The sequence below is a fragment of the Protomyctophum parallelum genome, assembly GCF_964188405.1.
Source record: "Protomyctophum parallelum genome assembly, chromosome: 9".
Taxonomy (NCBI): domain Eukaryota; kingdom Metazoa; phylum Chordata; class Actinopteri; order Myctophiformes; family Myctophidae; genus Protomyctophum; species Protomyctophum parallelum.
Window position 1 is genome coordinate 37,088,759 of NC_139706.1, and position 139,497 is coordinate 37,228,255.

A 139,497-nucleotide genomic window follows, 5' to 3' on the forward strand; every position below is an offset into this window, starting at 1 on the left:
AAGGAATGCCCATAGATAGCAGATGTACCCATCATAGGGATGGATGCAGTGGAATTAGGAGACCTAATTGGCGGAGACCAATATTGGAAAATGGTCACAGGAAAAATGGAGACTGAATGAAGGACTAGTTGCACTGGAAAGTGTATTTGGATGGCTTGTGCAAGGAGAAGTCACCACGCTAAATACACATGAAAGAAATGCATTCTGAGAAGGAAGACATGGCAGTGTATCCCAAGCCGTGCATCCACGGCTTCCACTAACTAGGCTGAGGAAGAAATGCCACTTGACAGTTTTCAAATCAGCCTCATGGTGGCGCTACAACAGGCCAAGTTGCGTACGGTCACACACACACACACACACACACACACAAACACACACACACCACACAAAACATGTATCGAGTTTAAAGAGAATATGCTTTCGATAAATGACAGATTAACCACACTGCCCAGAATAAGACTTACCAGTAGAAGACTGCAGTAACTGCAGTAACTGCAGTATCCGACAATAGAAGAATTACTTTAATTATTTCTTGATTTAGCTGGGATATGAAAAGTCATGAATTAGATCCTCAAAGTTTCCTTCACTTAATTTCCTTGAGTGCAGTCAGTCGCTGCTCGCCTTGTCCATAGTTCATTCTTCACTCTTTTAAGAACAGATCAAGGATCTCTCGCCCTCGCAGTTGTGACATACAGGGCCTTCAGGGCAGGGTTAAGAAGAGACTCAGTGCAACGTCTATGGTAGGCCTACGTACGATATAACTTTTCAGGAACAAATTCATGTCATCGGTTGGTCTCGCGTTGCCAGATCTGTTGCCTCTCGCAATGCTTCCAGCATTCGGAGATTGTGGAATAGTTGCAGGGCAGAATTAGCATTAGGGCTATTGTCAAAAGACCCATGGAGACTCACTGCCAATCAAGCAATCAAGGCTGAGTGGCTGGCAGCTTGCTCACTGCATACAGGTGTGGGAGCTAGGCTAAAAGTAGGACGCTGCACTCATGCATTCATGCATGCTGCTAGATCACCACACCTATAACCTGACGCTGCCAGATCCAAGAAGCTTGCTACACATTATTATTATTATTTTGTTTCACAGCTTATAGAGCGGCGCAGTCCCTCCCCCTTTCAGACCAACGAACTGCCCAGGAAATGAAATGCAATGCATTCTGACCATACATAGCATAGGTCAATGTATTGCATTTTCTTTAAGTATTTATTTAAAGACGGTTTCGCCGCGGACAAAGCCAACTCGGATCGTGACAAATCATGACAATGAACACAATATTTTGGGCCGATCAAATCATTAGAAAGAATGAACACTATTTGTTTTGTTTTTCTTCTTATAAATTATTTGATCGGCCCAAAGCATTGTGTTCATTGTCATGATTTGTCACGATCCGAGTTGGCTTTGTCCGCGGCGTAACCGTCTTTAAATAAATACTTAAAGAAAATCCTATGGTCAGAATGCATTGCATTTCATTTCCTGGGCCGTTCGTTGTTCTGGAACATGGTTACTCAATACCGCCCCCATCTGGCAGAGTCAGGTTACACCACACCAGCTTCTTGTCCAATGTCATTGTCCACCACCCTCCAGAATACCATCGATCGTGGAGAGAGATGGAACGTGAGTCAGAAACGCTATGGAACATCAACTGTTTGTTCATAACCTCATCATGGACTCACTGCACTGCCCATGTGCTTTGTGTCAAATGTTTGTTCCAGTTTATTTGTGTACTATGGGATGACCAGCAGTTCAGCTTTCAGTTATTGTCTCCACCAGGCCGAAGGCCTAGGGGGAGAGTATGTTTTGCACTCCGTCCGTCCGTGTGTCCGTGTGTCCGTGTGTCCGTCCGTCCGTGAGCAGCTAATCTCGGCCACCGTTAACCCGGTCGATGCCAAATTTTGCACAAACACTCCCTGGATGCCAACGATGAACCTCTGCCCCAAACTTTCCAGAACGGCCTGTTATAGCGCCACCAAGAGGCCGCTTTGTGCAAAACAAGTTTTTGCACAGTACACCTACAGATTTTGTACAAACATCACGCAAATTCGTACACAGTCTCTATAGAGCCATTCAACGAAACCGGTCTTTCAGATTTCCAGAACGGCCTGTTATAGCGCCACCAGGAGGCCGCTCCAGGAGGCCGCTTTGTGCAAAACAAGTTTTTGCACAGTACACCTACAGATTTTGTCCAAGCATCACGCAAATTGGTACACAGTCTCTCTAGAGCCATTCAACAAAACCAGTCTTTCAGATTTCCAGAACGGCCTGTTATAGCGCCACCAGGAGGCCGCTTTGTGCAAAACAAGTTTTTGCACAGTACACCTACAGATTTTGTCCAAACATCACGCAAATTGGTACACAGTCTCTAGAGCCATTCAATGAAACCAGTCTTTCAGATTTCCAGAACGGCCTGTTATAGCGCCACCAGGAGGCCGCTTTGTGCGAAACAAGTTTTTGCACCGTACACCTACAGATTTTGTCCAAACATCACGCAAATTGGTACACAGTCTCTCTAGAGCCATTCAACGAAACCAGTCTTTCAGATTTCTCAGACTCCATCCTGATTGGTTAAGATTGGCTTCCAAAGTTCACAGGAGTGCTCAGTTTCAAACAAAATGCTGCAAATCATGAACACATCGCGTGATTTCCGTGAAATTGTGCACCCACATTCCCACTAGGCAGAGGACGAAATGCCACATGAACAATTTCAACTCAGCCTCAAGGTGGCGCTATAACTGGCCGAAAAGTGTTTTTACCTCTAACTGCACGGATCTGTGGATAACTTTGTATGCCAACTCCCTAGAGGCCAAGGAAAAACCTTTGCCTGGAATTCTTCACATCTGCTCATCCTGGTGGAGACCTGTGCCCAGTAGGGCACTTTTTCTAGTTTCCTTTTGGTTTGAGAATGCCCTGTGAAATGGTTAGACCTAGAAATGTTTATAGGAGATGTATATTATGTATGTATCCTGTAGGCCTATTCATGTTTATGTATATTTTTGATATATATCCTTTCATTCTATACATTAGGCATATACATTAATTGATTCCTCATTTAGATATTAATTATTTCATGACATGAAGATGATTTATTATTATTGAAGTGATTTAGAATGGGCTGCTATTTATGATTTGTTTATTTGGAATGCTTAACGTTATATTCATTATTGACACAGATTTATGTATTTCTTTCATGTACAGCACACACATCGTGTGTACCCCACACACCTATTAAAAACCTGAAAAGGAATTCCTCTGCCTCTTCTGTGGTCAGCCTGGCCGGTGGCCTCGCCTGCTCACCATTACTGTCCATTGCAAACCTGAACTATTTCCGAGTGCCACTCTTTCAGCTATGGACCAGAGCTATCTGGCTACGCGAGACGATCGTCGGTTAATGCCTGTGAAGGAAGTAGAGGGCCAGGCCCGAGTCCGAGAATAGAGCCCCACGAAAGAACTTTTCATTGCAGCTGAGCTGTTGTCATGAACAACATTCGTTCGTTCCCCCCAAACACAACACAACAACGAGGTCAAATGTAAAATTGACTTGTGTTGTTTGGTAATGGTGGGTGTTTAACAGTGGGTTAAATATTGCCGTGTGAGCGTCCCCGGAAATCGTCCCTGTGAAAATCTTTGAAATATTGTGTGCCTTGTGATGATTGGGTACAGTATTTTCCACCTATGGGTTCCACTTGCTCCATCAGTAAGGGAATTTCTTATTGGTTAATGGGCGGCACCTCATTGAGTAACACTGGTGTCCACGTTAGATCTAGTAGAGTGGCTAGTGATCTCGCCGCAAAGTGGGTGCCAACATGGGCTATATACAGTAGTTCCAAACATTGGAACTATCCCATTGAGATAGAATGAGCACTTCCGCATTCCATTGTTACAATGGGAGTCAGCGCTAGTCGCCACTCTCTTACTAGATTACTCTGGATCAATGTAAGTGATAGGGCTGATTCATACTCCTATTTTACCGCTGTTTCGGCGCTGTAGTGCCAAAATGATTTCGGCTCGTCAGAAAGAGCCGAACCGACTTTTATTCGGCTCTAAAATAGGAGTATGAATCGGCCCTAACATGTGTGTTTGTGTTGGTTTGATCAAACATTTGTGTTTGATTGCTGATTGCTGGTGGCGTTCTGCCCCTCCCCCTCATCAAACAAATGTTTGGTCAAACCATGTGACTCCCATTGGAAAAGCATTGTGGTGGCCCAAAAGAACGACCAAACATTTGCTTGATTGGTGTTTGGTACGTGTGAATGAGGCCTAAACATGCTAAATGTACCAACATGAAGTGGTGATTTTTTGTACATGTTTTCAATTAGTTATCTTTTCATACCAAACTGTTTATAAAAATCACACCCATGTGAGGGGCGCTCTTATCATCGTATCAATTCATCATTAATCTTTGTGTAGGACTGAAAGTCAATTTGCTCGTCAACATAATATGTTGACGAGCAAATTGACTTTCAGTCAATCCGTCAAATTAAGTCATGACTTAATTTTCCATTCATTGTCAATGGCATTTAATGTTTGTGTTAGGACAAAAATGTACACAGTAGGCTGAATATAGTTTTTTCGGAAATTACATCTGGCCACAAAAGATCACAGGTTCTACTGAATGTGAAGGTAGTAGGGGGATGCCATACTGTGTCGTAGGCTCAATGTCAGTTTGTCGCATTCAATAGATCCTGTGATATTTTGCGGACAGATATAATTTATTGGGGTCTTGTAGGACCATAGTAAATAAATAAATCATCTTTTATATTTTAAAAAAAGTAAAAAAATACATATTTAGCCCCATGTTCAAATGCCCCCACCCCTGTCAAAAATAGCTAAAATCCAGAAAACATGAAAAAAACATGAACCTTGATTGAAAAAACAAAGTTGTCCTTTAACCCTAAGCTATTGTAATATATTGCATCACCACAAGATGTCAGTAAAATCTCAGAAAATGCGACACTATCACTATCAATTCTCATTCTCAGCTGCCAATCTATCCCCTACTTAGTGTTTTATTGCAAAGTCATAGATTTTAACCCATGTGTAGTTTTGCAGATTTGCAACTTCCATTAATGATGGCACGCACACACATACACATATACACACCTCACCTGCTGGTGCTGTAGTTTTAAAACTACTTATTAGGTTTCTCTGAGTTGGCAAAAATAAAAGTATCTGATGCAGCAGGCCAGCACACAAGACACTGCCTTGGTTACTGACTGACTGATAAAACAAAGGTTTGACCACAAATGGACTGTCTTAAAAGAGGAGCAAAACAACAAGCTGTCTTCTAATATTTAAGCCCATTGATCCTCAGATAGAAATTAGCACACAAGTCTTACAGCGGAGAATGCACAATTATTGAAAACTATACATTTTGGACAAGCAAGACCCAGTAAAAGAATCTGCATTTGTCACAAAGCTAATGTGTTCATGTGAAGGGAACCTGCTGTGTGAGACACAAACCACAGGGTACCCCTCCCCCTGTCATCTTATAGAACAGTTTGTCTTGTTTTTTAATGATCATTAAGCACGCTTCCAGATGTTGGGAGGGAATTCATCCCCACATAGTCCTTCTGTGTTCTTCAATATTGCAATCAGAGTGAAAAAGTAGCACCCAGAAAATCATTGCTGTGCACCACACAGCAGACTCCTCTGCCTGAATGTCTATTACATGGGGAGACTAACTGTCCTTGGATATAACTATATACTGTATGGAGCTGATCATTTTTGAGGGGCGCTATCCCCTCTAACGTTTGGCTTTTGAAATTACCTCATATGGTACACCCAAGTCTATGGACTTTTAATGTTTGTTTAGAGCACTTTAAACAAACATTACCAGGCGCCGTCCACTGCACATGCAAGTGTGATTTTTGAGGGGCGCTCCTATGCCCAGCTTTTTGTCTTTTGTGTACCAAATTTGAGATGATTTGATTGGCCAGCTTTGTGTGGTCCAAGGCGCATGCCACACATATAGGCACTGGCCTTCAGCGCGTTGCGTGTTTGAGTCCCGTTCGAGAGCATTATAAGTCTTTATAAAGTCTCCTTTAATGAGCGTCTAAAATACCTTTTCCTTGATAGTTTTTACCATACCTTTTCACACGCCTTTCTGTTTTACCACCATACCACACTGACCCTGCATGGCGTGAGAACAGTGGCACCCATAAAAACACAAGCTATCCCATTGCTCTGATGTTTTCAATTAAATTCACCTGCATAATCAGAAGGACAACCAGTCAGTGGCCGCAAATAAACAAAGGGGGCAATTTTAGCATCGTAAATCCCACAAGGGGTTGTTGGCATGTTCACTGAAGTGTTAAAGCAGTTGTTAATTTTGTTTTTGTGAACGCTACCTGTGGTTGTCAGACAGAGGCTGTGGTCAGGCCATGCACGAAAGGGTAGCCGTTTAGGTCTTTTAAAATGTTTACTCACTTTGGCTCACAGTTTATCTCTCTTGCAATTCCCCAGTTTTGTAATTGCATTCTTTTCAGTTTAATTTCATGCATTTTAAACAGTCTTTTCTCAAACTATGAATTAGGCCAACTGCTAAATAAAGGGGTTTGTTCTTCAAATTACGCATGTTTTATACATCAACAAAATCTTTAGTGATCCCAGTATTGTCTTGAAATCAAACTGTGTAAACATAGTTATTGATTTCTCTAAATAGAGCACATATTTCAATCCTTCTGACTGGAACCATCTTCCTCAATATACTGTATACAGTATAACATATTTTCAAGTGTTTAAGACTTCACTGTCCTCTCACCTTGAGAGCCCCTGTTCGCTTTCGCTAACTATCATTAGGCTTATTGTACAGTAACAGATCTATAACAATTCATGTTTTGTGTATTGTCGTCATGTAATGTTGTGCTATGTTTTGTTTTGCTCCCCCCGTTGTCTGATTTGTCCTGTTTATTGTGTTACTTTGTTTTGTTTTCTATCTATGTTTAGGTATGTATTTTGTATCTCTGGATCCCCTTGAAAATGAGATGGTTCATCTCAAGGGGTTATTCCCAATAAAGACATTTCAACAAGATCAGGGGTGTCAAACTGGTGGCAGAAGGGGCCACAAAGTGATTACAGAGACTCATTGACAAGACTTGACACCTCTTACCAGACATAGAATCAGGATGTCATCATGTTTGACTCGGAAAGAACAGACAAAAGACCTTTTGAGGAAGAAGGAAGGAAGAAGAAATACCTCCCAAATGGCTGCATGGGTTCAAGTCTAAATGATGGTAAAAACTTTCAACGTATTGTAGACTCACGGCCAAGCTACAACAGGCTTTTCAGCACGCATATACACACACACGCACACGCACTTATAGGTCCAGTCCTATTTTAAGTGCACGTATGCGGGGCTCGCCTGTAACGTGCGCGAAAAGCCTGGTGTAGCTCGATGCTGTGCCCAAATAAATAAATGATTTCCCTTCAACCAACCAGCAGCTCAAGAAAATATTAGTTGACTAATCATTTCAGCCTTATTTGAGACAATCTTTCAAATGTACCAAATGTAAGGCAAGACAAGTTTATTTGTATAGCACATACGTTTAGCCTGCTCTATACTGCCTACTTTGGCATATGCCATACTGTATGCCCTGAACAAAATGACGCAAATGGCCCCTAAACTCAGTGTCATAAGAATAGTTAGAAGAATACATCATCATATGAGCAGCTCTGCATATGTTCCAGTATATGACGTGACCCTTGACATTGTGCTCATACAGCTTTGAACTGCATACACCATCCAGCTGAAAACAATATTTGTTTTCTTAAGCAGTCTGTTTATTCTCCCCACACCCTCCTTTTGGCACACACACACAATAGGCAAATTGAGTCAATTACAAAGAAAGACCCTCCTTTTTGTCTCTGTTATTGCTTCCTTACAAGGGTTATTTTTTAATTAAATAGCAAACACAAAAAATTGGATGATGTAGTAGCAATTACTTGTAGTAATACACATGCTGTGCTTTGCTGGTTAAATACATAATTACTTCTGGCAACATATTTATTGGCCAGAACTAGGAAATGTAATTTATTGAAAACAATGACTATTCACAACCGCTCCAGCCCTTCTCTCTGTTTTTACTCACCACCGCTCAACGTTATTTCAGCTCCGGTGGTCAGCTCACCACCGGAGCGGTGGTCACCTCACCACCGAAAATCCAAACTATGAATAGGCCTTAAGAACTACAAAAAGTGCTCCGAGGAGCACAGGTCTCAGCCAGGTCAGGTAGATTATTGTGGGCCAGCAATGTTCGAAATTCAGGATGGAATAGGAAAAATTGGACAGATCCTTGATCACATGACTATAGAGATGTGTACCAATCACACACGGACGGACAGACAGGGTGCCACGGAATGCCACTCTGTCGACGCAGCAAACATAGTATCTAGACATTACGAAGGCATTGCGCATTATAAAGATGTCGATAAAAGGACCCAATGCCAGGGTGTAATTGGTTTTCGATGGTGACATAATGACGATATGTTTTAGTGTCGGGAGGATTAAAGGTAATGCCCCCATGTATACGTATGTAATCTGACACCACTGCCATATCAAGCACAAGTAGTCATTACGTCATACGCTGGCACGGCGCATACGCATCAAACATCGCCCTGGACGAAAACTATTACTTGCACGCTCTGCTTGCGCAAGTAATAAACAAAACAGAACTCCTGTCCGAAGGGAGTTCAAATCAAACCGAAAGGATCTCAAACAATGTAACGAAGTTCCACAGTTAGTAGCGGCGCGTCGGAGGAAGATCATAATGATGTTCCCCGACCAGCTGTCTGACACAGACTGTATATATAGGAAGTTGTGCATCCATGGCCACTGTGTCACATGACCGGTCTACATAACAATACCAACCTCATATAAATATATATATATTAACCAATAAATATTTATACTAGATATCACTCATAGTCATAATAACTAATACTCAAAACATTTGCTCACAACTCATGTGATGTGTTCATCAGGCATTGATGCTATGACTGCTAGTCATAAGATTGGAAATGTGATTTTAATATTTTGTTTGATAATATTGGGGAAGTCTTAAGGAAGGGGCATTTTGCAAAGTTTGTATCTTTATATTGGAAAATTGTGTTGACAGTAAAAAAATTATTGCAGTGAAAAAACATACACTCCTGCACATAGACAGCATCTATTTAGGTGGGGAATCAAGTTGTAAAGTGAAAGCAGATGGGACCGTAGGCTAGAATATTTTCCACTTGAAGTATACCGCTCTTGTTTGGAGTTCTCTCAGTAGCTGGGCCTGTTCCAGAAGCAAGGCTGAAGTTCGAACTGCTTGGCCCCCATCACTCTCCCCTAGCTGTGGTTGGGCATGAGATTGATTTACAAAAGAAGACCTATTACCACACTTAGGACACAGATGAGGATTGACACCAGACAATACCATTATTTGTGTGCATTCCACTGAAGCAACCTACCATATTGTACTCGTCTGTCAGTATAACTTTCTACAGGAAACTATAACTGGCCGATAATACACTGCAGGTAGTGTCCTTTCTATCAGTTATGACTGAGTGAGTCCTCCAACAAGGCCTGAAAATCTTCCCAGTTTGATCATTTGTAAGTTTGGTTAGGTGGTATGGTACTGCTGGTGCTACAATGTTGTCTGTACTGTCAAGAGACACACTAATATGAATATTGATACCTCGTGAGTCGTGGCGCATCTGGTGCTACAGAAAACGTAACGGGGACACCAAACTCCATTCTCCTCAATGTATATTTTGGAAGAACATTTTTCTGATAATGGAATTACACAAAACAGAAGTAGGTATTCTATGACCTTGAATGTCAGTGACCTACTATAAATGCAGTGTAATGCATGTTACTCTATAGAAATAAAAGAAGCGCTTTAACGCGTGTAAATTCATGAATGATAATTTAACTCTGAGAGTGCACAAAATGTGTACACTCTCAGAGTAAAAGGAACACTCTGAATCTTACTGTAAAACCCACAAGTAAACGGCTATAGGAAAAAGATCATAGCTGCTGACTCAACCACATAATGAGTGAGGAGATGGAAGTCCAGTCTCTGTTGGGTGAAATGATACCAAAAAGTGTTTACAGCAGAATATAAATGATAATTTGGGCAGAGAAGACCTCAAACTGCTTCCAGGCTTGTTTCTGGTGGAGAGTTTGGGGTTTTGCTATCCTGTAGCAAGCATTAGACATTGGACTGTATGTCTCGCAACACAATGCTTACAGTGCAAAATAGTTTACATTCAGAATTTAGCTGATGGAAATAACATTTGTGCTTTTCAATCTTGAATATATTCTATGTCATTCAAGTAAAACAACAATTTTGATGTTCTGATACCTTTGCATTTGTTTGGAAAATGTCTGATGCAGCTATTCGTTGATATAAAAAAGTAGTTTGTAATTTGTACGTACTTTTGAATACTTAAGTATACTTATACTTACAGTATAGTATCAGTACAGTATCTATACTTTGACTCAAATACAGAGGTTGAGTATATCATTACGTATGGTTAACTACTACTACTGCGAGAGTGAGGTTTAGCCAACACTAACTCGGGATTCCTGGATAGCTGCCCTCCACAATTTCCTATCTAACATCAGGGTCTTGAGCTCTGCAGTGTTGTTAGCCAAGCTGTCACGCTGCAGCACGTCTACATACTGTAAATTGTACGCTTCTTTCACCTCCTGGCTTTACCCTGGGTTGGCTCATATCTGACTGATATCAAAACATGGATGCAAACAAACTTTCTAAAACTCAACTGCAATAAATCTGAAATTCTCATCATTGGCCAAGACTCCCTCACCAGCTCCTCTCATGACTTCTCCCTCACTATTGATGACTCCACTGTCACCCCCTCCATCCAAGTCTGCAACCTCAGTGTCATCCTTGACCCCACCCTCTCCTTCCAGTCCCATGTCAACCAGACCACCAAAATGGTCCCATGCTATCACACACTGCTGCTAATGCCGCTCAAAAGGTTCTCAAAACACTACAGTATGTTCAAAACTCTCACCAGAACACGATCCAGGGACCACATCAAACCTGTCACCTGTCCTCCGTGAACTTGCACTGGCTCCAACTCAAGTACAGAATAGAATGTATTTTTTGTTGAGCCAGGGCCTATATTCAACTATTGTCCTAACACAAACATTAAATGGCATTGACAATGAATGGAGAATTTACATATTGAGTCAAAATTATATGCATTACTAGACTGGGATCAATTAATTTAGCTGTTTTCTAATCCAGTCTAGAGCCGATTAGACCGCATCACGGACGGGCGGAAACAAAGTGTGCTTGTGCTTTTCCAAAAATGATTCCCCTCGGCCAGATTCATTTTTCGTTTGATATAATTTTGTTTGGTAGCCTATAATATTTTGGTATATCCATGTATTCCAACTCGTAGTGTAACAGTATTGTATTTTACTTTTGATGGGCGCTAGGCGCACAGAAACGCCGCTAGAAATCGGAAAAACGCACTTGGTGTGTAGGTACCCTCACAAAAAACATGCAGTAATCCTGGCCTCCCCCTGGCCAGTCGGGGCGCCTGATGGAGGGGAAAGGAACTGGTCGGAAAAACGTGTTCCTTCCACATGCTACATCCGGCTGGGGAAACTCCCCCCTGTCAGGTGAAAAGAAGTAGCTTGGACTCCTCATGCATAGAAGGAAGCATGACGTTAGTCCGCTGCCCCCCCAGGTTGGCAGAGGAAGTGTCATGCCCAGGATTACATTCGATAATTGACACTGGGTGAAAAAATGGGTTACAAAATCGTGGGCTAAAAATTATAGACAAAAAAAAAGCAGTCTCCATACACAGTATGGGCATGTTACGTCAGTGACAATGCATCCGTTAACATCTGTTTGTGAGGTCCCGCCTATAATGGAGATCCAGTTGTCCAGAACCAACCATTGGACCAATGTGTCCATATATGGGCATGTCCATATATATAGACAAACAGACAGACCTGATGTCATCATTTTGACATCACTGGTGGTGTCATAGACTGGCCATGCCTGACTCAGAACTCCATAAACAGTAAGCGCATAAAAGGGACACAGACAGTCAGACCGATGCAGAATTATCCATATATGGGCATAAATGGGACACAGACAGACAGATGCAACGGGTTGCTTCCGTTAACATTGTGTTCATTGTGTAAACTGTAAACCATTGTTAAACATTGTGGCTTTTCAAGCCATTAGTGTGACCATTGCAAAAATATCAGCTTGATTTTAAAAGTAATCTCTGTGTGCTTTTCTCCTTTCACAACTCGTTTAGAGATTAAGTTAGAGATGGGCAAAATAGTGCAGGGGAGAGACATAATCTAGTAATGACTCATCACTCAATGAGCTCATGAAAATAAATCTGCATTTAATTGGTAATGATTACTGAGAATCAATGGAATATGCTGAGCCTTGCACACAAAGACTCTTTTTCAGTGGGGTTTGGAATCAGGATCAGCATGATGGTAAGCAGACCTGCAATATATTTCCTGGACCAGAGGTATTTTGTAATCCTGGAGCAATGCCACATTGCCAGAACTCTCAGTATAGTGCTCTCAGGTAATGCATTTTAGGGGTGCAACAGTTAATCAAACAAATACATTATAAACTAATAATCGATAATCGATTTAATAACATAATCAATTAATAGCCGATCCCTTGTTTGGGCTTTCTAGCGAAAAGCTTCACAAAAAATTGTTAGTTGCTACAGCCCTAATGCATTTTCCCTGCTCTTGCATGAGATTTGCTCAAATTTGAGAGACAACTGATCCCAAAATTCCAGTTGTCACCTGTGAGGACGTGTATGTAACCAAAATTATTTAGTGACATTTCTTCTATTGTGCCACCATTTGACCAAACTGTCAAATTGGCAAACAGGGGGATTCTTTAGGCCTTGGGCAGAGGTCTGCACCCAAATGCATTCTTCTAGTCTATCTCAAGTCATCTTATGAACATAAAACAGTAGCGTTACAAATACAGACTAGTTCAGTCGCTTTACCACACTAAAACGCCAAGGGAACCAATTATTTGCTGAGGAGTCTTGCTATTGACTATTAGGTAACATTACTGTGTGTATGCCACCCCTATAGCCTGAGATGGTTGGCAATAGGAAACAAAAGCACATGTAGGCCCTTTGCATTATACTACCACATGTGCATTGTGCATGTATGATCTAATTAGTTCAGATAAAGGTATAGATCTAAGAAAGGAACCTTTTTCATGTGACAGAACCAAGAAGTCCCAGAGGTCTTTATTTGGCAACTATTCTTTTATACTATGTGTGCCTTGTGCAACATTAGTCATGGCACTGACTGGCTGAATGTGGCCTGAACCCCAGTGGTAACTTTGTGTTGTGTTAAAGTATGTTAACATCTGTTATTATTTTATATTCATTTGTTTCCTCCTAAAACAGTTTCTCATCTGTCGAATGGCAGAAGGGCACACACACACACACCGTATAGGGAGTAGGAACTTGGGGAGGAATAAATATCAGTCAAGATTTCACATTTTGTTCTGTTTAAAAGACAAAAGTGCATAATAGATGGATCTAAAGGACTTGCAGTTTATGTAGCTTAACAAAAAAGAAGTAGAAAAGTGTAACTCATAATGTCCAGTGGACAGTGCTAATTTAAACCATACAATAGTGGTAGCACATGCTTACAATGAAAGACCGTTATTATTATACAGTACAGTCGCAGTCCACAAATCTTTAAAACTGCAATATTATTCTGATTATTCTAAGCATGCAGAATGAATGATTTAAAATGTTTGCTTTTTATATAGTGATCCATTTATTTTTCAGCTAGAAACAAATCCAGAAGTCAAAAATCGGAAATGGTATCAAATAAAGAACAGATGTGATTTGCCTGATGAATAAGGGCATGCACCCAAGTCATTTGTTTGTGACTGCTTATCTATCGTTGTTCTTACATCCTCATTCCACATACAATATCAGACATGTCATGCAGTCCTCACCTAGATCTTAGGATAGAATGCTGCAGGAAAAAAGGGGCTTGGCAGCTAGCTGCGCCATATGTTCTCAATTGATCATGTACACCATAATAAATCCTTAAAGACACACAGTGTGTGCATTTGATATAAATATCATTGGAGATCATCATAAATTATATTTGCATTCATGATAGTTCTATTATTGCAACGCTTTCCTTCAACCAGTGCTCTATGCAAATGAGAGCAAGCCTTGACGTACAAGCTGATGGGATAAGTACTGTATGACAATCTACCACTCAAGGCCGTAGCCTGAGGCATCTGTCTGGTGGGCCAATGCTGGCATTCTGCTGGCTGAATACTGGCTACTAAGGCATCCTAAACCACCGATTAGAAATCTGCTCACCAGTCCTTCAGTCAGGTCTAAATTCCAAATTGCATGTTTCTTGCATGAGCAATATCTATATCAATGATTTCAGTTACTATAATCAGATGTTTGAAGCTCATAACTACTTGGCATTAGCAAGATTTGACCAAACTGGGCCCAGGCGGATAGTGTAGTGGTCCGGGCACCTAGCCAGCCTGATGGCATGTCATGGGTTCGACTCATGATCCCGATGACCGTGTGTCAACCCCCCAAGTTATTGAGCTGTATTTTTATTTTATTTTGTCTCTCCATATGGACACATGGCAGCACACAACGGTTCATTCTGAATTGTTTTTTATTTTAAAGTGCATTCACGTTCTGAATTACAGTATGCTCAGTCCACATACTGTAGGCTACACCTGAATAATGAAGAGTATGCCAAGAGTATGTGTTTTGTCTGAAAAAGTAGTGTTGCTATTGGTTCCACAAATTTCCGTAACCTTTTGTGTAGTCACAATATTCTGACATTTCAAAATTGGAACAATTCTGTTCTGTTCTGTTCTTTGATTCTCTGCTTAACACCAGCATATCCACACATCTACACTACAGTGCAGCATCGCATGCCTGTTGAGATATCCATGAAACCAGGTGGTGAGAATTGGGCGTTGAAGACACACCATTTGAGCTTTGGTGTAAGGTTAATGTGTATAGATAGAAACACCTGGAACGTATAGACAGTAGACATGATACTGTAGCAATAAAAGGCCTATTGTACTCTTGGCTCATTATAAAGCTTTTCCTCACCTGTGAACTAGGAAGATGTGGATTTAGTTATCTGCTGGCTCTCTGGGAACTGCCCATAGATCCGAAGTCCCGTTAGTCCGAACATGCACTGCTCCCGTGCTTGCGGTTAGGTTTAGGTTTGCTCCCGTGCTTGCGGTTAGGTTTAGGTTAGGGTTAGAGATAGGGATAGTAATTTTGGAACAATGAACCTTCTGACTAATGACATGGCACCGGCTCTCTATACTGACCACTGGCACTGGCCCCCCAGGGCTATATTGTAGGCTATATACTTGGTATACTTACGCATTTTGAGCTTGTAGATCAGAATAGCGACGCTGGGCTTAATTTCGGAGACTGTCTGAGCGAAAAAAGAAGCAGAAAAAAAAGAAGTGAAGTCAAGTGAACAAACTGACATTTCTCTCAGTTTTTCTATGGCTCAATATACTGTAAAGGGAATGGGGAGCTGTCAGCATTCACTCAATCAATCAGATTCTCGAAGGCCTCGCCCTACACAGAACCACAGTCCCATAGAGATACAGAACTAAAGAAAATAATCCCAACTCTCTCCAGCAAGGTTAGATCAACATGGTTACTTCTCAAGAAAAGCAATGTCCCCCCCAAAAAATGTATATCTGAATCTCACCACTTTAAGGTTACATTTTATGAAGGGGGGGGGGGGGGGACTTTGGTCATTTATGTCTGATTTGTTTTGGCTTCATCATAAGAGAAGAGAAACATCTAATGCTATTTTCCTTAATATTTTCAAAAGTTGTTATTGCTGTCCAACCTTAATGTAACAATAGCAGCCTTATGAATTATTAATTCAACCAAAGTAAAAATGTCTTGATTCTCTTTCTAATTTCACTTGGAGATTTCATCCAAGATTAAACCCAAATGCTTTTGTTCTCACCCAAACTAAATCGTGTACACTAGCACTGACCCTGTTCACATGATGGCCATTTTGCGCTTGTGTCATACTCGGATGTGGGAAACCACACTTTGTGCCAACAACTCACAAAGCTGTGGTATAATCATGATGAACTACCATTGCATTGCTCAAGTAGTCTCATGTAGCCAGCCAGACAATCAGATAACTCCGCCTACTGATATGTCTTGAGAAATCAAAAATAATTTTGCTTGGACACCAGAGAAAACCAGTGGTAACAAACCTACGCCCACTGCTTTTTTTTCTTTTACAGTATGTGATTTTTTTTTCCTGAATTGTTTCCACTCAGTTTTAGCCAATTAATTGACTTTAGATGTTACCATACCAGCTGACATTTCAGTCAGCTGAGATCTCTGATTGTCTGGCTATACGCACAACGACTGTGCGACTGTGGCGACTGTGGCTCAAGAGGTAGAGCAGGTCGTCCAATGATCCATGGGTCGGCGGTTCGAATCCCGGCTCCTCCTGTCTACATGTCGAAGTGTCCTTGGGCAAGACACTGAACCCCCAATTGCTCCCGATGTGCTGGTTGGTACCTTGCATGGCTTCCGCCGCAATCGGTGTATGAATGGGTGAATGTAATGCACAATCTATGTAAAGCGCCTTGGATAAAGGCGCTATATAAATGCACCATTTACCATTTTAACTATTGCTTAAGTAAATCATTATTTGAATCTAGGAGGGATCTAGGAGATGTGCTTCATTTTGATTAATCTAAATTCAAATACTTTACTATTCTTGTACAAAATGAAATCATGGAGACAAACGATAATAAATATAGCTGCAAGCAGCTATAAGACGGGGTCAAGCCCAAAAGGAAAAAAGCTATACGCAATATAGGGCCTACACAATGAGCTATATAAACAGGAACTGACATTTTTGTCTCCACCAGGCCGAAGGCATGGGGGGAGAGTATGTTTTGCAGTCCGTCCGTCCGTGTGTCCGTGAGCAGCTAATACATTTTGCACACACACTCCCTGGATGCCAACGATGAACCTCTGCCCCAAAATTTCCAGAACGGCCTGTTATAGCGCCACCAGGAGGCCACTTTGTGCAAAACACGTTTTTGCACAGTACACCTACAGATTTTGTCCAAACATCGCGCAAATTGGTACACAGTCTCTCTAGAGCCATTCAACGAAACGGGTCTTTCAGATTTCTCAGACTCCATCCTGATTGGTTAAGATTGGCTTCCAAAGTTCACAGGAGTGCTCAGTTTCAAACAAAATGCTGCAAATCACATTGCGTGATTTCCGTGAAATTGTGCACGCACATTCCCACTAGGCCGAGGAAGAAATGCCACATGAACAATTTCAACTCAGCCTCAAGGTGGCGCTATAACTGGCCGAAAAGTGTTTTTACCTCTAATTTACTTGTGTTGCCCTTTTATCCAACCACCAGATGAAGGCAAGCTGCAATGTCCTACATTCCTATCCTGGTGGAGACCTGTGCCCAGAAGGGCACTTTTTCTAGTTAAAAGTTATTACTTTCTAAAAATGAAAAAGCAAGAAAAAAAGACAGAAAAGCAATACCTGGGGAAAAAAACAACCAGAGTCTAGACTCAACTCACATGAATGGAAATGCGATTTCAAGTGGAAATGCGAAAAAGTGGATCGAGCAAATCATAAAATGGACTCATTGGGAGATCAAAAGGTCAGAGGTCTTTCGACGAATGACTGTGAGCTTCAGTTCCTGAGGGATTCTCACGGCCTCTACCATATTGCAGAATTTCGTGGAATACGACCGCACAGAACTGCTAAAACTGGCGGAACCCGTACGGAAACAATAAGGGGTCTATGCCCTTTGGGCTTTTCCCCAAGGTTTCTTTGACTATGCATCCACCTCTTGGTACCACAGCACCTCAAAGGCCCTTAAAACAAGGCTCCAGACCTCCCAAAACAAACTGGTCAGGCTCCTACTTGGCCTCACCCCCCGAACCCACCTCACCCCTGCCCACTTTGACAGGCTGGGATGGCTTAGGGTCGACGACAGAGTACAGCATCTTGCAATGGGTCTGGTCCACAAGATTCGATACACCACCAAGATACCCATGTACCTGTCTAAATACTTCCTTAATGTAAACGAAGTCCACACCCACAACACCAGAGGGAGTGCAACAAACCATGTACAACCCAGATTCGGCACAAACAAGGGACTAACTTATTTTCGCTCCTATGCCACCAAAATGTGGAACGCCCTACCAACAGTCATTAAGACATGTGAATCCCTTGACTCCTTCAAAACCGCTCTCAAAGGGCACCTACGGATGGCTGCAATTCGAAACTGGCCTCTGTAAAATCTGAATCCCCCCCACCCCATTTCCCCTCACTGTATAATGTATCTTTTCCGTTTTTGCTTCCTATATGATGAATTCCTGTTCTGTTCTTTAGCTACATAGAAATGTCTATTTGTATGTCTCTAAATGTTTTGATGAATTGAACAATGTGGACCCTGTTATAAACAAGTGTAATGCTTAATTGGGTCGTCCACTCACAGTTAACAGTCTTTGTATTGAGTTTGTGCTTGAAATGTACTGTAATTCTGCAAACTGTTAATAAATATTTCAATCAATCAATCCCTAATTAATAACGGTATAATGCCTGCAGACGATGTGCCAGGCATTGATAGTCTAGCCATATTTTCCACTATGGAACTGTGACTTGATTTTGTTTAGGCCTGACAAACCCAGTTAAGGCCACCATGGTTCCCCATGGTTTAGAGTCGCTAAGGAAAGTTGCCTTCCCAGCAATGTTGGGGTGGTTCTCAAATAAGGAGAATCACTTCATCATTCTCATCAGGGCAACAGCATGCTGCTGTGAATCATTACACTCCACAACCACAACGTGCTCTGTTTTCATTCATGCCATAATGTTTTGGTCCATCGACTACAACATCTTCAGCCTGAGCTGGCATAATTACAAGTAGTGTCATCATAAGTATAGATGACTTGTTGTCAGCCTTTAATACTCTCCTTTAAAAGTCTTTAGATCCAATTACCTTGCAATTTATTTTCAAAACAAAATGCCTTTTCAGACAACTTGACACCATACACATTTTTATTAAGTGTCAAACTAATTTCTAAAAAATGATACATTTTATGTTAATTAATGCGTTTTCCTGAAGCTAGCACCATAAGTAAGAAGAGAGGTGCAACATTAACCAACATTGACAATTTGCCATGGATTTGATTGGTGGATTGAAATTTACAAAATGGCAACAAATCACAGACTCAACAGCATAAAAACCACAGACAGCAGTGCTCTGTGGTGGGCCTAGCAAACTGCATGAAAATGAACTAATAACTAACAAAGGGACTTTAATGCAGCAATTTCATCATAGTGAATTTGAGGCAAAAGGCTAAAAAAGAGAGAAACGAATCAAAACAAAAGTAAAAGCCTGAACGCAAGCAGCTGGCCTATAATGGGAAGCAGGTTGGGCTGGTTGCTAAGTGACAGAGGCTAAGATGAGTGTCCGTAGTTTTGGCCGTGGTTTTGCAGGAAAAACACTCCTCCTCCCTAGTCTGAGACACCCTCTTTCCTTAGTGCTGTGGTTCTGACGCTGGCGGAGCAGGACAGGAGGCAGGGCAAGCCAAATGAGAAACAGACGCCCTTCACCCCACTATTGCCTATTTCTCCCTGTGGCTTTTTTTGTTTTCAAAGAAAAAAATAAAGGAGCACTCTCCAAAAATAGATTTGGGGCTCGCGTGCCAGTAGGTTTTGAAGCCTTTTTTTTCACTCCCTCTAGTCACGCAAGTTGCCTGGCAAGACCTTGAGGGAGAAGCAGGAAAAAACACAACCCATAAAAGAGGATCACAAAGGAAAGAAAAAGCTCTCTGTAAAGTGTTCTTGGGAGGCTGAAGATGGAGCATCCCTGGAATCTGGCCCTCTGCGAGATATAGGGGAGACTTCCATGGAAGCTGCAGGTATGAGGAGTTATTGGTAATCCTGGCTTCGGTGGGAAGACCTCTGTCAAGGTCTAGCCTAATTTAAAATGACAAGTACCGTCTTCTACAGACAAGAGTCTTTTGGAAGATTCATAGTCCAGTTTTTATGCAATCAACGATAATAACAACCATGCACTCATCATTTAATGCTATTTAATTCTTGCCTGACTGAAGACGATCAAACTGTAGACGGTAATTTAATCATTGAAATGGGTCCTCGGCCAGAATACTGGCTAATAAGAAAGACATCAAACTGAATGTCCTCTCCCCCTATGAACACTGCAGAGACACCATTACAGACGCAGCAACTCCGAATGTACAAATTCAAAATATAGCTGCTTAGTAACCCTCTTGCCCCAGATGTTAGAGAGGCTGCTGGAGTTCTTGTGCAATGTATTATAGTCTGTAGTTTTCAATAAAGAAATGTTTTAGTCCCACAAGTGGCCGAACGCCATTTCTCCCTCCTCGTTTACTGTTGAGCGTAATTCCGGATGCGCTATTGCTCAGTGCTCACTATTGGGAGTCGCCATTGGGAATCGGCCACACAGGATTAAAACCCTTCTTTATTGAAAACTACGGACTAATGCATTGCATAAGAACTCCGGCATCCTCTCTAACATCTGGGGCAAGAGGGTAACTAAGCAACTTATTTTTTTGCATTTGTACGTTTTGCTGCGTCTGAGGTGTCTCTGCAGTGTTCACAGGGGGGGAGGGGACGTCGTAGATTGAAATAAAATACATCTACGAGAGTCTAAATCTTAGGCCTAGGATCTTTATGCAACTCATGGCATCCAAACGTTTGCCTTGTTGCATTTGTGTCATTTGGGCCTTAGGCTAGTACCTCTGGAGGGCCGCCCATTTTGCTAGTGTCACTATGGAAAGTGTCTTTAAACATGAGACAGTGAAAAGGCCACATGATACAACCATTATATCCTCCAGTTATTTTTGATAACTGATGAAAGTGTGTAACGTCACAAGCTGTGTCTTTCTTTATTCTGTCAAGGAATGACAATGGACAGATGACAAGAGCTTTTGTTTGAAAAGCAACCAACAGACTAAAATAATCATGAAGCAAATGGTTCTGAACACTTTCATGGAGAAGTAAGGCTGACAACTGCTACTGACGGGCGCTAGCCCATCCTATATACAGGTTTAATTGAAATTAAATATAAATAGTAAATACTGAATCAAGCAACTTATAAACTGTGAACGGTGTTCACAGAAGCTTGAGTAGAGGTTAAAATTACACCAACATTTCCAAGACAAATATTTTACTTTTACTCAAGTACATTTCTAGAAAGGCTGTAAAGTACTGAGTAGGCTACTTTTAGGTTGGCTAACAACATGGAGGAGTTGTATTTTGTACCACTGTGCAAATAAACATCTGAATTATATAAAAAAATATCACGTTGAGCCATCTGCTCAACATTTCCACGACAAATATTTTACTTTTACTCACGTACATTTCTAGGAAGGCTGTAAAGTACTGAGGCTACCTTTAGTCAACATGGAGGCGCGTTCCAGACCACCGTCTGCTCCAGTCTAGAACAAGGCAGAACTAAAATGACTTGATTTCAATGTTGTTGTTGACATTATTCCTAATCCAATAGTGACCTAGATGAAAGTTGAGTTATTTGTCACCTTATTCAGCAACATAGAAATGTATATGTACATTTTGAAGTAACAATGTGTAATGTAGGCTATACAATTAGATTCATATGTCATATTTCTGAGCAATGCTGTAAAAATAGGACCAGGTCCAAGGGGTTGGCAGCTCTGGGATGGTTAGCTGGCCGTATACTTCGCCACATCGATCCTTGCATGCTGAAAATGTCTGACTTACAGGTTCCCAATCCATAGTAGAAGTGATTGTGATTGTGTACGTATCTAACATGCCTAATACATGGCACGCGACCCCCTTGTTAAACCTTTCTTTTACATTTCTTACTAGTATGCAAAAGAAATATACATGATAATTATCTAGCAATCATACTAGTTCAAGGTTTCTGGATTGTTACCTTGTATGGGTGTATAGGAGTAAAATTATTTAGTTTAGGTTCCTCAGTCATTTCTATGTTTTTATGTGTTTCTGCAGGCTTTGTATAAGACGCAAGAACATCAGCGCATGATGCAGTGCAGGTAGTTTCAGAGAGTTACTTCTCTGAAACATGAGTTACCTGTACAAGCTGGTTCTATAAATTCAATGTGAAAATATTAAAGCAATTCATTGATATATAAATTATAACCGCTCCTATCCAGCAGAATAACAAACGCTCCAACTGATCTCAAGGTTGTTTATTTCCCCAAGACAACGTGAAAAACAGCAACACAAAACACAACAATATCCTTTTAAACACAATGAAACATGAAATATGAATGTCCTTGTTGTCATTCAATCATGATGTCCGTATTATATGTAAGCAAACACAATGAGATGTACAAAAACAATTAAATGATCGACAGAATTACAATACTGTTTACAAACAAAGAAAACAACAACATATGTAACATACCGTGTGCGCCTTCTGCAGATTATTTTAGGAGAGCTACTTTATCTTCTCTTATATTCTTTATTTAAGGACACTCTTTTTAGACGTGGGAAGAGCTCCTTGCACCACTGAAACTCTCAAGCTTGTTCTGACTGAGTTCAGCTCACAGGTGCAATCAATGCTGCCTCACTCTAATCACAGGGCTCTGCTCCTGCATGCCCTTTTAGGTCATAATGAACAGCAATAAAGGACCAGGCACCACACACACAGCATACAAATACAATAATGTACCCAAATAAACATACATATAATGTTCACATATTATACATTTTCAGAAAGGTAAGCAATAAAATAGAATATTACAAAATACCCACTGCTGGGACAGCTACATAAATATTAAGAATTGTACTTCTACTTTACTTGTCTTGTTCTACACATTGCATTTACATTGTATTTTTAAAAGCATGTACTCTTGAGTTTTGAATACTTAAGTACCGGTATATTTAAAAGCCATTACTTTTTTACTCTTACTTGAGTAACATTTTGACTGAGTCTCAGGATTTTGAGCTCTGCAGTGTTGTTAGGTCTGCTGCCACGCTGCAGTGTGTCTGTGTAAGTGAGCTCTGCAGTGTTGTTAGGTCTGCTGCCACGCTGCAGTGTGTCTGTGTAAGTGGTGCGCCTGTTTCCCTTCCTGGCTGCCTTGGGTTGGCTCCCACAATGTCAGTTTGCTTGCCACCAGTTCTGGGTGCCTGAAGTAGTACCCAGCCTCATCCTTCTCTCTCTGACCTTGTCTGTGACCCGTGGGAGGCACCCGTTGAGGCCCACGTTTTTTATGTGGTCCGCCCATGTGACCCCATGCCATTCATTAGTATTCTTGTGTAGACTGCGTACAGGGGCTTGTCCTGCTGTATAGTGAGTCATGTCTCTGCCCCGTCCATACAGTAATGATTGATCGATCGAGTGAGTGAGTGAGTGAAAACTTTATTAACAGTTTATAGCACAGTAAGGTCAATACCAGGTCGGCTAAGAGGATTAACAGTGCCACTTTAAGTCATCCAGCGGCATTGCAGCTGTTCGTACCACGGACAGACAGACACAGTACGTTTTAACAGCGGGCGACAGCCAGACCAATGTTCCGGAAGTGCATTATTTGTCTATGAGACCCTTAGATTATATATGAATAGAGAAGACACCCGAGTTCTCCTCCCATCCACTTGCATTAAGTTGCTCAAAAGCGCACGAGGCGATTTCACTCCTCCTTCCTGGTAGGAACAGAGTGCATTCTGAGACGGATTGCAATGGTGAGTGGCCCCAAACACATGAATGCGCTGCCGTTGAACGCGCGTTGTCGTGAACGTGTACAATGATAGTCAACGGACAGCGCGTTCATGTGTTTGGGGCCAGGCTGCAATACCTTCATTCGGCCACTATGTCCATTTCGCCTCAAGATTTCCTCTGGGTGCCTTCTCTATTCATATATACTCTAAGATGAGACCCGGTGATTACCGGCGATAGCAGGCGAACAGGCCATGGTCGAAAAGTGGGCGGAGCAACGTCACCCGAAAAGATAAAGATAATTCATCTTTTCAGGCGATTGGGCGATGACAGACAGACAGGTGCCACTCAAACATATAAACTATTAGAAATCAAACAAAAATCCTGGTCTCCAAACTGCCTTGACCTGACCACCCGGGCGCCTGATGGAGGGGAAAGGAAATGGTTGGAACGTCCAACCGGGAGAAACTCCCCCCTGTCAGGTGAAAATAAGGGGCTTCGACTCCTCATGCATGGAAGGAAGCATGCAGTTAAGTCTGTTGCTCTCCCCAGGTTGAATGTATAGCGCCCAGAATTACACTAGACAATTGTCACTGGGTAAAAAAAATGGGTTACAAAAATTGTGAGAAGAAAGAAAGAAAGAAAGAAAAAGGAAGTGTAAGGGGTGGGGACTTTGCTACGGTTTTAGAAATGCAGCCGGGCCCGTAAGTGCTCTTTACTGTGCTCTGAGAGCGGTTTGAAGGAGAGTACTGACTCCACTGTACAGCTCTATGAACAGTCTTCTCTTGAGGTCATCTGCCATGTCAGATTTCCACACTGCAAGTGCCCTCCAGAGGCCAGACCTTCAGATCCTGTTCCGCAATCCAGGCACTGAGATATTTGAAGTCCTCAACTCCCATTAATAATAATAATAATAATAATAATAATATCTTATAGCGCTTTTCATAGTAGGCCTACTCAAAGACGTGTGTGGGGGCCAGGGGAGAGAACATAAAATTGGCAGTGGCAATAGTTTTGTCCTCTGTGTTAAATGCCATTACTTTTGTTTTCTTGGCATTTCTAATAGTTAGGATGGGTTGAATCCAGAGGACAAATTTCCCCATGGGGATCAATAACATACAGCTTAACATAATTGTAGCATCTTCACAAGCAATTTAGAGTTGGAAAAGCAACAAAGGTAAATTGTGAACAATTCATGAAATTAGTTCAAAGTGTTTAAGCCAATGAAATGATCAAAGATTTGTTCTCAGGCAAGGATTTCAAAGCCTTGATCTTTTCTCTGAGAAAGAATGGCTCATAGAAATGAAACCAGCATGAACACTAGTCAGACTACTTAATGATTATATAGAAAGTATAAAGGGAATGAATGAACTATTTTTTTTTAAATGTTTTTTTTTGTGGCTTTCGCCTTTATTTTATATTTTTTATGGAGGGACAGACAGTAGGCTGACAGGAAATGGGGAGAGAGATGGGGGGAAGACATGCAGTAAAGGCCGTCGGGATCAGGAGTCGAACCCGCGGCACACTGCCAGACTGGATGGGAGGCATACTATCATCCGAGGTGCGCTGCGGGTCGGGAGAGGGTTGCGGTTAGGTTTAGGTGTCTGCCCCGGGGGAGGTTAGGGTTAGGGTGAGGGAGGAGGTAGGTTGTCGTTCGGACCAATGCTCCGTCGGATGAAAGTACTGCACTCAGACTGGATTACCAGCCAAGGTGCCTGGACCATTGAGCCATGGCCCAGGCCTGAATGAACTCTTTTGAGTAAACAGTAGTGTAATTGTAGGGTTTTAATGAAATATGAAGAATGGATATCAGTATTATACTATATTCACATATCTGGGCTAAAATAAAAAAAGTCAATCGTTGAAGCATTACTTCATTTAAAGTAGAAAGCCATTAAAGATATTGCATGTTAACAGAGCAGTCTGCTGTATGTGTATCTGATGTAAAAATTATAAGTTTCGTTTGGTTTACCCCGGACCTCTAATTTATGTTCTGCGTAATGACTTGGCTTTTGCCTTATGACTCATATAATCTGAGCTGTGTTGTGTATATACTGGCTTGTGATCTGAGGTGCTGTGTCCGAGTTCAACTCTTCAACCCATAACCTGAATTTGCTGTGACACTGTGATGAATTTACTTGTGCCCAATATATCATCACTGAGCTGTCCCCGTTTATCCAACTCCCCAAATCCAATCTTTCCAGTCCAGAGACAAAAGAACTCATCAAGTTGCCTCAACTGTGTGTGTGTGTGTGTGTGTGTGTGTGTGTGTGTGTGTGTGTGTGTGTGTGTGTGTGTGTGTGTGTGTGTGGTGGGAGGGCATGTGTGCAATTACTCAGAGTACCGCAGGGTTTAGGTTACAACTCTGTCTCCTTGAGCAGTAGAGGCAGACCCTGGCGCACAGATGTATAGCTGGTCCAGTTTCAGCTGTTTCATCAGGCAGCAGCCAGTGTTCTGGCCAGCTCTGGGCCATCAGAGAGTGATGCTATGTACTGTACACACATGACAGTAGATAATGAAAAATGATACATATTGGTATCATTACCAAATTGCATTGATTTATCATTGAAAAGACCAGACTTAAAAGTTTCAGAGGATTAATGGTGTATTTTTTGTGTCTTCATCCAAAGCGCTTAAAAAACTTACCGGTAACTCTAAATCATAATGGACATGAATCTTGATGATTCACACATTGTGCAATTAGTATCTCACTTTAATCCCCACTTCTTCCCCACATCTTCCATTAATCAAAGATGAGAAATTAATTATGGTACTTTTATACTTTTATAACTTCTATTTCTATTTCTACGTAGGGATGTCCCTTTTTTCGTTTCCGATCCCGATACCACAATTTCTGTGTTAGCCGATACCGAATACCGATACCAGAGAATAATACTTAAAGAAAAGATATCTTACTTTGAAGTCCACCGACCGGGAATAGTGTTTATAGCTAATCTATATCTCGTGTTGTGTTTATAGCAGACTCCTCATTCAAATGTGCACTTGCAGTTTGGGCAACTCGAAAGCAAACTCCCCATGAGCAATAGTAATTTCCTGTCCAGAGCAAGGGTTGATGCTGCTTTAATGGATGCGCTATTGTCGTTGATGGTAAAATAATACCATAATATATACTCTATGCTCTGTTGAAGCAGTAGAATTGTATATCCCTCTCACTCTGAGAGAAACAGATTTGGAAATGGTTACAGTGGGAGGTCTTTACTCCTGGCCCTGCGAGACTGAATCTATAGTGTTCATTGCCAAATCATTGTTCAGCGAATATGTGTCATTTTAAATATGCATATCGAAATAACTCCCTGGTGTTTATCCATTAGATCTATTGTGGTCACTCAGGGAATGGTTATGCCATTGACAGCATCATTTACATTTAAATTAGACTACCGGTAATCTAATTTATATGTTGGAATACATTTTAAATACATGGTTGTTCTTCTACTTAAAACAATTATTAGATAAGGATCAAATGATAGATGAGGCTACAAAGTGGTTAATATGATTTACACAAAAACAAACATTCTGTGCAGAGAAAAAGAAAGTAAAGGCAGTATTATATTGACTTAAAGTACTTTAATCAGGCACTTTGATAAAAATGTCTCTGAACAAGTCTAGAATGTTTGAAAATATTCTATCTCTTTTGTGTGGCACTATTGTATTCGAGCAACAAATTAAACATGAATATCAGGTAACACTGTTCAAAACATACATTGCAAAACAAACAACATGGTACATTACCTTCATTGTAGGAAAATAGGTAGTTTCAAGAATTTTTGGCCATGTTCAAAAAATGGCAATGTAGGCTATTTCTAAATAATTTAACTACTGCTGAGATGATATTCCCATAAGAATAAATAAAAGTAGAAGTTAGTGTTTCTTCATCTAACTATTAACACAGTATCAATGTGACTATAAACCTGTCAATGAAACACACTTTAGCTTGAGAAATGAAAGGAAAATGTAACTTCCAGATTTAGGCCATGGAAGGGCTCTTGGCAGTCAACTTTAGACAAGGCTTTCAAAACCTTACGAATAACACATGAATGTTTCTGGACTAGGTAAGTTAATGACCATGTACTATGCATTATGACTAAAGTGTAAATAGAATTACTATTAGTCAATGAGAAACCAATCCACAAATGTTAAGCTATATTCTTATTACCAACATAACATAACTTACAGTATTTTTGTTAAGAAATAGCATCCGACAACATAGTACTCTACTAGACATTTGTAATGTAGAAAGAGAGCCCATGGTCCAGATTAACCCATTGAAATCTGTACATTTTGATTGTTGCGTTGGCTATTAAAAAAATAGCAGATAGCTCATGCAGATATAAGCGAGCTAGTACATCTGCTATTTTTGAACATTGTTGAAAAAAATATTTTTAATAATTTTGAATTGTAGAATCTGGCTCATGTATTAATGGGTTAATGGTGACGTGTGTAAAACATACTCTCCTGAAAGGCAATTAAAATATCTATTCTTTCTTTACGTGTATTAGGATACTGGAAAACAACCCATTGATACTGACCTTAGATTATGTTAACCCAGTTGATGGCCAATTACAATGAACAAATTAGATTAATTAATGAATTCTCAGGAATGTCATAACCTCGTGGGAACTTAAAACGGAGCAGCTTATCTGCATCGTAACTAATGGTGATAAAGCTGCTTTGGGTTCTGCTTATAGAGCTGGCCGAAAAGCAAACCCTGGGCAAAGGTAAGGCTTGTTGTAATAAGTTAAAGCAGGGTAACCTGAAAATTAGGACAGATACGTACTGTACTTTATGACTGTTAATCAGGTTTGAAATTCCTTCAAAGAGAATTAAGTAGCATGTGTTTGGGGCTATTTGTTTGGGACAGCATAGGAAATATCAGCTGCAGTGAATTGTAATTCAGAGCATTCACTTGATTCCTTGAATTTTTTCTCGCACAATACTGTATTCCAACTGATATTTTGTTCTAGCAAGGATGCTTCTTCTAAGGATCCTTCTTTTTATAAATATTTACAAGCCTCTGGAACAAAATCCCAATTCATAAAACATTTAAGTTTGAGCTTCATTTTAAACCACAAGAGGTTAAGAATGACAGGAAATGGAACCAAGTTACAGTACAAACAAGTATACAGTACGAGCTACAAATATACAAATATAGAAATATATTCTGAGGTTATCTTAACCTTCAACACAATAATGCCATTCCTTGTCAGAAGCCATATGTCAGTATAAAAATATAGACAGAAAAATGCTTTTTGTACAAAATATTGACATCACAATGAATCCCCATTTGAATGTGCAGATTGACACAAAGCAACCGCAGAAAAGGCATTGTCCATTTTGACCTGTTAGTCATGAAATTCAGTTCATTTTCTCTTCATTAGGTACTACACCCTCGGCTACAGTATATGAATACGAACCGCTTAGTATCCTGTGTATCTGTCCATTCGAATCAAGTGGTGTGGCAGTGAGTGTGAGAATATAGTTACTACATCCCCTTCTTGTCATACAGTAGAACTAGCCTGAACTCCTGTCTAGTTTTACAGTCAGGAGTTCAATCTTCAGATGAACTCTTGGGATTTAAATCCTTATCTCTGCCTCCTCGCTGTGCTCTAGATGGTGCTCAGTTGTGCTGATCATGGAAGCTGAGGGACCCTGGGAGACATTGAAGGGTGTTATTGCTGGAGAGCGGGCTGCTAGTGGTGAGAGCGAGGGGGAGAAACTTGGAGACATGGCGACTGATGAGATGGATCCCTCACTACTGAGGGGAGATCTCCTGAAGGAAGCCAGGTGGGGGAATGTCCTCCCCACAGCGGGCTTTGGGGGTACAGTTTTGGCCCCTGGATGAGCCACAGAGGTAATAAGGGGTGGGGGGTCAATTCTTGGTTCGGCCTTTGCTTTGTGGTGAAATGGCCGGCGGGGATTAGAAGGAGCCGTTTCATCCTTCAACCGTGCTATTTCTGTGAATACATTAGCTAAAGGCTGGAACTGGGGGCACCAGTTCAACAGGTAGTCCCAGTTATAGCTGCCCCTCAACTCCTCATCACTGGCCACTATGGCTGTAAGGGAGCCATCCACAGCGGGCTTTCCATCCTGTGGGAAAGCATAGTCTTTAGGGTGTGAGATGTTGAGCCCTCGACCCACACCTAAATATCCACCTCCTTCATCCCTATAAACTGGTACCTGGCCAGCCAGTAGAGTGCCATTCAAACTTCCCAGTTTCTTTCCTTTAAACCAATGGTTGGCATCTATAGAGGGATCACAAGACACGTCTGACAGCTGGTCTGCATCCTGCTGGATACCAGAGTCTGGACCTCGGGCAGAGATGCGCTCTTGCATGGAGGAGGAGATGCTGGACACACGAGGGTACTCATTGATCATCCTGATCTCATCATCCTCCGCAGCCTCTGCATCCGCCGAACCACGGCCGCTTGAGTGGGACGGGTCAAGTGACCCACCACGAGTGTATGGCCCGCCGCTGTTCCCGCCCTGATCAGGAGTATATCCAGGAAGGGCCTGGTGGTAGATCATTTCATTCACTGACAATTTAGTCTCCTCTAGCTTGTGCAACACTGTGCCTGACACTGTGCCTGACACTGGTGTCCGGCTGCACATTTTTTGTGGCGTCTTCTGACGTCTGAATTTGACAAAGAACAGTGCCACAGCAACAATCGTAAGAATGACTATGGTCCCAAGGGAGACCGCAATCACACTGACAAGCAACATGTTCATGTCCGTGGAGAGACCGAACAAAGAATGGGTCACATCGATGGTAACCCGGGTGGTAGCTGTACGGGATGTCTCCAGAGGGCCGTGGGCGGTCACATCCAGAGTCATCAGGCGGACCTCTCTCTTAGAGCGACTCACGTGTCGGCCGTAGCTATCCATCTTCAGGGAAATGACACCAGTAGATTTGTTGACTTCAAAGTAAGGAGAGCTCTCCGCTAGAGAGTAGAGGACAATGCCATCCACACCTCCATCCTCATCTCTAGCTTTCACTTCACCAATGCTCTGCCCTTTCTTTGACCCCTCAGGCACTTGGAAGGAGAACTCTGAGGAGGGAAAAACAGGATCATACTCATCCTCCCCTGTCACATACACTTGAAGTGTGACTGTGGCAGAGTAGTTGCCGACATCCATAGCAAGAGCCGCAAAATGGAAGGAGTTCACCTTTTCAAAGTCGAAAGTGGAGCGTGTACGCACTTCTCCCGAAGTTTGGTTGATGAGGAAAGCCTCTTTTCCCTCCCTAGAGTTGTCTAACATGTAATATTTCAACTGACCATAGACTCCTCTGTCATGGTCAATGGCATGCAACATGGTGACTAAGGCATTCTGGGGCTGGTTTTCCTTGATGCTAGCAGTAAGTACCTGGAGGGGGAAGTAGGGCTTATTATCATTGATATCCTTCACCTCCACACTGACTGGGGCCAAGGTGTAGTGACCTTGACCATCAGTGGCCTGGACCACAATCACATGGGAAGACTGCCGCTCATTGTGCAGGGGTCTCTGGAGCATCAGGGCCCCTGTCCACTGGTCCACATGGAACAGGCCTGTCTCATCGCCTGAAGTTATGAAGTATTGCACCTCTGCATTGGGAGCAGAATCCGGGTCAGTGGCAGACAGATGTAAGATCTCAGTCCCGGCCACTGCCGCCTCACTCAGCACCACACTGTACTCTGCTCGGCTGAAGGCTGGTGGGTTGTCGTTGGCGTCTATAACGCTAATGATGATAGGCACACTGGAGCTACGTTGAGGGATGCCACGATCTGACACAACCACCGTCAGATTATAACGGGGAACCGCTTCAAAGTCCAGCCCCTCTGCAAGGATCAGGCTGCCCACCGTCTGAAAGCCCCGGCCCTCCAGGAACCGCACACTGCTCTCGATCTGGAAGGTGTTGCCAGCGTTGCCATTAGCAATGGCAAAGTCAAAACCACAGTTGTCCCGTGACAGGTCCCCATCCAAAGCCTCCAAGGTCAGGATAGTGGACCCAGGGTGTCCGTCCTCTGAGACAGTAGCTCTGTACTCTGATTGGTGGAAGATAGGGGCGTTGTCGTTGATGTCATTCACTTGCACCTGCACAGTGGCGATGGACGACAGAGATGGGGTGCCCTGGTCCCGAGCCTCAATCACTACCAAGATGGATGGGCTCTGATAATGGAACTCTGTCTTCTGGGTGATGAACAAGGTGCCTGTTGGGAAACAGTTATGAAAACAGTTAGGAACCAGATTGTTTGCATTATTTTAATCAACTGTAAAAAAAAATATTTTACTCCAATTCATTATAGGCTGTTCTAGACCAAAAAACAAACACATCTAGGGTTATGGCTAAAGAAAGCATATGAAACAAAATAAGTACAAACTATAACTCTAAGTTACACCTTTGAGAAGACCTGTAAAGGATATTGATGATCCAAAACAATGGCACAAGTAATCTTACTTAATTTGACAATTAACAAAAACCGTAATCTATTCATCAAATTGCTTAATTCATGTTGTTCCAGTTTGCAATTCCCATGGCAAAACAAAATAATAAGTGTAACCTGAAGCATGTGATTGATATTAAGACTTAGCTAGTGGTTTGGCAACAAAAACCACAAGAGAGAGAGAGAGTGTGTGTGTGTGTGTGTGTGTGTGTGTGTGTGTGTGTGTGTGTGTGTGTGTGTGTGTGTGTGTGTGTGTGTGTGTGTGTGTGTGTGTGTGTGTGTGTGTGTGTGTGTAGTGTGTGTGTGTGCCTGCGTCAGTGTGGGAGAGAGGTGGAAGTTCAACTTTGATGCAACAGCAACATCTTTATGATCACAGAGAGAGAACATAAGTGTGGAGCTAAAAAGAGTAGCCTTTAATGCAATTATTTTGTAGCTGCCAAATATCATTACTATAGCAAAACACTTCTGGGGTCATTTTAATGTCTTCTCAGACTTGTGTGGTCATCCCATCCCAAAACCCCCATTTTTTACGTTGCTTGATTCAATATTTGACATTAATTTGATCAGACTTGCCCCCCTCCTATATTATATAAGCCCAATCAACTTCAAACTCAAAATTAGACTAATTGAAAACAGACGTCCCTGGTTTTTTTGACTGATTTGTCCATAGTTATTTCATGCATGGACTGCATGGATTTCATGCATGGGCTTATACAGTAGGAATCCTTGACTCAACATTACATTGCAGAAAACATAAGGAATCAGAAAATGAAGGTCCCCCCATTCATGAGAAACACCATATCAGTCAAATATATAATCAAGCAACTTAAAAACTGCATGGGATGCCCACACAAGTCTGAGGTGTGGATGTGAAAATGACCCCAGAAGAGTTTTTTAAAGTGAAAATCCCCCCCCATAAAACGTTTCAGGATGCTAACTTTCTAGGAAGACAATTTTCTAGGAAAAAGGCTGTAGTTTTCCCATTGATGATGACATTGGTGCTCCTTTACATCCTGTTTTCACTGATGCTGTGTAATGCATGTGTCCTTTTTCTGAAGGGGTGCATGGGGAAAAGACTGGGAACACTTGAAAACAAACCGTTGTTTGGGTCGATGTAGAACATGTCCCTGCTGGATGACGTCACTGTGTATGTGATCTTCCCATTCTCCCCGCTGTCCCGGTCAGTGGCTGTCACTGTGACCACTGCACTGCCTGCTGGGAGGTGCTCTGACACGGCTACCTGAAATGTTGATCAACATAATACGTGATGTTACACAGTGGTGTCATTGTGATGGTGGACTAAGTACTCAACCCCAGTACATGAATCAAAGTATAGACACCGTCTGGTCAAATATGACTCAACTACACGTGAAATTTGCATAGTCACTTTTTTACTTTCTTTTTGAATGGTGCAACCACTCCAAGGAACAGCAATGTCCCTACCTAACCTATGTCCATATGTCCCGATGTTTAGAGTACCAATAGGGGGTGCTGTTGCACCACTCGCTTCAGACTGGTCTGATTTTTAATATCAATGCATTGCTGTATAAAAGAGTTTGACATTTTCCAAAGAAATTTTGAGATTTTCCTGAAATAAAAATAAATAAATATCAATATTGTTGTGAGCTTGTAGATCTGTTTGCAGTTCTGCATCGAGGCTCAATGACAATTTTCTAAAATAAGTATACAGTAGTATGCAGTAACACTGCCTATCTATTCTATATTGGAACCCAACACCCAACACATGACAAAAAACCCAAAGCCACAACAGCTACGTCGCTATTGCAACACCCACAACACCATCTTACACACTACACCCACACACACTCACACGGCAGTGACGTCACACACTTACCATCGAAGTGTTGCAACGCTATCTCCTCCTATCGCGCCGAACGCCAAAACTCGACACCACCCGCCAAACACTGGCACTGGCACTGCCACCAAAAATGCCTCCTGTCCACACTCACGCCGCCAATGCATTATCGCCCGAAGCACCCACACCCCCGGAACACTGTTGCCCTTTCACCACGCTAAATTTGCCAGGTCTATGCAAGTGAGCACAAATTACATGTGAGAAAATGCATTCACAAGCCCACAAATGCCATTCAAATGCCATTCAACACACACTACGACTCGCTTACAATTCGCCAACCTGGCAAATACTACCCCGTCTTTTAAGTCACTCCCCTGTGCTGCTCTGATAGTCTCCCTGACAGTCCTGTCCGCAGGAGAATAAAACAAGGAAGGAGAGGAATCTTCGCCTCACGATTTTGCTTATTCCTTCTAAATCACTGTATATAAAATATCGCTTACTCAGCGAATCTCTTAGTTACGTCAACATTGTTCTTCCACAGAACTTGGTTTGTTCCAAACTATTACAATTACACCGTTTCGCCATTTCGCCTGCCGAGTACTTTTCATTGCACACACACACACGCACACGCACACACACACACACACAGGAATAGCCGTGTAGCCTATACACGGCGCCAGCGAGACAGGACGTTATAATCTTGAGTTTCATTAAATAACTGTCTTTCTCCGCACGCGCATGTGCGCACACAACATTATTCAACTGAAATGCGTAACGCCAATATTGGGCTAATATAGGTAATATGCTACCAATATGTGGGTAGCCTACAGCCACGGATTTACCCACGGAATGAATATATATATATATATAATCATCTATACCAGGGCTGCCCACACTTTTTTTACTTCAGAGCTACTTTCAAAACGACCAGCAAAATAAAACTATCATCCCATTGGTTTTTATTTTTGGTATTTGACTTTGCTACTGATGATTGTACGCAACAACAAGTATTGCATTGTGTGTTTGAGCTGACAGGCCCTTTTTGATGTCAATCAATCAAGTCATCTCAGGTCATACTGACAGCATAATCGGAGCAAATACCGGGCAGTGTGTATGAGCCATAAAGTGTTGAATACACTACACTAATAAGGACACATAATAATAACTAATAACCCATCCGTTACTACATGTGGAGTCAACTCCCGCAATTTCCTTCTTCCCATAGTGCGCGGCAAGGTAACTCTGGGATGAGCGGCCGCAAAGCGGCCGCAAAATTCTAGTACATATATAAAGGCCTAGCAATGTAGCCTCACGTAGCCAGCCTTAATCTGCTTTTGGCAGATTACAGTGATATTAGTATGGCTACGCGAGGCTACTATCAATGGCCATAACAGGCCCCTGGCCCTCCTTAAGGCCCTTTTACACTGTAAACAAGTCTCTACGTGTGCTTTCTTGTATCACCATTGCCTTACAGCCAGAGTATTGTTTTTCGACTGCCCATTCTGCGTAGCCTCAAAGATAATTGGCCTAGGGGCCCAAGCGAGTCTAAATCCGTCCGTATGTACCTGATACAGGTCCTGGGTGAAGGTGGGGGCGTTATCGTTCACATCCTCTACCAGCACGGTGAGGTTGGCCTGGCTCTGGTGTTTGGAGTCCGAGGAGTGTATGATCAGATTGTACCAGGTCCTCTCCTCATAGTCCAGCGTGCCGGTCAAAGAAACCCATCCCCCGTAGCGATGGATCCCAAACATGGCCTGGCAGTCTGCCTCTAGGTACAGCATGTAGGACAGGGCTGGTCCGGAGTCCACGTCGTTACCTGTGACTTGTGTGATCATTGTGCCAATCACAGTGTCTGTGTGTGTGTGTGTGTGTGTGTGTGTGTGTGTGTGTGTGTGTGTGTGTGTGTGTGTGTGTGTGTGTGTGTGTGTGTGTGTGTGTGTGTGTGTGGTTGGAAGGGGGGTGAAGACAAAAGAAAAAGTTTATACTGCAGAAAGTTCCAATCACTCAGTACACAGCTTTTTTTTAAAGAAAGAAAATCCTCCATATTTAAAAAACAAAAGAAAAAGAAAAATATGATTTTCCGGAAAACCCTTGACTTCAAATAGACAGGAAATCAACTCAGAGGAACTGGGCAGTGGAGGGTTTCATCAAGGGGTCAGACCTTTATCACAGAGTCCCGCTGAGTGTGCCGAGTATGATACGGGTCTTGATAAGATCACTGGACTGACTTTCACTGTGAAGTTGACTTACCCTCAGGCACCCGGATCTCCTGAGGCAGAGGAATTGTGGGACTGTTGTCATTAAGGTCAATGATGATCACAGTCAACGTGGCAGAGCCAGCGAGCCGCGGGGTTCCCCGGTCGGTTGCCGTAACAACAAGCCTGGTGCCACAAAATAAATGTCAGTGTCTGGACTTTGCTTTTTATCTTTTATGAACCATGTTTCATAACGTTTCATCTTCCCCTTACAACCCATGTCTCATTTTCAGACCACAGCATTAAAAGAGATTTATTCCTCAGTGCAACAAGGAAAGGTATTTTTGGGGTAAGTGAAATGGTACTGTGGAAATTACTGCAAGTTAAACTTTGCATATGAGCCAGGCGGAGCTGATTTGAGAAGAACCACATGGCAAGCTGCTACATTCAATCTTTAAGTATGCCATACACTCCTTAACCACTTGAACGTAGCATCCCTACGGGGCGGAACATTCCCCTCAAAAGCTTATAGCTTGTAAAATCTTGTATTTTCGGCATCAATTTGGTGTAGACAGAAAAAAAGAACAAACCGAGTAGCCAGCCCCAGTCAAGTTGAGTCAACTATGTGTATTTGTTTACTAAGTATAAAGGGTTTGATTGGTTAAGTATTCCACGTAAATAATGGTGTTGTACATCTGAGGGAAGCCTCACTTTGTTTGTGTCCAGATCTCCCTGTCCATGATGGCTGCAGTGGTGATGCTGCCGGTCAGTGGGTCAATCTTAAACAAGCCGCTCATGGATGATGACCTGATGGAGTAGGTCACCTGGCCATTTTGACCTTGGTCTAGGTCATCTGCCAAAACCTAAGGAAATTACCAGATTGAAAATGAATGATGAAAAGTGTAAAGTGAACTAGTGAGTAATATTGGATTTGTAAGTCTGGGTTTTAAAAATAAAATAAAAAAGGCCTCAGTGGCTCTGGCTTTATGGCACAACGGAATCTATGTATTCAACAGGGATGTTGAAAAGCATAAGGAAAAGAACACAATCACTTCTCAGTGGGACTGAAACTGTCCAGATCCCTTAAAGTCTTTAGCTGAGTGTTTTCTATTCTAGAACTTCACACTTAAATGAATGCCAACCATAATAAATGCATGGGGGGACAAGCTACTGCACCTGAATAATGGGGAAATCGTAGCCCTGTGCCTCTCTAATGTAAGCGACATAGTTCTGGAGCTGGAAGCGTGGCAAGTTGTCATTGACGTCTTGCAGGATTAGGTTGACAGCCATGTAAGAGCTGGAGGACGCCGTTTCAGCTTTCACCACAAGGCGGAGTCTTGGGATCTCCTCAAAGTCCAGTGCCTCAGAGTTCTGGACCCAAATTTCACCTATGGTTAAAAACAACAACAGTGGCTCAGAGAAGTATACTTTGGAGACTGCTTTTCTTGTGCATCACATTCTAAAACTGTCACTGCACTTACCAGTAGTGGAGCTGATTCCAAAAGACTGCATTCTGTTTCCACTAAATATACTGTAGTTGATACCAGATCGGGAGCCATCGGGGTACTGCGCCTGCGTCTGAGTAACCACTGTGCCTGGAAGATAAATTACACAAACTGAACTTTGTTGCTGTTGGGGCAGAAAGCTTGCATGTCTAAATGTGTTACTTTTCAGGAAATGGACAAAAGAACCTGTGTTCCAATGGATCCAGTGTCATTTTTATTTTGTCACAAGCTCTTACAGTACTTTCATTGGTTAAATATTTATAAAACACACAGAAAGACTTTACCACTTAAAACCTGATGTCCCTACTTTGGGAATGTTATTATAGGTGAAAAGTTAAAAGAAAAAAAAATAGCAGATCTTCAAGCTCACATAGGGTGCTGCTCACAAGGCATTGTGAGGTTGTAGATTCAATTGAAATCGAACAAAAGATGAGATACCTGTACAGTACAATATATCACTCTGTAATTTATGATACATTCTTTACATATACATTCTTTCTCGTTTGTACCTATCTAGAGGGTATGGCCATGCATAAAGTGAGTGGCAAATCGAGTGGCGAAGTGAGTTTAATGTCGTTTAAAGTTGTTTAATGCAATCAGATATGACTTTTCTGTTTGGAAGTATGGGGGCTCTGGGCTGTCAAGGCCAGAAAGTAGTTTTTTGCCACTCAGTAGGTGCTCCCACATACTGTAACTTCCGGGCATAACGATGATGCCACGACGTGCCACGTGCATACCCCCTATACCAGGCAGGACAGCGTTCAAGGTGAAGGTCTATGTGTGTTTTACAAACCTTTGGCAGAATTCTCCTGCAGGCTGATGTCCCGTGCATTGCGACTGAAGCGGATGCCCCTGTAGCTCTGTTCTCTGATATAAATGACCACAACCCCCAGGGAAGACTGAGACGGGCTTCCCTGGTCCATAGCCTCCACTATCAGTGTCCTCTGGCTCTGCGTGAGAGACTGCAGCTTCTCTGTGGCCTGGATGTCTCCGGTCAGCGAGTTGATGGTGAAGCCCCTCACGGGGCTGGCAAAGCGGTAGAACACGGAGCCATTGGCCCCGAAGTCCTTGTCCTCTGCCCTCATGGTGGCCAACACTCTGCGGTTGGACACGCTGCTGGCGGAGATGTTGAGGATGAGCGGGTCCTGGATGAAGAAGGGAGCGTTGTCGTTCACGTCCTGAACGTAGACGGTCACCTGAGTGGTGGAGTTGCGTGGATTGGACGGCGAGGAGTCCGTGGCACAGACCTCAAAGCTGTATGTGGAGGTTTTCTCTCTGTCCAGGGGTGCTGCGGTGATGATGCGGCCCATGCTTTGGTCTATGATGAACATGCTTTGAGCACCGCGCGTCAGGAAGTAGAGCACCTGGCTGTTGGCGCCCTGGTCTACATCTATGGCTTTTACCTCCAGAACAAGGGAGCCAATGGGGAGGTCCTCGGACACATCTGCCGTGTAGGTGCTGCTCTGGAACTGGGGACTGTTATCGTTGATGTCCAGGACTGTCACCTCCACCGTGGCTGTGCTGCTGAGCGGTGGGCTACCCTGGTCCTGGGCTATCACTGTGAGGGTGTAGCTAGCCCGCTTTTCTCTGTCCAGGGACCTTGAGGTGGACAGAACACCCGAGCGTCTGTCCAAGATGAAATCTCCCAATGGATCCCCACCTGCAAGGGGAGCAAAAACATGAATAATGCACAACATATTTGTCAGGTTCCCATGCTATCTCACCATCGCATCATGCCATGAATAAAAATGTCAATGTCTGACCAGTAATATGCAGATCACTAGCTACACGGATGAATATAATATAGTCAAGTGAATAGAAAATGTCACCTGTAATCTTGTAGTTCATCTCCACACTGTCCCCTGTGTCCTGGTCAGTGGCTTGGAGGGTGAAGAGAGCCAGCAGCGGCTCCAGGTTTTCAGGCACTTCCAAACTATACAAGAGCCTTCCGAACACAGGGGCATTGTCATTCTCATCAAGTACTCTGATCTTTACAGTGGCTTTGGCATGGTTCGGTGGCAGGCCTCCATCTTTAGCGAATACTATCAGGACAAAAACATTTTGAATAAGAAGAAGAAGCATAAATAGAAATGTATACATACTGCATATCTATTTTCAGTCATTGCCTTATTATATTTAATGAATGATAACAGTATTCTAGTGATAGTGAGGGTCAGTACCTGTCAATGTGTGGTACTCCTGTACTTCCCTGTCCAGGGCTTTAGTGGTTGTTATGACACCTGTGACTGGGTTGATGGTAAAGCCTTCCTCTGAGATATCTCCGTATGTCACCTGACCATTGGTCCCTAGGAAGGAAAAAGAAACGGACAAAGTTGTTATTTAAAAGATTATTCGTCCAGGGAAAGTTGAATGAGGTAATATTTTACTGCATTGCCCTGCTTCACATTGATACACATACGATATTCATAGCGGAGTGTTGTTTATGTTATGCCCAGTCTTTCACTTTTGGCCACTGACCTGCTCCACACAAGCAATGATCAGGTGCCTTGCTCAATGGAAACTCAAGAGTAGTTGTTAAATGAGGAAGGAGCATTTCCTTTCCCAGCTAGTCATGCCCAACCGCTGCAGAGATTCAAGCCAGTGACCTTTCCGGTCACCAGCAGGCTTCTCTAACCCCTAGGCTATCATCATAGTTTACTCTAAACCATGTGTATGTAGGTTGGATCAAATTTCCAAACCTTGTTACACTGGACCAAGTTTCCTCACAGGCTAGGGGGAAAAATGCCTGAGAGCTGTAAATACTTGTGAAAATACACAATTTACTTTTCTCATGTAAACACAGTGGTATTCTACTTTTTATTTGTTTGTAGCTTCTTTTGCTGTCTAAGCAGTTGGTGGTGATGGCCCTCCCTCAGGTGTCTGGATGCCAGATTGCGTGCTAACAGAGAGAGCAAATCTGGCACCATCACCTGTTTACTTCACTAATTGCTCTTGGAGAGAGAGTTTATAATCCTTCTGTTTTATGTGCTTCTGACTAAGGCCAAGAGAATGTGCCCTTCATCCACCCCCCACCCTCCTGTGTAGTCTTCAATTAAAAACAACTGCTAATGTCCGTGATGTGAACATGCGTGCGGCACATGTTTGCTGACATGACACCTTAAAGTGAACTGTGAGCATTGCTGGCTTATGCTCACTGGCATCCTGATTTTGAGAGGGACACAGTTTGACATCTGACAAAGAGAATATACTGTATGGCTTTAGTTAAGCTACGATGGCACCCTATATATCCTTCCAGCAATGAAAGACTGATTTTAAACATACGGTATTCACGTCATGGCTCTGTGTCGAAATGTCACTCGGTTTTGTTTTCCCCGCAATAAAATATTGCTCCAGTACTATTTCGTCAGATGTTGCCCATTCCTGTTTCGGAGAGACACTGGACCTGCAATGTTTGTCAGCTCAAGCAGCGATACCCCCTCCTTTGTTTAACTGTTTGACAACATGTGTGCGATTACCATAATCTAATTAACAAAAATAGCCTATTATAAAGGTATGTATGACAAAGCATCAGTTACAGAACATACATACCATGTGAGCTGTCAGTTTGGCAGAACTGCTGTCAGAGCACATGGTGCAGTGACTCACCTTGGTCCAGATCGGAGGCAGACACCTTCAGCACAGTGGATCCTGGGGGCTGATTCTCAGCTATCTGGGCTTCATAATGACTCTCTTCAAACCAGGGCACCTCATCGTTAACATCAATCACATGGACACATAGCAGCTGACTGGTTGACAGCTGAGGTATCCCATGATCCTCAGCAATTATGGTGAGGTTAAAGATGTCCTGCTCTTCGCGGTCCAGAGGTTTGAAAATAGACAGAGAGCCTGGAGAAAGATGAATTAAAGATGAAATATGAAGAGATATCCTCTGGCTTTGCATGCGTTATGATGTCTCATGGGAGCGTGTGAGTGGCTGACAAATGTGACCGTGTGATATCAAAGGCCAGAGCGAGCATTCCGTGGCTGCATGTTGTTACTGTATGTGACCGTAGTATACTTTAAAACAAGCATAAATAGCAAGTGTGAGAAGATGTCGTGTGAGGACCAAATCAGAGCTAAGCTCCTCTACACTAGCAATGCCTACCTGAGTGCTATACCACCACTGCTGTAAGTAACAGCCCAACTATCTGGCCACAGTTTACGAGTTTTTCCATTCTGAGAATGCCGCAGCCGACGAAAAAGAGGCAGTAAACACACACTGTAGACACGCAACAACCAGGCCTGCCGTGCTCTGTAGAAATTAGGGGCACCCCTGCCTTTTCATTATCCTGCCCTAAGAGGGTAGAGCTCGCATTGATTCAATTTCAATTTCATGCTTTAAAATGAGCCGCAACCGTTAAAGAGGGGCCAGGACACTGGGGCTGTTTTGGTTTTGTTTTAACTTTTTCTATGTTTTCTCTTTGTATCTTGCTAGCTCTGAGATAACTTGCCCCTAAGCCTTTAATCTGGTAGGAGTTACTGGCTGGAATAGTTGCAGCGAGTTTGACTCCTCTGTGATCCTGCCATAAGCCTGGTCACTGATAACATATGGGCAGAAGAAAGACAGTGGGAAACAGGGGGAAAGGATCTTATTTTGGATGTTTCCTTTCCATTTCCAAGTGTATGTGGGTTTTGCTGCACCAACCCTCCAGTCTGAGGGTTAACTGAGGTAATGTCATGAGCGCAATTCAGACAATGAGTACCTGCTCTGTTTCTTTTCTCATATGGGGAATTCATTCATCAACATTTGATGTTTTAATCAGAGAATAGTACTGGCTCGTATCGTCTAACAAATATTTTTTTTTCCCTTTGTCCTTTCAGTGGACTGAATGACCTGACTTCTGACATTGAGTAATGCGAATGTGGCAGGCAGATAGCGAGGGAATAACACCATACACTTAAAAGATGACCGAAACTCATCCAACAGCTTTGGGGTTCCTCTAATAATAGAGCTGTGGTTTTCTCTATTGTGGTCGAGAGTAATAGCAAACTAATGAAAATAGAATGTGTACGAGATGGGGCCGGTCCTTCCCATCACCGACCCCGGAACGGGAGCGAACCAGGTGCTCAGTGGATTAACTCTGTCATCGGCCTAACAAATGACCAGTGTGGCCAAAAACACTTCAAGATGGGCACACACTGTGGGCTGAGCAGTAGTGACATGCATGACAGACCCTGACTGTTTCCATCCCCCCTGCCGGTCCGGGGGGGATCCCAGCGGGGGAGGGTGGAGCCACACCCGACGCGTGTCTCAAACACCACAACAAAGCCCACGGGACTGGAGAGCCCAAGGTCAATATTGAGTAAGTGACAGAGTCTCACGCAAGTACACAAACTCACATGTGCACACGCACGTAAAGGCACACGAGCGTGTGTCTGCGTGTACACACACACGCGCACACACACACACACACACACACACACACACACACACACACACACACACACACACACACACACACACACACACACACACAGGCGTAACTGATCCCTTCTCTAATGGTTCCCAGAAGCCTGAGCAGGAGGTTCTTTGGTCTTTCATGGGAATAGATCCACAATAACAGATGATGGGCTGTGTGTGTGTGTGTGTGTGTGTGTGTGTGTGTGTGTGTGTGTGTGTGTGTGTGTGTGTGTGTGTGTGTGTGTGTGTGTGTGTGCGCGCGATACATTTTGGCAGGCTGCAATGTCTGGTCTCTGAAAGAAATAAGTCCTGAAAGGTGAAGCAAGAGTTCTATTGAACTCAACACTCTAACAGGACTATTAAAAGTCTTTGCACACGTGTGTGTGTGTGTGTGTGTGTGTGTGTGTGTGTGTGTGTGTGTGTGTGTGTGTCTGTGTGTGTGTGTGTGTGTGTGCGTGTGTGTGTGTGTGTGGTTTTATTGTATCAGCGAGATGATGAAGTGAGGTCTTAAATGTCTGTATCCCTCTCCAAGAGTAATCCCAGAGACTTGACTTACCAGTATTGGGGTTGAGGCTGAACGTCCCTCGGACATTTCCGGCCTGGATGCTGTAGGTTACCCTGGCATTCTCCCCTTGGTCAGCATCTCTGGCCATGACATAGAGCGCCACGAACCCCACTGGCTGGTCCTCCATCACACTGACCGCCGTGGGAGAGCTAAACACTGGTGCATTGTCATTCTCATCAGTAACATACACCCTCGCCGTAACAGAACCCTGGTGCCTCTGACTGGCATTCAGCGCCAAGTCTGATGCTTGGACAACAAGGATGAGGGAGGAAGTGACCTCATGGTCCAGTTCCTGTCCCAAGGAGAGAATGCCAGAATAGGGGTCAAGGTTCAGGAGGCCCGGAGTGCTGGGCCACTGGTGTAGAATGGAGTAGGTCAGTTCACTGTTGGGCCCGCTGCCGTCCTTGTCCGTGGCCTGGAAGGTGTAGATGGATGAGCCGGCCTCCATGCTCTCGGGAATGACAATGGTGACAGGGTCTTCTGGGAATTCAGGGGCGTGGTCATTGCTATCCTCTACGTCGATATCCAGCTGGACCAGGGTGCTGCTGGGAAGGGTCGTAGAGAAATCGTCGACCTCGATCTGCAGGGTGTATCGTGTGTCCCGTTCATAGTCCAGAGGCCTGGCCAGGTAGAGATCTCCTGTCAGGCGGTCCAACACAAAGGTTCCGTCCTTGTCTGTGCCGCCAACCACTGTATAGGTGACCTCCCCTGGCTCTGTGAACTCCCTGTCACGTACCCTCACAGAACCAATGACAGAGCCAGGCTTGGCCTCCTCCACAGAGTTGAAGGTGATGGAGACTGAATTGGTCTTAGAGGGAAGTCTGCTCAAGCTGAGAACCTGTGATAAAGAGAGACCATCTTTGTTTCAACATTTGTACATAGAAACTGAGAGCAAAACAGATATAATCCTGTTACGAAAATCAAAAGAGAAGTTCAAGTTGTTGGTTGAACAGAAATCGTACCAAATATAATTTGATAGCCACATTTGCCTGATGGCAAATTCAATTTGACAATTCCCAATACAATTAAACATTAAAAATACAGAGTTGATCAAAGCAGGAACAGATTTTGGCCACAATGTGAGAGTTGAGAATGAAAGAATCCAGTTTTAAGAGGTTTTTATGGACCTGAGTAACATGCTGTGCTAGTGTTAATCAGACCTAATCAGATAGGCCTGTCACTGCCAAGAAAAATAATAAGAAATAAAAGTAGCATAATCAGAATAGGAAATGGTGAGCGTGTTTAAATCTAGCACTACCACCTATTCCTGTACGCACATGGTTTTACACTGCCCTTGATGAACAATCACGGTGACTTCAAAGGTGCCAATTTGAATGCTTCACTGCATGCTTTGTATGAAAAGGAACACCATAAATTGCACATATGACACATTGTTTTAATAATGGTGTAGGCATGGAGGGGTATGGAGACGTATAAAGTGAGAGCAGTGAAAGAGAGAAGAGGGAGAGAGGCTGCGCTGATCCAATGTTTTGAACTCACTGGCACAGCCTTTTAAAGGCTTACAGAATGTTTGAGATGTTCAGCATGGCATCCGCTGTACCCGCATAGTAGTGAGTAAGCTATCATTAAATAAGCTGTGTGCATCTTATTAAACAATACGTGACAAGCTGTTGATTGGTTCCACATTATTTGCAAAATGGAGTGTTGCAGAGTTAAATCGGTGTAGTCTTGTCCTGTCAGTGGTGGATTAGGGAAATCTGTCTGATTTGATAAAACATTTTTGTGAAATCTATCGGACAAAAACAATGCTACATTGTTTAAGCCAGTTAGTAATTATTACTTTCCTTCTTGCTGGAACGTGGAAGGGGAGAAAAGAGAAGAAGAAAAAAAGACTCAATGGAACTTTTACTAGAGACCTTTACAAGAGTGCTTTATTTTCCTGGAACCCAGAAGTCTGGGTTTCTTCCAGGTTCCTCCCATCGTGTTCGCCGGTCACCTTTCTGTTGTATATTAAACATTAACTTAATTAACTTCAATGCTATGTTTTATATGAGCATATATCATTGCCTATTTTTTGGACTTCTCTTTCCTTTTTTAAGGGCTACCGTATTGAAAGTGTTGAAGTCATTGACTATGACCTTGATCAGAGGAGTCTACAGCTGGCCCTCATCACAAGCCAGCTGGGAGTATTTGATTCGGGACTGCTTTTCCATTTCAGATAGAAATTTCCCTTTTTGAAAAGTCACAGAGGAAGAGAGGGGAGGAGAAGGGAGGGAGGCTTGTCAGAAGTGAGGCTGATATGTCTGCTGCTACTCTTGAGACGCTTCACGTCCAGAGGCCCTGCTTATTCTTTGATACAGAATAGGTGAGTCTCAGTGGTGTGTGTTCTGGCTGGCTTCCAGCGTAGCACAGACCTGTATGCTGACGGAGCAGGAGGTGCTGCGAGGAGGCAGGCCTCGGTCAGTGGCCGTTACAGTCAGCGCATACTGGGCTCTCTCAGAGTGGCTCAGAGGCGATGATGACCGCAGCTCCCCGGTGATTAGGTTCAGAGAGAAACGCTCAGCCCTGGGACCTATAAGGAGACACCAACGGGAAGGTTAAAATACCATATTACTCACACGTTCACTCGTCTAAAGTATGCACACAATACACATACAATAAACCCATCGGCCATTTACTTGCGTGCATAATCCCTCCCTTGTTCTCCCTGCAGTTACTTGTACCTGACAAGGAGTAGAATATGGTGCCGTTCTCCCCCTCATCAGGGTCCTTGGCTTGTAGTGTGCCCAGTAGTAAACCAGAGGGCTGGCCTTCCTGGACCTATGAAAACCAGATACAGTATTCAATAAAGGCTAAAGGCAACAAGAACCTTTGTCACATGACCGTGTTGTATGATCTGTTGTATTATCACATACCCGGCCTTTATTTCCTCTGGGTGAGAGGGGGATTAAATGACAGTGGGGGCACCAATTTGCAGTTCTTGAGTAATGTTAATCTATTTATCCAGCTAAAGTGTTGATGACATTTTCTCATTGACTTAGTGAATAGATGTGATGAACAAGTTATCACCTCAGCATTGCTGAATCAGCGTGGGGTTGGATAACATCAGGCAGCGAGGAATGCCTGGGTGATAATCTTATGAACAATATGGACAACGTATCGATGTACTGAAAGTTGGCTGAAGCTGCACAGTCATAGAACAAGCCTTAATTTCTTGTGTGTCTGTTGTGTTTCTGATCTGGCTGCATCACCTGCATGAGGAGAGTTTTGCCAGGCCGGATGTGGGTGAATGAGGGCATGTTGTCATTGTCGTCCAGCACTGTGATAAACACTGTGCCTGTAGCACTGCGAGGTGGAGAGCCTCCGTCCTGGACCACCACCACCAGCTGGTAGCTGGACTGCTGCTCTCTGTCCAGAGCTATCCTCGTGCTGATCTCACCTGGGGAGGGAAGAAAGAGATGAGAAGGATTTTACTCACAGAGGCTCGAGTCCAAAGCGCTAGAATAATGATGCGAGATTAAAGGACCAGCAGGCTTTGATCATTAATCATTATTTGGACATATACATGAAGCTGCACATTCACACATGCGTGCAAAGGCACATACTGTACATATACACACAAAATGCAGATGATGCAAAGATGCACGTCACAGGCAGGCACTCATTGCATAACAGATGCAATGTCTCTCCACCCAGGCACCCACTCGCTAACGCACTCAGAGGGCCAATTAGTGCCAAGCAACACACATACTGTAACTCTGTATTACCATCATCTGACAAATTCATAACAGCAGGGAACAGAGTCTAAGACATCAAAACTCCAGCAACACTTGTAGTGAATATGAATAACATTATTGTTAGACCACTGTGTTTCGGCACAAGCCGAGACACTACTATGTCCACAGCAGGTGAAAAGACTTAACAAGGCTTTTCACATATTCACTAATTCCCTTCCATACTATTGTGATGAAAATTATATTTTCATGCGGTAGCAAAACAATAAGAAGATTAGCAGTGACTTTGGCCCATATTTATCAATGGAGTGTAACAAATCCGAGCGTCGGTTTTGGAGTACACTCACGTCGGCACGACATTTATGAAGTGATCGCAAACAGCTGATCCTTCCTTAATTTCATTCCTAGCGTTGATAAATGTGACGGCTGAAATCAATCTGGCACGCCCTATATAATCAAGCCTCGCCCTCGTAACTGCAAACGACCAAACAACATTATGGAAACCATAGTTATATGATGGAAAAAGCCAATAAAAGGTTTCCCACGCTTGCCTTGCTGCCCGCCACACACACACACACACACACACACACACACACACACACACACACACACACACACACACACACACACACACACACACACACACACACACACACACACACACACACACACACACACACACACACACACACACACACACACACACACACACACACACACACACACACACACACACACACACTTAGTACGCAAACATGCATCACATTTTCAACTAGCCTACCTGTTTGGGAGTTGATCTGAAAGTAGCGGTCAGGATGAAGGAGGCGGTAGCTAAGGCGCCCGTTAGGGCCACTATCTCGATCTGTAGCCAAAACACGACCAAAACCGGTCCCCGCTGGCAGGTTTTCCGTCACAGCCAGGAAAGCCCTGTCCTGTGTGAGTCGTGGAGAGTTGTCATTCTCATCTGTCACCGATATCCGCACTGTGGCACTGCCAGTCTTTTTCAGCTGCCCATGTCCTGCACTAGCCAACACTGTTAGCAGATACATTTCCTTTACTTCTCTATCCAGGGCACTCTTTACAAACAGCCAACCGCTGTCTGCCATAATACCAAACCCTGCAGCATCTCCATCTGGACGCAAATGATAGGCTAGTGGACTGGAGGAAGAACCTGAGCTTGGGGTCTCTCGGTTCAGAGCCCTGACTTGCAGGAAGTGTGTATTGAGGGGGATGCCTTCCTTTAGCTCCACTCGGTAGGTGAGAGTATCAAATGCAGGTCCCTGATCATTCTCTGCCTGGACATGAACCACTAGCATGAAGGTGGCACTTAGCTGGGGCACGCCGCCATCCTTGGCCGTCACCTGGAGGTCATAGCGGGGGACAATTTCATAGGACAGACTCCCGACCAGTCGGATTTCTCCACTGCCACGGTCTATGCTGAAGGTCCTCTGAGGTCCGTTGGAGGAGCTCAAGTCAAAGCTGAGTTGGCCATTGGCTCCCGAGTCTCTGTCCTCCGCCTGGAGGCGGTAGACCACTGTGCCCATCTCCGTGTGTTCCGGCACCAACAGTGACTCCGAGGATGAAGGTTGAAAAACGGGCGCATTGTCATTCATGTCCGCAATGGTGATGTGGACACGCGTCTGGCCAAAGGCGGGCGGGCTACCACTGCGAGCCTGTACTTCCAGGTCTAGCGTTGGCTGGGCTTCATGATCCAGGGGCAGGCTGGTCCTCAGGGCCCCTGTCTCAGGGTCCACTGTAAAGTAACCTAACGGGTCGCCAGAGCTGATGGTGTAGGAGATATCCCTCGAAGGACCTGGAAAAGAGAGAGAGAGACAGAAGGATGACAAAAGCCAGAGATGTGTCAAAGTAACCCTGGAGACTAAGCAAAAAGCACTTTTGTTATCATATACTCAAAAGGGGTAATTTCTCAAATGTTAAGGCTTTAACAGAGCTCTAAGTAGGCTATCCATGGTAAATGATTATATAAACAAGGTTTTGAAATGGAAATTTTGATTGATGTGATTTCTGAGTGTGCTGTGTACTGTGGCCCGATACCTATTTGTACAAGTGTTTCGGGGAACAGAAAAAAAACTTTCAGCACATTCTGCCCTGTGATCCCACGTGACTGATAAATGTATATTAAAGTGCTCAGTCATACCACTGAAGTGTGTGTGTGTGTGTGTGTGTGCGTGTGTGTGCGTGTGTGTGCGTGTGTGTGTGTGTGTGTGTGTGTGTGTGTGTGCGTGTGTGTGTGTGTGTGTGTGCACATGCGTGGGAAAGCACGCATGTGCACATGCATACTGTATGTGCCTGTGTATGGACAGGTGGTCTTTTGTCAAACGGGTCTGAACGGAGCCCACCCACCAGTCTTACTGCTAGCCTGGACGATGCCGACCACTGTCCCGCGTAAGACCACTTCTGACACAGCAAAGTAGTACTGTGCCTGTTCAAACACAGGGGGCGCCACCAGCCCTTCGACCACACTGATATTAACCCTGGCATTGACCAAAGCTAGCAGGCCACCACCATCCTGGGCTGAGACCACCATGGGGATGACAGAGTTGGCCTTGCCATGGAGAGAGCGAGACAGGGAGATCACACCTATAAGACAAATCATATTTAAAGAGCTCATAGTTACATGGTTCAAATTACACAGAAAGCACAGAAGTCGATTTAAACAGCTGCAAATGAATCAAAGCGTTAGTTCATGCAGTCAGTCAGCTAATTGTAAACAATCAGCCTAGCTTTCTATTCCCCATTCACAGCTCTACTGGTCATTACATCACTAATGACCAGTAGGAGCATCAACTTTGATGATGGATTTCAACACTCACTCCAGGTGGCCACATTGCAAACCTGCACTCTCACCAGTATAGTAGTACACCCCATCACTCAAATAGCATATAATTGTCACAAAATGTAATAATAAACGGATATTAACAATTATTATTCAGTCAGTGTACATTTTTAGTAAACGGTTCATGTAAATTTGCAGGGTTGGAATTGGAGTAGCTGTTATCAATAATTGCGACTGCAGCTCACATCTACTATGAAAACATGCAATTCCCGTCAGTCAGTGTATCACCCAGAATCCCCATACATGGGAAAGCCCCCATATAGTCTATGGTGCCCAGGTCTTTACATGGGAAAGCCCCCATATAGTATATGGAGCCCAGGTCTTTACATGGGAAAGCCCCCATATAGTATATGGTGCCCTGCAGGTCTCGTGACATCACCATCATAATAAATGCGATCTGCTGTCGCAATTAAGCCCATATATGGAGATCCCTGATGTCATCAATATTGGCCAGCAACTCCACATCTGACCTCAAACCTCAAACCCTTAGATCTCCATATATGGATATATGTCAGAACCTGTTCTGACAGGACCAGTGCCTATGACATCACAGGCACTTTGAAACACTAAAATATCTAAAAACACAAAAGGGGTGAATTGGCCCTTTATGTGATGGTGGCGGGAACATTTGGCCCCCGGTTAGCCAGTTCCCCGTAGATCATCATATTGTACTATAGATTGTACTGTATATTGTACTAAAGATGAGTGCAGTACTGTAGAGTATTATGGTGGTGTATATTATGTATGCATTATATTGCACTTTAGGTAAGAAAATCCGACCAACCTGTGTCTTTGTTGAGAGTGAAGTACGGGGAGGCCCCTCCAGGTACTGTTCGGTATGTAACTCTGCCATTCTCCCCTGAATCGGGGTCAGAAGCCATCACCCTGACAACCGAGGTCCCAGGTGCGCTCTGTGTGCTCAAACTCACAGCGTAGCTCACAGGGTAGAAGGTGGGCCGGTTGTCATTGATGTCAACCAGGTCTACCTTCACGTAGGCCACCGAGTTCAGTCCACCCTGGGAATGAAATAAAAAGCCCTTTGTTATAATGCCGTCACATCACATACAGTAAATCAGTGGTTTTCACGTTTTCAAAATGGTGGCCCCTTCAGGGGTTGTGAGCTTGTACATCGGCATTTAAAAAAAAATAATATATATATATATATATATATATAGTATATTCTGTTTTTTTTTGTTAAAGTTGTTACGCAGCCAGAGGCTATGGCTATTTGGGGGTCCTTGTCATGGAAACGTTTGGGAACCCCAGCAGTAAATCATGACCAACTGGTTTAACAAAAAAGAAATACGCTTTGGAGCACATTAACGATGCAAGTAAAACGCAGCAGTAACCCTGTTAAAATTGGATGTATATAGTATTGCCTCTAAAATATAGTCCCCGCAGTTTTGTGCAGGGATATACGGATTGATAGTTTCCCAGGGGAAACAGCAATCTGTCAGGACCTGTGGAGGGTGAGAGGGCTCAGCCACAGCCCAACCGCCTGTTTCACAGTCTTTTCATTGGTAGAGACTACAGTACAGGCTTTTCATTTAGACCAGGTGGTAAGAAGCAGGGAGGCAGCACTCCAACTTGTTAAATATTACTGCCTGACAGTTGAGGCATTTCTCCAACTGATTGCTTTAACATGACGATAGTAATTTCCCTTAATTTTTAACTGTTTACTTTTAACCACTTTCAACCTGGTGTCCCTATTTTGGGCATGTCATTATGGGTGAAAAGTTTTCAAGAATTTGTGAAAATAGCAGATATATACAATCTAAAAAAAAAATTGCATCGTGACACCACCGTATGACAAAGTATAAAATAAGACTTAAGTTGTTAAGTATTGTTTGTTAGGCTGACATAAAGTGCCATGCAGAATGTATCTCTTTTTTTTTCTTCTTTTTTTTTCACAGGCCAAATATGAAAGTCATGGGCTTCAACATCAAGAATAAAATGAGTCTGCACACCAATTTCTGCTCCCAAACGTATCTTTTACTTGAATGGTAACGTTTCGAGCCGACCAGGCTCTTCTTCAGACCTTCACAGGTCTGAAGCCAGCCTAATTACTGTAGATGTGTGTGTCTTTTGGCTGTTTTTCAGCCTCCTTTGCAACTGGTCTTCAACATCCCAAAATGTTCACAATCACGTCACGTCTTTGTGTTCTGTTCATTGGTTCCCAGTTGATGCCCGCTCTCAGAACAAAACACTGGTGTTGGCCTACAAGGCTACGAGAGGCATGGCACCCTCATATCTTCAGGACATGATCCAACCTTATAATCCTTCTCACTCACTTTGATCAGCTAACACAAGCAGGCTGTTCGAGCTTTCTCTAAAACACCCTGGACAACACTGTCTTAGACTCTTCTCCTTCCTGGCTCCAAAACTGTGGAATAAAATCTCCCTTGCAGTCAGAACGGCAGACTCAGTCCAGATTTTAGGAAATCTTTTCTAGTATTTTGGTTAGTTCAATGTGTTTTGCTTGATCCCAAATGTTGAAATCTTATGTCGATAGCATATTGTTTTTAGACAAAGTTAATGCTAGGATTGTGGTGTCCTATTTCCTATGAAGCACTACTTTGCTTGCTTCGCACTGTACAAGTATGTTTTGATTGATTGATTGAAATATTTATTAACAGTTTGTAGAATTACAGTACATTTTAAGCACAAACTCAATACAAAGACTGTTAACTGTGAGTGGACGACCCAATTAAGCATTACACTTGTTTACAACAGGGTCCACATTGTTCAATTCATCAAAACATTTAGAGACATACAAATAGACACTTCTATGTAGTTAAAGAACAGAACAGGAATTCATCATATAGGAAGCAAAAAGGGAAAGGATACTTATATAGTGAGGGGAAAGGGGGGGGGGGCGGTGGGGGGATTCAGATTTTACAGAGGCCAGTTTCGAATTGCAGCCATCCGTAGGTGCCCTTTGAGAGCGGTTTTGAAGGAGTCAAGGGATTCACATGTCTTAATGACTGTTGGTAGGGCGTTCCACATTTTGGTGGCATGTCACTATTCATCCTGTCATTTGTTCACTACAATTAATGCTTAGTCTGTTTACTCTGATTCACACATGTAAGTGACTCTGGATAAGAGTGTCTGGTAGGCCTACATGCCAAAATAAAAAAGAGACTGCTTGCTTTGTTGGCTAGGCCTTTGCGCTCTTGTCACATGAGAAAAGCAGCACTGCTGTGTTCATGGGATTACTCAATGATTGAATTGATTCATATTAGGTAGCTCACCCCGTCCACTGCAGTCACAGTGAAGTCATAGCTGGTCTGCCCCTGGTCCCTGTCCAGTGTGACGCTTGTGCAGATCTGGCCTGTCTCTTTTCCGATGGTGAACTGAGACGGTACAGCACTGTTGATGCCAGAGCCCAAAGAGTAGGTAATGGACCCAAAGGAACCGCTGTCTGCGTCTGTCGCTGTCACCTGCAGAGAAGAAGACAATAGGCTATTGGTTAACCCATTTTGTGCGGGAACCCCTTTTGGTGTTAGCATCATGTCATGCTTTAGCTATTGAAAAATAGCAGATCTACAAGCTCATAGCGTGCCACTGAGTGGCGCGCTAGGAGTTTGTAGGCTTTTTCAGAAAACTTTCAGGTTGTAGAAGACATCTTTAGAATCTGATCTCAGGTCCTAATGGGTTAAAAAGAGGCTTAAAGAAAACTTTAAACTATAACATTCTTGTAGTAGTGGATTGATGGGAATTTCTAGTGTAACGATTTATTTGTACGATAATTATTCCTCATAAAACACGCATAGCCTATGTATATTAGACAAAGCCAAAACACAAAACACCAAATCTAAATTCCCTAAGGATGTTGGAGTCAATTAATCCCCCCACAGCAGAAATAATACACCAGACCAGGTGTTGTTTGAGAGCATCTTTGGACCCCTTCTTCTGTTGTTTAACTGACAAGAGTGTGAGGCCAAAGGGCCCCTTTGGCAGTGAGCAGCAAGCAGAGGGGAGGGGGGGGGGATGACAGACCCTGGGAGCGGGACTCGGGAGGGCTGCCAGGAGAGAAAACTGCCTTCCACAGGAGTGGCGTCTGTCTGCATAGGACAGTGACAGGGACAACTGGGGAACCGCGGGATACCACACAGTACGCTTCAGTGCAGCACATTATACTCTCATGTAATGCCCCCCTTGCAGTCTGGTTTTAATAATACTCCAGCTACACAGGACTGGAACCACTGGAGTTATAAAAGCAGCACACAAGCCATCAGCCAGGGAGCCGACTCAATTACTATAGGAGCTCCCAAGACGGTATAAGGCAAACAGGCCAATCAGATTGGGCCCCTGGGTACCAGCGGGATAATTGTGTGCAAGTGTTGGCTGGGCTTCGGCGCTTGAGACAGATTACAAGTCCGTTTTATAAATCATTCATTTTTAGAAAGTGGTAATTAAAGAAAAAGAAGCCCCCCCAATACTTGACTTTTCTGCACAAATGAAGGAGAATTCATCAGGAGCTCTGCCAGGGAAAATAAAACAAGCCACGCGTATCAAAAGCAGACTATTTTTTAAAGATGACATTGGTATGAGTGTGTGTAGATGGAAATCACTTATTGGAGGTGATGAAGATTTGGCGTGCGGTAATAGAGCCTTCAGCCGTGTTCTGCTGAAGCAGATGGCAGATGGCGGGGGGGGGGGGGGGGGGGGGTAAGGGGGACTCGACGGAGAGCAGGGCCTGTACTTTCAACTGAGCAGTGTGTAGGAGTGAGTGAGCTGGCAGAGACACACCAAAGAGAAGAATAATAAACTACGACAGGGGAACCCGGGATCAAGACTGGATCGTTATGCTCATAGTTCTATAGCTCTATAGTCTATAGATCTGCTATTTTCAGTAGTTTTGAAAAATAATAAATATTGAACCAATGAAAAGTAGTAACAAGAGCTTGTGACCAGATTACAACTACATTAGATCCAATTGGAACACATTTCCTGAAAAGTAACAGTTTTGGGCATACAAGGTTTCCACCTGACAACGATGTTATACAAAACATTTGGGAAAAAAAGAATAAGAGAGTCATATTATATTACGTATAAAGATGTGTATAATAAAGTATTGTACCATATGTTGAGAAGATAATGGCCTGTCTGAGTAAGCACCGTACAGTAAGAACAGTAAAGTCAAGGGATTCTGAGATTTAGTCATGTAATCAGAAATGAGATTGAAGAAGAATAGCAATCTATTATCTATGCAAGTTCATCCCAGGTTGGCCAAGGTTTCAGTCCTCTGATAGCTGTTAAGTCTTTTGTCGGGGCAAAAGACTGGCTAAACAAAACAGTATTCTTTAGACAGATATTTTTCTCCATTAGTATGTGACAACACATGGCTTATAAATGTGCACCTACTAACTCAAAACCATACAATTCACCTACATAAAGTGGATATCCTTCGCTTTACTCTAATTATATAGCTCTCACTGCAACCAAAGCTAGCCATAAAGTATATAGTGGAGACTGGAGAGTATATTTAGAAACATATGTGGTATAGAGAGCCTGGGAAGAACACCGTATATTCTGTGAGTTAAGTGCAGGGCTTTTTAAAGAATGTAATAGAATAAGCAGAACAATCAAATTTGCATGAATGTCAACTGCTCAATATAAAGCAATCAGTCGATTTTCAAATCACCGGAGACTGGCATTTCAATTCTACCCTCATTTATAGGTTAATAACAGCATATCAGTGTCATTCTGGAATGGAGAGGCCTGTCAGTCTATGGGATTATCCTCTGCCAACCACCCATACAAAATTATTTCTTTACCGAGGCCTGATGTAGCCTAGACAAAATGAGAGCAGTGCAATTAGCCAAGCCACAAACCATGCATCCTAAGAGATGAGGATAGCCCAATAAAATCAGGACTCTGGCATGAAAATGGCTTTCATAAAAGTCTGACGGAGAAGATTATAATAAATCAAGCCCAGGAGGGAGGGAAGTGTAAATCTCTTTTAAAATGTGAAAAGACTCTCATAAAGCCGCTAACGAAGATCGATGTGCACTTAGGATATTGCATAATGTGAGAATTCTTCAACAAAGTCACCACAGGCAGACAGTACTTCATTCACCATCACACACATGTTACACAACTCTTCATTCACCATCACACACATGTTACACAACTCTTCTTGTCACATATTGGCAAAAAAAAAAAAAAAACATTTCCAGCATCCATTTCAAAATCCCATGTGTTTTGTCTCCGTTCTTTTTCAGTACTAAATGTCCATCATTAATCATGGACCTTAATTGGCTTTAATTGTGACTAAATGAATCCCTCCTCTGCAGTGGTAGTTAGATATTTAGGTGGACAGGTATAATTAGCAACAAAGAAGGTCAATTACGTGCTACTCATAGAAATGAGGAGAGAATTCCCACCAGCCACTTCCTCCTACTGGTGTCGATCCATTGACTGCAGTTGAGCAGAAAAATCTGGTCCTGGATGCCTCCCTCTTCTTATCCGCAGTCTTTGTCCTGCTCACCGAAATATATAGATGTCATGCAAAATGTTGCATGACATTTCCTTCTATAAAAGTTCAAACGTAAGGGGGCTCTTTAGATCACTGTTGGCAGCCAACAGTATTCCCTCTACACTCAGTGTATGTGAGTGGAGCACGATGGGAGTTAGCTTAACAGCAGGGGAAGGGGAACGTTTGGCCAAGCTTTAGTAAAACAAGCATGCATGGGGTATCCAAAGATAACCATGCAGGGCTCTCTGTTCACCCATCACAATCATGGAGCCTTACAAACCTGCCACTTTATCTGATGGACACAATTATGTGAACAGGATTCATAAGAGTAAATTTGTGCATTTCTAGATAGACAGACAGACAGACTGATAGCAGTAAGCATGTTTTGGATCATGTAAATGAACAATATTTATAGTATGATCCTCAGTGTTAATTAAACTCTGAGAGAGAACTAAATTACACAGAAGATTTCACTGTGGATAATGGACTGACCTTATATGACATGTCACATGCACGCGACTGCTCTTTTTTGGCACAAAGTACTAAGAATAAATCAGTGATACAGAGCTGAAACCACTGAAGCCAGCAAGGGACGAAATGAAGGCAATGCTGTTTCTCGATTAGGCTCCTTTTATTTTAGAGTGCCCAGTCAAAAAAACGTGTCTCACGTAGCCCTTAAACCACCCAATCAGGGCCACACCTCTGCCAATCCAAACAGGCCACAAATGATGGAGTGTGTGTGGAACTGTGGATAGGCATGCCTGCCGGGAAATTATCACACACACATTAGTCACCAGACTCTCCACACACGCACTTTGAGTGTAACGCACGCGCACACGCGCACACGCACACACGCACACACACACACACACACACACACACACACACACACACACACACACACACACACACACACACACACACACACACAATTAGTCAGGGGATATTAATAAAACCTGGGAATACATTTCTTACCAAGACTTTTCTTCACCAATGTGTTTGTAAAGGTGTCTACTAACATATCCCACATTGGTTTATATTCAACCACCCTAGGGGAATTTTTGCTGCTGAAAGTTGGGGTACCATACAACCATTATAAGGCAAAATGTTCTAAATTTCATTATGCTTTAAGTAGCATGTGACATGTCAAACTAGAAAGAAAATTCTTGGTAAGAAATGTATTCCCAGATTTGACTGGTAATACTGATAATATTCCCTGACTAAATGGAATCTAGTGAGAAGATTTAAGCAGTGCTGTGGCTGTCCTTGATCGGTGTGTGTCATTGAGTTGGCGGACATCCACGTCAGATCATGTGTTAAATACTTTAACCCTGGCGTCATTATAAACAAAAAATAATGCAATACCATTACGCCATGGTGGTTCTTGAAATGAAAGGGATTGAGAAGAATCACTGCTGTAGTCAACAGTGCAGTAGTACAATACATCATTATGCGTGAGAGACTCTGTGCATGTACAAGAGAGCGAGAGAGAGTGTGTGTGTCTCCACCATTCTGATCCCAGTAGACGTGCCGACAGCAGGAGTAGTCAATCAACCATGAGGCAGGACAAGGCACTGAACCACCATTATTTAGAAACATTACATTCATAACCCTATTGTCTCTGTTACGTGGAAACCTCATATGTCCAAAACTGTTATTTTTCAGGATGCAAATGAAAGAAATAGCAGATCTACAAGCTCAAAATGTGTCGCTTCACGTTGTGTTTCCAGCTTGGGGATCTGCTACTTTTGATGTTTTTGTGTGACGCATACATTTTATCATTGAGAACAAGAACCAGAGTCCATACTAATTATCCATAATGTATACATCATGGATAGATAAGAGGTCAGGACAGATGGGGTTTTTGGGGAGGGGGCACAACAAATTATGGACAACAACAAAAAAAGAATGGAGAATGGAGGTTTCTGCCCATCCATCCATCCATCCATCTATATTCATCTTCAACCGCTTATCCGTAGTTGGGTCAAGGAGGCAACAGCTCCACCAGAGAGCTCCAGACTTCCCTCTCCAGAGCAATATTAGTGACTTCCTCCTGGGGAATCACAAGACGTTCCAAGGCCAGTGAGTCGATGTGTCCTCCAACTGTGCCTTGGTCTGCCCCGGTCTCCTCCCAGTGGAACGTGCCTCGAGGACCTCTCTAGGGAGACGCCCAAGAGGCATCCTAACCAGATGCCTGAACTGAATGGTTGGAAAATGGAAATTAAGAGTTTACGTGAGAATGGCCAAAGCATTTTCGGGGGTCCCCAGACAAAAACGTTGAGAACCCCTGCTCTAAGGGAGATGCCAGCCACCCATCAAAGAAAACTCATTTTGGCTGCTTGTAATCGCAACATTATTCTTTTGGTCATGACCCACACTTCAGGACCATAGGTGAGAGTAGGAACTAAGATTGCAGTACAGTACAGTACAGTACAGTACAGTACAGTACAGTACAGTACAGTACAGTACAGTACAGTACAGTACAGTACAGTACAGTACAGTACAGTACAGTACAGTACAGTACAGTACAGTACAGTACAGTACAGTACACGCACGCTCAGAAAGACACATAATCAGGGATATAATAGGTAACACAAGTGTGTGGGATCCATATGGAGCTAAAGGGTGATTGAGAGTAGAGAGTAGTCCACTCTATTGTTTGTAGTCACAGGAACCTGTTTGCAAACAAACCAAGCACCGTTGAATATGTAGCAGCAGCTTCAGTAACAATGGTTCAGATGAAACATTATGACAGCATGCACGTTGCACAAAGAAAATGTGTTGCTCTTAGAAACAAACAGCAAGGGCATGGCAAGTGGGCCCATAAATAATAGGCGTTTTGAAATAAATAAAACATTCATATTAAAACATGAATGTTTAAAAAATAAAAAAATGTTTTCATAGTGATTGAAGTAATGAATTGATCCAAGCTGGAACATAATAAACTGATTGATGATTAAAATAAACATGCAGCACGGGCCCTGTAAGACAGGTCTGAATCTCTCAAAAATTCATGTCCAAATTAATGTCTTCCCAGTGCTATTGGGAGCTGTTATTTGAAACCCCACAAATAACACAGTTGGCTTTCAGGCAACATAGATGGATATGGAATAGGAGGCAGAGATGTGTGTGTGCAGTGTATAATGATATTGTCGCCGTCAGGCTGAAATCTTGTATTTCCATATTTCATATGTCTTTTCACAAATGAATGCCCTATTTTATGCTTGTGTCATTGTCACATAAAAGTAGCCAAAATAGCGAATGATATATGGAAGGTCACAACGTGTTCCGTTGTAGAGTTTTTGAAATTCTTTGTCCAAAATAGGGACTCCCGGTTGAAAGTGGATAAGTCTGTCTGTGGGTTTTATAAATATTTAACCATTGTAATGTTTTAACAAGAGCTTGTAACTAATAATAACTACATACAATACAAGGTTTCGACTCGGCAGCAATGATATTGGATATGAACTGGCTGCCATTCGTTGGGATCCCACATGAAGAGGACGTTCTGTGATGTGCAGTAGAGGTTTAGGGAAGAAATAGAATAGCATCACTCAGTGTTGTTTGAAGGAATTCTACTGTGTCTCTGTGAAGGTTACGGTATGATTGTTCACACCGGGCAGCGCACTCTCTCTGGTCATCACAAATATACACGCTGAGTTTGAAGTGACATCATCACTGACACCAGCAGAATGTATGTCTTATGTTTGCATTATAATTGCAATATGAACCTTTTGCTGACATGTGCAATCTTGCAGTAGTTGCATGCAATTAGAGAATGCATTTGATACGTCAGCGGATTAATAGAGACACAAACGGGACCATGGAAAGCGCAGACTGAAAAACATCAAACGAAAACGAGTGGGTGCGAAGGAGAAATCTGGACACCCGAACTGCTATGAGCTTTCACAGCTGGTGTGAAGCAATGCACACTCCTCTCTCCTCTCCCTCACAATGTCCTGGCATCCCTTCTGAGGACTGTAGAGACGAGGAGAGAGAGGTGGAGACCTCCCAAAGATCTCTGCCTCCCTCACTGAGCCTCCTAACTAAAGTAGCAGGTACGTAGAGTGCGTGCTGCACCATGACAGGCACTTTGTGATATGCTCATCACCACACAAAGGCCCCTAACCTAAGACCACACGAGCCAAGTGGAAAGAAAAGGCCCACGTAGTGTTGACAAATATCACAATACCAAAGTGTTGCCACACAGGGAGTTCTAGTTGGATCCCATCCAACCATGTGTGAAAGATCTTGGTGGTTGTAGCGGTGGGGGAAGAAACCTCACAATCTTTATTGCAAAGTTAAAGACATGGGTAATGTCCAAAGAATGCTGACACTAAAAACATGTTAAACTTGTAGCCTATGATGTCTCTCTGCTTTGTGTGTGTGTGTGTGTGTGTGTGTGTGTGTGTGTGTGTATGAAAGATTCCCACTGACATGTATCACCTCTACATTGACTTATTAAAATCAATGCAGAGGTGAATGCAGAGGTTGATGCTTCGTCACAAGAACCCTCTCAGGAACTCTTAAGATGTGATGATGTCTTGACAAAGGCCCTTGTGACCTCAATATTGATCTTTTTTAATAAATCAATGCTGAGGTGATACGTGTGTGCAGGAAATGGAATAGACGTTTTTTCTTCTGAAATAGATCTTGGGGGATTTGATTCCCTGCACCACAAAAGAGACAAAGCATGTGATGTTGTCTGACTTCTAACTTCAACTGACTTCATAGCTTTTTTTTAAGGGTGAAATGATGTTAAAGCAACTTCCCAGCTGTCTCCCGCTGTTCCCCAGTAACTCACCAAAGGGTGAGTGAGGAACAGAATGGGAAAGCCAGAGCTGGGAGGGGCAGGAACCTTTCTGAACGCCTGAACGACTCCCCTGTGCCAACTCTGTGAGCTTCACTGGAAGAACATGAGGCCCTCTCTACGTACTGTAGTACTGTACTTAGGTACAAGGCTCTTTAGCTCTTTAGCTCTTTAGCACTTTACTTGAGTATTTTTCAATACTGCTACTCCACAGGCACATATATTGTACTTTTTATTCCACTGCAATAGTTTGAAAACTTTAGTTACACTTTGATTGCAGACACAATACTGAGGAAAAACGTACACGTCAATACTGAGGAAAAACAATACGTCAAAACGTGACCGTAATCATGTATGTGAAAAGGACATTGCTTGTGTAACTTTGAGCCTTGCACCTACATTATAAGAATACTCTTCTAACTTGGAGTGTTGCAGGTTTTCTGCTTCTGCAGTTTCTCTTCCTCACACTTTGATTACAGGACATTTACTTAGCAGAGTATTTCATTTATTTTTATTTTTATGATCAGTACTTTATTTTAGATTTTTTACAAACACATAAAACTGAAAACCTACAATACAAACACAAGCAACAACAGCAGAGTACGTATTCATGGATAGAAAATTAAGATAGATAAGATAAACAAATAAAAATAAAGGAAAAATCTAATTAAAATGTGAAAATAGTTTACATTATTTACACGACCAAACGCAGCATCATCAACCGTATCATAATGTGTAGTAATACAATAAACAATCAAGAGGGCATTGCCTGACCATGGATCACACCAAGGGACCTGCAACATGACTGAGGAACACGTCCCACTTCAGATCATATTTATCCAACTGATTATTCATCTTAAAGGATAACCTCTCCAAAGCAGCCACAATACCGAGCTGAGTGCTTAGCAGAGTATTTCTAAGTAAAAACAAACAGTACAGTACTTCTTCCACCACTGGCCTATAGCTCAGTAACCTAACCAATGTGCCATGGATAAGGACAGCAGAGGCCTTAGTGAAGGAATTATTTGATTTGATTCAAAACAAATACTAATGCAATATAATGTCAGTGGTGGAAAGTAACTAAGTACATTTACTTAAGTACTGTACTTAAGTACAATTCTTATGTAATTTTTACTTGAGTATTCCAATTTCCAATACTTTTACTTCTACTCCACTACATCTCAGATCCAAATATTGTACTTTTACTCCACTACATTTATTTGAAAACTTAATTACTAGTTACTTTGTACTGTAGATTTGGATTATTATTACGAAAACATACATTAACCATTTCAACCCTATATTTTGGCCATTTGAAAATAGCTGATCTACAAGATCACAACGTGTCACACCGCGACACATTTTGAGCATGTCGATGTGCTATTTTAAAAATATTTGTATTTGAAAACTTGAAATGGGACATTCTGCATAATGAGTACTTTTACTTTTGGTACTTTAAGTACATTTTTATGCCAATACTTTTGTACTTTTGCACAAGTACATTTTGAATTCCGGACTTTTACTTGTAACAAAGTATTTCTATGATGCAGTATTGATACTTTTACTTAAGTATCCACCACTGTATAATGTACAGTATGTGCAATGAGCAACATGTGCAAGTGGCATACTGTATATTATAAACCAAATCTAGCTGTGAATTGTGGTCATAATCAGCTATTCCTACTTTATCTACACAGCCTTGAGTAACCCTGCATGACATCACTACTTGAACATTAATCCAAAAGAGTGCATCATTGTCCGAGATGATAGGTGACAGTATAGTTCTGTATAGATTGTATATATCACTATTAGTAACCATCAGAATGACTTCTCTTTCAGTCTATTCCAAATGTATAGCCTACACCTCTGTATCTCTTAGCCAAAACGCTATGATGAACTGTCTTCGCAGATCTGGGCGTACAACCAGACTATAATTATCTTATAGGTGGATTTCAAATGACTGCAAATGGCACACACATAAAAAATTCTATGGCATACTTGCTGTAGAATAATCAGGACAACAGATAATATTTCACAGAAAAAGGCACAGAATTGTGTAATCCATTCTAAGTAACTGTGTATTCCTGTTTGCCCAAAGAAACATACAGTGTCTGTGACTATGAGAAGCTAACCTTTTGCCAAGCTTTAGTTTTCAGTTACATCAAAAAGCGTTACTATAACAATGGTGATTTTGTAAACTGAATAATTTCATTCTGTCCTGCACAGTATAGTCAATTTGGGTTAAAGGCAACATGTAGCATTCATAAGTTCCAATTTTGGTATAAGAGTACAGTGCAGACATAACTAGTATGGATAAGGTTTCATTATCTCGCTTTGCCATTCACATTCATAACTGACTCACTGTAACCACAGCACTCCAAAATACATAATCAAAACATTAAAATTACTTTGTTTATCAAATGTCATTATTGTCTACCTTGTCGAGATGATCATTTAAATTGAGTGTCCATGAGGGGGTATTTCTGTTAGCAAGCATACCTAATGTAGGCTCTATATGGAGAAAAAAATGCATTCTTGAGTGGGAGTTCTGTTTCTCAACCAATACATATGATCTTCCAAAATGTCATTTTCGCAGTGCCTCGAGAGAGTCGAGACCCAATTAAGTTGTTGCAAACATTCATCAGCGTAGGCTTCAGGTCGTTCATTGCGGTGTGCAAACACCAGCAACTTCTGAGGTTTCACTGCCTGTCAAAGGTTTAGTTGCTAGCACATTTTGGGCTTCAGAAGGCTTCACCTTTAAAAAGGGACGTGTCTGTCTTTCATCTGGACCTTGCAGCTGGAAGTGATTAAGCATCAAAACATTTAAGGAAGAAAGTGCTGCAGAAAAAGCACATAGTGGCTTTGCATTGCAACACGTTGTGAGCTTGTACTGTAGATTGAGAAGAGGAAAAAGGAAAGGGGACCTTGGTCAACAAAGTATATAGGTTTAAAAAGAAATGAATAGCTTTTGTATGAAGGGGAAGGTAAAAGAGTAAACAGCAGTTTTGAAAACAGAATAACAAGGTGTTTCAATTGATATGTATCTATTTATTTGATCTATAGTGTACAGTATGTGCATTATTATTTATATTATGATGTTTCCACTCTATATTAGTAACACAGCTATAGGATGATCCATATGTAGCACAGCAGTTGTGTGAACAAGCGTGTGCTGTAGGTCATCAAGTAGGAATGTTACTATAACACCTTGAAAACAACTTAAATGTGCGTTTAACAGCCCCCCTGTCAGTGCTAACCTGCTCACTCTTTGATATGAGAGCAAATCCCCAGAGGTAAATTGAAACCATTTGATTTGTAGCTCATACCTAAAATGTAATTTTGTAATAAAATATTTTTTGTCCTGAAAGTCACAGAAAAAGGAAAAGACTCCTGGGGAAATCCTATTCACTGAACAGAGCTGTGGGGCATGGAATTGGAGTGGATAGAACCAAAAGGTCTTAGAACCAAAAGGTCACTAAGCCACAATCATCAACATCCCTGATATCTTTGCAGAAGATATCATGGATGCTTCTCAAGGAAGGTTTAACTTTGCTTAGAAAAATAAACATGACAAAAACTCCACTGGAAATGTAAGCGTTCTGGTGTGTAGAAGTTAACCCATGGCCAGCTGGAGTGACAGAGGCAATCCAGTAACTCAACTGATAGGCCCCTGCTCAAGGCATTAGTCTGTTTATTTTCCAAAGGTCAAATGGGAGAAACAAACCTGCCGCTATTTTCTTATGCACGCTGCTCACTGGTTGAGCCAATGGAAAGAAAATAAAGAGAAAATTACAGGGTTGAGTTTGCATGGAAGGCCAGTCATTTTGAATGACAAAACCTCACCAAGATGTGGGGTTTAGATTTAAAACAAACAAAGGGGCATGTGGAGCTTGTCCTTTACCTAGGTTTAATATTTCCAATGGTTGTAAAATTGTTTGCCATGACATGCCTTGAAGACTCAACATGTGGTCTGAATTATTAATCTCTTGGTTTATCTCTGAAAGGCAAACAGTAAAATGCCTATTGGTGCGGCATGTTCTTTCATTGTAGATTTGAAGTTCAGATGTTGACATCTTCAAGCCAAGATGAAAGGAAACTTGAGGGCAGAAAAAGACAGAGCATGCTGAACTTTTGACTTTTACGTCCAACTGATATATGAGTATGACACAAATAATACCACCATTATAAAGAAATAAATACAAATTATTTCAGTAAAAATGCAGCAAAAAGAAAAAGAAAATAAAGTAGAACTGATGGCATGTTTGATCATACATCTTATCTTAAGGCATAATCTGTACAAAGATGGATGTTCCAATTAGCATAATTGGCCGTGTTCACAGGTGAAAAGCCAACAGGGGAGGGCGATATCTGTTGTTCCTCTCAGGGGAAAAGAAGCAACTAGAGACTTGCATCAGCGAAGATATGTGTGACTACTACACCCACCCGCCCCAGACCAAACAGTAGGAGTTGGCAGAAACAGGGACTACTGTATGTACACACGCACGCACGCACCACACACACACACACAAACACACACACACGGGGGGGGGGGGGATTGGCAAGAAAAAGGGAAAACAACATACTACTGAGTGTGAGACCCATCATACACAACCACTTTGATAGCGGAAGCTCTACAACTACCAGAAATCTCAGCGAGGAGACTCTGAAGCTTGTGGGAGGATGAAGTGCAGCTATATAGCTGCACTTCATCCTCCTACAATTAGTATGGATACACTCAGTGAGTATATACTCACTGAGTGTATCCATACTAATTGGATATTGGATGAGAGAAGGAAGCTGGCTTCATCAGAAAGTTGGCCCTGGCTTCATTTTGTTTCAGCCAATCATTCTCCTCAACTCACTTCATACAGCTGCCCAATAGCAAATCTTGGCCCTGGTCAGTCAAGGCAATTAAGCTGGGCTTTGGATCCTGGGGTACGGGTGGGTTGGTGGGAGGTGAGCTATAATGTGAAACATACACAGCGTGTGGGGGCGTGCAGAAGCACTGATGTGGAGTAGCATAGCACTACAGCTGCCTACAGTGGGTGGGAGAGTGCCCACTGAGCATGGCATGCACAAACACAGCACAGATGCGGTTGCCGGGCCAGATACTGTAGGTTCCTGTTTCCCACATATCCCCACACTCGTTTGATGAGGCGGGGGGAGGAGTCCGCCACAGAGTCAGACATTGACAATGCTGGGGTTTTCCCTCTCGATGTGTGCCAGACTAAGAGGACTGGCTGGTGGAGCCCTGTGATCTATCAGTCTTTCAGTAAATGCGTGAAGCTCATCGCATTCAAAAGCTGATGGTATAATATACCAAAAATACATCTTAAACCTGGCATAAAGTTATGTGCAATTGTCATTGCTAGTTTCCAATTGGGTCAGTTTTCATTTGTAGGCGGGTTCACAATGTGCACAAATAACATGGCATGATTCATGCGAACCTTGCTATTAAAAGGAATGGGAGCTGACACTGATTGGTTTCATTAACATAATGGACAAAATACACCAATGACTAATTCCGAGACTAAAGCTAAAGACTTCCTACCCAGATAACTTGCCGTTTACAGTAAATCCGCTAGATTACACCCCCAATGCATTTGTGCTCTGCATTTTAGAATAGATGCCACTTTGTACGTATACGTACATACATACATACATTGAAGCAGTTTTTAAGGACCCACTTTTAGGCCAGTGCAACAGAGCATGCTTTTGCCTTTTTTTTAAACCCTACCCATTTTAACCAAATACAGTACAGTACAGTACAGTACCTACTGTACTACAATATGTATACAGACAGACATACTGACATGTATTAATGCACCACAGTGCAGAAATCAGATTAGGAAGATTTTAGTTAATCAGGATATCAAATCTTTCTGCTCTGGTACAGTATTTTTCTGAGAAGGTTTTTAAATCTATTACATAAAGATGCTGAATGCCTCGCACATAATGTATGGACTATGGACAAAGATACAGTGGTCAATTTGGACAGACACTGGCATACTGTACATGATAGAATGCGGTGCAACAGTTGCATGCTTTTAGTGTCCCAGAGGGATGATGAGTTCAGTAGTTAAGATTAACAGTTCTGCAGACTTGTTGTACTTCGCCAGCACCAAATACAGGGAGCCAGATCTGTGGTGTGGCAGGCACCCCGCTCTTCCAAAACACTCGCAGCAACACTTCAAGCTCCAGACAGGCTCTAATGAAATACCAGCGCTTCATCTCTCCACAGCCCTTCATCTTTCAGAGGGCAGGAAATGGGAAAAGCATTGCACATGGGGTGGCTTCCAAGAAACATTGACATGTTTTTTTTCCTTCTTTGAGTAGAAAAATGGAAGCCACCGTACAGGATGGAAGCGTTCATTGACAGTCATACCGCCATTGTCATTTCATTTTGGGCCACAGGAAAACAGTAATTAAAGAAGACAGACTATATTGTTGTGTCAGTGTGATTCAGGGTTAGCTACTTGTGCTGTACAGCGTCTCGACCTGTCTTTTCATAGGACGATCACTGCTGTCTGAATTTTAAAGCACCTCATTGGCCGACAGACAGCTGTGTGAAACCAAGTTTGTGGCATCTGAAATCCAAGGCCTTACATGCCTTACATTGAAATAAACTTTTTTTTTTTTAAGTTGCAAGCAAAAGGCTGCATCATAATTAAAGTTGAGAGCTGTAATATATAGCTTCATGGAAGCTATGGACCTTGTTGCTGTAAAATGTAAACAACAACAAATCAGTAGATCATCAAGAATGGAATTTCCACTATTGCGCTGTGTGCAAGCTGTTCAAGTAATTACTCTTATTGTCTCCTCACAAACATCTGTAGCCTATGCTCCAGCTTGTTACAGCAAAACAAATCTACGGTATGAATTTATAGTCAAACATCCTCTTTGCCGTCTGCTACAGACAAGCTCTAAGGATTGCTGGGTCAAATCCCCAGACTGGCAGGGAGTGAATATTCCTATGAAATAGGATATTGGAAGTGCCTTGATGTTTTTCCAAGTTCCAAGATATTATGAGTGTTGTTGGGTGAAGCAAATATACCATGATTGTTGTTGCTTCACAGTTTCATTTGATCATCATGCATGATACACATTTTTAGCTTTGTGTTGAAATTGTCATACAACCTATATTGATAGATGATATTCAGAATAATAATAATAATTCAGCATAATATAGCACATTTTTACTGTATGCATTTTACAGTATATGTAGCTTAAACATAGACAGTTTTGGACCAAACAACTGATGCTGAATCTCCCTTGTAAACACTGCTGTCCGGTGAGGTGGCGATGATTACAGCCCCGCATCCAAACCCAATCAGCTCCAGCTATATTGCACTACTGTTTTAGCAATGTAATCAGTCCTGCGGAGGGGCAGTCCCCCATATGTCCCCCTTTGCAGTCTGTCGCCAGGACTCTCACACCACAGAGATGGAGAAAGGGGAGAGAGGCCATGGAGAAGGGGAAAGAAAGGAGGGAAGGAGGGGGGTTCGGGGCACTGGGGGGCCATGAAGGCCTACTGGAACCATGCACATAAACACACCCTGTCACCGGTTGATAAACACGGCAAACAAATGAAGGCTGCCGGGGCGGGATGCTGGCATGCGCACTGTTGCTCTGGTGAGGTCTGTTTAGCTGTAGGCCCGATCCCAGAGGAACGACCCATTACAACCTTGGTTCAGACCTGGGTCGAACAAAAAAGGATTCTGGCAACAGTGACGGTTCTGAGGGTGAGAGTGTCTGTTTGGATCTGTTTCTTTTGTTTCATTGACTCACATCATTACAAGGAAACAAACATTCATTCTGGACTGACAGACATGCATGCACGCACAGAGACAGACAGACAGACAGACAGACAGACAGACAGACACAGACAGACAGACAGACAGACAGACAGACAGACAGACAGACAGACAGACAGACAGACAGACAGACAGACAGATGGGTAGGTGGACAGACAGATGGGTAGGTGGACAGACAAATGGACGATCACGCTCATGCCATTAGGACAAATGGGATGGACTGACTGACTGAATGCACATACAGTATACAAACAATCACATATTTTGCTTTTGAAGCAATTTCTTGCAGCTGTTTTCTTTACTGACAGAGAAACCCCTGTACCATCTTTTTTCAAACTTAGAGGATACTTTTTGATAATGTATTTGTTCCCATTACATGTAATTTCAAAACGCTAAATCTCCTTATTGGCTGTTAAATTATCTGTCAACCCGATTTTGAAGCATGCATGGGTGTGCCAGATATGGTCACTATGTGAATTTCTTTGGTCTTGATAGTCTGGATTCATGAAGTTCTTTGTCTGACTAAATTCATGCCGTTTAGTAACACAGCTTCTTTTGAGCCCCCAAGGCAATAGACGGGTTTCATTTCCTCACCAGAGTATATTTATTTAGTTCCCTGCAAAATATTTAGGTGATCGCGTAATTATATTTTATCTTGTATACATGTCCATTCCACTCATTCAAGTGATTCATTTCAAACAGTCCCTGCAGAGTATACAAAAGGTAGTCAGTGAACAGTACGGTTGTTTCTCAAGACGAGAGAGACTTCGACAGTAAACACGTCCTCCGCAAAGGTTACACACACACGCAAGCTCTTAAAAGGAACACATAAAACGCTGAGTTAAACACATCTAATCCATTTGAAAGATGAAAACCTGTTTGGCCCACACACAAGCAGAATCCTGCCGTGGATGATCCCATAGTATATTCATACACACCTCAAATTCACCTCATACACTATCCCAGAGCACTTAGCCACAAGGCAAAGTCACTTCAATGATTACATTTCCCACTTTCTGCTCTGCAATGAGACTTAAATAGGATGGCGTTGTTATTATCAGTGTGTCTGGACCTGCAATATGCCAGTATTAATTGCTTGCTCAGCTGTGCAAAGTATGGATGCAGCCATTTTGGTAAAGTGATGAAACCCCACAAGCTTCCCAAGATACTGTGTTAGTATATCAAAGGGAGACGTAAAATTATTTGTATTGCTACCTGTACTAGTGTGTGGTAGTACATAATATAGTATAGTTATGATTTCTGAATATAGAGATGTCTACAGCCATTACGGTACTACTTTGTTTACACAAGTTGTACTTGAAATGTACTGTATACTTCAATCAATCAATCAATTGAACACTAGGAAGGCCCACACGAGGTGCATACATAGTTTAGACTAGTCATTGGTTAGACATGGGTTAAGGTTAGGTTTAGGTGTGCTGCCCCATGGGAGGTTAGGTTTAGGGTGAGGGTTTGAGATATGTTGTAGTTGTAGGACTAATGACTGGTCTAACCAATGACTAGTCTAAACCAAAAACTGTCTAAACTAAGTATTGCACCCGCCCCACACATATTAATATTGATAATAATTCATAATAATTAATTTATGTACTGTATATAGCACTGTATGTGTATGTGTGTGTGTGGCCTAAATGATCCATTAGTGTGTGGCTTCCACTGAAAGGAAGAGAATGAAGCATGCCTAATCTAATGCAATCAAGCAGAGAGTTCTGGCTAACATGTGAGGACGTGGGCCAGAGGTCAGCCAAACGTCCAGCTGCCCTTCTATAACCTCTAACCTTTAGCTGCCATTTATTCTCTCTTTCATCTAGTATCCAGGCACCCACCACTTGAGTGCAAGTTTACTAGAGCAGTGTGTGAGCTGCTTCTGCCACCATCAATAACTACTTTATACGTTTGAAAAGTGCCCCTGCCCTGTACCAGGAAAATGAATTATAGTGCAGACTGCAGAGTGCATGTGGAGTATTATATATCTCAGATAAACTGGCACCTAATCTCTCCCTAGAGTCCATTTAGTGTATTTCTGAGATCCAACGACATGTTGTTGGGACTTTGTAATGAAAGGCTGTTCTGATGTTATTGAGGTATAATGTTATAGGGCCTCCAGGACCAGCAAATTATCTTCAAACTACCCACATCCAGCCATTTATTAAACCTGCAATTCAAGCCATAAAGACAACATTTAGTTTTATGTTTTAATAGGTTATGCATGGTACAACTCTACAACAATCTACTGCTTCAATGGCAACGCTTGAAGCCCATAACCGACCCGTTTTAAAGCATCCCAATTTATGTAGAGCTGCTCTGTTCTGTCATGAGAAAGATTGTAACATGTTAAAATAAATTAACTGCAGCGCAGAGTTTAACTTAACTCACTGTCATTGAAACCTTATCTAAATGGAAAACACACATTACATATAGCAAAGGAAAGGTTAGCAGGTCATCTTCCATCATCTCCCTATCTACAAACACTCATCACATCCAGCATGTCAGCCTTTGCTATTGTTTCAGTTTTTCGTACGATGTTGTTCAAACAAAACATAAATCTCAGTGCTATAGTTAAACTCCTATCCTGGCTCATATGGGACCAGATAATCAATTGCCAGCATTAGTTTATCATCTGTTTCCTGTGAACTTCACACTCTAGAGAGCTCTTCTTCTTTAGGGGTAACGAGTGCGTTTCTTTGACACCAACAGATTTCTGCAGGCTGCTGACATCAGTATCCCTCCCTCTTCTCTGATTCAGTCGACAGGAAAATAATAGACCGTCTTTTACCCCAATAATGCTGACAGAATACAATTTTAGAGTCTTGATGTCTCCTTTGAAGTGTAAAGTAACAGCTAGCTGCTGCTTTTAATCCACAGAACTTTGTGCAAATGATAGGATAAAGCAGTCCCGTGAAAACTGGTGTGATGTAAAATAGTCCGGATAGTGTGGATACTGCAGAAATGTTGTTACACTCACATATGGATTTGGCTTTGAATGATAAACATTCACAATAACCACTTTAAGCCCTGCATACTTGAATGAATAGTGAAAATAATCAATCTACAAGATCACTTCGTAATGTTCTCTTTTAGATTTTTCTAAAATATTAAAATTTTATTTCCTTCTTGTTTAAATTTCGGACAATATTTGCAAACGTAGGGCAACCCAAAGGTTTACAATTTGCTGCATGGCACAGCTCCCCCTAGCTCTTTCTCCTTGTTACTTGTCTCTCTACATGGCATCTTTCAAATATGCCCCATCCCCCTGTAGGCCTGATGGCATCTTTTCAAATACACCCCCCCCCCCCCCGTCCGTCATTATAGACAAATATTAGTCTATAATGACATGCCAATGACATACAAAAAGGTACACCAAGTTGAAAGTGATAAATGTGACTGCAAAGGTCACATTGTTTATTTATTTGATCGTGAATGAGACTTGCTTGGGAGATGCTCCATTGGGACTAACATTATTAAACTAAATAAAAGAAAAATCTATTAAAAGTCTTTTAAATATTCAGTCAAATATGTCGACCCTAACTCTCCCGTTTTCCATCACCATTAATTTCAGATCTTGTCACTGCACACTCCAACCGTACCACGCTGTAGCACTTGGTTGACCATAATGCCCTCCCCCCTGGAGCTGCAAGCTGTCTAATGGTGTACTGACTCAATTACACCAAGAGGAACATAAGGCCAAAGCCATCCCACAAATGTCTGCTTGACAAACTGATCGGTCTATAGGAGAACCAGATTTAATCTGGTTTGTATATGCCAGGTGCCATGGTAACATTTAACAATTTATCTATTGTGATGTTTATTAGTTTCCAAAAGTGCATAATAATAAATTGGCAAAATAGCTAATGACAGTTTTGCTACTAGAAGCCACAAGAATAAAATATCCAACTGTGAGTTACCATTACCAAGGAGGGTGCTCTGTGACCCTAGCTGTGCTGAGCATTTTTACTTCTAACCTTTATGTAAATAACATGAATAAATGAGAGTTTGACTCCTGGGGAAAGTATTCTAGCCAGTGAAGTGACATTCAAAGGTCAACATTTCTATGTTCAGTCACTCAGTGTATGTAAACCAGTGGTTTTCCACCTTTTCTAGATCAGGGCCCACCACTTGAAAATCTTGAAAGCATTCACGGCCCACCCATCTGACCACTTAACAAGGCAGCCATTCTAAGTGGTCAAACGGGTGGGCCCATAGCTCTCGTTTACAGTGATGTAAACGACAGCCAGTAGGAAGGAGGAAGGTGTGTAAAGTGTGTGCTGTCAGTGTTCCTGAAACAAACCACTGAACACTGGCAAGGAGCATGGAGATCAGAAGGCTGACGTTCAGTTTGCATGGCCTGTGTGAGGACAACACTGAAACCACATTCTTTACCGCTCATTCTTCTCTTATCCTTTGTTTTGTACTTGGAGCTCTTGTGTGAGCCAATAAAGTAAGATAACAATAATGAAATGGCGCTCTTCCCTTTTCGGCTATGTTCAAAAGCTTTCACACTGACTTTTGCAGATCAGTCCTCATATGGTCTTCATATTAGCAACGTCAATATGAACAGATTATTTTGAAGCACCTGCTACATGCTTTTTTTTTTTTTACCATAGAATTCTGAGGGATTTTGCAGGGCCATATTCCTGATATAAAACTGTCAGTGTATTTCTTCAAGCCGGATGTTAGTGTCGAAGCCAAGGCCCATCCTCCAGTGGAGATAGCAGTGGTCATATTGATATCCCATTATAGTCTTAGGGGAGGGGTCAGGGTCAGGGAAGAGCTGCAGTGAAACAACAAAAACGCAGACCTTACCACATCAAAGAGAGGTGTAAGGCTGTGCAATGCCAAGGGCCATTAAGTGAGTTAAGTCACGTATAGTGAGGATAAGCCGCATGAAAGAAAAGCCCAGCTCACAGCAAAGTTTTGCGACGAGGGAAACCTTTAGAGGGTTGCTGTTAACTGTCTGAACTACCCCAAAAGGAAAAAGAGATTCCACAATGCACAGCACACGTACAGACTCTTCCAACTTTTGTCTACCACACTTATCTGAAACTGGACTGAGCCCAGTATGAGCAATGACAATAGGACACACTTGTCTTGGGAACTGTAGATCAGTTTTCGAAGTGGGGTCCGGGGACCCGCAGGGATCATTGAGGATGTTCCAGGGGGTTCCCAGCAAGATTACATACTATAGCATCAAAATTGGTTTACTGTAATAACTTTAACCCTATATACATCTGCTTTTAAAAAAGAAGTAAGTAAGCCTTGCAGGGCCATGAGACCTGGAGACTCCTGTGGCATGAGGCAGCTTGATGTGTACACCGCCTGTATGTCGCACTCGCAGGGACTCCCAATCCAACCCTTGATGCTGAGAGTCTTTGGTATGACCCGCCCAGGGATCGAACCTCCGACCTCCCTGTCTCAGGGCGGACACAAGGCAACTGAGCTGGTGCTTTTTTAAAGTAGCAGATGTGTTATCACAGCACGTTGCATCGCGATACTTTGTGAGCTTGTAGATCTGCTTGTAAAATTTTTAATAGCACAAATCTTGTTTGGGGTTCCCCCTGGCACACAATGTTTTTGATTTGGGGGTCCGTGACATGAAAAGGTTTGAGAACCACTGCTGTAGTACGTTTGTGCAGCAGAGGTGCATTAACGATTAACCTAATCAGGCAAAAGGAGTGTTGGATCATACCAAAATAAGCAACTCATCAAGGGATGGGGAGGGGCATAATTAATTAAGCACACCAATAACAAACTATAAGCAAAGGAGTTGAAGAAAAATGCAGCCCAGCTGACTTATAATAACAGCGAGAGAGAAAATGTGTGAGAGAAGCTGATGGAACACATGTGCTGATTAACTGTGCCTCATGTGTTAAAACCTTAAGACTAATCCCTCTGATAGATAACATTTAGTGCAATATTTCCTGAGTTTTCAAAGCATTAGTCACATCCAATGATACTGTCCTATTGGCCCATAAGCATTGTAGGATTATATGTGGCATGGAAAAATTCCACGATTCTCTCAAATTTTGGACCTCAAGACTTATAAGCATTTTGCTTGCTGGCAAAGTAGCAATATTATGGTTTGAACTCTGTTATGGTTTGAAAATTGCTGATGTATTCTCTTTATTGGAAGCTCTGGGATTCAAAAGTAAAGCCACATTAAAGAACCCCAACAACACGCAAAAAGTACATTATCATATTTACTTCACCACATAGCCTAGTCATAATTTCAGTTTGAAGTTTCACTTTTTGACTTGTTTATTACTGCGTTAATCTGCTATTGACAACTTCTTATTGAGAGCTGTAATGACATGGATCTTACAACACCCAGGGCCAACTGAACTCAATCGAATCTAGTTATTGGCCTCAGTTGTTTCAATGTCAGGAGAAGATAATTAAAAAAATAATAATAATAATCCCCCATTTTCCTCTGATGTTGGGGGTTTATATGGCTCATTCAGCAGCAGCTATACAAGGGTTTCCTTTCCTTTAGCATATTATATCAGCACAAATCTGTTCCCTCAGACCATGAGTAATAACACCACCTAACAAATGTTTCTTTAAGTGTGGGGTTAATGCTATGACAGATGAGCATGGCTGCAGTGACGAAGATTATAACAAAAGCACACTACACATGCTAAAACACAAGTCTATGTTAAAGCTACAATAGAAATGTTGCAATTAATTTAATCTCAGATATGTTTTGCCAATAAAAGCATTAATGCCAATGCATTGCTAATGTGGTGTGACCACATACCACCCAGAAACATTTTATTAAAGACCTGAATTTAGGCTAATGAGGGATTAGATGTGGCTTTCCTAAAGAAACCAGAGGCACTGTGTGCTGTAGAAGTGTTAATACCAGAAAAGTGAAATGGCACAAAGAAAACACATAATTGTAATCCAACTAACCAGTGGGAAGGGGGGTGGGGGCACTATGGATTAATGGCAAGTCATGGGATCTCTCAAACTTTGCTTTACCAGTACAAACTTAAGCTCATTTGATGGGTTAAAGATCCAGGTGTCACATGGTAGATTCTTTGGGTGAAAAGTGCCTCTGATTGTGTGCAGTAAAGCGATAAGCAGCTCAATGATCCCTCAAAGGGATTATATTTAATTTCAGGGGGCAAAGGCTCAGGGTTGGGGGGGAGTGGGGGCTCGTCAACCTGAGATTACCAGGTGCAGGGCCTAGCTGTGTCGGACTGGAGAATCTTACTTTATCAAACAGCACTGCACAGAGGCGGCCGTCAGTTCACCTTCTGTGAACTCACGGTGTCATAATAAACAGAGACAGAGCAGGTCACCCTTTTGCTGCAGAGGGATTGATTCAAAGCTTTAGACCCTCTTGGAAATATGATTAAGGGAATTCCTAGAAATGAAACAGCCTGAACTAGCCTCTCAAAGATGTTCATATACCAGCAACTTCTTTCACTTTTCCAAAGCACTACTTATTAGAGGAGAGAGCAAATGATAAGCCATAAAAAACAATTAAACCTCAACTCTATGGCAGGATTGTAATACTTGGTTAATTATTCATTAATACTCTAACACTCTAATACTCTAATACTTTACACTAACACTCTACTATAGAATATGTGCATCTTTCGATCAAATTCATAGACTGTTGCCCTGAGGGGAAAACTCTGCACACTCTGCAAAAAAGAAAGTGGAGTTTAAAATTGCTTTGTTTTGGGATATTTGATCATATTTTGTCCTCCACGGCTGTGCGGCTTTTGTGTGAGAGTTCAAAGGGAAATACTTTTGAAAAAACATGTTTCACCCAAATGAGAGTCTCTCTGGCCTTATTTTTGAATTGACATAAGACCTTTTGGCTGACTATAGTGGAAGCCTCTCTGAGCTTTTCTTTGTTTGATTTTATTTTTCAACAGAGGATTTTCCATTTTGTGAAGGCAGGATTGCGCGTAAACATTCCAGGATATCTTTGATGCCAGAATTAATCTTCAATTGTCTGCATATGGCACTGCCTGGTACCCAGAATCCCAAGCTATAGTTGACAAGGACATTGATCATAAACTCACGTAGGAACTTATTGACAGTGTTCGGCAAAGTATTCAACTCCAGATCTTGAGTCAAAGTATAGATACTCCTGGTCAAATATATTTTTTTACATCAATGCATTGCTGCATTGAAATATGCATGTTCATGCCCAAATTCTAAGATTTCACAAAGACTTTAAAATACTTTGTCTGTGTTCTCTCACATCAATTATTGTCAGCTGGGACCTCCTTGAGGGGGTTCCAGGGGGTCCAGAGCTAAATGATTGATAGTTAGGATCCAAATGGACCCCTTTCAGGTCTGCAATTACGGTAAGGGTCCATAGGGACCTGTATGTGTCCATTTTGGGTCCATTTGTATTTCCACCCATTTGTTTTCTCTCAGTTACTGTAAATTAACAGGTAGAAAAAATATATAATAATTGCAGCAAATGCAGGGGGTCTGTGGCCTAATGCATATCAAACAGGGGGTCCTTGAAATTAAAATCACCATCTTACGGATGACTGTCACTCCAGAGACGGCTGCATATGAGGGTGGAACTTTTCTCGGACAGAACCTCAGCATATGACCATGTGTTTATGGGGTGCGTTTGAGATGTGATGATGTCATTCCGGCTGTGTAAACACGTTAGACTAGCGCTCCAGAGGCCTTAATGAGAATTTTAAGCGAGGAACACAGACGAACACAAAGACATAGAATGATGAGGGAATGTGTTGTAGGGCAGGGCTGTGTGGACAGTTACACCCCCCCTCCACACATGTATTACCTTACCACACAGCAAAATCCTCAGTGTTGATTTAACTCTGAGGGTATAGAAATGGATCTTACCGGTCACAGGTGAACTGCATGACAATCAAACACAGTAACAAATTTAACCACTTAAACTTTCCTAAATCCATGGGTCCAAATTCAACCATGTTTCATCTCTTGCCAATGTATAGCCTGCCATGTAATGAAACAAAACTCCCATAAAATTCATCTAATAATAACTACTCAACATAGTTTCTCTGAAATTAAGATTGTAGTGGTACACACAGTACACTCTATCTATGACCTAAGCAGATTTATTTCCCCCCAACACCTTGTCAGAGGAAGCTGTTCTGGCACACTGTTGCATTTCCACCAATATATGAATACAGTATTTAAGAGAGGCATGCTGGAATGACATCATAGCACAGTAAGAGTATAGTACCAAAACCTTGCCAAAAAGCACAAAATACTGTAAATTAAATTAAGAAATATACAAAATAACATGCGCGCACACACACACACACACACACACACACACACACACACACACACACACACACACACACACACACACACACACACACACACACACACACACACACACACACACACACACACACACACACACACACACACAGAACAGAATGACAGAAAGCATGTGCCTTTCATAAACCTTTGGGTAGAGTCCATGAAAGGATTGCCCAGTATTTTATTTACTCTTGAGTTCAATGTGGAAATGTAGGGTGCAATTTCTTTTTGCAGTTATTCTTCAGGTGTGTTTTGAAGTTACCATCACTGCAAGAGAGTTTAACAATTTCCCCACTATAGGGGGTAGGGAAGCGCTATATTTCAGTATAGTAAGTAATGTATTTTTAGGGGAGGGAGGTCGGTCATGTAAATGTGACGGTTGTAAGGCTTACCCAGCCGTCACACATAGATAAAGTTTACATTTAACTGCAAAACTTTGCCCTGCTCTATTAAAAACAGTTCAGTAAGCAAAGCATGCTATTTGCTGAATTCACACAGTGATTGTTTATCTTCAAGTGACATTTAACAATGGTGGTAAACTGTTCACAGTGACTTTGATCAAGCAAGTTCATAGTATGTTGTCTTTAGCTCCATTTGGATGGGATTAGTTTTAGAGGGGAAGGCAGGGTAATGTAATCATTACCAGAGCATGTCCGTGATGTTACTCCCATCTGAATCTGTTATGAACTTCTATTGTGTGCATGTGCAAGGAAGGAATTCTCTTTTTCCTACAGCTAATTGCCATGTGAAAATATCAGTCCGAATTCTGTCAAAATCAAGTCTGAATGTCCCTTATTTTTAGATTGAAGTTGTTGTTTTTCAACTTTGGAAGCACATCCATAATTCAAACAAAGATGTCAGAAAACATAGGTAATTGGTAAAAAAAAAAGAAAAGTCAGAAAATGTTAACAATTCTTCAGGTACATATTATTTCGTTTGCATCATCCATCATCATGGCCATGGTTATGCATAAGGCTGTGTTGTGTTCCACTGAATCCGGTCAGAAAGTGCTGTACATGACTTAGAAACCCTACACTTCCTGACCAGATGTACGGAGAGTAGTTTCCCCCAAAACAGGGCCTACGATCTGGCCAAGCAGATTAGGACTCTACCTATCCCACAAGAGAGGAAGACCTTATAAAGAGAGATTATAGGCTTCCCCGCTGCTCTAATCATGATGTGAATTAAACATTGTTCCTGTAATGACGCTGACTTAACCTAAGGTTTAGGTAGAGGAACAAATCAATCGTTACAAGATGGTTACTATTTCCCAATTTATATGCTTTCACTACAAAGAACGAGTCCTCTGTCGTCTGTCTTTTAACTTACAGGCTGACATTCTCACCCCTAACCATCCACCCAATTGAAGTTCTCCATTCACAGATTATGCACTCAGGCATGCAAACATGCATCCATGTGCCTGTGAATTAACTCTCTGTCTCTCAGTCTGTCTGTCTGTCTGTCGTGTCTGTCACACACGCAGGCACGCTGGCACGCAGGCACGCACGCACACACGCACGCACACACGCACACAAACTTGACAGAAGCTTATGAAACCCTTTTGCACTTTGAGAACTAGGAATTCATTTGTATGGGCAAGATGCCCAGAAATCCAAGTCATAGTACTATGGAGAAAGTAGATCATTTGTCTTTGAGCTGTTGTTCCCCTCACCAAAGAAAGAGGCCCAACTATACAAGTTGGCTTGAAATTCAAAGTCTGAAGTCTAAAACGAAGACTGCCATAGAATACGTAAGATAACCAGAATGAATGCACGAGGGGTTCCTAATTCACTTATTGCAACAGTGTCTTCCTTTCCCTCATGTTGTTCGATATTAAAATACTTCACTGTAGAGCACCAATTAACAGCTATTCTATGTTAACACACTCAAAGCATCGCCTCTCTTCTCCATGTACATAGCTGGTAGTTGTCCAAATAGCACTAAATACCGTAAAAGTGTGGGCTAATACAAGATGATGTTGTAATAAATATAGCTGTCTCAATTAACCAAAGCAACCAATACATGCTGTGGAATTACCATTAAACGGGGCACATCCAAATCTTGATCCCAGATTAGTTTGAGTTAGTATGCCAGAAATATCAATACATTTTTGTACTGTACTGGAATGAACAGGCTACTTTCTGACTTGCCTAGAAATATACATCTTTATCTAGGGTCACTGGCATGTTAATGAATTAAGCTCTGTCTCTGCACTGCAAAATCCTGCATGTTAATGTCATTCTGAGATTGTTTTGCAATCACACTGCCCACTGCATGGTGTTATAGGACACATTCATGATTATAGAGGTTTAGATTGAGATCGATTGCAGGGAATTCCCAAGAAATTAGGAACTGCAAAGAGACCGCATCAATCAAACACTGAGTGTTTTCCAATGCCTCAGATGTGGACCAAGTCATTACTACAAAATACGTTTGCATTTCATATAATAGCCGGGCCTGTTAGACTGTGTGTGTTTAGTGCACAAGGGCCCATCTGTCCATGCATAAGGCCTGGAGACAATGGCCACCAGTGTCATGGACACATCTTCATAGGCATGATGAGTGGGTGAGCCATTGGGAATATTTAGCCTCTGTCAGTAGGTGTTAGTTGTGATTGAAACATGAGGCTACAGGGACAGACTGACAGGTGGGCCATAGCAGTCAGTGGGGGGACAAGACGTCCCTGTAGGATCTGGAACTTGATCTTTTGTGTGTGTGCGCGGCGTGCGTGCGTGTGTGTGTGTGTGTGTGTGCGTGCGTGCGTGTGTCTGTGTGTGTTTGTGTGTGCGCGCACCGGTGCGTGCGTGTGTGCATGCGTGTGTGCATGCGTGTGTGCATGTGTGCGCACATGTGTGTGTTATGTTGACGAAAACTGGGTGAACCATTATCTACTATTACCATATATTTACCACCAAAGTATGGTAATCAAATATAGACAGTTACTACTGTAGGCCTAATCTATAGACTGCATTATTCATATTACAAGATACATTCATTGAAATCCTCATACATTATTGCTAGGCTGAAAGAAGAGACTGCGCTTCTTATAGAACTTATCTTTCAGTTGTATTTTTTAGTTATATTTTTGTATGTAATTATTTTGGGGGGGGGGGTCGCGGGACATGGCCAAAGTATTCCAGACCAAAAGGTTGAGAAGCCCAGTTGGTCTAGCACACAGAAAGGGGGATAGACACCCTTGTTCTCGTCTGATACTGACAATGATCCACTCTGATATTCTTATTTACTTTAAAGATAAAATGTAGGGCATGCCGCTTGAGTTGCACTCTTTCACTTTTCCTCAGCTAGATATTGTTTGTGTCTCTTCCAATCCATCATTTAACGCATCAAGGTTCAAGCGCAACTAGCTCTTAAAGACAATGGGAAGACCCGGAAGACATCCTTGGTCATGTTATTGACCAAAAAACACCCATGAGTAATTCAGAGCCTATACAACCACTTTGAGCCTATAGCACCATGATCATGCTTTGTGCACAGATAATTGCGAACGCAGTGAGCCACTTACTATGACAGCAAGGGCTGAATGTCTGTGTGTCCCGCTGTTACACCACCCGCCCGCCACCAGAGGGCGCAGCTGTAGCACACACACACACACACACACACACACACACACACAGGGCGCAGCTGTAGCACACACACACACACACACACACACACACACACACACACACACACACACACACACACACAGCTGAGCTGCGTTCGCTTCCCGCGTTTGCACGTCTTACTTGTGTGCCATCTATAGCAGGCTATATTGAATGGGAAACACCTCAGATGCAACGGCACCCTGCATTCTACACGTCTACGTTGTGTGACTAGGGCCCATAGGCCCATAGAGTTTGTTTTCCTCCACATACATGGCCAATATACAAATCACTGACACTATATAATGTTGCTTGAAATAAAGGGAAAACGATTTGTTGTTGATATGGTGACAATTGAACTTCTCGTTTGAGATCTACCACTGTATTTGGAAATCTTTCTGTATTTTTAAACTGAATTGAATTGTGTTTTGGCTGTGGCAGATTCACATGTAGCACTGTTATTTTAACATCTTAGCTGGCAGCCACAATGTGGTTTGTGTCAACTGATCACGCTGAGATAATAAGAAGTCTTTGATTTGAGGTAATTCCAGGTAATGGCTTCCAGGGAGAGACGTTTTGTGCTGTGGAATGCAAAAGTAATCTGGCCACATTGGTTCTGCTAGCAGCCCTCCAGCAGGGTCTTCACCCTCTGAATACCAGCTAGCCCACCTATCCTTCTTCAATAGGGAGAAAAATGAAGGGAAAGAAAAGAGGGAGTGTGAGAAGGAGAGCACTCACACTTCATCAGCTGGCCCGTAGCTACTGTTCACATATGATTAATGCATTGAACTGTGCCATGAGCTGCAGGTGTGAGCTGCTGGCTGACCAAATGGAGGGTAACGTTAAATCATTCTTTTTTTTTTTCCTCTTCTTTTTTTTGTCAACGTATCAAAAGAAAAGTCAGTATCACAGAGTTGGGAGAGAAAAACCTGCTACCGCTCAACTGAGTCCAAACATTCACCACAAATCCCATTTGTTTTCAGTCACACAATTCAACTTCTCCTTTTTCTTTTTTACTTACAATGCTGAATTATACTGCCTGTGTTTGAGAATTTGCCATTGCAAGCCAGAGGGAGCAGAGCAGCTCTGCTGCCAATGTACTTTTGTGGTATCCCCGAGCCAACAAATTAAGAACGCCTGGCGTACTTTGTGAAATCCTGTTACGGATACTGTTGATGGGCAGGGACTTTGTCACTCTGGAGACAATGGCCTCGCTTTCTGCTCCGGGGTCATTTTCATTAATTAAGCAACGTGGCGCTCAAAGGCAAATCCAATTGCACGGCGATCCTTTCTCACGGTTTCAGGCCCATGGCTTCTGGATGGCTTTGGAAGGACTTGCTGCCTGACACCACCAGAGACACAACAATGTGCTCTGCCAAACAGACCCGAGACAGAGGGGTGGGGACCAGGAGAGTGGAGGCGGCGGCGGAAATCACAAACCACACATACATAATCCTACGCTTCCAATCCAAACAGTTGCCTCGACCTGAGTTGCAGTATGTGAGATCTTGTTTAGTGCTTTGACTACGCACAAAAGACCAGTCACAAAAAAAGGCAATTGCACCGACACTTGCAACCTCTTAGCCTTGAAGTCCTTTCTCTTTCTGGCAGAGCCATTTGAACATCCATGAAACCCTTTGGGTCAGTCAAACCATTTGCCATCTTGTTTTTCAACACAGCAACTTCCTACACTGAGATCACATGCTGTGGGTACAGTATGTCCCTGTTTGAAGTCTTACAGTTCCTGTCTTTACATTAGGCATTAATGGACCCAGAGTTTGTTTTTGAAAGAAACAATTGTGTAAAAAAAAAAAGGGAAACAGAAAGAAAAATACATTTTTGATCATTATTGATCAATGAGAATATGAGAAGTCATTTCTGAATGCCATTCAACACTTCAACACTTCAGGTCTGTCCAAAGACTCACACCTTCACAGGACTTTCCCATTCATTTAAATGTATTAAAATTTTCTTCTTTTTTTAGATACTTTGCAGGGGTGGCTTCTTTAAAGTCTATGCTGAGCGCTCCACTGTGAGTCTCCATGTGGTATTGTATGCTCCACTGTGAGTCTCCATGTGGTATTGTATGCTCCACTGTGAGTCTCCATGTGGTATTGTATGCTCCACTGTGAGTCTCCATGTGGTATTGTATGCTCCACTGTGAGTCTCCATGTGGTATTGTATGCTCCACTGTGAGTCTCCATGTGGTATTGTATGCTCCACTGTGAGTCTCCATGTGGTATTGTATGCTCCACTGTGAGTCTCCATGTGGTATTGTATGCTCCACTGTGAGTCTCCATGTGGTATTGTATGCTCCACTGTGAGTCTCCATGTGGTATTGTATGCTCCACTGTGAGTCTCCATGTGGTATTGTATGCTCCACTGTGAGTCTCCATGTGGTATTGTATGCTCCACTGTGAGTCTCCATGTGGTATTGTATGCTCCACTGTGAGTCTCCATGTGGTATTGTATGCTCCACTGTGAGTCTCCATGTGGTATTGTATGCCACTCGACCACATGCTAGAAGTCTGATGAATCCCTTCTGACTCTGAACCAGGCTTGCTGTGACTGATGGAGAAAACAGACTCCTCCATAATAACAGGAGGGAAAGAAAGAGAGAGAACGAGAGAGAGTGAGTGTGTGTGTGTGTGTGTGTGTGTGTGTGTGTGTGTGTGTGTGTGTGTGTGTGTGTGTGTGTGTGTGTGTGTGTGTGTGTGTGTGTGTGCGTGTGCGCGCGTGCGTGCGTGTGTGCGTACGCGTATGTACTCGTGTGTGCCTCCGTGTGTGCGTGCGTTGAGTGTGTGCGTGCGTGACTGTGTGTGCAAAACAGAGAGAATGGAACAGAGGAAAAGGGACCATCTATAGTGTCTTGTCTTCTCTGTTCATATTGGATGGGAGCTTTAGACAGTGATTTAGTGTAATTTCAGGGTGCCTGTGGAGTATTTGGATATATGGCTGGCCAGCCTGTGAACCCTGACCCCATGACCGTATTTACACTGAGGATCTATGACTAGATAATGGGATGTTATTGTCCCACACCACGCTTACAGTACATTAACTTGAAACATTTGTTGCAGTAAATAAGCGTAAAAAAAGGAGGTCATGCAAATTGTATCAAATTCAGTATAGTATAACAAATTGTGCTTCAGAACAATATAAGATCAAAGGATGAAATCAAAAGGTTATTATCGATGTCTGGCTGCCATGCAATTATTCTTGCAGTAACATTTCTAGCAACAACTTCAACTCTGATGGATTCTCTTTTCTCTCCATGGGAGGTCTTTGTACATTTCCTACTGTTTCGGTGAAGGATTACATACAGTGATATGTATGCTGGATCCAGTGGATAACTGTTGAGTGTGTATACCACTTACTGTTTCATATTATTACCCTACTTTATCAATAATAATACTAATACTAATATTAAACTTAATTTGTATAGCACTACACAACACTACAAATGCAGGAGTGCAGGAAATAAAACAGACTAGTAAGCAGGCAGTAAAAGTGTGATGAGTGATTTCAAAGAGACTACTGAATTTGCTAGCTTGATCTCCTCAGTAAGAAATATGAATGTAACAGTAGTAGCCTAATCCAGTTCACATCAATACTATAATCAGTTATGTTATGCTTTGGAAATAGGGGGGTTATATGACAGTGGCGATGAAGGAAGTCTTTTCGTTCAATCAGGGGAACAACTGTTGGATTATGCCTCGGAACTCCCAGAGAGTCAGCCAGCCCAAGGAGATCTACCATCTAAAAGCGGCCCTATTTTTACAACTGTTGCCCTCAGATTAGTGCAGCTGACAGACAACCAATGTGGGTGTTGATGGAATTACTTCTAAAGCTGGCAACTCAAGTGTGCCACTCTCGCCTTCGCCTCGATTCTCCCACCTGCGCACTGTGCAAATCTGGCCTGAGAGCAGCAGACAGCTGCCTAGATGAAACCACCCAGACGTCTCAGTCCAGTAGGCCACATGGGGCATGATGTGTAGCCCCAACCCTCTCATTCTGGTGTAAACAAAGACTAAGATTGATTGTGTCAGTCTTGAGGGGGTACATTCAATTAAACACAGTGCTTAAGGCACGGTTGTTGTCCATCACACCAGACTGGTGGTTGTCCTGAGTATTCAATAGTTCTTTTCTGAAGATTTGTTTTAGGCTTTTCTGCCTTCATTGATGGCATCAAGTGAAGATGGACAGGAAAGAGAGAGAAGGGGAGAGACATGCAGCAAAGGTCGTCATGAACGGAACACGAACACGTGACACGCTGTCAGGCCAAAGCCTACAGGATATGTGGCATGATGCGCCTGGACCACTTGGAACTAGGCTGTCATTTCTTCTCCGGCTTCTTCAATGGATGTAATTCCAGCTTCAGCAGTTCTGCACAGCGGCATCGATCGGTAGCCACAGAGCTCATTGATATTGCTATGTGACCAATGCTCTACCCTCCGAACTGATAGATGAGACTAATATTGATAGAACAGATATCAAAGCCAATCCAATCAATCTTAGCCTCTGTTGAGGCTACTAGGCTAGCATAGACAAAAAAGGATGAATTAGCATAGCATAGCATAGCATTTCTGCCTTGGCCTCAGGAGTGCCATTTATTCTCAGAAACAAATTAGTTCTCATGCTTGTTAGTAACTATAGTCCTGCTCTTTGATTATACATGCTATTTTGTTCAATGCCATTGCAAGATACGTGGGCCATCCCAGATCTTTTGTTTTTGCCACTAGATTGCCATCTAGTGGCTGAAAAGGAACTCAAGGATTGCCACCCGTTCACTTCAACGTTAGACCGTCTTAGTTTTAAAGCCGTTTTACCAGGAAATTGCGAGTCAGGAAGTGAAAAACCGCTATATAACATGTCCCGCGAATGTTATTTAATTCATCCATTTACTAGAGAAATGAGCCACAAATCAAGCTTGTTTTTGACATCAGGGATCTCCATTCCTTATGAGGTCACGTGATGTCACGAGGCATGACCATATATGGTCATGCCTGGGGTGACCAAACAACACACTGACGAGAATTGCATGATTTCAAAGTAAATCAATCATACCATACCATAACATGACATTGATGAAGTGGACACATGCATTGTTATAACTACAGTATAGTCAATGTATCAGTCCAGTCCACCCTTCAGCATCCATGCATGTTCCAGCAAAGTCTGACTGGTGCATCCTGCAGATAACTGATAGCAGTATGCAATCTTTGCTAAAGCTGAATCCTAACAGGCATGGATGCACATTTGGGTTTGTTGAGTTAAACAGGTGTCTTGCAGTTGAACAGGTAACCATCAAGTTGTCCATTTTGTTGTAAAGTTTATGGAAAGAGTCAGTGTGATACAATGATATTGCAGAAAAGACGGGGAATGTGCAGGAGCTCAGACAGCAGCATCCCCTCATTATGGCTACTGGTACTCCAGGGCAATCTTGGAAAAATATTGTTCTCCGGTCTAGCCGGACCTTGGCAGACTGCTGGACTAACTCAACGTGACATCTACCTCTTGTGCAAAAGGAAAAAAAGAAAGAAAAAAAGCCCACCTTCTACACACAAACACATGGATTTCAGTCTCTCTCACTCTCACTCTCTCTCAGACAGAGTGACGGGTTAAAAGAGGAAGCCCAGTGTTCAGTGAGTCATTGGGGACCCGGCAGGAGCACCGAGGTGAAGCGGGTACAGACCTTCCCTTCTCTCTTACGTCCCAGAGGAGCCCCTCTCTCCTTCCATTTCACAAACAACCTAAGGACCACTGTGCAGGATGTGGAAGTTGAGGAGTCTAAATGCATAGAGGCCTCAGGATAAAGCGTGAGCAAAGATAAAACAAAGGGAGAGCGCTGTAGCCTAGTACCCTACACACTAAAATCCTGAGTGTTCATTTATTCATTTGTACATTTTACATCAAATGAAGAAAATGAACCCGTAATTGTACAGATATAAACCTGGGACTGGAAAGGAAGTAGAACCAGAAGAAAGCGCGCATATTTAACACAGAGTACGCCAGAAGCGGCAAAAACGGAGGGTTAAATTAGTACCCTAGCAGCTAGGGTACTAATACAAACGAGAATTCCAGGTTTGGCAGGCTAGGACCTAGCCTGCCAAACCTGGAATTCTCGTTTTCCAGGGTTTATATTCTTTAATCCAGGTTTTGATCAGATCGTATTGTTAGCCACCGTTCGTTAGCACAACAGTTCAAGTGGGACAGTGGCCACTTCCATTCTTAACCCTGTATCTTATGTATTTTGTGTTGCACGTAGTTTGAACAAATGAACACACCCCTCTAGGCTGCACACAGAAGCCTGTGTGCGGCCTAATTAGCTGCATGGCAGTGTTCCATCAGACACTATGTCCTTTTTGGGGAAACACTGTCAAACAACAATAGAAATAGACAACCTAGACTAGAGCACAGCCATACCTGCAAAGAGTTGCATGGTGCATTGAAGACACAGCCCCTGACTACAGTGCACCCACCCACACGCACGCACGCATGCACGCACGCACACACACACACACAAACACACACTAAACACACGTGCACGTGTGTTGGGTGTTCACGCTTGTTGACAAAGATGGGAAGCAGCTGCTTTCTGCTGGCTGCTTCAGGGGGTCTCACCTCAGCGTGGCCTAGTAAAACAACTCAAAGTTATGTGTGATGGAAGACGTGGAACAAACGAAGGTCAGATTCGGGTTGAAACCTTGAGTTTTGACTACAGAAGGCGGAAGTGACAGCAGCTGGGCCGCTTAAATATGTCTGGTTTGCCATAATCCATGTTAGTGTAGTCTCATATTGTGTTCTGTCATGTCTCTGTCAAACCCCCTGGCTGGGACACTTCAACCCTCCGGTACTCACACTCTTCCACAGAAGATATTCAATAAAGTTGAGAAAACTCAGCGGGCTTGTGTTTCCAACAGCTGAGGCTGAGTACAGCAAGATCCTCACTCTACCTCCCTCTCATTTCTTGGCAAGACTGTTCCCTTAATCTCTTTTATCTAAGTAAAACCTTGACCGCTCTCTTCTGGCCTATGGGGTGAATATAGTCAGCTGCTCGGCCCCTTTTGCGTCTGATTCATTTTAAATGGATTTATTTAGAAACTTCTCATTTCCTTCTCTCAGCCTAGTTAAGGGCAGACATCCTGCATCCTATAATCCCATGACGCATCCCTCCACTGACCTTCCCGATGGGACACATTGCAGTGCTGCACGCTTAGATGCTGAGGAGGCTGCATGCACCAAAAGACTGTCTTTCCATCTGTTTAGACCCACACATAATAAGACTTCATATCCAGGTTAGATAAAATACATTCATAAAGTTATGGCCTGGTTTGTGTGCACCTGGCGGAAGAGCGAGCCTATCCTCCTGACCCCATGCTCATGAACTGTAAAGCATGGAACTAGTTAAGAGTAGGTAAATATGGCTATGCTATGTGATGACTTTTGTAGGGGATTCATAAGAAAACAAAGTATGGCCTTTTCTTTTGAAGAAATGCATAAGGAGACTGTAATCTGGCAACAATCACTTGGTGCATGCACATGTATGCACACAGCACCTATTTCCCCTGTTTGCATTGGACCTTCTGCAATCTGTGGCTCATTTTCTCCACCAAACCCAAACATTCTGTGGTGACAGTCTTGTGAAACATGAAAGAGAACCCAATTAAAACCAATGTTCTGTGTATGAATGAAATCAACACATTTAACTGTAATCCCACTATTATCTTAAGAATAATGAGCAGACAGCATGCATTTTCCTAAAAGGGAAAACCTTTCACTTATAGCTCATCTTAAGATAAATATGGGAGATTTCAATTTGATTCCCTTATTTTCTTGTCCGTCCAAAGGCAATTACTTGCAAATGAAGTTTGAACTGGTACTTTCCGTTTTAAAAGAACATTATTCCTCTCCGCATTTCTACTCCTTTTCACATTTCAATGCAGCAGATGACAGTGGCTGATGAATTGGGCTTTTGGTGGCTGAAACTGCTCACAGGGAGATTGCTACCAGATGAGAAGGTCTTAATAGTGCAAAGTGGGCTGGTTTGAATGAAGCTGTTACTCTCTACTCGCCCAGTACCAGTAGTGTTATCCAGGCCCACCAAATAAAGAACATGGGTCACATCGTCAGAGATTCATCTTAACTTGACCCAAATGGCCCAGCAGACCATTTACAGTATTCTGGACAAAGCAAACACAAGGAACAAAACAGGGTTCAGTTCTGGCATGTGGCTCAGAATTGGTCTTAAATGGTGCATTTATATAGCGCCTTTATCCAAGGCACTTTACATAGATTGTGTATTACATTCACCCATTCACACACACGGCAGTGGAAACCATGCAAGGCACCAACCAGCACATCAGGAGCAATTAGGGGTTCAGTGCCTTGCTCAAGGACACTTTGACACTAACTATGGGGGAGCCCGGGTTCGAACTGGCAACCTTGCGGTTCACCATCCAGCCACTCTACCCCTGAGCCACCGCCGCCGTCTTGGCGTTTGAAGTGTATACAGAAAACCCTGTTTGGTTGCATTTGTGCATTCTTCAGAGTTAGTATTAACACAATGGTTTTACTGTGTAACTAGGATGAAGAAGGGATATGAAACATGATTGACCGATTCACACATAACAGCTAGTGCAGGATCAATCATAAAGAAACAAGTCTCGAATCCTGCAGCACACCAACAGGGTCAATTTACAAATCCCTGATACAGAGTAACTGAACAATGTAACTATTCAGCAAATTGCCTGTGGGTTTCCGAAAGCATAGGTTGCACTGCTATGGTATCTAATTATATAGGCTACTATTTTTCAGAACGGGAGTTGAAAAAACAAAACAATAAAATACCCCATCTTTGCACAAATTCAGTGCACAACACTCCCCCCCCCCCCTTCAAAAATGACAAACACAAGGAAACCAAATACTATTCATAAAAAAATAATGCATTCCAGATGTCATTTTTTCAAAACTGAGGTAGAAAATATCTCACAGTTCCCACAGTTCCCTTAATCCATTTCCCTTAATACACTTAATATGTATATATTTTTTCCATGTGCAATACTCTCCAGATGAAGATGCGTGTTTGTGTTGTCTAGTTCTCTTCCCTGGACTGTCTTTCACCAAACTCCCAGATCCTGCAGACTTCCTGATAAACCAGCTCTTTCTCTTTCTGCTCTTTAGATGTGCAGCATGAAATTAATACCTTACCTGCACTGCAACTCCAAGCCGTGAGAAATATTGTGCATGACTGAAGACAATCCATTGCCTTAGCAGACAATCTCTTTGCAGTATACAGGATAGCAGTAACATATAGCAGTCGTGAGCACAGAGCTGGCTATCAAAGGATTATGGGTGCAATAGTCTGTGTTCTGCTTTCATTTTGTTAGATAATAAGTTTAACATTCGGGGGCATTGTTCTTTAAACTTTTCCCTGAGACCTGTTGTCTACCGCTTGCTCTTTCTGAGCTGTAGCCCCACTGGGAACAAGAGGAGGACAGGAAGTGATGGTAACACTGTGGAATTTCACTCCCAGGTCAGTGATCTCCAGCCAGGTCTGTGTCTACTCCATCGGCTCCCATGTTGCCGTGATTGATGCGAGCCACCCCGTAGTCCGAGGTAACAGCATCCAAGGTCAAATGTTAGCCCTCTGAGTCAGTACTGTAGCTACCAGCGGCCAGCTTCTTCATGAAGAGAGAGACAGTGCCATCCTTACAGTCATGCATCACAACCAGGGTCTGATGAGACAACTCAGCTGGACCTTGTCCCTGATATTTGACTCCCCGGGCTGCAGACTCCCTGTTAATGGGCCTATGAGATGAAGTGTGGCTGAAGGGTTACCCTGTCATCCAGTGAGTGGAACAACATTTTGTTACCTTTCAAAGTTGAAATGTCTGCCCCCCCACCCCAGCCTTGCACACCCCCACGACCAGAAAGAAAGAGAGCACGCCTGGCGCTGGAGTCTTGGCAGCCAGAAGGATCTGCGGTGTCGCCCCTCCTTTTCGCTGGGTCGGGATAAGCCAGGGAGTGTGGCGCCTCTGAGGTTAGCGGGCTGCCTCATGGAGACGCTAGCTCCATCATGAGCCTATTTTTATTCCATTCTCTTCTATCTCTGTCCTTCTCCTTTCTTACTCCATTTTATTTCTTTCAATCTTACCTTTCCCATAATTTATTTTACTTGTGCCCCCCCCCCCGCCCCTCTCTCTTTATGTGCCTCTGCCTGTTTCTCTCTCTCTCCTGTCTTTCTTCCATGCTCTTGAGCTGTGATTCAGTCTCTATGCGTGACAGAGGAAAAAGAAAAAAGAAAAGAAAACCTACAGAGTTTTTGGTTTCTGGTTTGGATCCCAACATTCACTCTCTTTTTTTCCTTCTTTTCTTTTGCTGTATTTATTCTGTAGAAATAGTTGCCAAGACGGCAAGAGCTCCTTGTCACTGGTTTGGCAGTATACATGCAGCGTATATATTTTTACTTTTTTAACCCATATGCGCAAATACTTTTGTGTGCACGTGCACATGCGCGTGTGCGTGTGCGTGTGCGTGTGTGTGTGTGTAGTATGTTTCCGTCCTGGGCATGATGTTAAACTGCTCCGTTGTAACTACCATCTTCAATGTAGTAGGTGCATGGATGCATTTGCAACTTATGTGGACTATGTAACTTGCATACAAGAAGGCACTCACCAGTGGAATCTACCAACAGCCAACGCTACCTGACGGCCCCTCCTCTACCTCTATACCTAACCCCCTCCCATGAACAGCTTACTGGGAAGAGAGGCAATATAGACCCGGCGGCCTTCCAGCGGTATGTCCGTACACTGTCGGACTAACCCCGGAATAGCAATGGATGGACTTCCAGGCACATGCATGAGAACAACTACAGAGAGCGCTTTAACACCAAGCAACAGTGCAAGGCTAAGAACTTTGTTTCCTATGGTGATCCAGCCTAGGACATACCCACGGACTGGTTGTCGGAGGGTTTCGACAACTTGGGATGCTCGCCCAAAGAGAGGCAGAAAGGCTGGCAAAGTGCCATCTCTGCTGCCGTATATGGCGGAGCTGCCACTGCTGGTGCCCATGGAGTGTGTTGTATCATGAGGACATATCCATGAGTTTGTGAATGTAACCTTTATTGCACCTAAGATATTTGTGTTCCTTCTTTCTCTTTTTTGTCTTTGTATTTTTACTTAATTTTTTTGTTTTTCTATATCATAATGTTTGTGTAACAATTTATAATCTGTTCAATAATTTTTTTTACAAAATGCTTTCCCTGTGTGTGGACATAAATAAACTGTATTATTGTATTAACACTTAACAGCACTGAAATATTACCATACCAAATATCTGTCTTGCTCCCTTTGCTAATCTTCATGGAGCCGTATTTAAACTCACCATGTCACTTAAGTCTTGGTATGTAGTATAGTACTGTATAATTAACATTCTGGCTGATATATTCTTAAGGTTGTTGTGAATACGGAAGCAGCGAGAATGACTGGCTGCCCTAAATATCATGATTTAACTTTTAAGGTAAATTATCATCACTCTACTTAACCAGCTAATCCAACATGTTGAGTCAGTCCACGTTCAATGTGGTTATGCTGGCAAGCTCGAAGGGGGTCCCCACGCTTTCAGCAAAGGAGTTTACCATCATAAAGCATCCCCAGCCCCCATAGACACAGTGCCGTGTTTGTGCCATAAGCCATTCTACCCCAGCACATTGTGCCCCCCCCAGGTTCGCTGGCATTTGTAATAGCCTGGCAACAACAAACTCACAGAGTGAAAGGGGTCTAGACTGGTTCACTAAAGAGACCCTGGCATCACATTAGAAAAAGGAAACATTTAAACACAGATAATGACCAATTGTATCTTTGTAACACCTGATTTAGGTCATGCCTCTTAAGAAAAAAAAAACATAATTTGGATTTACTGCCTCTCTAGGTACTCTGTCTGTCTGTTACTCTGGAGTGAGACAAATAGCTACTAGTAGAAGTAATGTAGAGTGTAGACCAACTAAAGAAAAACAGTCCCTTTGTTGTAATGTAGTTGAATTTACTTAAACTGAGGGTCCCAAAAGTAAAGGTTATAATTCAATTGTATTGCCTACAACTTGTTTTTAACATAGACTCTTATATTAAATACAAAAGGTGAAAGCAGTAGTGCCTCGTTTGGCTCAGGCAGTAGGAAGGGCGACCATATAACTGCAATATGTCCCAATTCCTAGCTGAAGACTTGTGTTGCACGTCATCCCTTCCACTCTTCTGTCTCCTGTCTCCCCTTTCCTATCTCCCCACTGTCAAATGAGAGTAAATCAATAAAATACAACAGTAATCACACACCTATAAGCAGAATGCCCATGTTGTGGTGTTCGTCACCTACTATGGCCCAGCTCACGACTCACGAGCGCTCCACTTTCCTCCAAACTTGCCACAGAATATTCTTCAGTGCTCTGGCTGTGACCTAGGCTTATATTTCCTCGCAATCAATGTATTTACATATTGTACCGGTTTTCAACATTGTAATGGTATTCGCCACAATTGAAATAATAGTTGACAGTGGTTGCGTATAACATTCTCAAAAACATGCTCAGACCAAATGTATTGCGTGTCTAGGCTGATGTTTGTCAATCACGAGTTGTTGTCGGTATGCAACACCTATGGTGCACATACATGTGCGAGTACAATGACTGCCGCGCGTGCACATTGAGTAGTTCTGCCAGCCAGCTACCAAGGAACGGTGTGTATGTGTGTGTGTGCGTGTGTGCGTGCGTGCGTGCGTGTGCCTGTCAAAAGCCCATATAACCTGCCACCAACACATGACATGACCAACAAATCACTGGCATCACAACTGCACAACGTTAGAAAGTGTAAATTATAGGTGCTTCTAAATCGTTCCACTGTGTTTGTGACTTTGTGTCAACATAATCTGTGCAGTTTATGCTGTTGATTTACTCCACAGAGAATTGTGTTCACTTGCGAGTGGAGTCCATGTCTGTGGCTCCTCACAATCTGTACATATGCGTCCGCAATTACACTTGACGGGACACTTTGCTGGTTGCAGAACTGGTCCAGAACGGATACAGTTTGTTTGAGGATGACTTATAGTTTAATTTTTTTTTTTTCTTTTAAGTAATTGTTGAATGTGATATTGATCTTAAAGTTTTGTGGTCATATTAACACTGTGGAACATACACCATTTGTTTTTATTTTGATATAAATGATATCAAGTACTTTAATTTCAAACAACAGTAACTGTAAGAGTTTGATATTCAAATTCTTATTGTAGTTTCTCTTTTACACATTCGGAATTTGTAATTTCAAACAAACCTAGCCTAATTGTTGTGTTTACTTTGAAATTGCTACAACGTTTCTAGTGTGATTTATTTAAGAGCAGTCTGCTACATTTGCTCTCACCATCAAATAATTGATTTGTTTTGATGTCCATAATTCATGCTGTAGAATGGCATAACTGTTGATTAATTAATGCACAGTGCCCCCCCCCCCCCACCCCAGTTTTTGTCCAATGACAATGATATTACATTATTATAGCTAGCAAGTTTGTCTCATAACAAAGTCTGCTGTCTTCCGCACTGAGTCTGGATTACATTTGAAATCCCTGCATTAGCGCGGTGCTGTTTGAGCTAGCAATTTCCTCCCTGTCATCCCGGCTGCACAGCACACCACTGCCACAGTGCTCATTTCCACTGGCTTCCTGCTGTGCCCACATCTGAAGATCCCCAGGCTTCAATGGGGATTGGAAACTGACTGACTGTCCAGTGTGAGCAGAGCTATGTGAACACATCATGCCACTCTTTGCAGCCAGAGGACTTTGACGTCACATTGCTAATCCCTCTCTCCATACCACCCAGGCCTCGGGGAGACCACACCAAATCCTGCATGCTCCCCTTCGAGCAGAGTGGTTGGTGCCATTAGGCTCCCTTTAATGAGGCTCATTACATAAAGCGGCAATGAACTTCACAGAAGGCAAGGCAGTGGAAAAACCATTCCACCCTTAAGAGCCACAGCAGCGAAGGAGGAATATCAAAGTAACCAAAGCTATGTGCCAGTTAGAAATTCTTACGAAAGAAAAATCACTGAGCCATTGAAAACAATTGGTGGTGTGAGTTCCAAATTACAATTGAGATATACTGCAAATGATTAGGCGTACAATATGTATCACATCACAAAAATCACATCACTTTCTGAAGCATCAAGCTTCTACTGCTTGTGAAATCACAGCCTCACAAGACACATTTAGCACTTCAACATGGTATAGGAACATAGTATGTGGAGTAATCAAAACGTTAATGGCCTCTTGGATATTATAAATAGTGGAATTATAGTTCAGTGGTTTCTACTGATTACAGCTCCCATAGTTTTCAAAAAGAAAAACTGGGTTGCAAAGCCAAGCACAGAAGCTGCTATAATATAACTACAAAGTGAATATCTTCAGAGACCATTCTGACTTTCTGAGGTATTATACTTTCTACATCTATTGCCATCATGGTCTGTGACTTACAGTAAAGGAGATATATGCTGTCATTTCCATTTCCAGAACTAAACTCAGTGCAGTTCTTCATCCACCCCTCCCTAAAGTATCCTCGTCTTCTGGAACTTGACAAATAAGTCATTGCAGGTGAATCATTTGGCAAGTAGCGTGAATGAAAATTCAGCTGTTTTGAGATGTGGGAATTCCAACTAGTCATTCATCTGTTTAATTGCCTATCCCCCTAATATTTCTTCCAGCCATTTTCCGTTGTTGAGCATTTAGACCAAGTTGTTATAACCTAATTCTAGGACTTTTTTCTGGAAAGTTCAGCAGGTGCGTGAATTTGGGCATCATAAGCCATTTGAATTCTGCTGAATCAAAAACAAATTAATCCCACTAGCCTAATGTGTATGTTTCCTGCCTTGATTGAAGCAGTGTCTCTTGTTTACTGATGCCAAAACTCTTGTGTGCTTTGGCCCCATATAGATTGCAACCTTCATCTACTGAAAAAACACAGACCAAATCCAGTAGCTTTGTCCCACCTTCTCAGAAACTGAAAACAACAGACTAGCACGCAAGCTGTTGCAGAATCCATCTCTCCTATCCACTAACAATTTCCCTTCATGCACTGTCATTTCAAATCCATTCCATTTAGATGCCATGTGTCTGAACTGCACAGTATTAGCACCTATACATACCAGATAAAAAAATAATAATATATATATATCTTTTATGATAACACCTTGTCAGTTCAGTAAGTGCTCTCAATGGGGGTTCACACTGTCTCTTCCAGTGGGTATACAGGCTTTGTCCAGTCTGAGATAATGGATGTGTGTTCGTTGCCACATGAGTCTAATACAGGAGATAAAGGCTGAATGGTTGTCCATGTTTGGGGGATGTAGGTGTGGGATACGTTTGTTTCGGGAAGGAAGTGTTTTTCAGGCAGATAGGTCTTCCCTTCCCAGTGGAAAATAAAGGGCAAATTGAATCTAAGCAGGCTGGCACTTCATTACGATGCCGATCTCTTATCAGGACCCAGAGGAGATGGGAAGGCAGGGTGAGGGGAAAGACCCTGCAGTCAGACACAACGCAGGGACAAAGCCAAGCAGACTCGAAGGTTGGAGTGAGCCGGGCCTGCCCTGTGAACTCCCCTCCATTTATGCCCCTCATGACAAATGCAGAGGCCCAGCCACTGACAGCGTGGGGGGCGGGGCTGTCTATGTTGAATAAACACACGAGTCCTCTTCTACCCTTACAGTGCTGTCAAAATGGAAATCTCAGTTGAGACACAATAAACAAGATCCATCTGATAGCTTTGTTTATGTGATATGGTTATACTGTACACCGGTCTGGGATAAATGTGCCTTCTCTGACAAAGACAAATTGTGATGTTGACATTTTCCAAACAAACACCCACGGAGGCTTCCCCGTGTTCCATGGTGCTCATGGGATGTGTTGGTATTTCTGTATGATAGTCTCAGGAAAAGCCTGAAGTGCCACAGCAATAAACGCCATAAAAGGGGAAGCTTACTTACTTAAGTACTTACCAGTTATAGTTGATGACTTTCTCTCAATAACCTTGAATACCAAGACAAAGTCAAAACCACACTAGATTCATCACTTCACGTACTGTTGATTTTATGTACTATGATTTTGTATATATTTCTGTACATTTTGTTTTGTTTTGTGGGCATGTTCTCAAATTCTAAAATGAAAAACTGAAATAACGTGGCCACTTATACTTTTACAGTAGTGTGCTTCTGGAGGGAGGATTGTAGGATGGGGTTCCTTCCTGGTTTATACTGCTTTCCATTCTTGCCAATTTCTCCGATTTCCATAGTAACTAGCCAACAGTGCAGCTTCATCCACAACACGTTTGCTTTCACACTGCATGAGGTAAAACCTCCCCCTGTCCTTCTCTGACAGCTTTGTCTTTCACTCTTCATCCTTCCCACTTACCCTATTCCTCTTCTTTCCACGTCTAATCCGTTGTTCACCCCATTCCAGTTTTCCACCGTGCATCTTCACTGTACATTTTTAGCTATGCTCTTACACCCAACTCCAGACTACTGAGCTCACTTGGCCAACAATGTGTGTCTGGTAGCGTGCCATTTGAGAAATGTCAAACGACTGGCCACAAGTCTTCCTTGCCTTGTGTAATTGCGGGAATTTAAATCACACTGCATAACAAGCAACAGCACAGGACACTGGCCAGTCTGCCAGGAGAAGTCTGAGGAAATCAGGCTTGCAATCTCCCTGTCCTCTTTTAAATCACTTGTAAAAACTTTTTTTAAATATTGTTTTAAATGTGTTATTTGTATTTGATTCATTTGAGTCAATGTCAAGTGACTGTGATTGTTTGATTATGCTTGATTACTGTTGAATCTGCAATGATTTTACACCATGACCTTAGACAAAGCCATTTGTTTGTATATAAATGTATGTACATTATTTATATCTGTCCCCTCAAAAGTAGATCAATCACAGCTCCTTTCACTGTGACTACATGCATGATGTCATGAAACAGAAGAACCTATGCTATGGTCACAAAAGCCTGAAATGTCTGCAAAAGTAAGAAACTTATGAACAGTATGAAAGTTAGATCACAGTTGAAAATCTATGTATGTGTAGTATTTTAGGCAAATCTGTAGGAGTTAGTTAGATTGCTATTCCCATTTAGCCAAATGAGGCATAGTCTGTTACCGCACTAGAACATGCCCTGCAAGAAGCAACCAGCATGTTCAGTGCGGTTTCGCCATCACCACCGAACTCCACATTGTGATTTGTGTGGCTTCGTTCAGAAACTGCACACAAACTGCCATTATTAGACTCTGTTATTCTTTTTTTTATGACTAATTGTGTATCCCATCTCTTCGTTTGTGCCATGTCATATTTTGTAAAGCATATTGTACCGGTAACTTGATTAAGTGCTAATATAAATAATAGAATAATAATTATAAGTCTCTTCTTTCTCTCAATGCTTCTTCTCACTTATATTCATTTAAATTATATGCCAGTACAAATCTCCTTCTACAGAACATGTCTCTGACCAGTCCCCACGGGACCACTGGTGGTGCCCTTCCCCCAGCTTTTAAAAAACAACATCCATATCCATCATACTTCTATACATGTGTGTTATTGTGGTGAATAAAGAGAGGAGGCAACCAGGCATATGGGGTGACTTCACACTTAAACAGCCTATTTACAAGCCATTTAAAGATCTGCAGGAGGGAAAAACACTAGCATCTCTCTGCTCCAAAAGAGAGCCTCTCTATTAGAAACATTCTAGACAAGCAGACCATGGCTGTAGAAAACTTCAGTTAACAGGTTTATTGGAATTTGTGATATCTTAAGAAACAGAATTTCATACCATATTAGTGTAGCACTGAGCGGTTAGAGCTTAAGCAGAACACGCCTTGGCAAATAATTGAGGAGAGTGATATTTCAAAGATGAGTCACATCCTCTGCGGTAATACGAAAATAAAGAATGTATACATATAGCTAAGCCTGTTAAGGAGTGTAACATTAGCATGCTTGAGGTATAAAGAAATGTGGCAAGGAAGCATCATCAATAATAAATCATGCTGTAGCAGTGGTTGAAACACAGGCAGAGAAATCACTGACACTGGCCGATATTGAGCATAATGATTCTGTTGAGATTCTGTTCTTTCAACTTCCACCCCAACTCACATAAAATATATTACTTGTAACTTTCAAATGCTTGTCTGCCAAATCATAATTTCAGCAATAAAGCCTGATTAAAATCAGATTTTCTGGTAAATCTCTGGAATACGGTACAGAAATATTCACACACTGAAAGATATGCTTCCAATATTTATATGTTTACACTATGATGGACCTACTGTAGCATCTCATAGCCAGATGATCAGAGATGTCTGCCTACTGATATGTCTGGTCTGGTGACATAAATTCAATGAATGGGATAAAACCGGGTGGAAACAATTCAGAAAATAACTGCACAGTCCGTCATATTGGGACATGATATGAATGCTTTTCAAAGCAGTAGGCATAAGTTTGTTAGTGGCCATATAGCTGTTAGACTGAATTTAGAGTTTCCAGACATATCAGGTAGGGATCTCTTATCATCTGACTATGAGAGACTAATGGACCTTCATTATGCATTAAAAAAGTTCACCCAATGTCGTAGTTAATTTGTAGTTAAGTCTTTATCCTGCACCTGAAACCACATTGGGTAACACCAGTTCACCTTTTTTCAAAATGAAACTGGAATCAGTGCCATAATTATGTCACTGATGCTGACAAAATTTCGGACATAATTATTTCTAATCTTTGCTCCTAGTTTTTTGTCCAAAACTGACAACTCTACACTACATCTTACGTATCAATTGTCTCATAAATCATTCTGTTTGCTTTAAAGACTTCATGCATGTCCAATTAATGATACCCAGTGGATTTTGCAGGACTATGCAGAAAGACATACATGAGATGAAAATAGTACTATTCATATTTAATCAAAGGCTATACATAGGGATGACAAAGCTACTCTCATCTTGCTTGATCAGTTCAAGACCGACTGTCAAGCAGTTTGAGTTTTTCTGTGTGCTTTGAATTAACTAATATCACAGAAACGTGCCATGACTTCAAACACCAAGAGCAAAAAACAATGTCCATTACTTATACGGTATGTGCTGCTTGGCCTAATCAGGGCCTGTATTTGATAGTGAAAATTGGCAGCAAATGTCTACTTTGTCTTGCTAAGATCTTGGACCAAAGACCTGATCGGGTCTACAAGCCAAACTCTTTCCGATCTGCAGACCCACAGAATTTTTGTGAGATTATAGCATCAGTACTACACAAACAGTCAGTATGCTAGCAAAATAAGCAAAAATAAGTTAATATAGCATAAACATCTGTGTAACTACTATAGTCGATCTACACAATTTAGGCATTTAGCAGACACTCTTAATACAGAGCAACTTACAGTAAGCAGTAAGTTAAGTTCATAACTTGTTGCTTGTAGATCTAATTTCAAAAACCTTAAAGAATTTGCAACATTTTGAAAAGAATAAACAACAAACACCCTGCATTGAGTCCCTGACACAAATTATGTTTAGAGGGGGGACTGCGGCCAAATATGATTAATTGGGGAGTCATTGACATGAAAAGGGTTGATAATCACTGATCAATTGTCATTATACCAAAATCGTGCAACTTACGTAAGTTACTTATAAGGTTCTGTGACTAATAGGACATAACTGATTGAAATAGGCCTACACCACTGTCTGTCACTCAGTTTCATAATGGTACGAAACGTGCTGATAGATCAGTAAAAACATAAGTTTCTAAGAGCAGGTGATGCAGTACCACAAATTATATATGTAATAGGGATCTAAGACTTGTGTAATTCTATCTGTGCAACCCGGCAGGGAAAGACAGAATTTCCTCAGCACTTTTCAAACACTCAAGCATAAAGGCACAGCCAGCTAGGTCTGAGTGGAGACATCCCCTGAAACCAGATGTCTGGATACCTTTATTCCCTGTTGATATTACACTGGCCTACACTTGCTTTTTTGGAGCACCAACATTTTTTTCTCCAGATCTCTTGTTTATCCATCATCTCAGCTTCTCCTCCAAGTTCTTCTTCATAGATATGATATTTCTGAGGCCACAATAGACAAGCTCAAAAAGCAGTTTTCTGGGAACCCGACCATGAAGTATTTTTGATTCATCCTCTGAGGCTGATCATCTTGGTCAGAAAGAGAATCTCCGTACAGACCGCTGACAGTAAAACACAGACATATAAGCTCAGTATTTTCCATTACATATTCCAACATGAGTCCATGTGGTTCTGCCCTGGTTAAATCACTGTGATTAAATACCGTGAATTGAAAGTATGCTGGGTAAAACAAAAGCATGATACATAGACAGGCTTACTGGTGATATATATGGACATCTTATTTTGAGTAGAACAGATTTGGAGCCAAAATTGGGTACTGTTGCACCATAACCTAGTGAGACACTTACGTTGATAATAATAATAATAACTTTATTTTATATAGCACTTTTCTAGACAAAGTCACAAAGTGCAAGATGCCTTGGAGAGTTGTGAGTTCTTGTGATACACTTGTGATGCACTTTGAAGTGAAGTTGTGAGTCAATCCAAGGTAAAACACAGGGCAAAGATTACATAACTTCTCCCCCCCCCCACACACACACGCACACACACACACACACACACACACACACACACACACACACACACACACACACACACACACACACACACACACACACACACACACACACACACACACACACACACACACACACACACACACACACACACACACACACACACACACCCTCCCACCACGTACACACGAACTCACCCCAATCCCTGACTCTTTGTTCCCCTTCTCAGACACCACATCATACATCTTGAGTCCTGCACTCACCCTAATTACAGCAGAGCTTCCCACTACTCCCCATGCTGCCCCCAGGCCCCCTCACAGCATCAAGCTATACTACATATACACGACAATCTAAACAAAGATTTGGCCTTTCAGCGCACTAGTTAAAAGAAGCAGAACACCACTCTCAACATAAACTTCGCACCCGGAGCCACACAACACCAGATCAGTCCAATTGATAATTAAGTACACATCGTCCTCTGGTAATTAGTGCACCCCATGTACAAAGTAAATCTCTAAATTAACTACAAGCCAACTCCTTAATTTCACCATGTAAAAATGTATCTATACTGTAGACATAATTGCTTGGGGTAGAAGCATGATAGCCAGTTAGTTTGCTATCTTCCCGCATGACATGAGGGAGCCTTTTGGTGTAATGTTGCGAAACACTTAAATCTACAAGGTCACAACACGTCATGATGCATCATGTTGTTACCTTCTAAATGTGTTATTTATGTCATTCATTTATGTTTTGAAAAATGTTGACCATTTTAAAATTTGTAAAAATAAATATTTTTATGAATGTATTATTCTACTACTACTATTAATATTAATATTAAATATAGTTTTGCCTATAATAACGTGCCCAAAATAGGGACGGCATGTTGAAAGTGCTTAATGAGTTATAGTGAACCAACAGCATGATGATGGTGGACCACCGTGGTGTAACAGTGACAGACTGGGAGTGTGCAGAGACTAGGGCTGAACCAGGGCTGGGTGCCTCTCTGTCTGAGGCCAAGAAAGACAGTGATGGCTAACCACAATGTAAAAAGGAGGCAAGGAGCATCTCTCCCCACAAGCATCCCTCACTGTGTGGTTCCTCTCTCTCTCTCTCTCTCTCTCTCTCTCTCTCTCTCTCTCTCTCTCTCTCTCTCTCTCTCTCTCTCTCTCTCTCTCTCTCTCTCTCTCTCTCTCTCTCTCTCTCTCTCTCTCTCTCTCTCTCTCTCTCTCTCTCTCTCTCTCTCTCTCTCTCTCTCTCTCTCTCTCTCTCTCTGAGAATTAAGACTTTGAAAACATGGGGCAAGGTAGCCTATTCTAGTTTGTAACTGATTGTTTGGAAGAATGTAAACAATTTTAAGAATAAAGAAGTTGTTAAAAGTTTAAAAAAAAATAGTCTCATAGAGAATTGGAAGAAAAGTGAATTAATGTGCATGGCATGAAGAGACAGAATGCAGTCGGCAGCAGGTGAGAGATCTCATAGCATCATGAAGAGACAGAATGCAGTGGGCAGAAGGTGAGAGATCTCATAGCATCATGAAGAGACAGAATGCAGTCGGCAGCAGGTGAGAGATCTCATAGCATCATGAAGAGACAGAATGCAGTCGGCAGCAGGTGAGAGATCTCATAGCATCATGAAGAGACAGAATGCAGTGGGCAGCAGGTGAGAGATCTCATAGCATCATGAAGAGACAGAATGCAGTGGGCAGAAGGTGAGAGATCTCATAGCATCATTATGAGACAGAATGCAGTCGGCAGCAGGTGAGAGATCTCATAGCATCATGAAGAGACAGAATGCAGTCGGCAGCAGGTGAGAGATCTCATAGCATCATGAAGAGACAGAATGCAGTCGGCAGCAGGTGAGAGATCTCATAGCATCATGAAGAGACAGAATGCAGTGGGCACTGGGCAGCAGGTGAGAGATCTCATAGCATCATGAAGAGACAGAATGCAGTCGGCAGCAGGTGAGAGATCTCATAGCATCATGAAGAGACAGAATGCAGTCGGCAGCAGGTGAGAGATCTCATAGCATCATGAAGAGACAGAATGCAGTGGGCAGCAGGTGAGAGATCTCATAGCATCATGAAGAGACAGAATGCAGTCGGCAGCAGGTGAGAGATCTCATAGCATCATGAAGAGACAGAATGCAGTCGGCAGCAGGTGAGAGATCTCATAGCATCATGAAGAGACAGAATGCAGTCGGCAGCAGGTGAGATCTCATAGCATCATTATGCTCAACATGTGCATTGCATGTGTATGCAGGTCCCACGGCCACAAAGACAAATAGACTCGGTGACGGAATGTTTACAGACTCATCTGTCCCTTGTATATATCTGTTTTACCCATCTACAGTATTCCCCAAACACAGTCCCCAGTCTCTCTCGGAGAGCCGAGACATTGGATAATTACCTCGCTGTCAGCCATCTCTACAGCTGTAATTAGACCTGGGAGTAAACCCTAATTGATCTAATTGAGAGCAGGAATAGGATGATCTGACCTCAATCCTGGCATCATGCTCTGCTCTCTCTCTCTTTCTGTATCACACTCTGTCTGTCTGTCTGTCTGTCTGTCTGTCTGTCTCTCTCTCTCTCTCTCTCTCTCTCTCTGTGGGCTCGTTGGGATCGACAGCATTCTTCTCAGGCATTATTTAAACTGGCAGCACTCTAGCCAGTCTGAAAAAAAGGCCTGAGGTTACTGGCAAACTTATGGGATGCATTTTTTGGTAAGTCAAGATTTGGATGTGGAGACAATTTGCTCAGTGGTTGCGATATTTTAAGACTGTGTGTATATATAGTGCATGCTTTTGTAGGAAATGGTAGTTTTGTCATGAATGTAGAAAAAATAAATAAACTGCTAGTGAATTAGTAACTGACGTGACAAAATCTGCACCTCGTCGACATACCAAAAGATGTTTTTGTTGTTAATTTGCCCGGGATCTGGTGGTTTCTTTGTTACACATTTTGCTGGTGTACCTGGCAAGTTGTTTCTCGGGGTCTGTTTTCCAGTCTGGTGGCTTCTGATGGACAGTAGGGGGGGTGGATGGATGGTTTAGCACAGATTTGCTTTGGAAGGGCGTGAGCAGACGATGCTTCCTCGCGCCCAGTTTGTTTAGCAACGCCAACTGCCATGCACATGTGCAAGGCGACCACGGGCTGTGAGAGAGCAGAAGGCCTGGCAGCCCTCGTCCTGGCAACTCTCTCTCTCTCTCTCTCTCTTTCTATCGCTCAGTGAAAGAAAGAAAAAAGGGAGGCAAAGTGAACAACTGTACCGTTCTTTGCCATTGCCTGCATGTACAAGCAGAGCCGGATCTACCGTTGGGCTAGCGTGTTCTAGCGTGGGTGATTTTATAGAGCACATTGTGAAATATTTTGCTGTAAAACTGCATTAGTACTAGTGGCTGCATTCATTCAGCGACTAGTCTGTATGTTTGCCTGCCTAGCCTCTCTTTGGGGGGGGGGGCTGGGTACCCCAAAAGTACAGCAAAATTAAAACAAAAACCAAACCAAAAAATTAGGCGAATCACACAACGCAATCTACCCTCCCAAGCCAGGGGGCCCTTGGGAGGGTAGATCCGGCCCTGTGTACAAGTCCTCCTCTTTTTGAAACAGAGTGCACAACACTGTGGGAAAGTGTGCCTAAACACTGACATGCACACCTGCAGCCTGACCTCACTCCATTGGTAATTTACACCCAGTTCTTTTCCGGTATCGGCTAATTGGCTAATCCTAAGCCTGAGCTGACGCAGGACCCACTGGGGCCGGCGGTGACTGTGTTCGCCTCATTCCAGGGAGGCCGAGGGACTGTCCGTAGGTCAGCAGATGTTCTTCTCTCACCTGCTGTAGTCCAAGTACAGTACATGTCACCCCTCTTCAGGGAGACACAGCAAACAGAGTGACTGTAACTGGATCACAGAATGTTGTGGGAAAAGGAAGTAGGGAAAGAGATAAAGAGGACCCTCACTAGAAGAGGCAAGGATGAGCAAACAGAGAGAGGATAGAGAGTATCTTTCCGTTCTGTATCACACATAGACTCAGAGGATAGACGTAACCGGTGCGGTGGGTGGGGGTCCACAGCTCGGTCCAGCTGCAGTGTCCTTCTCTTTCCTTCTATCCCCTTTCTCTCTCACTGTCGCTCACGCCGCTTTCAGTATAAACTTATTCCCAGTTGCGAGAAGAGTCCTCCACACCTGCAGCAACAGTCTGGCAGACGAACTGCACCGCTAATGAAATTTCTTGTCCCAAGAGACAGCTATATGAGCCCATCTTCCCTTCCCCGGCAGATGTGAGCAGGAGGACCCTGTCCCCAGCTATGCTCCACAACCCGTCTGTCCCTACACTGCAACATCCGCCGTGTTGCAGTTTACCTCTCAGAGGTAAATTGACATTCCGGAGTTTGACTGTCACACATTTAAATCCGATTAGGAGGATCATCAAACTTGGCAGATGATTCAGGAGGACCTTTGCTGAAAATAAATGATTTAGTTTTTTTCAATCATTCAGATTTAAAGGTGACACTTGGCTTTCGGAAAGCTTAGACCAGAGCAGAGAAAAAGTATAAACACCACTTGAAAATGTTATAACAAAAATGGAACATCACGAATCGCTTAAACCTTATACTTGATTTACCAAAGTCACCCAGGGGTCTATAGGCCCCCTCCTTTTTCCCCTCTACACTAAAATATCTTCACCGAAAACAGCCAATCTAAATGCTTGTAGATCTTCTATTTCTGCCAGATTTCCACCCCAGAATAGGGATGCTAATGGTTCAAATGAGGTTAATAATCCAAATCGATCCATCCCATTCCAGAGGGAAAGCTTGGAACATCCACAACCTATAGTTTTCCACTACTGAACAATATTTTCTCTCTGCTTCATTTCTCGGGCCACATAAGATTAAACATTTGACCACACAAGCCCCAATGCTCTTCCTGTGTTGTTGGAGAGACAGAAGCAGTTGATTCGCTGATGGACATCTGAGCACAATAAAAGGCACTCAGCTGTCTCAAGCACGGCAACTCTGACCTGAACACCCACACTCTATCCAGATGTACATCAGTGTTTATGTTCGCTTCAGTGCCCCTGCTAGGCCCAGGAGTAAGTGTTCAAGGAAGTATTACATTTGTGAACACATTAAGTAGCACATCCAGTTTCCTGCAATTTTGCCTGTTCCCTGTAAATACTGTGTTAAACCACAGAGCCACAGAGGAGCTTGGTAGTTAGCAGAGGAAAAAGAAACACAGGGAGACTAAAAGCAAGAGTCAGCTTGCCTCAAGCAAGCCCAGTTTCATGGTCAAGCCATCCAGCATGGCATTAAAACAGACAACCTCCTCAGAAGAATGTCTGGTGAGAATTGATTACATGGTTTGTGTATAAAAATACCAGCCCTAAACTTGTCATTCCACTGTACTCAGCAGTTGATCTTAAGCATCTCTTCCCCCAAACCATCAGGACACTGAATGCTCTCCACATATTGCCCCCAAGGCCAACATCCTGAGAGATGAATAGCACTTTACCTATATTGCACTCAGGAATATGAACTGCATCTATGATACAAAAAGCTCTGTATAGGAGTGGTTGCACCACTCAAAAAGGTAGGTATATATGTTCATATAAGAACAGCACATGTTGAACATAGTAGGCTGCAACTAGATTCATATGCATTATGATAGATTCTTTATGGAATATGAAAAACATGACCTCACATGACTGCAGAAGCCAGTTAGAGTTAGAGCTTCATAACAATGAATGACATTCTGCTGCTTACAGGTACATGAATGAAGTAAGCACCTGCCAAGCAGTTAGGCCTACTATTTGGTGGTCACTGTCTGCAGCACAGCAGTGTACTGGAATGGAAACAATGAATCTCTTTGAAGCATTCATGCTTTCTCTTCAGGCCAATTATGAGCATTCTAGTCTTTTTTCCCAACAGGCCTGCTGTTTTATGTTGGCAGGCATGCCATGGACAAATGATTCAAACGTCTGCTTTTTTCTTTCTAGCAAGTTGTCCATTTAGTAATTCTGCAAAATTGTTTTGAATAATCTTTCAGGGAAAAAGCATCTAGAAAACACTCTATACATACCTGTATATGAAATACATTATGTGTGTGTTTTCTCTTTCATGTTCTTCTCATGTTGCTAAGGGGCCTGAAGTGATGACAGGCCATCCATTCTGTCACAAACATGGGGGTGGCATGCAACACCACAGGCTCTATTGAATTCTCACAACAACTAATTAGAAATGAAGTGAGATCAGATAAGAATTTGGAGAGCGGCAGCCCGAAAGACAGACGAGGAAGCCCCCTACCCGTGTCACCTCCGCTACCCATGCCAGCACTTGTTGGGCCTCATTTCCCCCTCAGCTGCCTGGAGACTCCCTCTCCCCTTTCTACTGGAGCCAGACCAATGCCCCCAAAACAGAGAGACACTCTGGACCAATAGAATAGGCATTGACACTGTTTATGAAGTGTCCGCTCCCAACACAAGACAGTGATCATATACCCAATGGTCATCACGGATTGGAGTTTTAAAACAGATGAAAACCAATTAAGGCAATTAAATCCAAAGATCAAAAGATCTGATCTTCAGTAAATATTGAATTCTGAGATATTAAAGCTAGGCTGTATGCTCATTTTGCGTCCCTCTATGGCTAATCTGCTAGCTTGTGTCATAACATGTTGTGACATTGTCAGCTATTTTAGCTATTCACTGTATCGGGCTTAGGTGGTTCATGGATTTAATTGCATATGTGAAAAGCATGTTTAAGTAGTATGTACAGTATAGTATGTACAGTGTAGTATGTAGTAGTAGTACAGTACCATATACATATATATATAAAATACAGTGTGACTAATTTCTTTACCTTAATTTACCTCATCCGAGAAATTATCACACCTTTAGAAGAAAAGGAAAGGTTATTAAGAGAAGAATTAAGAATGTTGGCGCCTTATAAACCACAGCCTTATAAACCACCCCTCTCGTCTCACGTCACAGATGACCTATTTTCCCTTTCAGTAGGCCTTAGATCTTACATTACAAGACAGATTTCTGCTAATAGGTTTAAGGGCTTATTTTCATGTCTTTTTTTATTCATCACACCTAATTTTAACTGTTCCTCCACATACTGTAGCCAATGACACATGGGGCAAGTGACAAAATCTCACACATAGAAATGTGGAGCCAGACTGTATTAGAATAATCAGGAACTGCTGTGCTGGTGGTTTGGGGAGCAACAACGGAATCGTACCCACTTCAAAAGTTATATTAATGATCACAATACCCATATTGTAATGGCTTTTTGGACAGCTCTGCGTGCGAACAGAGAAAGGGACAGTAGGAATTTCATAAGCACACAGAGAGAAAAAAAACTCATCAGATGTCTTGCTGAGATGTTGTGCTGGCACCCTGAGCAAGAGCAGTCTGTTCTCACATGGTCGACCAAGCACACGAGAGACCAGGGAATGCTGACTTTGAAGTCCTTCTATGGAGGCTGTAAGGACTGGTCAAGCCGAGCATACCATTCCCTGAGGGCTGTCTGCAGGCAGGTACTGTAATGCTTCAGTACAGTAGCGAGATCGAGGAAGGGACATGGTCAGCAGACACTCTCTATATGCCTTGTGTGGTGGGCCACCACACAATCATGAGCAGCCAGCCATCACAGTATTTTAGTAGGCACTAGGCAGCTGCGAATAGGCACGAGTGTGCATGCGTGAAAGCTCCCCCCACACTAATCCGTTTCTGGCTAGGGTAAACACTGCCTTGAAATATCATATTTTCTCCACAGATTTGTCATTGTATTAACATCAACACTATTGGAAGTAATGGTCAAAGAACGTTGAAACCACTTGTCTTAAACCCTATATAGTTGAGTGGGGTCCCCCCATACTTGGTCCACTCCTTTTTGTCTCGACACCAAATGTCTAGCCTTGATTGCTACGTTCTGCACAACATTTGGATTTGTGTGTAATGTGTATGTGTGTCTATGTATTATTATTCCGTCCCCTGTGACGTCACTTCACACAGGGATGATTCCTTTTCTCACTTCGCTTCTCAAGTGGGAAAAGAAATATGCCGAATGTAGCGAATCAGTCTGGATTCCAGGCTGCCAAATCTCTACAGACTCTCTACGCATTGTGGGATTGCAGATTTGCTATTTTCAATGAATGTTCACCCCAGAAAATGGACGCTAGGGTTCATGTGGTTAATGTGCTCCAAATCGTTTTATTTTTTGATTGTCCTCTAGGTGCTATTCCATATTCTATAATCAGTTACAGTGAACTCTACTGTCTCTTTATCCTGGTGTTCTCTGTGATTTATAATTTGGGGACCTCCCAAAAGAACCACTGAGCTTATATTTCTGCTTTCAAGCCAGGAGCCACAGCCAGTACTGAATATCCCTTCACCACCACCCTATACTCCCTTGTCCAAATGCTGGGCCAAAATCACATCTCCTGAGCCCTTTGTCAGTAGTGCACTATGCATGCAGGTCCTTGGCCCATGCAACCACACCACAGACACTGGTGAAACAGGGATTATGGGAACCTGTAACTTTCAGAAACACTGGTCTCTCTCTGGTAAGTGATCTTTATTTCCCCCAAAATCCTCATTGCAGTAGCACATTTAAGGGAACCAGTTTGCTATCCCACAGAAAACACAGAAACGTAAAGAGCAATATCTAAAAAGAATGAAAGGTCTTTGTTTCTTATTATTGATTTTGAGTGTCACTAGCCCCTCCTATGTCCAGCTTTGAGGGTTTGTGTAAGCACAAACATTGTCTTAACACAAACATTGAATGCCATTAACGATAAATGGCAAGCTTTGAGTGTTTGTGTAAACACAGACGAAGAAGGTGAGGATGCCGAAAAAGAGCGCCCCTCAGTTCACACGGGTGTGATTTAATGTTTTAAATAACAACAGAAATAACCTGAGAACACAATATATTTCTCTGAAACACAATGGAGGTGTCAACAAATGCTGTAATTTGTCTGAATATTTATTCCTTGTTGACCATAGCCATTTATTTTGCTCACACTCAACCAGGTTAATTAGTCTGTCTACTATTAGTGACATTGATTTAGCTAGATAAAGCCCTGATTCTGTCTCTTTCTGTGAATATGTGAAAAACGCTTTTGAGCCTGTTCTGGACAGAGGCATCTACACTGCCGTTGTTACCTTGGAAACCTTCAAGAGGTGAAGGAGAGGACAGCCAAAAAATCCAAAAGATCTGCAGGTAAAATCCACAGTAAAGCTGTCCAGTTTAAACTGCTTCAGTGTTAAAAATGATATGCATGTCAGTCACCACTTCAGGCCCTTATATCACTATAGACTATAGTATATCAACGTTCTGCCCCTTAATCTTAAAGTGTGTTCATAAAATCATTCAAGTCATAAAGATTTAATGCAATAAAAAAATACATTTGAGAGGAAAAATGTCCTACCTCAAGAATGCACGTCCCAGCAGCTGTGTTCTCCTTGATGGAAGCATTGTAGAAGTTCCTCTCAAAAACAGGCTCGTTGTCATTTATATCCTGCAATATAACGTTTACTATCGCTGTCGATGAGAGGGGTGGCTTCCCACCATCGGTGGCCACCACGGTGACACTGGGCTTGGGGTCCTTCTCATAATCCAGCTGGGACAACGTTGTGATGATGCCCGTCACAGCATCTATGCTGAACCAGTCTGAGTGAGTCCCTTGGTCCTGCAAGATGCTGTAGTTGATGTCCCCGTTGGGTCCTTGGTCTTTATCTCTAGCGGTCACCTGCAGCACAAAGCTCCCTGGAAACACCACTTCTGGAATGATCTGTCTGTAGACGGGCTGGTCAAACAAAGGAGGGTTGTCATTGACATCAACTACCTGGATTGTGAAGGAGGACTCTGCCCTGAGGGGAGGAGTGCCTGCATCTGTTGCCATAACCCTCAGTTCATAAGTATCCCTCTCCTCGCGGTCCAGAATTTGGTCCACACAGATTAGATAAATGATGTTGTCCTTGGTGGTCAGGGCAAACTTCCCATCGCCGCCCTCCAGAGACACATTGACATTGGCGTACTCGCCGTAGTCTGGGTCAGTGACTGAGATCCTTGCCACATACTGGCCTGGCTGTGCCCCCTCTGAGATTTGCGGGGAGCCGTCCTCACTGAGGAAGATGATGGTCATGGTTGGCTGGTTGTCATTGTAGTCTCTAACATGGATGGTGACAAAGGCATTTGTGACCTCGGGCTGTGTGGCGTTATCCTGTGCCTGAACCACCAGCTCATGGACTCGCCTCATCTCAAAGTCCAGGGGCTTGTTTAGAGTAATGATGCCTGTGCGCGTGTCTATGACAAAGTAGCGGTCCGGATCACTCTGTCTCCTGTTTATCTCATACAGCACCAGGCCATTGTCTCCTTCATCTGCGTCAGCGGCGAATACCTGCAGGATATTGCTCCCTGGTTGAAGGTTCTCAGAGATGATGGCATGGTAGCGGCTCTGGTTGAAAACAGGAGCGTTATCGTTGATGTCCTGCACAGTGATATCTAATGTCATCTGGTCACTCCTTTTCGGAGAGCCACCGTCAAAGGCCTCTATAGATAAAGTGTACGTGGACCTTCGCTCTCGGTCTAGAACAGCATTGACCACCAAGTCCAGATAGAGAACTTCATTGCTACCCCTCCTGGTCTCCAAAGTGAAGGTCTGGCCAATGTTACCATCTTTGATGAGGTAGCCCTGTGTGGTTAGCTGGTCTTTATCAGCATCCAGGGCGGGGTCCAGAGGGAACCTGGTGCCAATGGCCGTCTGCTCGGGTATTTTAAATGTTGCCCTCTTTTTAGGGAAAGCCGGGGCATGGTCATTTATGTCATTCACCTTGATGGTTACCTCCACAGTCACTCCTGTCATTGTGACTGCAATGAAGTTATACCGGTCCCTTAGCTCCCTGTCTAGAACCTTGGCCGTTTTAATAATACCAGTGCTCTCGTCTATGTCCAGGTCACTACCCACCCCCGTGCCCTCGTGGTCTGAAATGAAGTACAGGGCCGCGGTGATGCCAGGGGGCAGCCCAGTGCTGATGTCACCAACGATTGTGCCCGCCGGCTGCTCCTCATCCAGCTGTAGCTCGAGCGTGCCCAGGACCATGGGTGAGTGGGTCGTTATGAGCTCCAACACCACATACACAAGCAGCACAAGCCTCTTGCTCCAGCAACCCTCGTGGTGCAACAGGGCCATTGTAGACCTCCCCAAACCCTTGGCGGCTGTCTGCATTCTGGCTCCTTCTTTTTAAAGCTATGGAGACAGAAAAGGGGGAGGGGGGGGGGGGGGGGTAGATGAAGTGCTGAGTAATATCAAAAGTGAACAACAGTAGAAACAAAGGAACTGTGTATCATTTCTTTGCATAATACCTCATGCTATTTTTGGAGAAAGTAGATGGCTTAAAGACTTTTCCATATGTTCCATTGGGCTCCTTTCCTGGCCGCAGTGCACACAATACAGCCTCGCACATAACATTTTCCTATACTTCTTCACCTAATAAGTCAACACCTTGTTACTTCAGAAAGCATTCCTTTGCTCAAATAACATAAGGAAACAGCATGCTGCCTTAGCCTTTGGTCTATCCATTCAATTCTGGAGAAAAAAAAGATGCTAGATATTTACCAGGACACTCTCTATGACAAGTGTATAATAACTAGAACCATGATCTCTGTTGTCTGCTTGTATTGACCAGTTCAAGAAAATAATATCTGCTAGTGAAGTTGACCTCTGAGTAACAATTCATGAAACGTGCTGACTGAACTGTTGTACATTATGAGACCACTTTTTAGTAATAATGCAATTAGTATAATACATTTGACTGCTGTGCGTTATTTTCAGTAGAATTAAATGCTGTGTTAGTCAGGAAGGATTTTATCTGAATTGTTTAGGTGTGACAATTAATTAGTAATTGCCAATTTCCTCCACTAGGTCTCTGTGCTGCCAACCTCCATTCTTGGCCTGAGTTTATTTGCTTTCTCTTGGATTGAACAGCTCTTGCATGCAGTTTGGAAGTGTTTTGTTGTGTGCCACTGCCTTGTACATTATTGAAAGTTTACTAATCTTTTACTTTCGGTGTGCGGTTTTCGATGAATAGTAGGTCACAAGGACACAATCCCCTTTCCACCAGGGAACACTGACAATTGTGTTTGTTGGAGCGCCCAGTCATGCTGAAGGCACTGATGCCAGGAAGCGAACCCACATCTCTGCAGTGGTGGGTAATTGTTTAACCTCTATACCACCCAGAGGCCCCAAACAGATGAGTTTTTGATGGGTATACTTTAAGTTGTTCTTGGTTTATCTACTGGCTTTGTGTGAAAGGTTGTCATGCAGCAAAGTCAAGTTTGGCAACATGGCCTCAACATAATTGTCAAGGCACTTCTCCATTCTCATCCCCATTCCCCTGCAAACCCATTATTCTGGCTTTCTGTGTGTAAACCACACTTCTGTATTTACCCAACAGAATTCTCATGCACGTATATAACTCACACAAACTAATTTACTTTTACGAGCAGAGGTTGAATCTAGAAATGTATAAAATATTGGAGCATTCGTAATGTAATTTGAGAGGAACAATAGGCATTGCACTAATCTGGCAATGGGCTGTAGAGAATCTGTAGTTTGGTAAGCGAGAATTTATGGAGTAATGTCTGAACTAGTCAAGAAGACTGTCTCGTACCATCTGCAGAATCAAGCCACAACGCATTTGGCACATATGAAAATGTTTGTGTCTTATAAATTACAAAAGGAAATTTGTTTCCAGTCGCCAGAGGATATGTATAAATACTAAATAGCTTGAATTCACAATGAATTTGTCTTATTACAAAGTTTTATTATTAATATAATATAATGACATTTATTAGATTCTTCAGTAATTCTCCACCGTATTGTGCAAACTGCAAACGTTTAAAGGCTCCCCCCAGTGGTTTTGGTCATACCTGCATGGAAATAATCATCCTACATCTGGGTGTGAGCGCGCGCGCGCACACACACACACACACACACACACACACACACACACACACACACACACACACACACACACACACACACACACACACACACACACACACACACACACACACACACACACACACACACACACACACACACACACACACACACACACACACACACACACACACACACACACACACACACACTTGTGGGTGCTACTACAGTAACTATCTCCTGTGTGACTCTGCAGGCTCTGGGCCATGATGGTGACAGAGTGGCAGAACAGAACCGAGCAGAACCGAACTACAGCAGAGTTAAAGGGCTCCATGCAGTCTACCTCTCTTATTCTGGCTCTGCAGCATTGTAATTGAGGTCTGCTGGAAGGCTGCCATACGCCAACAGGATTCCAAGGCTAATTTCAGTCTGCCATGATTCTGGCCCCGCAACACTGAAGATGCTAACTTTTACAGTCACAAATTGTTTCATAATGGTTTAGTATGACTGGAGAAATAGTGGACATTCAAATTTCTCCTCTTAAATGACTTTCAATGCCATGAAAACCATATAAAATTGTTTAATACAGTACTATTTTGTTAATATTTCCCAGGTTGCAGTAAAACGTTGTGGTGCAATAGCCAACCGGTTAAGTTAATAGCAAAAAAGAATATTGGGTCAATTTACTGTATCAATTCCTCATTACAATTACACCCAGACAGGGCATAGAAATAAATGTGAAACCCCTAAGTCAAGCAATGCACAATCATCATTAAATGCCATACTTTTTGGTTTCCCTTAAGTGTTTTGTTCTCTGATATAAACTAGAATAAAGCTGTGACAGTACCAAAAGCTTGAACGCATTAACATTTTTAAAGCACAGTAATGATTTATTTTCCTGTAACAGTGGGGAACATACTTTAAATGTACTTTTTCAAAAGTACAAAGGATGACTTTTCAAGGCTGGAATCTTTGTTCAATTGCCATAACTGAAATAATGCACTCTCTAGTTGGGCTATAGAGGACCACTGCAGAGCAGAGCTGCCTAATGGCTATAGCAGACAGTACTGAGCAGACTAATTACTGAATGCCAGGTTAAGCAATACGAAGAAGAAGAAGAAGAAGAAGAAGAAGAAGAAGAAGAAGAAGAAGAAGAAGAAGAAGAAGAAGAAGAAGAAGAAGAAGAAGAAGAAGAAGAAGAAGAAGAAGAAGAAGAAGAAGAAGAAGAAGAAGAAGAAGAAGAAGAAGAAGAAGAAGAAGAATACTCATCATCATAATCATCATAATTAAAAATAATAATGAAAACATGACTGCTTATTGTATACTGTATGGCTAACATTGGTCTTGCTTCATGCCTGTTATACCAACCGAAGATAAGTGGTCTGATCAAAAAGGATTCTGTGTCTAGTCAGGATACAGAACAGAACAACTTGGTTATGCTATGCTATTGGCAGGACTTTTATACATGCCAGTGGGGAACAGCATATTAGGTTATGGCTTTGGGGAAGAAATCTGTAAAAACAGACATGAATACGAGCCAATCCCATTGTGGGTTTGATTTCAAATGTATTCACATCACTGACATCACTGATTCTAAATAAATGTTGCATATCCACTGTATTTGTTTGTTTGACATAATGTAATGTACTCAGGGGTAATTGAATAATTTACCCAGTTTCCCCCCCCCTTCAAATCGTTACATCATTTCTAAACTCTCAACTAGGACTCATTTCACAAAAGGTGTTGCGTGCTGAAAACAGCCAATCTACCTAGAACACCAGGCAGCACAAGTTGAGTTGAATGCCTTCGCTTGTTTATTTCATGTTTGATCCAAGTGAAAGCTGTTTTCTTTTACAAAGAAGCATGTTTTACTTCACTCAATCAGTGCCTCCATTACAGAGGAATGTCAAAATGTTTATATATTAGTGTGGAGCTATTAAAGCAATCTGCAATAGAATGGAGCGAAAAGGTAAAGGTTGAAGTTACTAAATAACATCAATGAACATCATTAATATTATTACTCGACTCCCTTTTGTGAGACAGTGAAATATTTGCACAAATTGCACCTACTTATAAACAATTTAATCTATTATAATTTATAAACCTTTAATTTGCTGCAGAAAGAAATGCTCAGAATGTGATCCTTACTTGCATTACTTTAATACAAATCCTTCCAAACCATTTTACCACTTAAGGCACAGGGGAAACTCTGCACTACAGTATTACACACAAAAAGGCTAGCCCTCAGCTTGGCAGATTTCATCATGGGCCTTGAATATCACCTCTAAGTTCCATGTCATGATTCCAGCTAATTCAAATAAAACGTCTCAGCTTTGGAACAGTATAACCACTTAAACCACAACAGTATCTAATGGGACTCAATGATAGATGCCACTGATACAGAGCAAAATATAAAGCTTTGAATATTTGGCAGACTGCCACCTGTCAGAATGAGTGCATTTCTCTGCCCTGTAATAGACTGTGGAGCTTCAGATCCTTCATAAGGGCATTGAATGGGCCAGGAAAATCCATCACAGACCTCACGTGTGTGCGCTGCCAGGCCATAACAGAGTACTGGGCAAACCACACCATCTCCCCTTTCATTGTGAACTGATGGTTTCTGAGGACAGGCAGGATCATCTATTTCCCACACCAGGAAGCTGCGTGGTCGAGTTCAGTTGCTTTTGTACTGTAAGGTTTTCTGGGAACAAACACAGCTTGTATCTTTATTCTTTAAAATGACACCACCATTGGATATCACGTATAACAACCAGAGGTTTAAGTTTCAGTTACACGGAAAGAGAAATTGTTTCACAACAGAGAACAACCAGGTATAAGATAAACTTGTTGCATCCTATAATCTATTCTCTATTCTTGTTAAGGTATGATTAAGGATCATTCATATTTTGTTGGAATTAAAGTGTGCTCAGAAGAGGTACCCTGCAGTTCCCTTACAGCTCAACATACTTTTTGTTATTTCAGTTACTTTTCGACATAACAGACTTTGGTCTCTGGTGAGTAAAGCTGCTCCTTCTGGCTTTGGTCCACTGAAATAAAGGACTATGTATGTGGTCTAAATTTGAGATGCACCACTGTGTTCACTTTGGCTTGCTCTAATAACAACAGGACAAGAGAGTGGTATTAACCACACTACTATACACTAGGCATCATATTTTATGATGTTTCTTACAAACCTATACAGTCAACACGAGCTCTACTGTGATGTTTTCAGTCTGAACTTAACAGCATATGCACGCTACAAAGAATATAGCCTAAAGACAAGTAAAATGATTATCCTATACTTCATCAAATACCCCAGGGTTTATGACACAATCGTTGTTCTGTCATGAAATCTTTTTCAGATTTTACAGAGGCCAGTTTCGGATTGCAGCCATCCGTAGGTGCCCTTTGAGAGCGGTTTTGAAGGAGTCAAGGGATTCACATGTCTTAATGACTGTTGGTAGGGCGTTCCACATTTTGGTGGCATAGGAGCGAAAAGAATTTAGTCCCTTGTTTGTGCCGAATCTGGGTTGTACATGGTTTGTTGCACTCCCTCTGGTGTTGTGGGTGTGGACTTCGTTTACATTAAGGAAGTATTTAGACAGGTACATGGGTATCTTGGTGGTGTATCGAATCTTGTGGACCAGAACATTGCAAGATGCTGTACCCTGTCGTCGACCCTAAGCCATCCCAGCCACATACCAGCCACACACCAGACACCACCAGGTGCCTTCATTGCTGGTGAGTGTGGCTACATTTCTATACCGTCTGGGCAATTATTTACTCTGTTTGGTCTTAAATGCAACAAATGTAGCTAAAGACAACTCTTGGAGTGACTGACAAAAAGGGAGGAAGGGGAGCACTTAACAGAACATTTAAACCAAAGTAAGACTGCTACATTCAGTTTGAACTGTTGAATGGGCGGAGAGAGAAAAGAAAGGAGGGGCTACTCCTTGCTGTGTAAAGTCACAAAAGAAGCTGGAAGCTGCGTAATTGTCGTTGTACCATGGTAACCATCACACTTCCAACGAAAGTGTGTAGGAATGGAACCCAGTGGAGTTTCAATTAATTCATTAGTTGATTGAAAGAGGCACGTATTCACGGTCAACGAACACAAGCCTGCCACCGTCCGTAAAGAAACTGACTGTCCCGATCACAGGCCATCATTGGCTACAGTAAATATCACAAAAGCACAGCACTACCCCACACACAATGGAATTCCACAGATTAACCAATTTGAGAGGAATGTTTTGAAGGGGCCCAATGGTCTGATATGATATCTAACAATAAGCAACTATCGAATAATGTTTTTGAATGGTCCATTTGGTTGGATTTGGTAGGAGAAAAGAAACTTCACGGAAGTCGTAAGATGATGAAGCAGGTAAAGAAAAATATTTAAAAAAACAAGCCTAAAATTAGGCTAAATGCAATATAACTTCAAAAATCTAATAGTATAATCATAATGTATGCATTGCTGTGTGGTGTGCAAGTGCAAACGATAGGTAGGCTGCACGTAGCTCTGGTCCATAGCAGGCACGTTAAGAGCTGCAGGCAGCCGTTTGGGTTGCATTACAATGACGCGCATGACACGAACTGTCATTCTCACCTGCTTTAGGCTAACTAATTAACACAAGTTATCTTTTCTTATTCCACTTCTTTATGTGGACTGCATGGGCGGACGCGGACTTGTGTTTGTGAGTGTGAGCGACTTGATTTTTTGTGTTGTCTATGGTAGGCTAGCCTACACACAAATGTATAGGAAATACTATATGCCTAGTCTGGTTTTGAATAATCTATTTGATACAAAAACATAGGTTGTAGAAAAGTGTACGATGTGATGATACTTACACGCATCTGTTTCTTTTGTCTTTAAAAAGACAGGTCCAGCAGCATCCGAATTCTTAGTATTACTCCCCAACGATGTGAGAGTCAAAAGTGCAACAAAACTCCTAAATTATATCCATTTCTGAACAAAATGTAAAATCCTTTGCAAACGGTTCGCTCTCACAAAAACTCCCCTTTGTTTCCTGTTTGTTCTCTTGACAGACGACTGAAGAAAAAAGTTTTCCTCTCCTGTTACTTCAATGACATATTGGGACGGAGGTTATCAACTTATCGGCATCGCGAGCATGATGCATATCCACCGTCACTCTACTATAGAAAATACATTGCAGCGCGCCGACTGAAACCGAACACCGTGGGCTACGAGATGGACGTCCCTCTCCTCTCTGAAATGTATTCAACACGTGAAGAAGTGCGAGTGCGACCTCCTGCTAGGCTTCGGTGGATAGAAGCGCTGCTAAATCCAGGTTATTTCTGAACTCTGGTGCCACCATCCTTTGGAAAGGGGAAGTGAAAGTGAGGAGTCTTCTCCCCTTGATGCTCTCACGCACACACGCACACACCCACGCACGCACGCACGCACGCACGCACACACACACACACACACACACACACACACACACACACACACACACACACACACACACACACACACACACACACACACACACACACACACTACCTAACTTTCAAAGGTGTACCCTAAGATCTAACCCCAAAATAGTTAAACAAAACCTTATCTCCCTGGAAATAAAAACGTCTGTGTTTCCGAGGCTAAACAAAACAGCAGTAGGCTATTTGAGCCCCGATATTAAAATTACAAAATGCCTTTCTGAAACACTTCAGATAATTCTTTTTTTATGGAGGATATTTTTCAGGGTTCTTTCTTGTAGAAAAACAGGCATGCTCTGGGTAAAGGAGTAAGGGAAGAAAGGGCCCAACATCTGCTTTTGTGTTAGTCTTGTCACTGACTCTTCTTTTTCCCTTACATCTTCTGACTCTTTGAAAGGAACATGTTCTATCTCTAGTCATGTCCTGGAGGAGTTCAAGTTTTATCTTTAACAGAGCTGGAGGCCCAGTCTCACTTCACTTCCCTGTACTATTAATCACTGAGGTAGCTCTGACGTGACTTGTCATTTTGCATTTAAAATTATAAACAAGAGTAGACTATGGCAAGCGATGCTATAATGTCAGCCATGATGAGCCATTGCTGAAAATTGTTATTAAGGGAGTAAACAGCAATGGATCATTATGTATTTTATATAATTTGTTTCTTTTTTATGAGCCTCTTAATTCAAGTCATTATAAAAAAAAGAGTCTTTCTTGGCTGAACAATATTTTACATGATCATCATCCAGACTTTTGTATCTGATTATCATCATGCTGTAGGCTCTACTATGTGGTTATGACAGAAACAAAAAAAAATACATCCAGGCGTCGTCTTAATGTATTGCTGAAGACAGCAATTTATTATGATTTATCCTGTCTTTTCAAAAACTTCAAATCAAACGGCTGACATCAAGCAGACTATAGCGTTCATTCAGTTGCAGAAAAATATCCTAAAAAGCATTAAAAGTTGACAGTTTCTGTTGCTTTGAGAATTTCCACACAGCTTAGCTCTGCCTTTCCACACTCTGCATATTGCATATCATCACTTACAACTTACAATTTACAGTCCTGGTAGCTATTAACTTTTTATTGTGACAGTTTAGCAACCGATGAGACTCCCAAAATACCACACACACAAGATTGTTTTTTGTGGCACACACACAGATACACTACTGACATAACCTACTGTATGTGCGAGTGCGCGTGCGCACGCACACACACGTCACACACACATACACACACAATGCATGACACCTTTGTTTAACGATACCACGCAAAATGTGATAATTGACTATTCATTATTATTAATGGCCAAATCAGCATGTGATTTTTGGTCTTTTACAGTGCAAGGGAATTAAAAGATAAGATGAATTTAAGCTAAAAGACATCCAGTTCAGTATTCAACATAAATCTCTATGTTGGCACTTCAGTGGTATAATAAAGCATCTGTGTATTGAGATGAGAAACAATAAAAAAAATGTGGTTTCTGAAAGGTTTTATCAAATTAGAAATCGTGTGCATATAATATTCCAGTTTATTTATTATGCAGGAGAATATACATCTACAATATACATAAATATACTGACAGCATGGTTTAGTTTACAGTTTAGAAATTAACTACAGTAAATGCACAAGGTCCATAGCTGGCAACAGTAGGATATTAAATCCAAAATTCTGTTTACAATTGTCCTCTCTCCTTGTTTACATTTTATCCTAATTAATTAAATTAAAGACTGTCTATGTTGAGCCTGTGTGTGCATGGTCCACCATGGTTTTGGTTGATGATCAATCCATAATGAGACTGTATAAGTATCTCTGTGTGTCAATTTATAATTTAGGCATTTAGCAGACGCTCTTAATCCAGAGCAATTTACAGTAAGAAAGAACAAAAACATGGTAAATACATAAAAATACATAAAAATAAAATAATAATAATAAAACATAAATATATAGTCACCATCATACATAAGCTAAGAACCTAACAGTGGAATATCTATATAATGAAACTATGCATAGTGCTATGTCTACATAAAATGCTACCTAAGTTAGATAAATTGAGCCTTTGCATACGCCTGTAAGGTTGTCAAGGCTACGGCAAGTGCTACGGCAAGTGCTACGGGCTAAGACGGAGTCTGAAGAGATGGGTTTTCAGCCTATGGCGGAAGATTGGGAGTGAGTCTGCAGTTCTGATTGCAATGGGAAGTGCATTCCATAGTTTTGGAGCCAAAAGGAGAAGAGTTTGGGACGTGTGGAGCTTCGTCCCGTCGTTTTTAGTGAATGTACTTACAGCTTCCCTGGCTGATCTGAGCGCGCGGGAGGGTTTGTAGGGTTTATAGCTGGGAAGAAGAGAAGCTCAGTCTTTTCTGGGTTCAGCTTGAGGTGGTTAGAAGACATTCACTGTGAGATTTAGATTTCAGCCAGGAATGCAGTGATGCGCTCTTCCACCTGAGTAGCAGAGGGGGGGAAGCATCGCAAGTTCGCAACAGATGAGGGTGATCTGCATAGCAGTGATAAGATCAGCAGAGATGACAGTGCCAAGAGATTTAGTGTACAGGGACAAAAGGAGGGGACCAAGTACAGATCCCTGTGCGACAACAGTTAGGAGGGTTCGGGGGGATGACAGCAAACCCGGTATAGGTCTGGTCGGTTAGGTAGGAGGAGAACCACTGTAGTACTAGTGCCGTACCGGCGATGCCTATAGATCAGTTAGGGTTTCCAGGAGCAGCTGGTGGTTCTCTGTTTCAAATGCTGCTGATAGGTGTAGAAGAATCAGGACCGCAGAGTGGGAGGCAGCCTGGGCAGCATGTATACTGCTTCTGTGACTGCAAGGAGTGCAGTTTCCGTGGAGTGGGCCGGTTTGAATCCTGACCTCAGTCAGAGAGGAGTCAGAATGGAAAAGCAAGGTGCTGTGAGGAAATGTGCAATTCTACTTTGGTCAGATGCTGTCCACATCACAAGTATGTGGTCCTTTAGTCATTTTTGTGATGGCTATTTTTGATGATATTTGGCCACGGACTTCAAACTAGAGCCTGGTTCCTGTGACTCCACAGAAAGTCTATGGAAGAAATAATAAACAGATCAACTTTAATTAAGATTAAGCATGTGACGTGCCCTGGCAGGGGAACACAAGACTACAAGTCTTAAAGCCCTACTAGCAGCCCTGTGTTTACACCTAACTGGACCAAAGTGGTTGCATATGTTCACCTGTGGCTTTGTGCGGCGCCGGTGCCAAGCAAAGTGACTACTGGGTTGGACTGCTGGATGCATGGGCCAACCCCTAGTAATATGTATGTCAGAAGCAGTTAAGGGCTGATTTCACCCCGTGCTTTGAATCAACAGATACTGCCATACTAGGCGTCTAGGCGGCAGCGCAATGTTGCTATTTACAGGATGGTAAAATGCCCCTAGTGCAGTGCACTATTGGTGCTAAACTGAATTGAATACCGTAATTCATGGGTGTGTGTTGTCCGCACTTCCCTACTAGTCGTTTGCCATTTTCTCCGCTAGGCCAAAGGCGCTGAGACTATGTTTTCGCCCCCCCTTTCCTCCGTCCTTGTTTCTGTGGGTTTGTGGTCGATTGGACTGATCGGCGTGAAACTGTGCAAGCACACACTAGTTGGAGGCCAGAGCAGAACCTCTCCCCCACATTTTTCACATTAGCCTGTTATAGCGCTATAGGTCGATTTTTGCGGCAAGCAAGGGGTGGTACTGCAGAATCTGGAGTGTAACACAAAAAACAAGTGATCAGAAAAACTGCAGAAAACTCAATATATGGACAGCAACAATCTAGGCTTCAACTATACAGGTACTTGACAGGCAATTATATGGGAAGATCTGGCGAGGAGTGGGGGGAAGGTGGAGTTCTTGAAGACTATTGTAGACTGTAGATATAGGAACAGCTGTGCAGTGCCACGCCCAGGCAGCTTTTTCTCACCGGGGAGAAAAACACTGAGGATGAACCTGAGTGCTTAGATGGAAGAGTGAGGACGGCGCAGTGGATTGCGCACAGGGACACCAGAAGTGGAAGTTGGGTGTGAAGGGTTTGAAACCGGGTTTGAAACAGTAGGACTCTGGACTTTAATGTTATGGTGTAAACACTGTCACTGTGCATTGCACTGATTGAAATAGACACTTTTTTATTGACATTGCACTGATTGAAATGAATACTATTTGTTTTGGGCGGGATACGGTGAGAACATTGTGTTGTTTTTCTGGATAGTGCAGGATATAGGGGTGGCAGTGGCTCAGCGGTAGAGTTGCTGGTTGGGAACCGGAAGGTTGCCAGTTCAATCCCAGTTTGATCCCGGGCTCCCCCTGAGTTCGTGTCGAAGTGTTCTTGAGCAAGACTCTGAACCCCTTGCTCCCGATGAGCAGCTTGGTGCCCTGCATGGTTTCCTCCACCATCGGTGTATGAATGTGTGTGTGAATGGGTGAATGTAATGTACAGTCTTGGATAAAGGCGCTATATAAATGCACCATTTATAGTTGTATACATGCTACTGTTCTGTATTGGCAGTGCTTCATATTGTTATTCTGTATACGACAGTACTTTCCTTACTCTGTATCTGTATCTGTAACTCCTTAACTCTTAACTGCTTTGCTGTCAGACAACGAGTGTAACAACTACATCAGGTAAAGGGTTATTGAACAAACGGATTGGCATGTATTACCGACTTGTATCGTTTCCAATTTATATGCCCCATATTGCATGGCCGGTCCCGTGAATAGTTGTTATAATTATGAATATGATTAAAACAGCACCCTCCAAGATGGAACAGAACACTGGAAATGTGGATGTTGACCTCGGACAATAGAAAGCTTTGTATCACCTGAAGAAATATGGGGTCTGAGATACAGATACTGATACTGGTTTCGAATTAGGGTATGTGCGTCCGGGGCTGGAGTATGCAGTCCCGGTCCGGACCGATGGCCAGACTAAAAGACTGGAAATGGTTCAGAAACAGGCTGGCAAAGTCATACTTGGCCGGGGTACACAGGGTCTCTCAAGCATCCTCACATTGTGCACCCTAGCAGAGAGACATACACTTACTCAACTCAACTCAACTGTGTCTCCACTTTGCCAGAAATCTGTTCAACTCCAACTTTCACTTCAGAAACTGGCTACCCCCACCCTCACATAAATATCAACATGAAATGTAATGTTTTCTAATTTCTCATAAACAGAACTTATTCTAGCCACTTCTTAGATTTGTCGATCTATTCATAAGGTAGAAGTTTGATCATAAGGTGCTGGCCCACTTTGTGTTTGCTATGAATTAAAAAATTAAAGTGTAGACCTGTCCCTGAACTGTTTTAACACCGAAACAACCAAGAACATAACTTTGGGTTGTGGAATATGAACTTTGGTTTGCTACCGCATTTTCTTTTTTTCTTTGTTTCTATTTCAAAAAAATGTTTTCCCACCAAATAATGAATGAAATCAAACAAAAATATGAATCCAAGAAAACATAACAAAAATACCCGAACACAAGGTAAACAGAAAAACAGCTTGACATAAACTACAACAATACAGCATTTTTCAAGTTAAGTGCAAGGCAAGGCAGGAAAAGAGCAGGAGACATGACTCACAGTATACAGTAGATATTTGACATTATTTGTCACAGGCCCGGCCTGCATCCAGCCCTAGCTTGCTATCGCATTTTGATGTGCGCCCTATAGATTCCCTGTGGAACATTGATTGGCACACCACAATGGTGTTGGGGGAGGGGCATGTGCATAGCAGAGGTCTACTGCGGACTTTTTTTTATTGAAACAAAACGGTAAACAGAGGCAGGGGCTGACGAAGACCATGTTAGGTCTCATGCTAGCCCATCCTATAAACAGCTATAATGTAGATTCTGTCCTAACACAAACATTAAATGCCATTAGCAATGAATGGAGAATTTACGTTATGTGTGTCTGAGCAAATCAGCTATTAGTATATTAATTCATGAATAAATCATGTTAATTTATTGATATTTATTTTCATATTTTGTTTTATTGGATAATGTATGATGATAAAAGTGCCCCTCTTCACACGGGTGTGATTATTTCACCTAAAAATACATGAAATAGATTAACAGTCTATAATAATGCCTGTATAAATGTTTGGTTTGCTTCATACTGGCAAATCAAATGGGACCATTTCATTTTTGACCACAGAGGCAATACACCATATGAAAGGGACGGTTTTATAGTTGAAAGATCATCCATGTTTCAAGAACTTGCAGAGACGACCATAACATCACTCTGCTCTTGATCTTGCCATCCTCTTAAAGTATACCAGTATTGTGTATGTGCATATCATTCATATTGAAACACAGTGGGAAAAGATAGTGGGGAATTGACCCTTTTCAAAGTTTGAAATTATCATATTACTCAAATATAAGCCATTCAAATGTATTCTTTAGCTAGCATATCAATTCACCTAAAAACATTGTTCACGATACAGTGAGTTACACCTAACATTGACAAAACATGCAGGTACATTCTGTAAGGTTTATTGAATATGGACAAAACAAACAAAGCAATTTTGTGAAAAATAATTATAGGTTTATATAAACTATGTGGCTGATGTTGACAATGGACACGGAACTGTAGTAACAGTGGTATGTTCCTTTAACTTTATTATCTTCACAACCTACTATAAATTTATATTCCATACCCGTTTGGGGATATGACAATATTATTTTTTTCTCTTTCTTTTGCTGAATGCGGTGAATTTGGTTGAGTGCATTTGTGAGTACATTGCACCCAGGTGAAAGAGGGTCCGGGCTCTGTCCTCTATCGTCTTTCCTCAGAAAACCTACTGGAGTAGGTTAATAGATCCATTAACCTACCTACATACACATTTCGGCACCATTCCCTCCCCACATTCCGAGCAAAAGAATATCTGTCACTTATATCATTTATAATGGGTGTCCATGGCACACGTTATGCGATGCTCAGCCAATCACAGCACATTTCTGCACTAATTCTGCTCGAAATTCTGTCGTCAAATTTTGAGGACGTTACTAAAATTATTAGTTAATTAATATATAGATAGTCAAAGATACTTGACTAAGTAGGAATTTAGATTGACAGTTAATTGGATTTTGAATTACGTACAGTACTAGAAAGGTGCACTCCTTGGAGTGCCGATCACTGCCAGTGCCAGGCCGGGTTGCCGACTGTATCAGTCGTGGCGTGCAGCCATAGAGTTATAATATATCTAGCACCCGGAAATACCCCCAATTTGGAAGACTTGAGCACTGAGTAGGAGCACTAGGGTTTCAAATGGAATGTGCAAAAGTCTTGCAATCCTAGTTTTGACCAGAGTGGGGTTTGACCACCAGGCGACGGCTGCTTCATTATTCTACCATGGTTCTAACTTCTGGGGACTTGGATGCAGCCGACAAGGAAGCTGCGGAGGGAAATTGAGTTTGTCCGACAAACGGCCATGCAACATTTTGTGTTTGTGGCAGCCCCTTTTGGCGAGTGAAAACAATTGGAATGGAATATGAAAAATCTTGCTTGGAACCTCTTACTCAGACCCCACTTTGAAAACTATAGGCCTACTGGGAAAGTTAAACCAAATCTTTTGTACTGTCCAGTTTGAACACTCTCTAATTAACTGATCATCAATCAAGAGGTCCAACATGTCTCCTCCAAACATCACAACATTCCTCTGACATTGTATTGCTTCTAGCTAATTCTAATGGAGATTCGTAAAGTCTTCTGGAATGCATTATGTTGTTAAGGAATGGAATGCATTGCATTGAATGGATGGCTCTGAAATTCCAAAGCGAAACAATTAAATTGTTCAAGCAAATGTTTCTCAGAGTGAATAATAATGAAAAGAAAAATCAGCAGACAAAAGCACTAATCCCATTACTCCAATACACTACACAATGCTGTCATTTAAGAAGGTTCTAGCTCCATCATCTTGAACTACACCAAGACAAAAAGCCCGGTACCAAGAAGGAATATCGATATCAGAGCTTCAGGGCCAGCTACTACGACCTACATGGATTGACCAATATTTTAAATGCAGTTCACACTTATAGGTCCTGTTTGTACATGTCTGTCATCGCTTATTGAAAATCATTACCCATTGCATTTTTCTGTTGAAAATAAGTCCAACAGTATTCAGTGTAACTGTATAATGTTACTCCTCTTTGTCCAGTCACAGTCAAAATAAATACATACAAATCACTTTTGGCATCCTAACTTTTCTGTCCTCAATTTTTATACATTCCCTGCTCAGCCAATCAAATCATTGCTATGGGGTACACACAAACACACAAAGCTGGGTATAGGAGGGGGCAAGCGTCCTCACTTTTTATCTTCAATACGTACATTGCTCAGCCAATCAAATCATCTCTATGGGATGCTCAGCCAATAAAATCATCGTTATGAGGTACACATGCACTGCAGACAAAGATGGGCATAGGAGGGGCTAGCCTATAGCGCCCCTCAAAAATAGTTTAGGATTATTTGTCGAGGCAGGAAATTTAATAAATGTAATCTTGTCCGTCTATCTATATTGTAAATAATACACACTGGTTTGACAGTGACAAGATAATACAAAGAGAAAGAAGAATGTGAAAAAGAAATAACCTTAAAGGGATAGTATAGATCTTTTGAACTTAAGCTGTATGAAATATATAAATATATATAAATAAGTAAATTAATTCACAAAACTAGCGTAATTTGTATTGTTGACCTATTTCTAAAATATTAGCGCAACTTTCGTTCAACTTTGACCCCTCTATCACATGGAACTATTTTTTGGACGTAGTGATATGGACACAAAAAACATAGTTCCGTGTGATAGAGGGGTAGGCCTACAAAATAAACGAAAGTTGCACTAATATTTTAGAAATAGGTCAACAATACAAACTATGTTAGTTTTGTGGATTAATTTACTTTTAATGCGTGGCCCCCTGTGCCCCCCACAAAATGACCGGAACTACTTAATATTTCACCAAAACCAGAGCAGAACTCCCACCACGGGACTCGGGCAATCAATGAATACAGTTACAACCAATATACTAATGGCAAGTATTTCATACAATCTGATCAACTATCCCTTTAAACAAATGAAGGAATATATTGGCATCAAGTACCCTTCAGCCGGATAGTAGGGTACGTATGTGGCAACACATGAATGGTCTGAAAATAATAAAATATTCAGGAAAATAATGAGGGAAACAAAGAAATGCAAATGTTGTATGTGGTTAATCTTTTTAAATCAGGCCCACATGGTGAAGTGCAGCAACAATACAGCTTCCACAAGCACTCAGCCTCATGATGTGTCAATCTCATTACGAGCCAGAGGAACCCAGGGTTGCCAAGACTCCGCTGAACAATGCTGTTGCATTGCTAGTGCATGCACTGATTTCCTTGCTATGAATCATCAATAGACTTTGGATTATGGCTATGACACATGTGCACATAAATCCAAGAAATACAGTTTTACCTAGCATTTGGGTAGTGGGGAAGACATTTGCTCTCAAGACTGGCAGTTTCTTCAGCCTCCCTTCTTCATCAACAAATTACACGACAGTCACATCCATATGGTCATGCTTATTTGCATATATTTACATAATCAGCAACTAGAATGAATAGTTAGAAATGGTAAACAGTTTCTTGCAGAGCAGATCATGCAGAACAAAACAGTTTAGTGAATCACTGCAACAAAACAGGCCATTACATTATTAATTTAAGTTTACATGCCCATTTAACTTTTTCATAATTTAAATGATCAGCGGTATAAAATGATTGTAAAAGCAGTTGTAAAAGTATTTAATATGGTCATTTAATAATAGCCTACTTCCACAGAGCACTTGTAAGCATATTATGCTTACAAGTGCTCTGTGGAAGTAGGCTATTGTTTTGGACAATCTGTTGGACCACTTCAGCCACAATTTGAATACTGATGGTTTTTTTCTCCCCACAACCCTTTGAAGTTTCCAGTATTAATTTCCTTTTTCCTTGCATCCCTATGGCCAATGATGGAAGAGAGTAGAGCGTAAGAGAGTATGTTCTTTCGGGCTGACAGGAGACAAGTGCAATAAACATGTTGAAGTTCAGAATTAAGTCGTTAAACTCGTTACAACATAATTATGTAACACTCGAAACAAATGTTAATAACAGATTAACAGACAAAATGCGGTACTGCCTTGAAATAGAAAAGAATGCTCTGAGCTTGATTCAATGTAGTCAAGTGTATCAAGTAAGCAAAGCAATTTGTACGGGTGCACTTATGCATGTGTGTGAGTGCTTGTATGTAGAATTATGTGTTCTGCAACATTGGGTTGACCGATGGAGTTTTGCCATAAGCCACCAATGCTTCCTGTTATTCTGCTATAGGCTACTGCACAGGAGAAGAAATACAGATGTTGGACTGAACTGAGTCATCGCTGTGTTCAAAACAAACCACCTCGAAGACTTTACAGAGCTTCCTCTGTAAAGTCATTAATTTGATGAGTAACACCCATTTCTTTCACCAACTTCATTTTTCCATCATCATCCTCATCCAATGATCATCATCATCATCATCATCATCATCATCATCATCATCATCATCATCCTCATCCTCATCCAATGATCATCATCATCATCCTCATCATCATCATCATCCTCATCCAATGATCATCATCATCATCATCATCCTCATCCAATGATCATCATCATCTTCATCATCATCATCATCCTCATCCAATGATCATCATCATCTTCATCATCATCATCATCCTCATCATCATCCTCATCCAATGATCATCATCATCATCATCATCATCATCATCATCATCATCATCATCATCATCGTCATCATCATCATCATCATCATCATCATCCTCATCCTCATCCAATGATCATCATCATCATCATCCTCATCCAATGATCATCATCATCATCAGTGTGTGCGTCTGTCTGTCCGTCCGTCCGTCCGTCCATCCGTCCGTCCGTCCGTCCATCCGTCCGTCTGTCTGTCTGATAGGCTGTCTGTCTTTTGGATCAGACAAATTGAACATTCCGAATGCCTGAAAAGATTTCATGTGGATCCTGACATGCTTAACCCCAGGGATTTATACTTACTTACTTACGAATGTTTACCTATCTTGGCGATCTCAGAATAGGGAGGCTAAGATTCATGTGGTTAAGATGCAGTTGAAGAAGTGTTCAACTGCATGCTTCATTAAGCTCAGAAGCTGCTACTATAAAACTCAACTAGAAGGTCAAGTGTATTTGGCCATCATTTGTCTGGGGAAGTGTGTGCTGCAATGATATGTCTTATTGGACAATTAAGAGAAAATCATCCTGATCCTTCAATAGCTCCCCAATGGTGGTGATGGAGAGGAAGGGAAGATGTGCTTGGTGAGTTATGTATCCTCAGGGTTCTCTTCACAGCTGCCTGGTAGAGTCAACATCCTATGTTACGGCCCACTACAGATTTGTTTGTTCACTCTGTGCACCCTCGTGAATCTTCAGTACTTCATCCAAATTAAGTTCCATCTCTGAAACCCACATACAAGTACAATACAAGTATTTGTATTTGTTGTGAAAAGAAAGCAGATGTGAAAGACAATCAGCCTAAAATTATGTTCTTCATTTCGCTAAAGTTGGTACTGCCTGGAGTATTATTTTTAGAATATCCCAAGTCTTCCTTTGCATAGAGAGATGTAGACAGTAGACACTTCTTATTTATGTTTATGCAGAAATGCTTAAAACAAATTCAAAGATAAAAGGCCAATCCAGATTTGTCATAGCAGATTGGGACAATTACAGTATCAAATTCAAAAGGCCACTATACTTAAGATGTGTCTAGGCTACAGTATAGTGTTATCAACCTCTATCCCCAAAGGAGTTTAACAAAATACTGCTCAGATTACCTCTCATAATATATCACAGCAATAGCCTCTCATTTTACCACAGCTAAGGGCATTACAAAAGCAAACATGAAGTAAAATGAAGAACCAACTGGAAATGTTTGCTAAGTTACATGAACAAGCATTAGGGTTGCTTCCTCTTGTGCACTTTGATGCTGTGAATGGTTAACATTTATGTTCTATGAAAATAAATGACTCCTGCTGGGGTTCAGAACCTCTCACCTAATGTTATAGGCATAGGGGAACAGTCTTCCGTTGTTACAACCTCCCATTTTGCCCAAGCCAGAACTAGCTGCAGGATACAATCTGAGCTTGGCTGCCAGGGATATGATATTATACTGTGTGGATCTCAGGAATATACTGTGACATTAAAGACAACATCAGACAAGTCTGGCATAACGATGGCTGGGAAAATCTGAACGGGGAAGTTAAAGGGACACATTATAATACTGTTGGGGTGCCTGTGTGAAAAGCACTGCAATCCAGAAGCACTGTAGAGCAGTGGTTCTCAAACGGTGTGCCGTGGGATTTTGTGATATCCACAGATTATTATTGCAATATTTAACTATAGGCTACACAAAAAAAGATTTACTAGATCAGTACTTTGTGTGCACTTTTTCCACACAGATGTCAATTCTATCCTACTGTATATTAAAATAGGCTACTGGGAGGACCGCACAGCCATGTAACTCTGATTCAGACATAACCATAAACAAACCTGATACGCCCATATATAGGCATGCCACCACTATGGCCCCTTTACCACCGGTTGGGAACCGGTTCAATTCTTGTGGTTCTTAGTGCATGAGCCAGAGCTCCAAAATTGGAATGTTAATTATGAATTGAGTGTGCAAAAACCATACCTTATATAAAATAGTTTATAGGGTCAATATAAGTAAATTAATATATTACAGATTTTTTTTATATTGTCCTATATAATGCCTAATTTGCATATTTAAATGTATCTATTTCAGAACAATTTCAATACAATAAATCATTGTCTTCGTTTAAGTAATCAACTGGGGAAGTTTCATGGTGATAACTATTAATTCCATTTTTACCTATTCACGTATAGGCCTGCTGTAGCTGAAAATTACAAAATGTGTGATAAATATGAAAAAGCTACTGTCACACTTTTGACCTAGTGTGGGTAGTGAAAAATAGCCAAACTGGAAGAAATACAGACAAATCTCTAGGCAGAGATGCGGTTTCTTTATTCACCTTTCTTTTACAGACCAATCATGAAAACTGAAGAACAAATTGTTTTATTTACAGAGTTAACTGGATAGATGGCTCTAGGTCCTTCCATCCTTCCACAGTCAGAATGTGGAGGTGTCAGTCAGAAAATTACTTTATTTACAATCTAGTCTTTATAACCAGTGAAATAGTCAGCAGCTAATTAAATCTTGATGAGCCGGAGAACGCATCCATTTGATTTGGTTACACTTTTCAGAGCTACATGAAAACAAACAGCGTCGACAACAAATTGCCCCCGATGTGCAGGTTGGTGCCTTGCATGGTTTCCTCCAGCATTGGTGTGTGAATGGGTGAATGTAATGCACAATCTCTGTAAAGCGCCTTGGATAAAGGCACTATATAAATGCACTATTTACCAATGTCAGAACAGGTCAGCTCCATATATGGAGATCTAAGGGTGGCAGCGGGGGCAGTGTCTTGAGTGTACAGGGTTTGATGAGGTCTGGCCATATATGGAGCGTGTCTTGAGTGTACAGAGTTTGATGAGGTCAGATCAACATAATGGAATGTCATAACAGGTCAGCTCCATATATGGAGATCTAAGAGTGGCAGTGGGGGCAGTATCTTGAGTGTACAGGGCCCAGGTAGGGCCGGGCCTTCATTTATCGGGCCTGTTGAGAACTTTGGGGCAGGCCCGTCTAGAGTTTGAATAGACAGGTATCAGTCAAAAAGGAGACATCGAAGAGGATGACGGTGGGAAAGGATCAACATTTGGAATGTCAGAACAGGTCAGCTCCATATACTGTATGGAGATCTAAGGGTTTGAGGTCAGATGTAGATGTAGAGTTGATGCAATTCTAGGTGATGATCCAGTCTTCTCCATGTATGGCTATCCATTCCAGGGTTTGATGAGGTCACTGTCGTGATCTTCATATATGGAGATGGCCATATATGGTGGCGTGACGTGTCACGAGGCGTGACGGACATAGTCATCTGCGACCTATGGTCGCAATTACTTTAAACGTTTACAAAATGTCTTCAGTGGAATTAATATAACTGAATTTTCCATTTCACTCCATTTCAATATCTCTGACCAGTCCACCTATATTCTATTGCTGTAGCAACACAGTCTATTGTGTCAAACAAACCTGTTCTGGGAAATGTGATGGAAGTTTGTCAAGGGTTTCACTCCATTTCAATATCTCTGACCAGTCCACCTGTATTCTATTGCTGTAGCAACACAGTCTATAGTGTTCTGGGAAATGTGATGGAAGTTTGTCAAGGGTTTAAGAACCGAAATAAGCAAAGCAGTAAAGTCATGGCAAACAGGACACTCAAGAAGAGTATGAAGGTGAGAGGGAATAAATCTAAGAAAAACACAGCCCATGGGAAGACCCTACTTCAGCAGGTAATAATGTTTCAGTATTAGTCATGCACAGATGTGCATGGAGAGAGCTATGATACTGTCAAACACCATATGCGGGCGGTTTGGTCTGTACAAACACCATAATCAGTAGCACTCAGCGTGGGCGTGACCCAGGACTAAAAATACACCAACATACTTTCAGATCAGAAAATTATAGATGCATATGCAATCATGCTGAAGCCAAGTGAAAGGTAATATTATAACTACAAATAAAGTAAATAACCACATAGCCCCCCCCCCCCTTTCTTTTTGCATTTGTCGAGTCGGCTGAGGTTTTTGACTTATACTGTATATGTCCTCGGCGAGGATTGAGGCAGACACTCATTTTACTCTATGACTCATAAATAATTAAGTCTGCAGTCAAGTTCTTAACAAAAACTCATGATTTGTTGGTTAACTAATGATGGAGTGTAGGACTACAGTAAGAGCAGTGGTGTACAGTAATAGAACATTTGTTCTTGAGTGCTGTAAGTAAAAAAATATGTTTTATTATCCCCCCCCCCCCCCCCCCCCCAGCACATGATTGTCTCTCTGCTCTGCTATTGTTGTACTTTTCACTCCACAACAATTCTATATTTATATAAATTTTATAATGGTAGTGATTGGGCATGATCAGGCTGAAATCTTGTCCACATTTGGAGTCATTATACAGTATCATAAATTGCGTCATAGAGTCTAGTGTCTATGATGTGTATAGACGAATGACATCACAGGCTGACTATATAGGCCAGTAATTCAGAGATCCACATTGGAGTCACGTCCATGTGGATCCCGAGATCCAAATGATTTGTTTTTTGAGCGGCGCTAGCCCCCAGGTTTAATGTTTGTTTTGAGTTCAATTAGTCATATTGTTCCTCATTACGTCATGTTGTCTCTTTATTGTTAATGACATATAATGTTTGTGTTGGCACTGTTTGTTTTACATCACCATTACATCACCTAGTCAACATGAGTTAGACTTTAATATATTAGCGCCCCTCACTTCTCACTTTTTTTAAAGAAAGTCAAGCAATGACATCACTGTGGGTTCAACATTTTAGTTGTTTAACTTGTTTATGAGCTCATATAGAATAGAGGGCTAAACAGTGCAGTGCACTGCATGCTAAACAAATTTGGTAAATGTGAAATAGGCAAATGGTTTTATGAGTTTTAACAATCTAATCAAAAAGACTAACATTCCAAAGTTTGTTACCCTTCACTAGATAAAGGCATTGCTTCACAATCAAAACAATGAATTTTCCCAATAAAGGGTTAGGGTGGTTTATCACTGTCATGTTAAAGCAGAAAACATGCTAGTGTTTTTTAAAATGTATTCATTTTCCCCCTTATCTCTATTGGCCCAAGAGCTCTCGCTGTCTTAAGAAATGTTAGACTAAAAGCATTCAAGGGCCTTATTGGGGTAACAAGGGCAGGGTTCAAAGGCCCACAATGTTATCTCAGTAAGGATAACATACCATGGGTAGAGGGGCATGGCTATACGTTCCATAACCCTCTTTGAAGACAGCAATGGCTGGAGGGATGTTGAACTGTGGGTTCACAATCTAAATTTGAGATGTAAAATGAATGTCTAACCAAGAGGACATTGCGGTATTGATGTTATCATCATGGCCGACAAATCAAAAAAGTAGTCCAACTGACCATGCTCGTGTAAAACTTGAGGAAGAGATATACGCAAAGTAAAACGCCAATGTAAATAGAAGCCCTATCTCTTTGATGTATAAAACAAAACCATTTCATTCACGAGAATGGGGATGGGGGGTTGGGGGTCACAGGAAGGGTACCACACTAAACTTTGCTTCCAATGTCGTGCTCATTGACCCCGGGCCTGGGATGTTGTTTTAATGGTGTGCAGAGAAAGGGAACAGGCAGAGACAGAAGAGGGAAAGAATAACAGGGTGTAATATCCACTCAAGTGTTTTTCTAATCACCACAGGGAGCTTGCAGGAACGGAAGACTGTCCAGACCATCTCAGGTCTGGTATTAACATCATATTCACTGCATTAATATGTCAGCTCTGCAATCACTCCATAGGTATCTTTATGTATGGGTCTCATTAACTTTAACTCTCCACAGTGGATTAATTCCAATTCATCAGTATTGGACCAGATGATGGCAGAACGCAACCTGCGTTTTCATGTTCCATTTGTTTTCCTTTGATCCTGATTTTACTGGTCATGACCGGATACTCCCCCCGCAAATCATCTGATAATTGATCAAATTGTTTTCCTGGAACAGATTCATGCAATGATACAGTGCATGTGCACTAGATATTTTGTTTTGTTTGATGTCAAAATAACAGCAGAATAATAAACTTTGATCAACTGGCAGCCCATAGGAACTATTAAATAAATGATCTTGATTCAGGAAAACTTTACATGAATCCTTAAGACACATGAATGATTTATGAATTGAAAATGGAGGACCCTGATGTAAACAAGTCTTAGTGCTTTTTCTGGTTTTATCCTCTTAGCAGTTTTTGTATTGACCTGCCTACCCTGGACTGTATCCATTCTGAAATACAAATTTCAATCAATCAATCAATTCACAGGCACATTAACAGCATATCGAGAGTATGAAACATCACAAGATGCTCTGCTGTAACAGATATGTATAGTCAATGTTAAGAGCAGCGGTATACACTGAACAGTAATGGTTGCACATTCAAGAATATCTGGTTCAATGTGTATCATGTTACCAATTATGGTAGTGGTACATATTCATTACAATATTAGCATTATAATGACACTAAGTGTCATTATAATGGGAAATAACTCAAACATAAAGACAGTGACTGCCCATAATGCCGATATCCCATTACTCCGACTACGTGGCTTCGCGTGCGGTTAGGGTTAGGGACAGGGTTAGTAATGCAGCGAGTCGGAACAATGCGCCGTCGGAATAATGAGCCGTTGGACTGATGACACAGCAGCCATAAAGACACCATAATTACGTTATGATTATTTCTCTTTTCTTCATGTGTCCTCGAAGAAGAACCGGTTTTAGTCAGCTTATAGTGCAATGACAACCAGCAAGCCACAAATAATCCCAAGGCACTGAACCTGATCTGGGTGTAGCAGTCAAAAATGAATGGGACTTCAGAAAGCATCCTACAATACTTCTCCTTGTGCTGGTGGAAAGAATCATCTGTACCTTACGTGAGATGATCTACACATCTGGCCAGAGTCCCACTGGTTGGAAGGGTGTGGGCATGGACCGACAGCTGCACTAAACCACTCCCATATGTTTCTGATAGGCCAAGTGTCTAGATGTTTGTTAGGCGTGGGGTGATCTTTGATCCCCGGCAGCTTTGGGTTGAGTGTTATCGTGAGGAAGGCCTGAGAAGCACATAGCGGAAGTGTAGCAACCTCAGAGAGGGGCCTGTGGTGGGCTGTGGTGCAAACAGGCATGGTAAAGTGGCTTCAGCTGTGGGGAGGAACCCTTTGGAAACCACCCAGCATCCATACCAAGAACCAATAGTGCTACCAGCATTGTTGGAGAAGTAAACACTTACAGTACACTAGACATTACACTTCAGCACCACATCTCCATTTATCTTTATAATGTGGAAGAAAATGAACTTTCAGACAGAGACCTTGCAATAAAAACTAGTCTTTGACAGCTTTGAGACCTCAGCATGAACAGGAGCAACGTTAATCGATTTAACAACATGATGTTTTGCTACGTTGCTTTGCTG

General features: G+C 42.2%; 1 protein-coding gene across 1 annotated transcript; it reads right to left on the reverse strand.

Annotated features, from left to right (window-relative positions):
- Positions 1 to 28,128: 28,128 nt before the first annotated feature.
- Positions 28,129 to 121,125, reverse strand: LOC310865037 (protocadherin-16-like). The gene is made up of 21 exons (XM_083773977.1): positions 120,705 to 121,125; positions 112,341 to 114,161; positions 53,495 to 53,683; positions 51,028 to 51,259; positions 49,751 to 49,987; positions 48,168 to 49,199; positions 46,904 to 47,091; positions 46,376 to 46,472; positions 46,067 to 46,224; positions 43,683 to 44,529; positions 41,332 to 41,571; positions 39,906 to 40,031; positions 39,555 to 39,767; positions 38,519 to 39,385; positions 37,702 to 37,815; positions 37,397 to 37,608; positions 36,932 to 37,083; positions 36,276 to 36,406; positions 35,591 to 35,877; positions 33,308 to 33,449; positions 28,129 to 31,975 (listed from the first exon to the last, which is right to left on the reverse strand). The coding sequence occupies exons 2-21, from the start codon at positions 114,138 to 114,140 to the stop codon at positions 29,364 to 29,366; spliced, it is 9,876 nt and encodes a 3,291-aa protein (XP_083630103.1). The 5' UTR covers positions 114,141 to 114,161; positions 120,705 to 121,125; the 3' UTR covers positions 28,129 to 29,363.
- Positions 121,126 to 139,497: the final 18,372 nt, after the last annotated feature.

What these genes read in the sequence shown, in the direction of transcription:
- LOC310865037 (XM_083773977.1), bottom strand. Translation starts at nt 114,140, where the DNA reads ATGCAGACAGCCGCCAAGGGTTTGGGGAGGTCTACAATGGCCCTGTTG. An exon ending in CACTCTCAACAAAGACACAG is followed by an intron (nt 49,988 to 51,027) that starts GTTGGTCGGATT and finishes TTTGTCTTATAG; the next exon opens with GTGTGATCTCCCTGTCTCGC. An exon ending in ACGATTTCCCCATTATTCAG is followed by an intron (nt 37,084 to 37,396) that starts GTGCAGTAGCTT and finishes TAATTTCCTTAG; the next exon opens with GTTTTGGCAGATGACCTAGA.